This window comes from Pleurodeles waltl, chromosome 2_2, assembly GCF_031143425.1.
Source record: "Pleurodeles waltl isolate 20211129_DDA chromosome 2_2, aPleWal1.hap1.20221129, whole genome shotgun sequence".
Taxonomy (NCBI): Eukaryota; Metazoa; Chordata; class Amphibia; order Caudata; family Salamandridae; genus Pleurodeles; species Pleurodeles waltl.
In genome coordinates this window covers 654,888,743-655,032,921 of record NC_090439.1, presented here as the reverse complement: position 1 = coordinate 655,032,921, position 144,179 = coordinate 654,888,743, and positions in this window count along the sequence as shown.

The following is a 144,179-nucleotide window of genomic DNA, read 5'->3' as shown; positions in this document are numbered from 1 at the left end:
ATGCATACAAGCTGGACAGCTTAGTTTGCCCTTCTGCACCCTAGCCACCAGGGTACCTATGCTGCAATGTGGGGCCTGGCCTAGGGGCACCCACTGACACCCATCCACCACCCGGATACCACCCCACCAGGTGTTAGTAGTAATGATGGGCACTGTACTCACACCTTGTGGCTGCTGAGTTGCACTCAAGTGCCCATCCAGCACAGGATAGGCCACCGCCAGTATGCGGGCTATTAGGGGGTTCAGGGTTCGACGGGCACCCCTTCCTCATTGGGAGGCTATCCCCAGCTGGGCCTCTGCCATATTCCGTGCCCAGCATCTTGGATCCTCCCACCATTTCTGACAGTGGGTGCTCCGCCTGCCGTAGATCCCCAGGGTCCGCACATCCTTGGCGACTGCACACCATATACCCTTCTTTTGATGGGCACAGACCTGCAGAGGCATTGCAGACAGGGAAATAGTATTAGTCAGACAGTCCTGCCTGTTACACTTATAGCCCACTATACTCCTTCACATCACCATTTGCACACACATGACCCAGCACACAACCAAGACGCCGCCCAGAGGACATCCACCCACCCCCTTACACAAGGCCTTCACACACACCACCCCATGCATTCATGCCACATGCATCTTGCCCACAGTTTACTCACCTGTTGGTCTGGAGGCCCACACAGCAATCCGTACTGGGGTAGGAACCCATCCACCAGTCTCTCCAACTCTGCCGAAGTGAAGGCAGGGGCCCTTTTCCCAGTCACACGTGCCATGGTGGGTTCCAGACACAGGTCATAGCAGCTCATGCAGTGTGGGTCCTTTCCTGTTCAAGATCAGGTAGCAAGTAAGGAATCAGATAGAAAATGGCGGTCACGTCCACGGCAGTGCATACAGTCACCATCGGCGTAGATCGCCATTGGCCACTATAACCTATAGGGCCCAATGTTACCCAATGAGGAGTTGCATAGCGGTTCCCGACCGCCTCCCGCAACGGCGCACGTCAGCGGAATTACCTCACTTCCACCTGTCCCTCCACACAGGACAGGCAGATGCCATTTCAGCAGTGGGGGGGATTGCCCTGGATAATTGCTGCATCACTGTTTAAATATGGACATACTGGACAATTCACACTGACCCATAACAAATTAACAGCATACAATGTTCTGTTGTAGCCCCATTGTTCAGTTTGTGACCAGCTCCTCACTCTTTTGCCCATAGATTGCTACCGCTGCTGATGAATAGGAGATGGAGACATACCCCCGTGTACAGACCCCTGGTGGACTTGGCAACACTGGAGGACAGGCACATTATCCTCACCTATAGACTGGACAGGGCCACAATCACAGAGCTGTGTTCCCAATTTGAGCCTGACCTGATATCTGCTATCCGTCACCTCACTGGAATCCCCCCTCTTGTGCAAGTGCTATGAATTCTCCATTTTCTGGCAACTGGTTCTTTCCAAGTGACAGTGGGCTTGGCAGCAGGAATGTCACAGCCAATGTTCTCAATAGTGCTGACAAGAGTGTTTTCTGCCCTGATTAAACACATGTGCAGCTACATTGTACTTCCCCAGGTGGAAGATTTGGCCACAGTGAAGGCCGACTTCTATGCAATTGGACATATCCCCAACATAATAGGGGCAATTGATGGAACACATATTAGATTTGTCCCCCCCACCAGAATGAACAGGTGTACAGAAATCGTAAGAGTTTCCACTCCATGAATGTACAGATGGTGTGCTTGGCAGACCAGTACATCGCCCACGTCAATGCAAATTATCCTGGTTTGGTGCATGATGCCTTTGTCCTGAGGAATAGCAGCATTCCAAATCTGAAGGACCAACTACAGAGGCACAGGGTGTGGTTAATAGGTGAGGCCTGGTCCCTACCCAGTGTATATATTGGTGTATGGGCAAGGTGTGGGCCATATGGGATAGTGTGTGGCCAGGGGCCACATGTACAAAGATCCGGTATTGCGACTCGCACTGGACCCGGTATTGCGACTGGAGACAGCAGACCACCATGTCTGTGACTGCTTTTAAATAAAGCAGTTTTTTTTTAAATACAGCCCATTTTCCTTAAAGGAAAACGAGATCCATTTCAAAATCAAAAATGAAAAGTTTTCTTTTCATTTTTTCAGAGCAGGCAGTGGTCCATAGTACCACTGCCTGCTCAGAAAAAATATTTTCACTGCCATTCACAAAGGGGAAGGGGTCCCATGGGGACCACTTCCCATGTGCAAATGGGTTAGCACTAGTTTGAAACTGGTTCTAACTGCGCATTCACGGTCACAAACCAATTATACATACAATTTGGATTCGGTATTAGGAAGGGGTGCCCTTGACACACCACTTCCTAATACCGCATCGCAAAACCCAAAAAGCATTTTTCAAGTTGCAAACGGGCGGATTATGTGAATTGGCCCCTTTGCGACTAGAAAAATGCTTCATACATCTGGCCCTAAATGTTGGCTCTCAATATTTGCAGGAGACTCTGGTTACCCAAACCTATCTTGTCTGCTGACCCCTGCGAGGAATGCCAGGACAAGGGCAGAAGAATGTTACAGTGAGGCACATGGGCGATCCAGAAGGATTATAGAACGGACCTTTGGCCTCCTGAAGGCTAGGTTCCGGTGCCTCCTTCTAACAGGTGGATGCCTGTGCTACTCACCCAAGAAGGTCTGCCAAATAATAGTGGCATGCTGCATGCTGCACAACCTTGCCCTGAGACGCCATGTGCCTTTTCTGCAGAAGGAGGAGGCTGGAGATGCCCATGTGACAGCAGTGGTCCCTGTGGACAGTGAGGATGAGGAGGCAGAGGATGAGGACAACAGAACAGCAGTCATCAGACAGTACTTCCAATGACACACAGGTAAGACAGTGTTACTTCACATTTCATTGTAATTATTTTTACTATCTGTGGCACTGGCATGCTGTTATTTCCCACCTCAATGCCCACTTACTGTACCCTTTGGCAATTCATTTTACAGATGTTGGTGCCTCACAATAGTTCATTGTGTGAACACTGCAGGCAGCTACAGGTCATTAACATACGCTCATTTGCTGTACAGTTGAATTGCATTGTTTGAACCTGGTTAAATTAACACATAATTGAAACATTTGACATAATCCATACGTCTATTTTTTCCAAGGGTGTTTATTGAAGTGCTAAGAAAAAGAGGGGCAAGTGCAGTGGGATAGGGTGGTGATGGAGGAAAGTCCAGGGTAATATTCCAGTCTATTTGTAGCACGGATGCATTGTCCAAGGGGACATAGGAAGGGGAGCTATGGCAGTTCAAGGTGGGCAGAGTGGCAGTGTGGGACACAAGGGTGACAATCAGGAGAGTCTCATTTCCTGATGGGGGTCTTGGCAAGTGTCTCTGTCTTCTGTCTGGATCACAGGGAACATTTGTGGGGTGGTTCTCCTTCTGCAGGGGGAGGGGTGCTGGTGGCCTGTTGGTCCTGTGGCGGGCGTCCTGTCCACTAGCGGCAGAAGAGGTGGAAGGCAGTTCAGATGTCTGGCTAGTGACAGGGGCCTGCTGTTGTGATACTGCCTCCCTCATTATGTTGGCCATGTCTGCCAGCACCCCTGCTATGGAGACCAGGGTGGTGTTGATGGCCTGCAAGTCCTCCCTGCCCCCTAGTACTGTCCCAGCCGCCTGTTCTCCTGCACATTATCCCGGATCTGGCCCATTGTGTCCTGGGAAGTTAATATGCTCCCAGGAACTCTGCAAGTGCCTCCTGGAGAGTTGGTTCCCTAGGACTGTTCCCCCCGGCACACAGCACTCCTCCCAGTTTCCCTGTTGTCCTGTACCTCTGTCCCCTGAACTGTGTGCTCACTGACACTGACCCCAGGTCCCTGATTGTCTTGGGTATGAGGTTTTGCCCTGGGGTCACTGTAGAGGTGGACACACTGCTGATTGACGTGTCCTGGGGACAGAGGTATATGTACGCTGGGTGGGTGCTGTGGTGGCGTTGCCTGATGGGGGAGGCTCTGTGGTGGTGTGTGACTGTGCCTGGGTAACAGACTGTCCAGGGGTCCCGGATGGGCCAGGTTGGTCATCCAGATCCAAAAGTCCAGAGTTGCTGTCATCACTGTGGGCCTCTTCTGTGGGGGGACTGGATATTGTTGGCACCTCCTCTCCGCTGACATTAGCTGGGGTACCTGTGGGGATGTAAATGCTGTGTTATTGTTTCTGTGTCTGACATATTGTGCATCCATGGCTTGCCCTCATTGGTTGTATTTGCCCTGGCAGTTTTCACTTCTGTACGTTGGTATGTGGTGGGATAGCTGATTCTCTCTAGTGTGCATGCTTTAGTGATAGGTGTCCATGCAGGGCTTTGAGTGGTGTTCATGCATTGATATAGAATGCAAGGCTTGGCATTGGGATGACTGAGATGTGATGGTGGGGTGTGTGGGACATGGTGATGTGATGGGAGTGAGGGTGAGAGTGAAAGTGGGGTCATGTGATGGCATGCAGGTAGGGTGGTAGTAGAAGTATAGAGTTGACTTACCAGAGTCCAATCCTCTTCCTACTCTGGCCAGGCCCTCAGGATGTATGATTGCCAAGACTTGCGCCTTCCATGCTGTTAATTGGGGGGGAGAAGGTGGGGGTCCACCGCCAGTCCTCTGTACAGTGAGTTGGTTTCTTGCTGCAATGGAACGTACCTTCCCCCGTAGGTCGTTCGATCTTCTCCTGATGTCATCCCTGGTTCTTGGGTGCTGTCCCACGGTGTTGACCCTGCCCACGATTCTCCGCCATATCTTCATGTTCCTTGCTATCAATATCTGCTGCACATGTGCTCCAAATAGCTGAGGCTCTACCCTGATGATTTCCTCCACCATGATCCTTAGCTCCTCCTCTGAGAATTGGGGGTGTCTTTGTGGTGCCATGGGTGTTGTGTAGGTGAGGGTGTGTAGGGTGATGTGTTGGGGTGTGTGATGTGCGGTGCGTGGGTGGTGAATATGTGTAGGAAGTGTGTGGCTCTGGTTTTGTCTGTGGTCGTGGTATCTGTCTCGTGCCAATGGTTTGTAGTCATAAAGGGTTGTGGGTAATGCCGGTGTGTGTTTTATACTGGTGTGGGTGTGGTGTATGGGTGTCAGGTGTGTGTTATTAGAATTGTCCAATGTGGTGTTGTTTTGTTTGTGTGTGTTTATTTTGAGCGCAGCGGTATGTCCCACCAATGTTTTACCGCCATTGAATGTCCACCGTGGTGATTTGTGGGTCATAATGTGATGGGCGTTGTTGTGTTGGAATAACGGTGTGGGTTTGGATACCGCCAGTTTATCACTGTCCTTTGGTGTGGCAGAATTGTGTATGTGGCTGAATAGTGACGGATTGGTGTGTGTGTGTCATAATATGACGAACGGATGTCCGCCGTGGCAGCGGTATGTTGGCAACAGTCAGCGTAAGTGGGATTTACCACCAATGTCATAATGAGGGCCACAGTCTTCTATGGTATTTTAATGCTGACAATATTCTCTTCAATAACTCAAGGCTTCTTACAAAAGTTAGTGCCTCGTAAATAGAATCTTTCTCCTGTTGGAAACTTCATGCAGAACCAAAAAACTTCTCTGCACCATAATGAATACAAATCACCTGTCACATGCACACAGAGTTACAGTTATTGATAATGGGTTTCCATAGCTCTTCACTGCTATGGTGCATTAAGAGTATATGAGTTATGTAAAAACTCACACCCATTAGCTTGACCCAAGCTGTACACAATTACATAGAAAAGTAATGTGGAAGTTACCAGCCAGAATTTAAACTGTACTATAAACTAGTACTCATTTGATGATGTCATCAGTGATGTAATCAGTGATGTCTTAAATGATTTCATCGAGCTTGAGTGAAGTCATATGTGAGAGCATAAACAGAGCTAGGCTGTAGCACAAGTTATAGTTAGTGTTACCATAACTACTGAATTTCTGTGTTTTTTTTGTTCAAAACTTTAACATTGTTACTGAGAAATTCACCTACTATAATGTTACTTTAATGTTTTTTTAAATTTAATATATTTAGATAGGTAGATAGATAGATAGATAGATAGATAGATAGATAGATAGATAGATAGATAGATAGATAGATAGATAGATAGATAGATAGATAGATAGATAGATAGACAGACAGAATAAGGAGCAAAATCCTAGCGACGTATAGGGCTGTGGTATAACACAGTCATTTTGTGGTGTTCCACAGTATATAGTGATGACAAAATACATGGGAGCACTCACAAGATAAAAAGGTAGCCATATTGCTTAGACTACACTTTCGATTTGTTTTGGGTGTGAATGTGTAATATCAGATAATACTGGTTGGAAGAGATGAGGCACTTTAGCAAAGTCTGTATAAGTTGGGGAAAGTGTTTTATTTTTTTATATATGTTTTATATAGTTTATGGAGTGCCACAGTACTTCCTCAAAACTATCTAAAAGGTTCTGCAGTACCTATTGAAAAGAAAAAAAATAATATATAACAAAAGACACTGTAGAACCCACCCCCCCACCCCACTCTACAATACATCACTCCACTTTACAACACACCACTTCACTCAATGTTGCTCCTGCCTACTTTATGACATGCCCCTGCTCTCTAACCCACCCCACTCTAAGCATTTCCACTCTTTGCCCCAACACTCAATGGCATATCACCCTATGCCACAACACTCTATGCCATTACACTCGACCTCATGACACTTTACCCAATGACATTTGGTGCTACTCCCCTCTACTCAACTGTATGACACTAAACTCCACTCTATACCACTCAACAAAACTCTATTCCACTCCACGGCACTCCTTGACACTCTATGTAGCTCTACATATTGAAATTCAAAGAAAAGTTAAAGCTTAGTTATAGTTAGGAAAACTTAGGGCCAGATTTTAAAAAGTGACACTGCACTCAGTGAAGCATTACTTTTCTTGTGCCCTTTAGCGCGCTTCTGACACCAACATGTCGGGGCGGTATCTAAGATACAGCGCACCATGGTGGTAGTTAGGTAACTAGTGTCAACATTTTTTATGCTAGTTCAGAGCTCTGCAGGATTAGTGTCAAAGATTTTGATGCTAATCCTGCAAAGCTCATTGAGGCCCATTGTAAAAAATATCTTAGAATTATTTGTGCCATTTTTTCACCCCCCCAATGGGGGAACATCCCCTTTGCACACATTATGCCTGGTGCAGGCATAATGTAGCACAAAGGGTTACAAAGTGGTGCAATGCATGCATTGAGCCACTTTGTAAATTTGGCACTGTGATTTTGGCCTCTTTGGGCCACAATAGTGTAAAAAAACTAAAGTAATGTGGTGCAAGGAGGTGCTAGGGGCTCTTAAATCTGCCCCTTAATGTTTTATTTCTACACAAAATCAACTCAAATTACAAAAATATTTGAAATTCTATAGCTATAGTTATAACTTACTGTTATAATTTGTGCCCTGTCAAAAAGTACTATAACTCGTGCACCTCTGTTTACAGTGTTATCATCTCACTAGTCAGTCTACATTAACTATAACTCATTCCTTTCCCACGCCACTCTATGACATACCAATCTACTCCTCTCTATGAGTCACCACTCCATTCTGTCACTCCACTCCACTCCATGACCTGCCACTACACTCTACACCACTCTACTCTACACCACTCTGTCAGTCCACTCTAAGCATCTCCACTGTACGCCATGACACTCAACTTCACAACACTCTACGCAACACAACGCTATGCCACAACAGTATACAACATGACACTCCATAACACAACACTCTACAACACTCCACTCAATACCATCCTACTCTACTCCACTCTATGACGCTGCACTCCACTATATGACACTCTACACCCCTCCACTCTACAATGCTTTTCTATACTCTATGCCACTCTGCTTTACAACACTCTACTCTAATCTATGGCACTCTATCACATAGTACTCCACTCTGCAACACTCTATGCAATTCCCTCTATGTCACTTTACTCCATCACTACTCTATGATGCACTACTGCACTCTATTCCACTACACCATACTCCACAACCCTATTCTTTTCCACTACACTCCACGCCACTCTACCACACTCAATGAAAAGCTACTCCACTCTATGGCACTCCACTCTACAACAAAGTACCCCACTCTATGCAACTCCACTCTACTCCCCTCTACAATACTGTACAACTCTCCACTCTGCAACACGTGTCTCTACGACAATCCACTCTATGACTCTGCACTCTCCAACACTCTCATCCACTTTATTTTATTACACTCTACTCAAGAAACTCAACTCTACTCCACTCTACTCCACTCTATTCCAGTCCATTCTACAACAATCTTCTCCACTCTATCTCACTCTACGACACTCTAATCAATGACACTCCACTCTACGAAACGCCACTCTGTGACACTCCGCTGCACTCCACTGTATGCTGCTTCACTCTACTCCACAACATACCACTTCGCTCTACTCCTCTCCATCCTAGAATACTCTACTCCACTGTATGCCCATACACACTGACACTCTACTCCACTGCAATACAACTCAAGTACACTGTTCCATACAGAAAAGAGAAAGAAAAAGAAAAAGTAGAGTGACCTGAAATATCAGGAGCAAAGACCCTCAAGCATCATAATAGATGTCTGGCATCATCACTGGGTAATGCTCCTCGCCAGGCCGGCAGTGCAATACATGACGGGCTCCCCACAAGGAGGAGCACTGAACTGTAGTGTTCTGATAGTTGCAGGTGGAAACTAACTATCTAGGGAAATAAGTGCTATCATTCGAGCACCTAAACCCAATGGAGAGAACAAAAAGCTAAAGGATAAAATTGGTAAAGCAGCCCTACATATATCATCATTTTAATCAATAGTCAGGGATGGAACAAAGATTAAAAACAAGAGAAAGTAATATAATGAGTATCAATGCTCAATTACTTTCGGTGAGAAATCAACTCGGAGAAAAAACCTACTAGGAATCCTCCTTAAACAAGGTCAACATGTTTCGCGTCGTGTGGTCCCTGTGGATCCAATGACGCTTCATCAGGACCAAAATGTTAATACGCTCTTCTCCAATCAAACAAAAATAATACTCACAAAGTCGATTCGCTTACATAGTAGAGTAATAGGTTAAGTCACAGTCAGGTCGCCCTAGGAAACATAATTAGAAACACAGCACCAAATTGTGCCCAAAAGTGGTCATAAATAATTCATGCAAACATTGTGCAATCAATCCAAAAAGGAAAGTATAACAGAGAAATATGAAAAGTTATGATGACTATAAGGTAGGCTTACCACCCCTGAGTCGGGAACAGGCTCCTTGGTAAGTACGTCCCCAAGACTCGGCTATCTGCTAGACATAGTAGGTAGGTATCGTTAATACATATTTCCATCAATAATCTGGTATGAGGGTCTCCAATTCATTAGTAATCAACAAGTTGTTCTAACTAAAAGTCTCTTCAAGTGTGGTATAAACTAGAAACGTAGAAGCCATTGTCTGTTCATCTAGATAATATAATGTCAATATTGTGTGAAATTTAGAGATATACTCGACATTATTGTAAACAAACAGCCAGTAACCATCATTAGTCGAAACAATTTTCATTAGTCGAAAAAAATCTTAATTAGTCGAAAAAAATATAATTACAGACATGCACAACTAAATCAAAAACACCTCAAATAGTATCTCAATCATAAAGACAGTGCCATTCTGCTTGTGATGGCACTGCACATTCTTTAAAATCATTTAGAGGGAAAGAGACTCGTAAAAGGGGGAGGGGAGCGGGAGCTCAATCGATTAGTTGTGCATGTCTGTAATGATATTTTTTTCGACTAATGAAGATTTTTTTCGACTAATGAAAATTGTTTCGACTAATGATGGTTACTGGCTGTTTGTTTACAATAATGTCGAGTATATCTCTAAATTTCACACGATATTGACATTATATTATCTAGATGAACAGACAATGGCTTCTACGTTTCTAGTTTATACCACACTTGAAGAGACTTTTAGTTAGAACAACTTGTTGATTACTAATGAATTGGAGACCCTCATACCAGATTATTGATGGAAATATGTATTAACGATACCTACCTACTATGTCTAGCAGATAGCCGAGTCTTGGGGACGTACTTACCAAGGAGCCTGTTCCCGACTCAGGGGTGGTAAGCCTACCTTATAGTCATCATAACTTTTCATATTTCTCTGTTATACTTTCCTTTTTGGATTGATTGCACAATGTTTGCATGAATTATTTATGACCACTTTTGGGCACAATTTGGTGCTGTGTTTCTAATTATGTTTCCTAGGGCGACCTGACTGTGACTTAACCTATTACTCTACTATGTAAGCGAATCGACTTTGTGAGTATTATTTTTGTTTGATTGGAGAAGAGCGTATTAACATTTTGGTCCTGATGAAGCGTCATTGGATCCACAGGGACCACACGACGCGAAACATGTTGACCTTGTTTAAGGAGGATTCCTAGTAGGTTTTTTCTCCGAGTTGATTTCTCACCGAAAGTAATTGAGCATTGATACTCATTATATTACTTTCTCTTGTTTTTAATCTTGGTTCCATCCCTGACTATTGATTAAAATGATGATATATGTAGGGCTGCTTTACCAATTTTATCCTTTAGCTTTTTGTTCTCTCCACTGGGTTTAGGTGCTCGAATGATAGCACTTATTTCCCTAGATAGTTAGTTTCCACCTGCAACTATCAGAACACTACGGTTCAGTGCTCCTCCTTGTGGGGAGCCCGTCAGGTATTGCACTGCCGGCCTGGCGAGGAGCATTACCCAGTGATGATGCCAGACATCTATTATGATGCTTGAGGGTCTTTGCTCCTGATATTTCAGGTCACTCTACTTTTTCTTTTTCTTTCTCTTTTCTGTATGGAACAGTGTACTTGAGTTGTATTGCATTACTATAGGGAGAGTGTACACTGGACCAATCAATCTCCCGGTCCCTCCCCCCTTTTTACATTATACGTTTGAACAGCTGCTTGCTGTGGGACCCCATATTAATTCATATTACTTTTAGTAAACTTACCTTCTTAATCTTCACAATGGAAGATTTTCAGGGTCTAAGTTACGATGATGACATGGTATCAGCTATTCTGCAGGCACCTTCAATCCTTAACAATGAAGGGTCTGCCGCAACAGGTAGTCTGAAATCTGAATGTGATAAACTTTCATCTTTGAAAAAAGAATTGATAAAGACTGTCATGCATGGGACCATCATGACAGAATACCTACCAGCAAATATCGCTCCCAATGGTCTTTTGGTCTCCAACATACCGCGAATATTTTTACAAGATCTAGCCTTCAGAAGAGACTGGGCTCAAATAGCCTGGAAATGTACCAGGGACTGGTTGGTCCTAATTATCAATACTTCTAAACGTCTGGCTGACACAATCATCATCCAGATTAATATGATTGAGAACAGCCTTAAGACCACCATATCATTAACAGCGTTTAAGAACCGACTCGCAGAAATCACGACAGAATTAAATGAGACCAAAGAGTTTTTGACACAACAAAAAATAACCAAACTTCAAAAAGACACAGTCAGATTCAGTAGAGAAAAGGTATACCCTTACATCAAGGATGACTATGAGGCTGATAATCAGTCCAGATCCTCTGATGAATCTACAACAAACTTTAAGAAAACTCGGACTTTTAGTAGTGGTTCTTCTTCTGACGGGTGGAGTACGGATGAGAATCCACCGCAACCTTTTTATAGTTATCCACCTTACCCTGTACATCAGCCTTTACCGTGGCAACCCCCTTACCCCTTCTTTCAGCCCCGCCCCATGATGCCATATGGGCCTTTTTTAGGCCACGGCCGGGGCAGGGGCAGAGGCAGAAGAAGAGGAAGGGGCCGACGGGTTCAGTGGTCCAGAGAAGAACCCCAAATGGTGACCAGGAGCCAAACAAGGAGCCCCTCAGTGAGAACCTAGTTGTTAATTTATCATCTAGACCACTCACATCTATAGAAACAGACGTACTCAACAAGGGTTTGGGCTTTTTCCCCACACCTGAGGAGGACTTTTTTCGACTACACATCGAAATGGCCCAATTTTTCAGAAAAATCCGGTTGAATTTCTTTTTAAAAGACAAAATAGCAGAACCTATACAGTGTGATTCAGGTTTAAAAAAAACCTCCACTTTTGTACCACCACAAATGGTTATGCCCAGTGAAGTTGTGACTTTTGAGAAAGCAGTACTTACTGATTTAAATAAACTATGCCCTAAACATCCATTTATTAATATCCCCAATAAAGAGAAGAGGGCCCTACTTGATCTAGCTTCTGATCCACAGATCACTATTAAACAGGCTGACAAAGGAGGTGCCATCGTTATCATGAACTCTTCAGATTACAAGGAAGAATGCTTACGGTTGTTAAGTGATGCCACCTATTATGTGAAGATTAGGGATGACCCCACCACCAGACTACAGGCTCAGATAAGGATTCTGATCGAAGAGGCTAAGAATAATTTGTGGATCTCACCTAAGGAGGCTGATTTCCTTGACACTTTACACCCTCGTGTCCCGTATTTTTATTGCCTGCCAAAAATTCATAAAAACATTACACCACCCCCAGGACGCCCTATTGTCTCGGGGATAGGTTCAGTTCTAGAACCTTTATCAATGTTCTGCGATCATTTTCTACAGACTCTTTTTAAGAATTCCTCTACTTATTTGAAGGATACTAAAGATGTCCTTAATCTGATCGAGTCTGTCAACGACTCTGATACTGTACAAGGCATAATCACCATGGATGTTGAGGCATTATATACCAACATTCCACAGGAAGCGACTCTACAAGTTATAGAGTCAGCACTGCAGGATTCAGTTGACACACTTTCGACCCCAATCTGCTTTATAATGCAACTAGCTAGATTGGCTTTGACTGAGAACTACTTTCAATTTGATGACCAATTCTATCATCAAGTCCGGGGTACATCGATGGGCAGTACTTTTGCCCCAAGTCTGGCGTGCTTATATATGTTTGATTTTGAAACAAAATACATCCTATCATCGCTTAATCCATTTTCAAATCATGTCACATTATGGCGCCGTTATATCGATGATATCCTGATTATATGGAATGGTCCCCTGCCTCTTGCGGACCATTTCACTACTTGGATCAATACTCTTGATCCGTTTCTTAGATTTACGTCCACTGTTTCTGCTACACAATTACCTTTTCTCGACCTGATGATTACTATTCATAATGGTAAATTGACCACCTCTATCTACCATAAACCCACTGACCGGAACTCTCTGTTTCTATATGAAAGCCACCACCCAAAAACATTACGAGATAACCTACCGGTTGGTCAATTTTTACGACTTAGACGGAACTGCAGTTCCTCTCTTGAATTTGACCATCAAGCAGATGTTCTACAAAAGAAACTTCTGGAACGCCATTATCCCTCCAGAATTGTGAACCAAGCACGTAAACGGGCAAGAAATAATAACAGAGAATCTCTACTCACCACTTTTGATAAAATACCCCAGTCAAGAATTACTTGTGTCTCTACCTTCACTCCCTTATCTAATTCAATCAAAAAATTGATTAACAAACAATGGTCGATTTTGACCAGTGGAGGTTATGAACTCTCTCGACCTCTTTTTGCGTTTAAGCGGTCAACTAATATCAAGGATATGGTTATTCACACCCGTCCACGACCACCAACCAATACTGACACCCAGAAGACATTATGGGGGCTCCCTCCGGTTGTAGGACATCACCCGTGTGGGAATTGCAATGTGTGTGTGTTTACTAGGAATTTAACATCAGTAAACCTAGATCCGATAGGTACATGGCACCTTAAGAAACATACCAATTGTAACACTAAGAATTGTGTCTACATGATCACTTGCCCTTGTGATCTGCGCTACATTGGCATGACGACCAGACCGGTTAAAAACCGTATTAATGAACACCGCAGTAACATCAGGTGTAGTAGGATCACTACTAAACTGAGTACACATTACCTAGCGGCAAAACATTCCCCTGATGACCTTTGGTGGATAGTCTTGGAAGTATCTAAAATAAAATCCAATGATCCAGGACACCTTTTTAGGACAGAACAAAGATGGGTGTTCAAATTGGGAACCAACATACGGGGTCTCAACGATGACATTCCTTGGACATCATTAGCATAAATTACATGTATTTATCCTGACTTCACTAAAATACTGATAGGTACTCAGAGGTGCCTGTGATATCTCTTGTATTAACTGAATAACAGATACACACACTGTTACTCCTTGTTGATATTGCACCTTGAAGAAATATATGTCCCTACAGCTTTTACTTAAGACTTATGAACTTTTAAATGTAGATGGACCTACAGAATGCCCTTTTGAAAGTGACTTTTCCTTTTAGGTAACTTATGACAGCAAAGGATATTTTCTGTCCATGCAAACAGATGTTTGGAGTGTCTCGACAGGACTGTACAGTTGTTTTTCAGTATTAACGGTGAATTTTCCTCATTAAAGATGGCCGCCAAGTTTTTAGGCCCTCTTTTATTTCTATTACATTTCCACGAATGTGGGAAGACTTCCTCTGTTTGACGAGCCCGCATCTGACTTCCGGGTCGTCGCCACATAGAAATACTCCGTGAACATCTCACCGCGTCCATATGCGGTTCGACGTCCCGGAGGGTAGGTCCAGAGTTTGGACCTTCGGCACGCGCAGTAAGTTAACTGAAAGACCCCTTTGCAGGTCTTGGTTTTTATACCTTGCACAACGCGCAGGGGCTCACTCGCGCTCGCGCTATTTCGATTGAGCTCCCGCTCCCCTCCCCCTTTTACGAGTCTCTTTCCCTCTAAATGATTTTAAAGAATGTGCAGTGCCATCACAAGCAGAATGGCACTGTCTTTATGATTGAGATACTATTTGAGGTGTTTTTGATTTAGTTGTGCATGTCTGTAATGATATTTTTTTCGTCTAATGAAGATTTTTTTCGACTAATGAAAATTGTTTCGACTAATGATGGTTACTGGCTGTTTGTTTACAATAATGTCGAGTATATCTCTAAATTTCACACGATATTGACATTATATTATCTAGATGAACAGACAATGGCTTCTACGTTTCTAGTTTATACCACACTTGAAAAGACTTTTAGTTAGAACAACTTGTTGATTACTAATGAATTGGAGACCCTCATACCAGATTATTGATGGACATATGTATTAACGATACCTACCTACTATGTCTAGCAGATAGCCGAGTCTTGGGGACGTACTTACCAAGGAGCCTGTTCCCGACTCAGTGGTGGTAAGCCTACCTTATAGTCATCATAACTTTTCATATTTCTCTGTTATACTTTCCTTTTTGGATTGATTGCACAATGTTTGCATGAATTATTTATGACCACTTTTGGGCACAATTTGGTGCTGTGTTTCTAATTATGTTTCCTAGGGCGACCTGACTGTGACTTAACCTATTACTCTACTATGTAAGCGAATCGACTTTGTGAGTATTATTTTTGTTTGATTGGAGAAGAGCGTATTAACATTTTGGTCCTGATGAAGCGTCATTGCATCCACAGGGACCACACGATGCGAAACATGTTGACCTTGTTTAAGGAGGATTCCTAGTAGGTTTTTTCTCCGAGTTGATTTCTCACCGAAAGTAATTGAGCATTGATACTCATTATATTACTTTCTCTTGTTTTTGATCTTGGTTCCATCCCTGACTATTGATTAAAATGATGATATATGTAGGGCTGCTTTACCAATTTTATCCTTTAGCTTTTTGTTCTCTCCACTGGGTTTAGGTGCTCGAATGATAGCACTTATTTCCCTAGATAGTTAGTTTCCACCTGCAACTATCAGAACACTACGGTTCAGTGCTCCTCCTTGTGGGGAGCCCGTCAGGTATTGCACTGCCGGCCTGGCGAGGAGCATTACCCGGTGATGATGCCAGACATCTATTATGATGCTTGAGGGTCTTTGCTCCTGATATTTCAGGTCACTCTACTTTTTCTTTTTCTTTCTCTTTTCTGTATGGAACAGTGTACTTGAGTTGTATTGCATTACTATAGGGAGAGTGTACACTGGACCAATCAATCTCCCGGTCCCTCCCCCCTTTTTACATTATACTCTACTCCACTGTACAACACTCTATGACATACCAAACCACTCCAATGTACAACACTCCACTCCATTGTATAACACGTCACTCCACTCTACAGCACACCACTCTGCTCTATGACACAACATGCCGCTCCACTCCAGGACATACTATTCAGCACTCTATGACGTGCCACTCCATTCTGCACCAATCCACCTTTTGCCCCTACACTCTAAGTCACTCTATGACATGCTTTTCAATGACTTGTGCTCCACTCTACTCCAAAACATGTCATTCCACTTTATGCAACTCCAGTCTACTCTTCAACACACTACTCACTCTACCCCATTCAACTCTATGCTATAGCACTTTATGCCATGACACTCTATGCCATGACATTTACTGCCACAATGATCTATACCATGACACTGTATGACACCACATTCTACAATATTCTTTTCTACTCTACTATATAACACTCTACTCCACTCTATGTCACTCTAAGACAGTGTACACCTCCATACGGAACTTCACTCCATTTTATGCCACTCTGTTTATGACATGTCATTCCATTCTACAACACTCTTCTCCCCTGTATGCCTCTCCACTCTATACCACACTTCTCTCTCTACACCACTTTAGAATAAGCCTCTCCACTCCACCGTACCACACACACCTCCACTCTATGAGACACCACTCTACTCTGCAACACTCCACTTCACTTTATGACACTACATTTTGTAAAAATCATTTTTACTAAGTTGTACAACTGAGTACAACTACAGTCAGCAACATTGAAGCACTTGAGTATACATGGTTGATCAAATTGCAAGGAATGCATACAATAGTAGATTAACAGCAAGTTGACATGACTGTGTGAAGTGGGTCTGAGTAAGCAACTAGGATAAGAGGAGAGGATAAGAGGAGAGGTGGGGAGTAAGGTAGGGAGGGTATGGCAAAATGCTGCCAGGCAATGTCGAAGGCCAATGGACATGGGTCACATGTTCAAAGGTTGGTGGTGGAAAAAAGAGTGATGGTAGCACTGGGAGCAGACAAGAATGGAGAATCATTGTGCAGGCCATGATGAGGAATGGTATTATCACAAACATGTCAAGGTGGGAGATCATCATTCCCAGTGTGCAGCAGGTACTATGAAAGAATGGCAGCAAACATGAGGAAATGGGTCACTGGAGGAGTTGTCGTACCTTTTCATATTGAAGGGCATCTACTTCTGACGTTCCCCCATTTACATACTGCCACATACAAAGGAGCTAGAGGGGAATCTTTGTGGATTGCCAATGAAGAGTAAGTTTGGCAAGGAGTAGTGCTAGGGAGACAAAGCAGGAGCAGACTCTGTGCTGCTTACATCATTTGAAGATGCATGAGGAACATGCCTCCCAGGTATCGATGTCTGGGAGTTCCATGACCTGTCACAAAATGGCATGCACTTTTTCCCAGTAATAGTGTAAAGCAGGGCAGGACCTGAGAATATGCGCCAGATCTGCACATTGAATGCGGAAACGCAGACAACATGAGTCAGCCTGAGGAAAAAAGCGATTTATTTGGGCTGAGGTGAGATATGCATGGTGGAGCACAAAGAGCTGAAGGTTTTTGAAACGCGAACTGGTGAGGGAACTCTAAGGCTACAGCCCAATCCTTATCATGTAAAGCACTCCTAAACTCGCCCTCCCACTTGTTTCGAAGGGTATCTGAGGGAAGCATCACAAGTTCCCAGATGGCTTTGTATATCCAGGCAATGAGATGACAGCCGGCGCCCATTGTAAGTAGAGTCCCGTGACGTTCTAGAGGGTACAGCAGATATGTGTAAGCTGACAGTGTAGGAGGTATTGTCCAAGAGGGAGACCATAATCTGTCATGAGTTGCTCAAATGGAAGGAGGTGAGTGTTAAGGAAAAGATCCCTGGTCATGTGGATGGAGAGTTCCATCTAACAGGCTAGATCTCGACGTGTAAAAAACTTGGGAACTCAGAAAGGCCAACCAGATGGAGTGAGGGAGCATAATTAAAAAAAATCAGGTGCCATACAGTGTATTTGTATCATACACATCAGGACGACAGCCACTTGAAGGGGTGAAAAGGATGAGGATGTAGGTCCTGGAGGCAAGAGGCGTAGGACTGCATACAGTGAGAGAACCCCATGGTTATTCGAAGTCTTGCCAATTTACCTTCACGCCGTCCAATGTGAGAGCCATTGCAGCTGTGCCAAAATGTAATAGGCCTTGAAGGACGGGGCACCTTGTCCTCCATGGTGGATGGGAAGCTGTAATTTGTGGAAAGCAACTAAGCGTTGTCAATTTTCCTAAATGCGAGGGCCTGGTCGAGGTCTGCAAAAAAAAAGAATGTGGTGGAACTATGGGGAGGTTAGTGAAGAAGGAAAGCAGACGAGGTAGTATAATCATTTTAGCTTGCTATATGACACTCTATAGCACTCCACTCTATGACACTTCAGTCCACTGTACAACACACCACTCCGACCTATGACACGCCACTCCATTCTACAAAAAGCCACTCTACTTTACGCCATTCCACTCCATGCCCCCACACTTACACACTCGAAGACATGCCACTCTATGACACTATAACTCGCACCTTCACCTTGCCCTGCTTATACCCTTTCATATTACATCACTTATTCCACATTAAACCTTAGCATTGATAGCAACACTCATGACATCGCAAATGACATTATTTATGAGAAGTGCATGGCAGCAGGGTGAATTATATTTAATGTAGTGTGGCTAGCGAGTTAACAACACTGCACGGAGGTGCTCAGGTTACAGTACAGTTTCAACAGAGGCACAAGTCGTTCCTGTAATTTATAACTGTAACTTTAGAATTTCTAATGTTTGTTTAGTTTACGTTGTTTTTGTAAAGAAATAGTAAATTACACTTTTCTAAATATAACTAAGCTTTAGTCATTGTTTTTGATCCATAAATATATTTATATATACATCTATATGTATATATATACATATATGTATATACCCTCATATATTCACTATATATATATATATGTATATATATATATATACTTTATATATATATATACATATACACACACACACACATATTTATATATAGATATATATATCATGAGCGATGTAATAAGTGAGGTCACAAGAAGCGCATAGTGGTGAAGCAAATTATAGTTAGCTATACTAACTATTATTGGTGAATTTCTGTGTTTTTTTAGTTCAAAACGTTAATGTTGTCACTGTCATATTCGCCTACCTATAGCAATACATTAACCTTTGTTGTTTTCACTGAATATTTTAAAACAAAAATAGATCTTTCACTCTGCAGAATTTTTTCGTAGTTAGAGAAACACTCAGCGAGAAGCAGCGGAAATCCACCAACAGGAGGAAAATATGCTGCTTGCCCTGCTCACCTGCAATTTAGCACAGGTAGCATGAGCAGCGCTGAAAATCAGCACAAAGGGCACCATGCATTTCGCAGCAGTGTGCAGCTATGTGAGCTGATTTTGCTGGTACTCGAGTAGAAATCTATTTGAGCTGCAGAAAATTTACTCCAATGGCAGCCCTTTTTGACCAGGACAGCTTGCGTCACCAATATTAGAAAATTGCCCTTCAAGGCTCCGTGGTGGCAGGAAATCACTCCAGAGGCTGGCAAGTCTTGCTCACACTTGCAATCACATGTTGTGGAGCCTTGCATTGTTCCTGTGATGCGTGAATGGCAAAAAAAAATCTGCCACGCACCATTTGGTGGAATTGTAAGCATAACATGGAATTACCCAAATGCAGCCAATTCCGCCACCTACTAACACTATAGTTAGATGTGATAAAAAAACATTTTGCACATTATCTTGAACTTTGGTTCTTTCAATGACCTTATTTTTTTATAAATAAAGCAAACACCCTACATTGCGATGCTCCCTGCAGCAAAGCCCCACAGACAACCAATCCTGTGCTGTGTACTGCCTTTGGCCGTGCACACCAGGGGGTCAGCAACAAGACCTTTCCTGTGGCCAACCCTGTAGCAAACTGACCTGGAGGCAGCTGACCACCCTACAGGCAGCCAACCGCATGGTACGCACAGCCTTTCATTACACATGGCGTGGGATTGGCTTTAGGGCCTGGCTTGCCGTCTGCCCCTGCGCTCAACTCCCCACAGCTGCAGTTTTGAGGCTGCCAACCCAACACCATTGACGGACTTTGCTTGTGCATGACTTATAGTTATGCTTATGGCCTCGGTTGCAGCCAAGCGGGGACCAAGAAAAGCAGCAGGGTCCCAAAATGCAAGATTCCCATGCATTTTCAATTGACTTATCTAAGGAGCACTAACAAAGTGTGCTTTATGTGATTTGGTGTAAATCCATGCAGTAGTTTAGTCCTTAGTCCTGGGACCTGAATATAGGTTTAAAAACAGTATAAAGGTGGCATGGTCTTAAACAAAAATAGACCTAATCCAGTGAGAGAGTGAGTTAAAAAAAAATGAAAAAAAATCCACCAGCATCTTCTATTAAATATAGGTAGGGATTGAGTGTAGCCCCCTCTCTGAACCAGGCAGGGCCCCCAAAGGCCCCATCTTTGGATCCAAATATAAGTATAAGGGAAGGCGGAATGCGGCCCCCCTTCCCAAGCCACTTATGCCCCTGTGACCCCTTTCCCTGGGGCCAAAAGTAAGTATAAAGGGAAAGAGGTATACTTCCCCCTTCCCTGCACCTCTACTGGATCCCATGGATCTAATTCCCTTGCACCAAATAATTACAAATTTGGGAGTTGTACCACGCGCCACATTCCCTGTGCTGGAATCTACCCCAGGCACCCCACACCCCGGGGCAATATACACCACAGAGTCCTGGGGAACCCACCCTGGGACACTATGGCCCTCATTACAACCCTGGCGGTTGGTGTAAAAGTGGCAGTAATACCACAAACAGGCTGACGGTAATTACTGCCAAATTATGCCCATGGCGGAAAGATCTCAGATAGACAGCCACTTTACCACACCGACCTCCAGGGCTGAAACAACAGCCACCACAGCAGTAGCCACCTACATCCAGGCGGAAGTCAATGTTCCGACCACTGTATTAAGACATGCCAATCTGCCACCTTTTCCGGGACATCAAAAGCCTGACGGAAACTGAGTTCAGAAGTAAAAGGACTTACCATTGGAGACACAGGGAACAACCATGCCGCCATGGAGCCCGAGCTGCATGCCTTCCCCATTATCTTCTACGTGCTGCTCCACCATGAACACCAATGACGGCGAAGACAACAACGATGAGTACAGCCCCTGAGCACACAAGGGAGGGAGGAAGGAAAAAGAGAGTGACACACACACGCTCCAAACACACCCGACATACACACACCACACACTCAACCAGATGCACAAGAAAACAAGTTATTCCCCCTAAATCAGCTGGATAATGCAAGGACAAAATGAATTTACTAAAGTGAGTGCAATCATATCAACACAGTATAAAAATAACTTAGCCAGTCTTACAGATATATACAATTGTACAGTTCAAGGGAAACTGCCTAGTCCACAGGTTGCCGGGGCCACTTGGCCACAGGCCAAAGTCCAAGTCCCCACTTGTCACCTGCATCAACATGGAGAGAACACTGCAGGGGCATCAGTTTGTAAATAGGCAGGCACCTCAGTCGGAGAGGGGATGCGGGAGCACCTCAGCCGGGTGATGAAACAAGACCACTGGTTCTGGAGGGGGCATCGTGCCCTGTGGTCTTGATCCTAGGGAAGCTGGGGTTGGTAGGTGTCTTACCCACTGGTTCTGGAGGGGGCATAATGCCCTGTGTTCTTGATCCAGGGGAGGCTGGGTTTGGTGGGTGTCTTACCCACTGGTTCTGGAGGGGGCATTGTGCTCTGTGCTCTTGATCTTGGGGCAGCTGGTGTTGGTGGGTGTCTTACCCACTGGTTCTGCATGGGGCATGGTGCCCTGTGTTCTTGTTTCCGGGGAGGCCTGGGTTGGTGGGTATCTTACCCACTGGTTCTGGAGGGGGCATCGTGCCCTGTGCTCTTGATCCTGGGGAGGTTGGTGTTGGTGGGTGTCTTGCCCACTGGTTCTGGAGGGGGCATTGTGCTCTGTGCTCTTGATCTTGGGGCAGCTGGTGTTGGTGGGTGTCTTACCCACTGGTTCTGCATGGGGCATGGTGCCCTGTGTTCTTGATCCTGGGGAGGCCTGGGTTGGTGGGTATCTTACCCACTGGTTCTGGAGGGGGCATCGTGCCCTGTGCTCTTGATCCTGGGGAGGTTGGTGTTGGTGGGTGTCTTGCTCACTGGTTCTGGAGGGGGCATCGTGCCCTGTGCTCTCGATCCTGGGGAGGTTTGTGTTGGTGGGTGTCTTACCCACTGGTTCTGGAAGGGGCATCGTGCCCTGTGCTCTTGATCCTGGGGAGTGCAAGGTCACAGTCTCTCAGGTGGGTGTCGTACCCACTGGATTTGCAGGGGGCAGGCCGCACAGCAGCCCATGGAGGCAGGACTACATACCTTCCGCCGGCGGTGATGGCTGCTCAGCGGTGGTAGTGGTGCTGCTGCAGCCACTGGCGGGGAGACTCCTGCCCATCAGCTGAAGCCTCAGATAGCTGCCCACTGGAGGAGGCGGTGCTGCTGCTGCTGGTGGGGGGAGGCTCCTGCCCATCCCCTGCTGCTTTGGACGGCTGCCCACAGGAGGTGGCAGTGCTGCTGCTGGTGGTGGGGGAGGCTCCAGCCCATCCCCTGCAGCCTCGAATGGCTGCACAACCATGGTTGGTGATGGGGGCTCCGTCAGAGTTCCTGGCCCCTTCCTCCCTGCTGGTGCTGGCTCCTTGGTCTCCCTGGCAGCAGCTGCGGCAGGCTCCTTGGTCTTCCTTGCAGCATCTGGGACAAGCTCCATTCCCTTGAGGCTGCCTGTTGCAGGCTCCTTTACGCTCAGGACATTTGCCCTGGATCCTTTCCCACAACAAGTGGGTGTGGTGACTACTGGGCCCGTGGACTGGGTGGCTGAGGTGCTTGGCTGGGTTTTTGCCACCCTGGCCAGACATGCAGGACAGGGGGGTAAAGGTAGGGAAGAGGTCGATGGTGGATAGGGAAAGCTTTTTTGGGACATTGGAGCAGGAAGAGGGAGAAGGTTTGGGAGTGGAGGAAGAGGGAGTGGTTGTAGGAGGTGTCTGTCTGCCAATTCTGGGTGCAAGTGCATGGGCTGGATGCTGTTGTGAGGTAGATGGTTGTTAGGTGTCTGAGTGCTTACGTTTGTGTACTTTAGGAGGAGGGGATGGACACAGTCGGAGAGGCACAGGGGAGGTGTGCATGGCTGTTGTGGAGGTGTCTGCCAGTGAGGTGTGTTCTGCTAGGTGTGGTGGTGATGCTGGTAGTGGATGAGGATGTAGTGCATGCAGGTGTGAGTGTAGACGGAGCTGGGAGGGAGGTGGAGGGGGAGGAGGGGAGGACAGTGGAAAAAGTGGATGTTGGTATGTCTGCATCTGGATGGTATTTGTGTGAGTGCCTGTGGGATGATGTGTGGTGCTTGTGTTTGCCTGTGCCACTCTTGTGTGTTGTCTTGTGTGCATGCTCATCTGCCTGTGTGCTTGGGATAGATTGGGGTTGAGGGGAATGGGATTGGGAAGAGGAAGTTGGAGGGTGGAACCAGGGACAATGGCTGCCATCAGAGAGGAGACCAGAGCCTGGAATGATCTCTATTGGGCCGCCAAGCCAGTGTGAATGCCCTCCAGAAATGCATTTGTCTGTTGCATCTGGGCTGCCAGCCCTTGGATGGCATTCACAATGGTTGACTGCCCTAAAGAGATGGATCTCAGGAGGTCAATAGCCTCCTCACTCAGGGTAGCAGGGCTGACGGGGCAGGGCTTGAGGTGCCTGGGGCGAAGGAGATGCCCACCCTCCTGGGTGAGCGGGTATGGGCAACTCAATGAGGGGCTGCTGGGAGGGTGGTGCTGGTACGGGGGTGGCGGCTGTACCTGTAGCTGGGGTGGTCACAGAGGTGTCTGCCACCACCAGGGAGCTTCCATCAGAGGAGGTATCTGTGTCAGAACTGTCCCCTCCAGTCTCCCCTGTGGTGCCCTCACCGTCGGTGGACTCCATCTCCTGGGTCCTGTAGCATGCAGCTCTCTCTGTCGCTGGTGCCTCTGCTCCTCCATCATATGATGCTAATGCACATAAGGACAGGGTGACAAAACAAAAAGAGGGGGAAGAGACAAAGGATACACTTGGTCAATGGCTGCACCAACACCACTGTTGGCGTACACAGCACACTCACACACAAGGTACAGGCCTACGCACTATGTATTGCACTACCAGCGATATTGCTAGCCACCAAGACATGGGGGAGGCACACACTGGCAAATCCAGCACACCTGGGACCCATGCAGCCTTGACCAGTAGTGGATGCTTACGAGCTAGGTGGCAGGATTATCCCTTCTGGACCCTTGCCACCAAGGGACCTATGCTGCAATGTCAGGCCTGGCCTAGGGGCATCCACTGACACACATCCCCCACCAGGATACCACTCTACCATGCGTAAGTTTTAATGATGGGCACTGTATTCACCCCTTTGGGGCAGCTGTGATGCCCTCAAGTGCCCATCCAGCTCAGGATAGGCCATCGCCAGTATGCGGGCCATCAGGGGGTTCAGGGTTCAATGGGCATTCCTTCCTCGTTGGGAGGCCATCCCCAGCTGGGCCTCTGCCGTCTTCCGTGCACAGTGTCTCAGGTCTTCCCACCGTTTCCGACAGTGGGTGTTCCGTCTGCCATAGACCCACAGGGTCTGCACGTCCTTGGCGATGGCACGCCATATAACCTTTTTTTGATGGGCGCTGACTTGCAGAGGCAATACACACAGTAAAATAGTATTGGTCAGACAGTCCTGCCTGTTACACCTATGGCACACCATACCCCTTCCCATCACCATTTACACACACTTGGCCCAGCACACAACCTGTACGTCGCCCAGGGGACATCCACCAACCACCCTTACACGAGACTTTCACACACCACTCCATGCACTCATGCCACATGCATCGTGCCAACAGTGTACTCAGCTGTTGGTCTTGAGGCCCATACAGCAGTCCACACCGGGGTAGGACCCCATCCACCAGTCTCTCCATCCCCGCTGAAGTGAAGGTAGGGGCCCCTTCCCCAGTCACAAGGGCCATGGTAGGTACTAGACACAGGTCACAGCAGCACATGCAGTGTAGGTCCTCTCCTGTGGATGATCAGGTAGCAAGTGAGGAATCAGATAGAAAATGGGAGTCACGTCCTCGGCAGTGCATACCGTCACCACTGGCATATATCACAATTGCCCACTGTAACCCATCGGGCCCAATGTTAACAAATGAGGATTTGCACGGCGGTTTCCGACCGCCTCCCGCAACGGCGCACAACGTCGGTGGAATTACCTCACTTCCACCTGTCCCTCCACACAGGACAGGCGGATGCCACTTCAGGGAGGTGGCAGGCCCTGGATATTTACTGCGTCACAGTTTAAATTTGGACATGCAGGACAATTCTCACTGACCCATTACAATTTGACAGCATGCATTGTACTGTTGTTGCCCCATTGTTCAGTTTGTGACCAGCTCCTCACTCTTTTGTCCCTTAGATTGCTACTGCTGTGGATGAATAGGAGATGGAGACATACCCCGTTTACAGACCCCTGGTGGACTTGGCAACAATGGAGGATAGGCACATAATACTCACCTATAGACTTGACAGGGCCACAATCACAGAGCTGTGTGCCCAATTGGACCCTGACCTGATATCTGGTATCACCCCACTGGGATCCCCCCTCTTGTTCAAGTTCTATCACTGCTCCTTTTCCTGGCAACTGGTTCTTTCCAAGTGATAGTGGGTTTGGCAACTGGAATGTCACAGCCAATGTTCTCAATAGTGCTGACAAGAGTGTTGTCTGCCCTGATTAAACACATGTGCAGCTGCCTTGCATATCCATAGGTGGAAGATTTGGCCACAGTGAAGGCTGACTTCTATGCAATGGGACATATCCCCAACATAACTGGGGCGACTGATGGAACACATATTGCATTTGTCCCCCCCCCCCGGTCAAAATGAACAGGTGTACAGAAATCGTAAGAGTTTCCACTCAATGAATGTACAGATGGTGTGCTTGGTGGACCAGTACACCTCCCATGTCAAAGCTAAGCATCCTGGGTCAGTGCATGATGCCTTTGTCCTGAGGAATAGCAGCATCCCAAAAAGTGGTGGGCCAACTACAGAGGCACAGGATGTGACTAATAGGTGAGGCCTGGTGCCCACCCAGCAGATGTTGGTATATGGGTATAATGTGGGCCATATGGGATAGAGTGTGGATAAATGTTGTCCCTCAATATTTGCAGGTGACTCTGGTTACCCCAACCTATCATGGCTACTGACCCCTGTGAGGAATGCCAGCACAAGGGCATACGAACGTTACAAGGAGGCACATGGGTGAAACAGAAGGATCATAGAAATAACATTTGGCCTCCTGAAGGCCAGGTTTCGGTGCCTCCATCTAACAGGTGGATCCCTGTGCTACTCACCCAAGAAGGTCTGCCAGATAATAGTGACATGCTGCATGTTGTACAATCTTGCCCTGAGATGCCATGTGCCTTTTCTGCAGGAGGAGGAGGCTGGAGATGCCCGTGTGACAGCAGTCGACCCTGTGGACAGTGAGGATGAGGAGGCAGAGGATGAGGATGAGGACAACATAACAGCAGTGATCAGAGAATATTTACAATGACACACAGGTAAGACAATGTTACTTCACATTTCATTGTCATTATTTTGAATTTCTGTGGCACTGGCATGCTGATATTTACCACTTCTGTGTCCACTTATTGTACCCTTTGGCAATTCATTTTACAGATCTTGGTGCCTCACAATAGCTCCTGATGTGATCACTGCAGCCAACTACAGGTCCTTCATATGTGCTCATTTACTATACAGTTGAATTGCATTGTTTGTACATGGTTAAACGTGAGGGGCAAGTGCAATGGGATGGGATGATGATGGAGGGAATTCCAGGGTATAGTTCCAGTCTGTAGCACAGGTGCATTGTCCGTGGAGACATAGGAAGGGGAGTAATGGAAGTTCAAGGTGGACAGGGTGACGGAGTTGGACACAAGGGTGACAATCAGGAGAGTCTCCTTCCCTGGCGGGGTCTTGGCAATAGTCTCTGGCTTCTGCCTGGATCGCAGGGAATGTTTGCGGGATGGCTCTCCTTCTGCAGGGGGAGGGGTGCTGGTGGCCTGTGAGTCCTGTGGCAGGGCCTCCTGGCCACTAGAGGCAGCAGAGGTGAAATGCAGTTCAGATGTCTGGATAGTGGCAGGGGCCCGCTGGTGTGATACTGCCTCCCTCATAATATTGGCCATGTCTGCTAGCACACCTGCTATGGAGACCAGGGTGGTGTTAATGGCCTGCAAGTCCTCCCTGATCACCTGATACTGTCATTCCTGCAGCCGCCTGTTCTCCTGCACATTGTCCAGGATCTGTCCCATTGTGTCCTGGGAATGTTGGTATGCTCCCAGGATCTCTGCAAGTGCCTCCTGGAGAGTCGGTTCCCTGGGCCTTCCCTCCACCTGGTGCACAGCAGTCCCCCCAGTTTCCCTGTTGTCCTGTGACTCTGTCCCCTGAACCGTGTGCTCACTGCCACTGCCCCCTGGTCCCTGATTGTCTTGGGTATGAGGTGTGCCCTGGAGTCCCTGTAGAGGGGGACACACTGCTGATTGATGTGTCCTGGGGACAGAGGTGTGGGTACACTGGATGGGTGCTGTGGTTGTGTTTCCAGATGGGGGAGGCTCTGTGGTTGTCTGTGACTGGGCCTGGTTAACCGACTGTCCATAGGTCCCTGATGGGCCAGGTTGGTAATCTGGATCCAGGCGACCTGAGTTGCTGTTCTCACTGTGGGCCTCTTCAGTTGGGGGGCTGGATATTGCTGCACCTCCTCTCCGCTGACATTGGCTGGGATACCTGTGGGGATGTAAATGATGTGTTATTGTTTCTCTGTGTCACATGTTGTGCATTGGTGGCTTGCCCTCTTTGGTTGTATTTGCCCTGGCAGCTTTCACTTGTGTAAGTTGGTATGTGGTGGGCTAGCTGACTCTCTCTAGTGTGCATGCTTTAATGATAGGTGTCCATGCAGGGCTGTGTGTGATGTACATGCATTGGTAGGGCATGCAGGGCTTGGCACTGGGATGCGTGAGATGTGATGGTGGGGTGTGTCGGAGGAGGAGGAGTGATGGGAATGAGGGTTAGGGTATGCGATGGCATGCAGGGAGGGGGGTAGTAGTAGTAGAGAGTTGACTTATCAGAGTTCAGTCCTCCTCATACTACGGCCAGGCCCTCATGATGTATGATTGCCAAGACTTGGTCCTCCCATGCTGTCAGTTGTGGGGGAAGAGGTGGAGGTCCACCGCCAGTCCTCTGTACAGGGAGTTGGTATCTTGCTGCAATGGAACGTACCTTCCCCCAGAGTCGTTCCACCTCTTCCTGATGTCATCCCTGGTTCTTGGGTGCTGTCCCAAGGCATTGACCCTGTCCATGAATCTCAGCCATAGCTCCATCTTCCTAGCTATCAATATCTGCTGCACCTGTGCCACAAATAGCTAGTAGGGTTGTGGGTAATGTGGGTGTGTGTTTTATAGTGGTGTGGGTGTATGGGTGTGGTGTGTGTATGGGTGTCAGGTGTGTGTTGTTTGAATTGTCCAATGTGGTGTTGTATTGTTTGTGTATGTGAATTTTGAGCGCGGCGGTATGTACCGCCAATGGTTTACCGCTGTTGAATGTCCACCGTGGTGATTCGTGGGTCATAATGTGATGGGGATTGTTGTGTTGGCGTAATGGTGTCTGCTTGGATACCGTCACTTTATCACTGACCTTTGGTGTGGCGGACTTGTGTCTGTGGCTGAATAGTGACGGATTGGTGTGTGTGTGTCATAATATGGTGAACTGATATCCGCAGCGGCGGCGGTATGTTGGCGGCAGTCAGCGTGGCGGTAAGTGGGATTTCCCACCAATGTCATAATGAGGGCCTATGAGTCTCTGCACAGGCATACCCTGCTTACACTCTCCTGGGCAGGGAACTCCATTCTGCTCCAACCCAGAGGGAGCAGATAAAACCAGCTGTTCCCACTGCAGGGGAGCAAAGACAAAGTGGTGACTCTCGCAACCACCTGGTATGATGCTGGCTGAGGAGCCAGCTGTGAGCACCGGGACACCCACCATTGGCACAATGATGATGGAGTAACTGGGCCCTTAAGACTTGGGGAAGAGTGCCACTTGCTCCACCCCCCTTTGTTTTAGATGAAGGCCTAGGGAGATCAGGTCCCTATGGCCAGCTGTGGTTTGGGGAAATGGGTCTTCATGCCCCCTTGCCTTAATAAAAAAATAGAGCCCTGTGGGATGGGGACCAGGGCTTGGCTAGACTAGAGGAGGGGGCCACATGCCCATCTCATCTTATAAAAATAATATATGGGTGTCTCAGGTACGCCCAGGGACACCCATAGTAAAATATTTTTAAAACAAAGTAACTAATAAAAGGAGCTCATGTATTATTCTCTGTCCCTTTGAAGGAGAATTTGAGCTTGGTAGTGCCATTAGAATAGGTCCTTTTGCAATATTGGTGGGGGCTTCAGGAGGTCCCCCAGTACCATTAAAAACAGTAAGTTTTCTGGGTCATTAAATCAACTTCTAAAAGCACTCCTAGCTGGAGCTTTATGTTATTCATCTGCAGTGCAAGACCCTCTTGTGGTTGCTTTTATGATTTAACTTTCTGGCTCCAAAAATGGCAAAAGAAAGATTCAAAGACATGTTTGTTTAATATTTAAAAAACTGTGCCACTGACCATTTATTTCTTTTGACATTTCACACCCACAAAATGTAATGATAAAACACTGTGTAAAAAGAAAAACATTTTTGAAGAAAGAAAAGAGGTCTGATATATATATCTATAACCGCCAACATAGATAGCCACTTTAACACTCCGACCGCCACGCCGGTACAAACAAACATCATGGCAGTCACCGCCAACAGACATGCGGTAGACAATGTCCCGCCCACACTATTATGAGAGGCCAATCCGCCACCTTTTCCGGAGCAGATTCAATGCGAACAGAAACACGGCGGAAACAGGACTTGGAAGGGAAAACACTCACCTCTACACACCCCATGAGGATGCAGGACGCCATGGAGCCTGAACTCCAAATCCTCCCTGCGATAGTCTTCCTGCTCCTCTACCAGGAGCACGAACAACGGCGGCGACGACCACGATGAGTACTGTACCTACAAAACAGGGGAGGGGGAGGGAAAAGAGAGTGACACGCACGCAACACGCAACACCCCCACCCTCAACCACAACACCATACACACAAATACATGCTGCAACATTACATTTACACCCCCCAAACCCTCCCTGGAAGAACGCAATGACAAAAGGAAATGATTGTAACCATTGTAATCAAGAAAAATCCATTAGTCAAAAATGTATATGCACTATAAACAATTATGTACACCAACAATTCAAGTCCAGGTACTGCACCATTTATAGTCTGTGGACCACTGGGCCCAAAATGCATGGGCGAGGCCCACACTCAATACCCGATCGAAACGGAGAGAACACTTCAGGGGCATAAGATCGAAATGAAACAGGCACCTCAGGGGTAAACGAAGGGGGGCACCTCATCCGGATGAGTGCATGGCGCCAGCTCCACGAGGGGGCTCCATGCCCATTGATGTATCCTGGGGAGTGCAAAGCCACAGTCTCTCAAGTCTCTCCAGTGGGTGATTTGCCCACTGCTTTATCCTGGGGAGTGCAAAGCCAGAGTCTCTCAAGTCTCTCCAGTGGGTTGTTTGCCCACTGCTTTATCCTGGGGAGTGCAAAGCCAGAGTCTCTCAAGTCTCTCCAGTGGGTGGTCTGCCCACTGCTTTATCCTGGGGAGTGCAAAGCCACAGTCTCTCGAGTCTCTCCCCTGGGTGGTTTGCCCACTGCTTTATCCTGGGGAGTGCAAAGCCACAGTCTCTCAAGTCTCTCCATTGGGTGGTTTGCCCACTCTTTTATCCTGGGGAGTGCAAAGCCACAGTCTCTCAAGTGGATCACAGTCTCCACTAGTTCTGGAGGGGGCTTTGTGCCCAGAGTGCTTCATCCTGCCAAGGACTGAGGTAGTGGATGCCTTTCTCCACTGGTTCTGGAGTGGGCTTGGTGCCCAGAGTGCTTCATCCTGCCAAGGACTGAGGTAGTGGATGCCTTTCTCCACTGGTTCTGGAGGGGTCTTTGTGCCCAGAGTGCTTCATCCTGCCAAGGACTGAGGTAGTGGATGCCTTTCCCCACTGGTTCTGGAGGGGGCTTGGTGCCCAGAGTGCTTCATCCTGCCAAGGACTGAGGTAGTGGATGTGACACTCCACTGACGGTGGTGCAACATGCAAGCTGCCCAGGCGCCTGGAATGATCACCACACTCGTAAGAATGACCACTACGGATGGCAGCCATGTCTGCGGTGGTGCCACTGGCTCAGGATGTCGCGGGGCCACTGGCGGTGCTGGCGGCGGGGTCAGTAGCGGCGGTGCTTGCGGCGGTCATTGTGGCGGCGGTGCTGGTGGCGGCCTAACGGACTGTGGTGCTGATGGCTGGCTCACTGACTGCCGTGCTGGCAGCGGTGTCAGTAGCGGCGGTGCTGGTGGCGGTGGCGGTTCCGGTCTTGTCCGCCGTGCAGGTTGGCGGCGATGTTGACTTGCCTTTCTTTTTCAGGCCCTTCCCCACCTTGGATGGTGGCACATCTGTTTTGCCACTTTCAACAATTGTCTTGCCTGAGCCCTTGGTGGCAGGTGTTTTGGCCTTCTCTCACCGTGATGTGGGCAACTTTTTCTGTTTTGGAGGTGGAGGAATGTCCTTGCCCTCGCTCCTTGGGACACTGGCAGCCCTGTTGCTTGGCGCACTCCAAAATCCCGCTATTGCTGGCACCACTGTGCCCGGTGATGTGGTGGCTGAGGTGCTGGGTTGGAACCTAGAAAGGCGGGCCCTAGTGGACGGACGGGGGAGGTGTAGGGAAGAGGTCAAAATTCAATAGCAAAAGCTTTTTAAACACACTGGGATGGGTAGATGGAGGGGGTTTGGGAGTGGAGGAAGAGGTAGTGGTTGTAGGAGGTGTTCGTTGGGTGACTTTCCGTGAAGGTGCATGGGCTGTAGGCTGTCGTGAGGTGGATGGCTGTTGGGTGGGTGTGTGACTGCGTTTGTGTACTTTGGGAGGAGGGCTGACAGACACATTGGGAGAGGACACAAGGGACCTGTGAATGGTAGTGGGGGTAGCGAGTGCTAGTGAGCGGTGTGTGGTGATTGGGGTGCTGGTGATGGAGGTAGTGGCTAAAGATGTAGTGCATGCAGGTGTGAGTGGAGATGTGACAGGGAGGGGATGGAGACGTGGAGGAGGGGGACACAGTGGAGGCAGTGGATATTGGTATGTGTGCATGGGTATGATGCTTGTGTGAGTGCCTGTGGGATGTGTGGTGCATATGTTTGCCAGAGCCACCCTTGTGTGTTGATGTGTGTACATGCTGGTCTGATGGTGTGCTTGGGATAGGCTGAGGTACTGGGAAATGGGTCTGGGTGGAGGAAGTTGGAGGGGGGAGGCTGGACACAGGGACAATGGCTGCCATCAGTGCAGATGCCAGACCCTGAAATTCTCGCTGTTGGGCTGCTTGGCCAGAATGAATGCCCTCCAGGTATGCATTTGTCTGTTGCAACTGCCTCTCTACACCCTGGATGGCATTCAGAATGGTAGACTGCCCAACAGTGAGGGATCTCAGGAGGTCAATAGCCTCCTCACCGAGGGCAGCAGGACTGACTGGGGCAGGGCCTGAGGTGCCTGGGGCAAAGGAGATGCCCACCCTCCTGGTTGACCAGCCACGGGACACACGCTGAGGGGCTGCTGGGAGGTCGGTGCTGGTAGGGGGAGTGGCAGCTGTACCTGTATATGCGGTGGGCACAGAGGGTCCCGCCACGGCAAGTGAGCTCCCATCAGAGAAGGAGTCGGTGTCGGTGGTCTCTGCTCCTGTCCCCGCCATGGAGCTCCCCTTGCCCTACGTCCTACTGGTGACTTCAGACTCCATTGTCTCGCCCTCCAGGGCCATGTGGGATGCAGCTCCCTCCTGCTCCGGTGGCACTGCTCCTCCGCCTGATGATGCTAATGCACACAAGAACAGGGAGACCACAAAAAGGGGGGGGGAGAAAGAAGAAAGACATGGTCAGTGCATGCAATACCGCTACCGTTGTCGGACACTACAGACACAGCAGCCCTCTGCACTACGCCATGCACTTATAGTTCCCTAATTAATCACAGGGACATGGGGTACATGGCCAATGCCCGATTGCTGCACACATGGAAGTCACAAGAGCCTGACTAGGTGTAGATGGCTCTTACCACTGGTGGGGTTGGGGTGCCACTTAGCCTGCCTCACAAAGGGTCCTTGCCTACAAAGCTCGCCCTAGTGTAGGGGAATCCACTGCCCACCTCCCCCACCGGGACAACTCCAATGCGCGCAGAGTCAGATGGATGTGACGGTACTCACCCCCTTGTGGCTGCTGTGATGCCCTCAAGCGCCCATCCAACTCCGGATATGCCACCGCCAGGATCCAGAACATCAGGGGGGTCATGGTGCGATGGGCACCCCTCCCACGTTGAGAGGCCATCCCCAGCTGGGTCTCTGCCGTCTTCTTGCTCCAGCGGCGAATGTCCTCCCATCTTTTACGGCAGTGGGTTCTCCTTCTGTGGTGGACCCCCAGGGTACGGACGTCCTTGGCGATGGCACGCCAAATATCCTTCTTATGGTGGGCGCTGACCTAGAGGAATAGTACAGGGAAAAAGGAAAAACTTTACCCGTCCGGACCATCACAGTCATTGTCCCACATTCCCACCCTTGCCCTGACGCACATACACTCACTGTACGCTCATGCAGGCCTCACCCCCGTATCTTCCATCCACACCACTCCAAACAGGCATTGCCCATACATCATGCTCACAGTGTACTCACCTGTTTGTCTGGAGTACCGTAGAGTAGCGAGTACTGGGTGAGGCCCCCATCCACTAGTTTCTCCAACTCCTCCGATGTGAAGGCAGGGGCCCTTTCCCCAGACACATGAGCCATCGTCGCTTCCAGACTGAGGTCACAGCAGCACTTGCAGTGTGGGTCCTCTCCTGTCGAAGAACTGGTATCAAGTGAGTGAACAGACAGAAATACGTACCGTCTCCGCCGGTGTACATCGTCATTGGCTCTTGGGACTCATAGGGCCCAATGTTAACCAATGCAGGACTGCGCCGCGGTCTTCGACCGCCTATAACGATGGTGTAGAATACCAGCGCAGTTACCTCATACCTCCTTGTCCCACATTACAGGTCAGGCAGCCGCCATTTCAAGTGGCCACATGGCATTATCTTTAAATGCGTCACACATATCTAGGCCTTGCATACACACAGAGACAGGCACAGAGCGGATTGACAAATGTGTGCAATAAAATTGTTTTTTTACTACCTCAGTGTTGGTTGACTCTGTGCTTGCTGTTCTCCTCCATAGGGCAGGTCCGCTGGGGCAGGTGAGGAGATGGCGGCATCCTCCGGTGTACAGACCACTGGTAGACCTGTTGACAATGGAAGAGAGACATGTAATAGTCACCTACAGACTTGATCATGCCACAATCCAGGAACTGTGTGCCCAGTTGGAGCCAGACCTGATGTCAGCTATCTTCCATCCCACAGGAATCCCCCCTCTAGTGCAGGTCCTGTCAGTATTCCATTTCCTGGCAAGTGGGTCTTTTGAAACAACAGTGGCCATAGCATCAGGGATGTCCCAGCCTATGTTCTCTAACGTGTTGTCCAGAGTGTTGTCTGCCCTGCTGAAACACATGCGCAGCTACATCGTTTTCCCTCAGGTGGAGGATTTGCCTACAGTGAAAGGTGACTTCTATGCCCTCGGACATATCCCCAACATCATAGGTGCCATTGATGGGACACATGTAGCCTTGGTCGCTCCCGCAGGAGTGAACAGGTGTACAGAAACCGGAAGAGCTACCATTCAATGAATGTGCAGATGGTGTGTTTGGCCGACAAGTACATCTCCCATGTGAATGCCAAATTTCCTGGCTCAGTGCATGATGCTTATCTTTTGAGGAATAGCAGCATCCCTTATGTGATGGTGCGACTCCAGAGGCACTGTGTGTGGCTAATAGGTGAGGACAAGGACCCTATACCCTGTTAATAGTTGTCTGGGTCTGGGGTTGTCCTTAAGGGTTAGTGTGTGTCTAACAGTTGTCCCTCTACATTTGTAGGTGTCTCTGGTTACCCAAACCTGTCATGGCTACTGACCCCAGTGAGAAATCCCAGGACAAGGGCAGAGGAACGCTACAATGAGGCACATGGGCGAACTAGGAGGATTATAGAAAGAACCTTCAGCCTCCTGAAGGCCAGGTTCCGGTGCCTCCATATGACAGGTGGTTCTCTGTACTACTCACCAAAGAAGGTGTGCCAGATCATCATGGCCTGCTGAATGCTGCACAACTTGGCTTTGCGACGACAGGTACGTTTTCTGCAGGAGGATGGTTGAGAAGGAGGTCTTGTGGCAGCTGTGGAGCCTGTGGACAGTGAAGAAGAGGAGGCAGAAGAAGAGGATATCGACAACAGAAACAACGTGATCCAGCAATACTTCCAGTGAGACACAGGTAAGAAGACATCACTGCCTCCTAGATCTCATACAATTGTTAGACCTATCATATGTCTGTCTCTTTCACCCAGTGTATGGACCCTGACCTGTCACTTTGCCTTTCCATTTCACAGATGTGGGTCCCACTGTGTGACCTCTGCCATGGTACCTCATGGACCAGAGCTGTGTGACATAGGTATTTTGACAATACAATGGACATTGCTATTTTCCACGGTTATTGCCAATACACATTTGTGAAAGCACAGACTGACTCCAGTTTGTTTTGTGATTCAAGGGTGTTTATTTCAGTGCAAATAGTGGAGGGGGTTGTAAAATGGTCAGGGGTGATGGTGGAGGAATGTCCATGGCAGAGTCCAGTTATTTGTCTCACAGGTGCATTGTCCAAAGGGGCATAGGAAGTGGAGCTAGGGCAGTTGATGGATGGACAGGGTGACAAAGTGGGACAGAAGGATGACATTCAGGGTGGTCTCATTTCTTGGCGGGGGTCTTGGCATTGTTCTCTGTCTTCGTCCTGGATCTCAGGGACCGTTTGTGGGGGGTTCTCCATCTGCAGGGGGTGGGGTGCTAGTGTCGTGCCTCCTGTCCACTAGTGCCGGCAGAGGTGGTGGTCAGTTCATCGTCCAGGCTAGTGTCAGGGGCCCCTTGTTGTGCCACAGTGTCCCTCCTGGTGTTGACAAGGTCCTTCAGCACCCCTACAATGGTGACCAGGGTGGTGTTGATAGACTTGAGTTCCTCCCTAAACCCCAAATACTGTTCCTCCGCTGCGTCTCCTGAAACTTGGCCAGTACTGTTGCCATCATCTCCTGGGAATGATGGTACACTCCCATGATGTTGGAGAGGGCCTCGTGGAGAGTGGGTTCCCTGGGCCTGTCCTCCCCCTGTCGCACAGCAGTCCTCCCAGTTCCCTGGTTTTCCTGTGCCTCTGTCCCCTGAACCGTGTGCCCACTGCTACTGCCCCCAGGTCCCAGCTGTTCTTGGGGTGGTGGGTTAGCCTGAGTTTCCCATAGTGGTGGACACACTGCTGCTTGACGTGTCCTGGGGACAGAGGTATGGGCCCGCTGGGTGGGTGCTGTGCTGGTGTTTCCTGAGGGGGGAGGCTCTGTGGTGGCTTGTGACTGTGTCAGGGGAACCGATTGTCCAGAGGTCCCAGATGGGCCGGGCTGGTCATCTAGATCCAGTTGGACACAGCTGCTGTCATCACTGTGGGCATCTTCTGTGGGGGGGGGTGGACATGTCTGGAACCTCCTGTCCAGTGATGTTGGAGAGGGGTCCTGCAGGGGTGTAAAGTCATGATTATTGCATCTGTGTGTGCCATCGTGTGCAATGGGTGGGTGACCCTGTACCCCAGTGCTTACATTCTTGTGCAGGACCTTGTGTGATAATTGTTTTGGGGTCTGTGTGGCTATCTGTAGTGGACATGCTTTGGTGATGGGTGTCCATGCTTTGTTGTTGCATGCAGGGCATGGTGATGGGATGTGTGGTTTGTGATAGTGGGACAAATGTGAGGTGTTGGAGGGATGGGGGTGAGGGTGGGGGTATGTGATAGCATGCAGATAGGGTGGGGGATGTAATAGTAAAGAGTTGACTTACCAGAGTCCATTCCTCCTGCTACTCCTGCGAGGCCCTCTGGATGCAGTATAGCCAAGACCTGCTCCTCCCATGTTGTTAGTTGTGGGGGAGGAGGTGAGGGTCTGCCGCCAGTCCTCTGAACTGCAATCTGGTGTCTTGAGACCATGGAACGCACCTTCCCCCATAGGTCGTTCCACCTCTTCCTGATGTCATCCCGTGTTCTTGGATGCTGTCCCACTGTGTTGACCCTGTCCACGATTCTGCGCCATAGCTCCATCTTCCTAGCTATGGAGGTGTGCTGCACCTTTGATCCGAATAGCTGTGGCTCTACCTGGATGATTTCCTCCACCATGACCCTGAGCTCCTCCTCAGAAAACCTGGGGTGTCTTTGCGGTGCCATGGGGTAGTGTGGGTGATGTGTGAGGTGGTGTGTGTTGTGATGTGTGAGGGGATGTGTCTGTGTATGTTGTGTGAGGTGTGTGGATGTTGTGTGAGTGATGGTGTTGAGTGCCTGTGAATGCTTGTTTGTTGATGGTGGCTTCACTCTCTGGTCTTCTGTCGCAATTCTGGTCGTAAGGGTTTGTGGGTGATATGGGTGTGTGTTTTATATTGTATTGGGTGTGTGGGAGTGGTGTCTGTATGTGTATCAGGTATGTGTATTTCGATTTGTACAATGTGGTTGTGTTTTTTAAGTGTGTGTGCATTTTGAGCGTGGCGGTGTGTACCGCCAATGAAAACCGTGGTTGAAAGTCCGCCGCGTGGATTCGTGGGTCGTGATAGTGTGGGCATATTCCTGTTGGCTTGACGGTGGAGGTTTTTTATCGCCAGTTTATCACTGACCTTTGGTGTGGCGGACTTGTGTGGGTGTCTAGATTTTGGTGGATTCCGGGCTGTGGGTCGTAATAGCTGTAGCGGAATTCCGCCGCCGCAGTGGTGTGTTGGCGGTCTTCTGCACGGCGGTAAGTGGCATTTACCACCAAAGTTGTAATGAGGGCCATAATGTCTAAAACTAAAAAAACTGACATTAAGCATCTATTGTTACTTTTAGTAACTGTAACTTGTGCCCTGAAGGTAACTATAACTCACGCCCTTGACATGCACAGCTAATTCCCCCTTTTATTACATCACTCATGACATGTTCTATAACATCATTGATAACATGCCTGCAACATTTGAAATTACATCTTTGATGACAAAACTGTGCACGGTGTGGGAGTGAGGGGTTATCTTAGGGCACAATCCATTGGCCACAATCTCTGCCAATGGATTTTATTGAGATAATTTTTTCCTCCTGAGTCACAAAACTTGAGGGGATCATTATGCTTACTTTAGCAAATAAATCTAAATGACATTACTAATTGGTGGTTTATCACAATGGTTTCTGTCTTTGATTTTCCAGTCAGCCTGGTGTTTCTTCTAGTCTATTTGCCTGTGATGTAGAATGAGAATCCTTTGTCTGGTTCACCAACATTATTCAGAATAAGACAAACCTTGTTTTTCCTGTGACATCTTCCCTGTTAGTGTCAGGACACCAACCACCACCATTAAGGAGGCTCTCTGGAAAATCCTGATTTTAGCTTTTGGGCCGATTGGGGGAGTTATCAGGCATCACCTTTTCTACTTAGGCAAGAAAAGACCTTCTAATGACCAATGCAGGTCAGAAGTTTGGTGAGTAATGCACAACCATCACTAAGTCACACATTTCAGGTGCCTTGGCAACACCGGTGCCCTGGCATAGTGTCATGTATGAGACGCCAAGACACCGCCAGCATACCATATTTAGCTGGATTGTGTAAACAAAGTAGGGCAATCCACGTATAGCGATACATTGTCATAATTTTACCCACATGATCCCTGCCATTATGTTAGCAAAGGGGGCTTACCCGCCTTAGTGGGCACTGGCAATGGGGCATTTGATGCCATCAGACAATTTTGCCAAATCAGTCATGGATTACTCAATTCATGATCATTGCAGGCTAATAATTGAGCCGCATGTCCATCAAAAAGTCCCTCTGGGTGCCTTGCAGGACAAGCCAGAATACATGGCTCAGTTGTCTTGCAGAGCACCATGGTCATGTCATGTATTTGTCACCCAACTCCCCCTCATACCATGGAGTTCCATCTTCTATAGATTGGCCACAGATGGTTGTTGCAGGGTGTAGCACTACATGAGTATCAAGCCCAGTGTAAGTGTGCAGATGTGTGGCTCGCACTCACCTGAGTGTCAGTGTCATCGTGAGTTTCCAGTGGTCTGTCTGTTGCACTGTTTTGCACCAGGATAACTAGCTCACTCCTCTAAAATAGTACACACTGTAATCTGTTGTCCACTAGTAGTGACAGTGATATGACACTAAGCATAGATTTCCATCCATATCTCACAGGTGGACCTGCCCCCTACACCATCAGCGAAGTGGCAAGATTTGAGGAACAAGATGTATCCAGTAAGTGTGATAACGTCTACCTGTGTAGTAATTGAGGGTTTGGTGTGAGTGAGTCATGTGTGTTGCACACAATGCTAGGAGTGATGAGCTGTCAAATGATCAGATATAAAAGTAGGCTGGATGGTGACATTTTGTCCCATTTAAGGGCTCCCCATGCACTAGCAGAGTCATATCTTGTGAGGCGTATGGTGCTCAATGGGTAAGATCGTGTAAACAAGGTTATGACAAGCCACATGTAGGTCCATATGTGACTAAGAAGTGCACCGCTGTGAGAATATTGGCACTGGGAAAACCTCATCATTCTCACAACACAGTGATGCACTATTTTGAACACAATTTGGTGCAACCCTGTATTGTAATGTATATGTAGGACTGGTGGGCAATTGTCCCCCAGCATAGTGCTCCATATTTTGTACTCCATTTACGTGACACTTATGTGGAATGTAATAGGCGTGCATGCAGGTCAAGGCCAGACGTGTGCTGGCATGGATATGGCTATGAAAGGAATAGTATTGGCAGATCAGGTATTGATGGGTGTCTACACCTGGACACATGAATGTAGATGTGATAGACCTATAGATACCAGCATCCTAGTTGGCAGCCCTCTTAACATATGGTCCACTCCCTGACTCCATGTATGAGTGGGCATGCCTTGGTGGATGACCTGGACAGCTGAGATGATGGATTGCATGGCGATCCCCCCTGAGGCACAGGGGGATAGGAACAACAAATTTGTAGGTAGATGTGATGCGCACAGTGTAGGTGACAGTCATATTGATCAGGCTTACATGTGTACCTATCAACAGTGACCCACTATGGGTATCAACTGCATCCCATACTCCTAATAACATATTCAAGTTACTGGTGATGTATTGGTTGAAAATTGACACAGATGATGAGGAATATTGGCCCTGATCTATGTGAAGTTGATGCTGCCTTTGCATTGTTACACGGGTCAAAAAAATCAATGCACACCTAATTTGATTAGGCTCCTAATCTTGTTGTGCGTTGCTTTGGTGTCAATGAAATTATGCTAAGGCAGCATTGTCATTGTATTTATCAGGGCCATTGTTTTATCCGGAATGTGAGTTGGATTTCATGTTCAATTAGAAGTAGAGTATAAGCTAATAATCTGTACATACTCCACACAATGCACGCATTTCAGAAGAGGGCATTCCACTATAGGCACATCCTGACAGTGGAATCTGGGTTCCGGAGGATGGCACGCCTCTATCGCAGGGAGCGATCCACTGGGGAATGGTGGGCATTCACCCAAGGGGGACCCACACTGGCCACACAGAGAGGACCAAGCTCCACAGCTGTGTAGGGGGGCACAGCTGCCGCTATCACTACAGCACCAGCTGCTAAACCTTCAACATCTGTGCCACAGCCCAACCCACCCCACCTGCCATGGACATGAATGTTATAAAGAAGCTACAGAGGGATGTGACACTGGTCCTTAAACAGTTGAACAGTCTGGAGAAGGAGGTAGAGAAAAACACTAAGGCCCTCATTATGACATAGGCGGTAAATGCTGCCTACGGCCATGGCGACAGCCACCAAAAGACCGTCACTGTGGCTACCAGCCGACCGCCATATTATGACCGTAGCCGGAATTCCGCCAGAAGGTTGGCGGAATGCCATCTACGGTCATGGTGGCGGACGGCGGTAAGGTGGTGCTACTGCCAGCAGCAACACAACACCAGTAGACCGCTGCCGACCGTATCATGATCCACAATACGGCCTGGAGGTGTTCTCCTGGTGGATGCTGCTGCTGGCAGTAGCGCCGCATCCCATCTCTTGACGGAGGACCCCTCCAACAGGGAAGAGGGGGGGGTTGATGTGTGTGTGTGGGGCAGTGTGTTTGTGTCTGTCCGCATGCATGTGGGTGTGTGGCGTGTGGAATGCGTGTGTGTATGAATGGATGTGAGTGTGCATGTATGTTGTGATGTGTGAATGCCTGTGTGCTTGTATGTATGTCAGTGTGTGTGGATGTGTGTGTGCATGGATGTATGCATGCGTGGGTGAATGTGGGTATGCACGTGTGTATGCGTGTGTATGTCTGTGCGTGTAGGTCTGTGTATGTTGGGGGATAGAAGGGGGAGCTGGGGTGGGGAGATCTATAGGGAGGGGCAGGGGGCGGGGGAGACCCCTATCAGTGCCAGGGAAGGAATTCTCTGGCACTGATAGTGCCTACCGCTATGGTTTTTGTGGCAGTAAAAACCCAAGGAAACCACAGCAGTGGGCGGGGTCATAATACCGTGGGTGGCCGTCACTGTAGTCTCCAGCCCGGTGGTCCTTACCACCATGGCGACTGGTGTGGTACATTGGCGGTTTGGCTTATGCCAAACCGCAATTGCATAATATGGCGGTATGTACCGCCAGCCTGTTGGCAAGGTTGTGGAGCCATTTTAGTTATAGCTCCATGCACGTTATTTTAACATACTAGGCCTGCCACTGTGCACTTTAAAATAGATATATGTTATTCAGCTTTGCTTTATTATTTTTATAATAGCCACTTTTATGGTCTTGTTTTATTTTCTTTCTATCTAACTGTTTTTGCCTAGGCCGGCACTCTGTACTCAAACAAGACATTCTTTCTCACTCTGTGCTTCTTCCAAGGCTGCAGTAAGATAGGTTGCCAGTGAACGTGGTATAAGTTTAGTCTCTGACATTCATAGAAAATACACATCCTTCTGTAGGAACATTTTCTCAGAACATCAGCTGTTTTATTATAAAATCACTTCCCTGTCCCTTACACATTAGAGGGAGAATCCAGCCAGAGAACCACAACTGTATGCTGATTGCTGTTGTAGAATTCAGGCCTTTGCTCAGGTATGGGGGATGATGTCTTCCCAGGGGAACCTGAAGGGCAGAATAAGAGCTTAACACGCTGTGCTCTATTATAGCCTAGGTAGGAATTAGTCTATTGACTATAGTGACAAAATGGTAGCATTATTTCTATGTTTACTTTCCTTGTCACAATTTTAATCTTGTCATGCTGTATCGTCCTGGATATTGCAGTCCACGCTTTGCTATCTAAGATGTAGTTTCTTCATTAAAGCATTATTGAAACATATAATACCTCTGATTGTCATTGTGTATATGAGACTAATGTAACTGAGAGAAACGGATAAGAACTGAGTGACCATGGCTTCCCTAAGAAACTAATTATGTCATGTGCTCGGGTGACCAATCATCCCTGCCCTTGGGTAGAGATGAGGCACTGCTTGTTAGTCGGAGCAGAACCCGGATTGGAGAGACAGGTATCACCTGTAGTGGGTCAGACTCAGTCACCCAGACCGCAGGCGAACCTGCAGTTCGAAATCCAGTAGTCTCATTAGAATGATGAGAGCCTACGCAATAGCAGTACTACTGCCACTATAACACGGACCGCCGGGGTCGTAATGACCCCCTAAGAGAATGAAGTTCATAAAAAAAAAACTCAAGAGGGCCAATCTGTAATTGGCTTAATGACTGTCACCCCAGTTTTGTCCCCTCCCTCCTCATTTGTTTTAATGCTTTATAGTGAGTTTTAGGGGTTAGTGTCAGATGAGATTAGGTTAGTAGTTTCGTTAGGATAAGTGGGTTTGGGGGTGGGTTTTCTACTTTTTACATGTTACTTTGTGAGTGAGTGGGTGGGGTAATGTTGGGGCATTTATGTATTTCATTAAAAAAATATAAGATATGACAAATTTAAAAAGAAAATACCATTAAAATATATATTTGTTTAGATATAGGTAGTACATGTGTAGTTTAGAATGTGTTGCCCTGCATGGGTCTTGTAATATAAGGAGGGGTGGGGGACCAATGTTTAGAGTGTGTTGTTAAATATGTTAGGTACGTTTAGCATATGGTAGTTAGGGTCAGTTGTTGATTATGTATAGTTAGGATAGGATAGGTTAGGATAGGTGCTCTTCATTCTTAGTTTAGTTTAGTTTAATTCTTATTAAAGAGCTTTGGCTACTCCCTTACTTCATTTGTCATATGCTTAGGTCTCAGGGTTTTCCCATGAGTGTACAGTGAAAATTGTGTGCTGACCTAGGGATTCCGTTCTGCCTCCAAATCCCTCTCTTGACATGTTCATCACCTTCTTATAACTGAGCTGTCACATTGGCAGCTACAACACATCTACTTGTCTATGCATCTGCCATCTAAAGTACCCATGACTCAAGGTGACTATGTTAACTTTGTATTGGCCAGGTAGGTGTGGTAATTCAGCTGTCATTGTTTGGGTCCTGTGTAGGAATGTTGGGCACTGAGGGACATCTGACAACAACCTACAGTTATTGTCTATCCTGTTAAACTGACCAGTGCCAATTACAGATGAGTTTAAGTACCTCTGTTTCACACCAATGTGTTCTACTGGTACTCCAGCTGATGATATTGCCCGAGAACTGTTTCACAGCCATTCCTGCCATATGTAGTGGGTGAAGCATACATGTGTTCAACTTTTTTGACATACTCAGTGAATTGCTTGTAGGGGATGAGACCAGCATCGACCTTCAACATGTAGGTACCTTGTGCGTAGATATGTGCCCCCATATTCCTGCACTCTTGTACTGACACACTATGACTAAAGACATGTTACACATATCACAATTCCTAAGCGTAGTAGATGTGTCACAATACACAAAGACATGCTGGTTGTGTAGGTGGTGTTTATTTACAAGTGTTGTAGTGCAATATTCACAAGGTCCTGGTCTGTGACCCCATTAGTGCAATACATACAATTGTGAGACAACACAAGCCTAGGGTTGAGGGACATGTCATGGGACATGCTTGGGTAAAGTATCATTCAGTGCAGGGGAACATGAATTGCCAATTGAAAAGTGAGAGACAATTGCAGTCCATAGCAGAAAGGTCAACAGTGTGCCTGTGAAGAGTGCATATCTCCAGCTGTGCCAACACTTGTATGATGTCAAGCACAGGGCAAATGAAAACACTGCCCATGTGGCATGGGCTGGTGCTACCGGGAACTCCTATGGGTGAAGATGGTCTGTTTCACATCTTCATCCTCCGATGTGTGTGGTGTCTCCTCTGCCCTTGATGGTGATACTGGGGAGGTAGAGGGGGCCACACACACTTCAGTGGTTGGAGATGTGGACTCCCAATTCCCGGCAGCTGCCATCCGTGGAACAACATATGGCATCACTGCCACAAGAACTGCTAATTTTTTAGTATAGCAGCAACATCCCTGTGGTAAGCAGCCATGTCTGCCATGATGGAGGCCATTTCCCGGTGGATGGAGTCCATCTTGTTCGTAAGCATGCTGATGCCAGTTTGGGAGGGCAGTTGTTGTGGCCTCTCCCTCATGGCAGCAGCTATGTCCCTCAGACACTGCTTGACTCAATGCATTGGGGAGTGGGTGCCTTGGTTGGCTTCAGTCTGTTCAGTAGCTTGGCTGCCATACTTTGCATCCCCACCCGCACCTCCTTGGCCAGCTCCCACTGGACTCTTACCACTGCCCTCTCAAAGCTGGTCTCTGCGTCCTCGGAGTCCTCAGCTGTGTCTTTGCTGGCAGGTCATTCTTTTGGGGTGCTCCATTAACACTCCTCTTTGCGACTGGAGGTGGTGTCTGGAGGTTTACAAAGACTTCTTGGAGGGTCTCTTGGGTGATGGTTGTCAGCTGGTCATCCAGGTCATTGGGGTATTCCAAGACAGGCAGATCCATAGGAGGGCCATCATCCTCTGCAATGAGATGGTGTAAAATCAGTCTATCTGTGTTGTGGCAGTTGATGCCATGTCACTGACTTGTTATTTGAGGCTCATTGTCATCTTAGTTCCAAAACATTGTTCCTGTACATCATGGCTGCAGTCTATCGGTCCTAAGCCCCACCTGCATGTCACATGAAGAGAAGCCCAGTTGGAGCAATTGGCTGCGTCATATCTTCTAGGTATGATGTGTATCCTTTTTGTGGCTTGACACCATCTTGTAATTGTCAACCCTCCCTATGATTCTATTTGCATGGTGAGGTCTTGCAATGGGTGTTGCTGTGCTCGTGCCACAGCACCACACATGGCAATTTTCTCCTGTCCCAGTCTTACATGTTTCACAAACACCCATGCATTGATGAGACCTTACACCACCCAGGGATGGCATTGCCAGGACACTATGCTCTTGTTACCATTGATGGCTCCTCATGTTGATGTTTGTGTATGTGTGCTACATTGCATAGAACTCATGGACTAGCAGAGTTCACTTTCATCTTCTGTCTGTGCAGGTGTGTTTGCCTTCCTACACACCTATGCCCTCCCCCTCAATGCAATCCTCATTGCACTATGATACATGAGTGCAGCATGGTGGCAGTGAAGCTAATTTGACACAGGCACAGGGTTAGATCCAGGGATGGCCAGCACGGGTACGAAATTTCTGCTGTGTGCATCATTATGTATGTGACAGTGCCTGATGGTAAATGAGTCTATGGACATAACCAGTTAACAGGAGTTGTACTTAGGTTAGGGTCTGAAGTTAGTTTGAGGTGATTCTGCAGGTAGTCATACTGGTCCCTCATTTCAAGGGTGTCAGTCCTATGGGCACCTGACTGCCATTGTCTATTTGACCACCCTCAACAGCACAGGTGGTAGTGGCAACTGTTGTCAATGTGGAATGCCCCATGGGCCAATGGCCTGGCACTGGCAGGTTTCCAGCAGTGTACAGACTGGCTATGCCATCTGTCCTGTGACACCAGACCAGTATTATGTTCAATGCTACCCTCCAGGTATGTTTCTGCATTTCCACCAGCCTTTGCATGGTGGTGAAACATTCCATGCAAAGGTTTTTGGTGATGTGGTGTGGTGTGCCCCTGGGTGCCCTGCACAGCCCATGCACTAGGCAAGGGGAGTACAGGGGGTCCCATGCCCTGGCCCATTGCCCTTTCCACTGCCTGATTTGCAGGGCTGAGTGAAGCGTGTCCTGTCACACCCATTGCACCCCAAACCTGGCACTGAGTCTATTTGATCCATCAAGAAGGTTGTACTAATTGCTCCACAGAGCTACCGTGAGCAGACAGATTTCCAGCCGCCATCCCAACGTGTGACTCGTACTGCCAACCGCAAAAGGTACACTGCACTGGCAGTCTTACCAACACTGGACTTGCCCATGCACCTTCCACCACCTGTCGATGTGGAATTATACGCCATTATGTTCACAGTCATACCCCATGTGTTGTATGTGTGTGTTTATTTCCCCATTCATATGTGTCCCACATGATTGTGTCAGAGTAGTTGTGGGCTTAGCCGGTGACTGTTGTGACCTACTGTTTGCTATCTGTGGTACGTATTTTCTGTAGTGGCACATTTCAGTTCAACATCAAGATGTGTGGTTCAACACCAGTGCAGTTTAGTTGGTCTGGGTAGTGGCATTTTACTAATGATACAGGACCAGCCTGTTATTTCCCCTGCACCTGTTCAGTTCATTGTTCCCTGCACCCAGGGGGCACCCTGACTGCATGATGGAGTGGTGGCTGCCTTATGTGGATGTGTTGTCAATGTACGGGGTGGTGGTGCTACCAGCACATGTCTGGGTACTCTTGGGACAGTTGCAATGACTTGTGTGCTGTGAAATGCAGCATACATGCATTTGGGCAATGAGGCAAGGCAGTTGCATAGTGTTACTGCAAGGGACAGCAACATGATGTTACACCAGGAATGGTATTGACTGACTTACCAGTCTCAGAGGTCTTGGTCATGTTGGTAGGGTTGAAATGGCTATATGCAAGGGATGTTGTGATGACACAACATGTGGCACAGTGATTATACATGCCATCCATCCCATGTGCTGCATATGTACATGTAGGTATTTAGGCCTTATGCTCAACATATATTCAGATTGTGTATGTGTTAGGGTGCATGGCACTACTAAGGCGTAGGTACATGTGTAGCTTACGTCAGCATGGTGCAACTTGCTTAATGTGCATTGTGCCCCTCCGCGCTCCTTTGACATTCATTGTGTGAGTCCTATGTCCCTCCCCCTTCTTGCACTTGACATTTTAGCATAAATTTCCCTCACGCAACTTGCCCTGCATTTGTGGTGTTTACTGGTAGCCTGGCCTGTCCTGTCCTGTGATTCCTGTGATGATTTCTTCCGGAATCAGCACTGCAATCATCTCCTCCATCTCTTCCAAGTCCTTTTGTGGTGCTGGGCTCCCACCTTCAGTTTGCAGTGCTGACATTTTTTCCTTTGTCCTTCGCTTGCAGTCATGCCAGTGTTTCTTGCCCTCAGTTACTGTTCTCCTGACCTCTGCCACACTGTTAATCTTGTCTATTATCTGCTTCCAAATTGCCTTTCTCCTTCCAATTGTCAATTTTGAGGTGAGGAAGAGTTGATTTGATGCTCCCTCACCTCTCCTCTATTTTGTGCTCCTCTGCACTGAAACAACACTTTCTCTTTTTCTTCTCCCTCCCCGGGTCTTGTCTGTGTCCTCCTGGCTGGTTCCTGGTTGTTTGGGGTCTCTCCTGGCTTCCTGGGTCCATTTTGCCTCTCCTTTGCACTGTTTTCTCTGTTAGCATCTGTATTTGACGCTATTGCAGGCAAACATGGCGCATTTCCGTTTTGCGATGTGTTTACTTGTAGTAAAACAGATTATAGTCATTTTTCCTCCATTAACGTCATTTTGCCTTACAACAGGGTGCAATGGTTAATGTCGGGAAAAATTACTCCAAACTATTTTTAGTGCCACCCAGCATCATAGTATAAATATGATGCCCGGGTGGCGTTAAATAATGGCGATAGTTAGCGCTAAACTTTTTGACGCAAAACTGCATTAGAGCAGTTTTGCGTCAAAAAGTATAAATCAGGGCCAAATTGTGCTGTAGAAATTAAAATGCCTTTCCTTGGGTGCTATGTGGTGGCATCTGGGGTTATTACCCCTGAAAGTGTACATAAAATTGAAAGGACATTTCCGTGCAGGCTCCTAGCTATCCCAAAGAGTAAGGCCAGTCTCATTGTCCATCTGGAACTTGAACTTCCTTTTCTGGAGGACTTTGCCCAGGTCACACTGTTATTAATCTGGCTCAAGATTTGGCATTCACAGTATACCACATTCTCACAAACTGACATAGAAGACCGCCTAAGACAAGACCGTGCAGCTTCTATCCCATGACTTGCCTATGTCAAAAGGTATTTTTCTGACCTCGATCTGTCAAACCTTTTTTTCCAAAAGAAATCAATAACAGACCAAAAGAAAATGTGAAATCTCTTTTTTTCGAACACAGAAACCAAGCTAGATGTTTTAAACATCAATTGATGAGCTTGGTTTCTTGTTATTTAGATGTAAAGCGCACAAAAGGGATATAACAATATCTAATATGGGTCTTGAACATTAAACACAGATTTTATTTGATCCATTTGTGACTTAGCACCATACACTTTATGGTAGCCTATCTCAGCAGGGGACCTGGTTTCAAGCCCTACCAGTCTGCCACTGCGACAATACCTCCAAGCAAACCCTTGCACATTGTATGTTCTTTTGCTTTTTTATGTGTGTCTCAGACTGCAATATGTACATCCATAGGTGCATATATACGGCTCCTGTTCACAACACCTCCAGCTTCTGAATTCAGAATATTTCTGCCCAGTTTGTTACATGTTATGTTCGACAAGCCATCAGGATCAGAAAAGCAGAGAAGTACACAAACCCTTTTTTTACTTTATATCCCCTTCTGTGCCCAGGACGTAATGGTTACGTCCTGAGGCACAGTGCTCGTGTGCCCAGGACGTAACCATTACGTCCTGGACACAGAGCCCAGAGGGAGCGCTAGCCGAGGAGAAGGCCAAGAGACCGAGAGGTCGAGAGACTTCAAAGGGAAGGAAAGTTATTTCCTTCCCTTTGAAGTCTCTCTCAGCGTTTTAGCAGCCGGAATGCAAGCAATCCGGCTGCTAAAACGACCACTACACACCAGAGATTTTTATTTTTTTATGAAATTGGAATGAGGGAGCGACCCCTTGGGCAAGGTTGGCTCCCAGGGGGAGCATTTTTTTTCAAGGCCTTTTCTGCACCCCCTGGGGGCAGATCGGCCTATAATTAGGCCGATCTGCCCCCAGAGGGGGCAGAAACCTCTAGGCACCAGGGAGCATTTTTTTTTTCTATTTTTGAGGTGGGGAGCAACCCCTTAGGCAAGGGTCACTCCCCTAGGGGGCAAATTATATTTAGGCCATTTCTGCCCCCTTTGGGGGCTGATTGGCCTATTTTTATGAGGGCAATCTGCCCCAAGGGGGACAGAAACCACTAGACACTAGGGAGTTTTTTTTTTTCCGCGAATTTCACGCAAGGGGAGCGACCCCTTAGGCAAGGGTCGCTCCCAGGGGGGGCAGCATTTTTTTAAAATGCCTTTTCTGCCCCCCTGGGGGGCAGATCAGCCTATTTTAATTAGGCCGATCTGCCCCCAGGGGCGGCAGAAACCTCTAGGCGCCAGGGCAATTTTTTTTTTGTTTGTTTGTTTTTTTAGAGATGGGGAGCGACCCATTAGGCAAGGGTCGCTCCCCTGGTCGGCAAATTGTATTTAAACCATTTCTGCCCCCCTGGGGGGAAATCGGCCGATTTTAGGTCAATCTGCCCCCAAGGGTGGCAGAAACAACTAGGCACCGGGGATCTTTTTTTTTGCGCCAATGTCACGCAGGGGAGCAACCTCGTAGGCAAGGGTCGCTCCCCAGGGGGCTTGGGGGGGGGAATTATTTTAGGCCATTTCTGCCCCCCCTGGGGCCGGCTGAGCTAGAGGCCAAAATCCACAGGTAGGCACTTTGCAAAAAACATCGGGAGATTTGGGGGAACGCTGGGTGGAAGGAAATTTGTGGCTGCTCTCAGATTCCAGAACTTTCAGTCACCGATATGTGAGGAAAATGTGTATTTTTTAGCCAAATTTTGAGGTTTGCAAAGGATTCTGGGTAACAGAACCTGGTCAGAGCCCCACAAGTCACCCCATCTTGGATTCCCCTAGGTGTCTAGTTTTCAAAAATTCACTGGTTTGCTAGGTTTCCCCAGGTGCCGGCTGAGCTAGAGGCCAAAATCCACAGGTAGGCACTTTGCAAAAAAAACCTCTGTTTTCTGTGAAAAAATGTGATGTGTCCATGTTGTGTTTTGGGCCATTTCCTTTCGTGGGAGCTAGGCCTACCCATACAGGTGAGGCACCATTTTTATCGGGAGACTTGGGGAAACACAGAATAGCAAAACAAGTGTTATTGCCCCTTGTCTTTCGCTACATTTTTTCCTTCCAAATGTAAGGCAGTGTGTAAAAAAGACATCTATTTGAGAAATTCCCTGTAATTCACATGCTAGTATGGGCACCCCGGAATTCAGAGATGTGCAAATAACCACTGCTTCTCAACACCTTATCTTGTGGCCCTTTTGGAAATACAAAGGTTTTCTTGATACCTATATTTCACTTTTTATATTTCAGCAAATGAATTGCTGTATACCCGGTATAGAATAAAAATCCATTGCAGGGTGCAGCTCATTTATTGGCTCTGGGTACCTAGAGTTCTTGATGAACCTACAAGTCCTATATATCCTCGAAACCAGAAGAGTCCAGCTGACGTAATTGTATATTGCTTTAAAATATCTGACATCGCAGGAATAAGTTAGAGAGTAAAACGTGGAGAATTGCTGTTTTTTTCACCTCAATTTCAATATTTATTTTATTTCAGCTGTTATTTTCTGTAGGAAACACTTGTAGGATGTACACAAATGACCCCTTGCTGAATTCAGAATTTTGTCTACTTTTCAGAAATGTTTAGCTTTCTGGGACCAGCATTGGTTTCTCACCCATTTTGGTCACTAACTGGAAGGAGGCTGAAAGCACAAATTTTTTCAAAAATGGGGTATGTCCCAGTAAAATGTCCAAATTGTATTGAAAAATTGGGTTTTCCAATTCAAGTCTGCCTGTGCCTGAAAGCTGAGAAGATGGTGATCTTGCCACCACAAACCCTTTGTTGATGCCATTTTCAAGGAAAAAACCACAAGCTGCCTTCTGCAGCCCTTTTTTCCCATTTTTGTTTTTAAAAACAAAATTTTCACGATGATGCTGATATCTTTTGATAGGAGCGAGCTAAAAATATTGTTCATGGTGTCAAAATATTAGTTGAGATAAATCCAACAAGTTGACAATGCTGGATTTATCACAACTATTACAGGGAAGAGTTTTAGAATTCTTTCCTAAAAGTACTTACAGTTATCTCTTTAGCAGCCTCTCCTGATAGGTGGAAAGACATCACCTCCTTTCGACTCTGCCCTTCTGTGTGCTGTGCAGCATCTGTGGTACAGAATAAACTTGAAATTACTTTTTTGTGTTTGATTTGTATACACATAACAGATCTTTGTTGTTCAACCACAATAAAATGTATCTAAAAAATAAATTTGTTCAATGTCCTAGATGCCCCATAATGCACTTGTATGGCTTAAGTGGATGCTAATTACACATGTGTCTGAATACATATTACATTTTTTTAAAGTACAAATTACAAGATGCACTTCCTTGGGTTTGGTCATGCTGTTGAGGTGTCTTTGTGCCCGACTTCGCAAACTGCCTCTGGCACAAGGGGGGTTTTCACTAGTGTTTCTATGGCTGTGTGAGGGATTACCTTGGAAGGTCATCCTCCTGTAGCACAACTCTCTGCCAGGCAAGTGACTACCTTTTCTTTCATCCTTAACCTGAGTTTGTATCAATGTTTGCGGATTTCATCTACTGACTGCTGTGTCACTTCAACTGCATTTATTCGGGTCTGGAGGTCCATATATATATATTTTTTTTTGGCCTCAGGTACAGTCATGGAGGCTTTGCCAAACAGCTGGTAAATGTTAAGGCAGTTTTCCTCTTTAAGACTTTCTAACTCCTTTTCAGAAAATATTAATATACTTTCACTACCCACAGTCACCTAATCACCATCCTGGCTTGTCATAATTTATAAGAGCCATGTCCTCCTTGCCTCTAAACACACACATTTCAGCAGAAGTCCGCACCACCTCTATGCTTCACTGGATGGCAATGATGAGTACTTCCTGGTTTGAGGGTCATGTACCTGAACCCAGAACTATTTTTCTGTAATGGCTGATGTGCGTGCATTTTGCGACTGCATTTGTAAATTGGAAATCACAATTAGTGATTCCATTCGCAGTTTAGCTAATTGCTACTTGTGAGCCTCAAATTTGCGACTTGCATGATTTGTGAGTCACAATTAGGGATACATAACCGTACATACATTCCATTTGACACTTTATTGAAAGATAACTAAATAGATTTTAATAAACTTTCTACATCAATTTTAATAATTATGAATACATTATAAAAACTATGGGGGTCATTACGACCTTGGCGTGCGGCATCAGACGCCCCCCAAGATCTGACAGCCGTGCGGCCGCCAATGCGGGCGCACCACGCCGCGGACATTTGGAGATCCCTGCTGGGCCGGCGGGCGAAACCTGGTTTCCGCCCGCCGGCCCAGCGGGGATCACGGCCGCAACATAGGAGCCGGCGGTGTTGCGGCCGTGCGACGGGTGCAGTTGCACCCGTCGCACTTTTCACTGTCTGCATTGCAGACAGTGAAAAGCTGCATGGGGCCCTGTCAGGGCGCCCCTGCACTGCCCATGCCAGCTGTCCTTCCTCCTCGGTCACGCTTTATCAAGCGCAACTGATAATTGCAGTTTTTCTCCATAGTGGTGAGCTCCTTTTCGTTCTGCTGAGGGGATAAGCTGTTCTTCAGCTGTTCTCCCTCCTCGGTCACGCTTTGTCAAGCGCGACCGTTTCTGACTTTCCAAGCCTTCTGGTTTTTTGTTTGTATTGCCGTCAGCTGTGCCCGGCTAACAGACTTTTTTCTTTATTGGAATTTTTTGTTTTTCCCTATCGTTCCTCACAGACACCAACTTCCTGGTTCTGTATCGAGGATATTTTAACCCTTCATCTACTCATCCCTCATAATTTTACATTGTTATTTAAGCAATTTTTATTGCTTTACAAGTTTTCCATCTAACTCATAATGGAATTTTTTTCTGAAGATGAAGAGGCTCAACAGTTTAAGGATGATTTGGATTCCTTTATTAAGGATTCAGTTCAGAAAGCAGTTTCCAACTCAATTTCTGATTTTTCAAAGACATTTGAAGCCTCTGTCAAAAAATTATTGTCTTTTGATTCTACAACTACCCCTTCCAAGAAGTCCAAGAAAAGAAAGGCAGACAATTTTGCCCCTAATTCGGACTCTCCGTTAAATTTTTTTTCTAACCAACCGTCCACTTCCTCCAATGCCACCTTCCCCATTCAAATCCCTAACCTGGGAGATACAGACGACGACATGGGTGATACAGACACGGATAAGGATGATCCAGACATAATGATCTGGTCAGGGCCTGTGGAGAAGAGGCGTAAAACTTCTCTAAATTTATTGGGAGAGTCATCTAAATCAAATGAAAGTAATAATTCTTTATTGGACTTTGCGGGTCAACCGATGTTTGATCCGTCGCTTATCCGTCACCCTAACTCCACTGAATGGACTTCCTGTGATCATGTGGCAGCATATGTCTCAAAAGATTTACGGCAATCTTTGGATAAGTTAGTGCATAATAGACTCAAATTGGAATGCCCCAGACCCTCCCTCCCCAACAATATTACAGCCACTCCTGTTATTGATCCCAATATGCTGATGTTCTTTACCAAATTTGGAAAGGACCCCAAGAAAGGGGTAGACAGGGCCTGGACCAACTGCTAGGACAGGTTGCTGGATCTCTCGGGTCCTCTCACGAGAATTTTGGATGTGGCCGAAGAAGCCAGAATGGAGGGCAAAAAAGTTGACCCGGTTATCCTTTCTAATTGGGCCCAAAGGGCGATTTGCCTCCTTGGCAACACAAACGCTTCCATGGCGCAGGAAAGAAGGAAAAGTATTTTATTGAAGACTGACCCAAAACTCAACAGTCTTGCCGCCAAGGAGATGGGTCCTGAAGCCAACGGACTGCTGTTTGGGGACTCTTTTATCAAGGAGCTTAGTAAATACGTAAAAACGTTTACTTCTATGGACAAAGCGCAGTCTTCCATGCAGAAGATTTTTAATTCACATGTTTTTGGAAGAGCCGGCAAAGGCAGGAGCCGCTTTGTCGGCTGTTACACCCACAGGGGTGCGGTCAACCAGACCAGAGGCTGAAGGAATCGTTCCTTCAGACGTGGCTTCAGATCCAGAGGCGCAGAAAGCTCAGGTATGCGCTCCTATTTGTGGTCCATTGTCGGTGGGAGGTCGGACAGCCTTATTTCTGAAAAATTGGCAGATGTTAACAACAGACCCATGGGTATTGCAGACGATTTCAGGCTATTGTATAGAGCTCTATTCCACCCCAATCCAACATTGTGTTCCAAAACCCTTAATGTTTTCAAAACAACAAGACAGTCTGCTCTCTCACGAGATTAATTCCCTCATTCTCAAGCAAGCAATAGAGTTATGCTCCCCTCATCCTTCAGGGTTCACCAGTACGCTATTTCTAGTTCAAAAAAAGAACAAAAAAGTTTGTCCATTTATAAACCTGAAATTTTTCAACAAATTTGTAGTTTATCACCACTTCAAGATGGAAACTATTCTCCATCTTCGGGATTCGTTATTGACAAACGATTGGATGCTTCATTTGGACCTACAAGATGCATATCTTTCCATCCCTATTCATCAGTCCTTCAGGAAATTTCTTTAGTTTCAATGGAAGGACCAATTTTTTCGCTTCACATGCCTTCCTTTTGGTCCCTCTTCAGCTCCTTTGTGTTTCACCAAGGTACTAAAACCAGTGGTGACACACATGAGGGCGCAAGGGGTCAGGATCATAGTCTACCTAGACGATTTTCTCATTTTACATCAGGACAAATCTATACTGATACAACATTTAGACAAGTTTGTTTCCCTCCTTCAGAGCCTAGGTTTTCTCATCAACAGAGACAAATCCGACCTTATTCCATCTCGTCAAATGGAGTTTTTGGGGTTTCTCATAGATTCTGTCAAGGCTACTCTTCATCTTCCAGCTCAAAAGATTTCCCATATAAAAAAGGAAATACGGTCGGTTCTGAACAAGTCACAACTTACGATAAAAGGTCTAGCCCGGATAATCGGTCTTCTTGCCTCATCTATTCAGGCCATATTTCCAGGCCCTCTTCATTATCGAGCGCTCCAACGATTAAAAATTCGCCACCTTCGCGAAGGTTTCGGATACGAGGATCTAGTTTCGCTAGATCACGAGTCTCGGATCGAACTCCAATGGTGGCTCGACCACCTGGACGCATGGAATGGCCGGGCAATTTTCTCTACAGCACCAGATCTTGTCTTAGAATCTGATGCAAGTCCGACTAGTTGGGGCGCAAGATGTGCTCAGTTCTCGACTGGAGGTTTATGGTCAAGAGAGGAGTCATCTCTGCACATAAATTGTTTAGAGATTCTTGCAGGTTCCTTTGTGATCCAAACCTTCGCCAAAGACAAGGTAGGTTGTTCTGTTCTCCTCCGGATGGACAACCTTTCAGGGGTTCGGTATATAAATCACCTAGGAGGTACTCAGTCGAAACTCCTCGCCGAGTTAGCAAAAAGTCTGTGGGAATTTTGTCCTCAAAATCAAATTTCCCTTCGAGCGGAGTACCTTCCGGGAAACATGAACACAATCGCAGATTGGTGCTCCAGGTATCTTCAAGACTCCAGCGACTGGCGACTTCACCCTTCTATCTTCAAACACCTTTCTTCCAGATTCGGTCCCTTCTCTATCGACCTCTTTGCCTCTCGTTTGAATTCTCAACTCCCTCAATTCTACAGTTGGCGACCGGACCCTCAAGTGTTGGCTTCCAACGCTTTTCAACAAGACTGGTCCAACCAAACTAATTACGCTTTCCCTCCCTTCATTATGATCTCCAGAGTTTTGGCGCAGGTCGGCCGCCAATCCACCAGAATCTTATTAATGACCCCCTTTTGGCAGGAAAAGCCCTGGTTCCCTTCAGCTCTCGAGTTACTAATAGATTTTCCTGTCCTTCTTCCTCTCTTTCCCTCTCTTTTGTTGCATTCCTAGGGGCAACCTCACAAACTGATACTCAACCACTCCCTTCAGCTAGTCACATGGATGGTTTCAGGTCTGCCTGGAGAACCCCAGGAATTTCGCAAGAAGCTGCTAGCTTCATCCATCAGGCCTGGGCTCCTGGCACAGCCAAAGCGTGTAAGTCAGCCTAGTCAGCCTGGCATAGTTGGTGTCTGGTCAGGGGTGCCGATCCCTTTTCAGCGTATGTAGTTCTTATCGTTAATTTCTTAGCCTCCCTGCCAGCCCAGGGTAAAGCATATAGCCCTGTGAATATGTACAGGTCCGCGATTTTCGCAGAACATGATCGAGTCAACAACAAGCCAATTGGTGAACATCCTCTGATCTGTCGACTGTTAAAGGGAGTACGTTTTGCCAAACCTCCGTTACCTAAGTATAATTCTATGTGGGATGTCAATGTGATCTTACAGTTCCTTCTTTCTCAACAATCTAATTCTCTTCTATCTCTGAAATTTCTATCTGCTAAACTTACCATTCTCCTCTGTCAAGTTTCTCTCAAACGTATTTCTGACGTTACGGCTTTGGATGTAACTTCTGTACAATATACTCCTCAAGATGTTTTTTTTCAGGTTCGAAGAAGAACAAAGACTAACCTAATGTCAGTTTTTTACCCGTATTTCTCTGGTCATGCTAATATATGCGCAGGTACTTGTTTGAAAGAGTACATATCAAGAACACAATATTTGCGAAAGCCTTCCGAAACTCAACTCCTCGTCTCCTTTAGGTCCCCTCACAATCCTGTCTCGTCCACCATTTTGGCCCGTTGGGTGAAATGGATTATGAACTTGGCTGGCATGGATATTTCTCTTTTTGGGGCTCATTCCACTAGGGAAGCTATGGCTTCCAAGGCATTGTGGGCAGGATTGAGTTTGGTTGACATTCCCAAATCGGCCGATTGGTCAAATGTCTCAACTTTTAGAACATTTTATTGTAAGCCTGTTTCTCATGTTGCCAATTCAGTGATTTCTATGTTTTGAACGAGCATAATAGGAGCCTCTGTGTTTGTAATAAAATTGAGATTTTCTTAGCCTTGGTGAAAGAAAGTCTTGATTTTATTAAACACACGGAGGCGAGTATTATCCCACAACTTTTTTCCTTCTTTTAACCCCCCCCTTGTTTTAGCAGGTCCATCTACCTCTACCAACCAGACGTCTTAGAGTTTTCCCTTCACCACATCATGATGTTCCGACTGGCATACCTTCTTTTGTGCAGAAGATGTCTCTACTTCAAGACTTCCATCATTCCTTACTCCATCCAGACTTTGATGAAAAGACTGTTAATATCATATATCGTTTTGAAGCCTTATTTTCGCTTCTGTTGGCATGCATTATTTTACTTTTGATTGTTCCTTTATTCTGAGTGGATTAACTGCTCTGCAAGAAAAGAGGACTTGTTGCTCTCAGTCAAGTTGTTTATACTCACCTGTTACTCCGATTGGTTGTTTCTGTATGACATGTTTTGAGTAGTTTCCCAGCCAGGTTTGATGGAAGTTGTAGTTTTTTTCTTGGCTGCTATTCAAATTAAAGCAAGAGAAGATAGCATACTACTCGCCTCCGTGTGCTTAATAAAATCAAGACTTTCTTTCACCAAGGCTAAGAAAATCGCCATTTATACTCCTAGTTTTGTGAATAACATTTTGTAGTACTTTTAGCAGTACTACTATAGAACTGCTGAACATACTACAAAATACAGAGTGTGAATAGGCTCTTGCATTTCTTGTGATGGACTCCTTCATGATTGCGCTGACCGTACTGCAAATAAATTGATACAGTGTTCTGGTTTTTACCTCAATGTCACTAGAACTACCCGGACCATCGCCATTTACTGCTAAACGCGGCATCATACAGTGGAACTCAGGAGCTGCCGAGCTCAGTGCAACCTTGTAGGTGCCCACGGGATTACACGGACATTCTGTGGCTTGTTTTCTTCTGTGCTCCAAGTGCTTTTTGTCACACCTGAAAAAATAAGAGTACGTTATTTACCTGGTGCTCTACATAGCACCTTCTACGAGTTTCTGGAGAATAACATGCAGATTTTGGTGTTTAACGCACCAAAATCTGCATGATATATTTACACCGTGTGCTTTTCCCCTGTTAAATTTCAGCAGGTCTAATCTGGAAATTTTAGGAAGGTTGGGGTATGTAACGCATCCGGCAATGATCGGATGTGTTAAATAACACTCAACTCCTAATTCCGACCCCTGCACAAAGCGGGTTTAGATAGGGGTCTGGCAATAACCCATTCAGAAACAGGCTGAAAATCTTTTACTCAACAGTGCGCTTCCTCGTGACAAAAACCAATACAGTGGGAAGGATGACCTCATAAAGTCTGTAACTTTTGCAGAACATTTCTCGATGCAGTCCTTGGTTACACAGAGCTGGAGTGAAACGGGTGGTCTTCAAAGGTTGGTGAGGGCATCGATTGTCATGCTAGTGAGGAAATAAATGGATTATTCTCCTAACTCTTTTTTGGTGACAGTGTCATATACTTCCAACAATAGCACGATGAAATGTGTTTGATTAGACCCGATGCTATCACTTTGCTCAAAGAGACACGGGGCAGTTGTTCAAGGACTTGCAAGTGCAGACAAGCCTCTGTTGATAACAATGTCAGAGGTGTTAACTAGTGTGTCTGTCTCGAACATACCGTGGAATCTGTAGAAATTAGAGCCAGATAGAATTGCTTAAAACCAGTATTGATGTGTTCCCTGGAGAAGAGGTCATCAATAAGCTAGTGTGAAACTTGTTTTCAGCAGGCTGGAGTCTATGTCACTATAAGTTCTGTGTGCAGAGTGCAGGTGAAACTGGATGTTCATTTTATGTCTACCTCTGACTAGGCTGTATCATTGAAATAAATCAAGAGTTTGCTGTAAGAAATGCACAGAGTAGTACAACAATCACTCAATACAAAGTGAACTCTGAGGTTGGGTGTTGTGCAAAAGCAGTGAGCTTTAACTGAGTATTGCATTCACTGTGTTCTCCAGTCTCAGGCTGGTTTTCTTTCCATTTGGCTCTGTGGAAATGGTAGTCTTCTAAATATAATTTAATCAACCCTACAATATAGTATGTTGCCTACTAAAGATGACTCAACCTCTATAGGATCTGCGTGAAGGAGCATTCGCCTACACATCCAGTGCAGCTCTACCACCATACCTGTGCCCTGGCAGGAAGTCAGGGCACTCGACTAAGGCAAAGAAGTGCAATATATTTTAAATGTCATATAGTAAGACAACTACAGAAGCACCGACTCCCTTGTATAGTTAGACCTATGACACAGTTATGTGATCTTGAAGCATATCAATTATAAATATGTTTTTGCGACCCAGAGAGTCACACTGCAGACTGTACACATGCAACACCATTCTCGCCGATGACCGAATATAAATTAAAGTTTAAAGTCATAACCTGGCTTGGGTTGCAGAGATTAGTATGACATGTCCTTTGTATAATTAATGATAGCTGAAGCACACATATTAAAACACAAATTTGGAAAGTCTGATAATTACTCCTCCTTAGCTAATATGGATCTAATTAACTGATGCTAATAAACCTGACATGGAATCTACCTTTGTAGAGTGCAATCAGTACCCTCAAGGAAAAGATGGAAGATGGGATTACGCTGCTAGAGTTTGGCTTACTTCTGCAAGCACCTATTTGTGAGCTTTCTCCATGCTCCTTCCAGTCGGACTGTAGTATACGCCCATTTTCTGTATGACTGTCCCACCATCCAAGGCGGTGACAACCATACTGAGCGTATATTGCCTCTTCCTTCCCTGCTATCTTGACAGACTTCGTTTTTGCATGACTTCACTTTTCCCCTCCCACACCTGACGCACCATGAGCATTGGATTTTAGCCTCTGCACTGACCTTTATGAAGTATTGTATTCTGTGTCGTTGGCACTCCCAGCATATACCTACCTATGAGGAAGAGCTTACAGCAATGTTTCAGACCTATGAGCGTCCTATGAGAACATAGTTCACATGCTTGCTCACAAGCTAGACGTTTACCAGCAAGTTTGGGCCACGTTACTGATGAACGATTCTTGATGGGGCTGTGACTAGTTAAAGCTGCCTTGGCCCTGGAGTCCTGGGCAACACCGCGTGTATATGTCTCCCCCGTCCCACCTCTGCCCTCCCCTTGGATTAGTGATTGCCCCTACATATGCGTGCACATTTTAACTGTAATCCCCACCTCCCCCTTATTCCTCTCCCCTAGCCATTACCTCTTCTTTCCTTTCTTTTGAGTCCATGGGACTTGAAATGCCGGGGTTATCTCCGGGGTACCCCCTCCTCTGGGTTTTTGTTTCCACTGTTGTATATCTTATCCCATGGCATTACTCAGAGGAACCTGTACTTTGTAACTCATGTATTTTTTTAACTCAAAATGAAAATAAAGAATGCAAAAAAGGACTGTAGTATACAAATAAATGATGGATGTAATGCTTGAATTAATCTCAGTCACTGCTAATCACTTAGGCCGCATCCCATTCCTTCGCTACTTTGCAGACCACACCACCTCAGATCGGACTAAGCCATATGCAAATCAGTCTTGACCCTACTGCAATAGGAAGTACCCACCCGAACTGCCAGACAAGGTCCTCCTGGACTATAACACAATCAAGTTGGAACCGTTTTTTATTTCAATAGGACAGCAGTAACAGCTGCACTGATCGTAGGCCTCTGTTGGATTACCTCTTGCTCTCACAGTCTCAAAGTGCATTTGTTCCACGGGAGAACTGGTTGATTTTGCATTGATTAAGGGGAGATTGCAGGCTTTGTTGCATGGATTCTGCATCACTCTTGCCATCCCTGCCGTCTTATATGTCTCTTCTGCATGGAGAGTTGGATTTTGTTGCCATATATTACGTTTCAAGAAAATTTATTACACTTTAGGACATGTAAAAGGGTAGGTTCAGGAAACTGTTATTGAAATGGATGGTCTGTCCCTACCAAAGGTAGACTAGGAATTTCTATCAGAAACATAAATTTTGCCTATGTTTCTCCTCACATGCAGCAAGGCAAGGACCAAATATTGGAAGAGCTACGCACACTCTTGATCTATTCTTGTTTCAAGCCTGGTCCCATACTGGTAACGCCAGTTTCCTGAGTTGGTCAGCCTGAATCTGATGTAAACAGTCTGCTTTGACTACTGGAGTCTTAGCTCACAGAAGCTGTTTTTAGAAGGACTAGTGTGTCAGTATAATGATGATGCCCTTCGAGGATTTTGAATTAACTAGAGTGTCAGGAATTGTGGAAGATACTATGAATAGCATTGCAGCTGCTGGGATAGTTTCTTAGTAAAGAAGTGGGAGTACTTTTTTAAAAGTGGTTCCTGAGAAAGAACCCACACAAACATAATAATTGAAGACTGAGGTCACTTGGCATTTCCCACACTCCCAGAGAATTACTGGCAGAAAACACAACTGAGAATCGTGAACTCGGAATGCGTTTGAGGTGCGAGTTCATCGAACAGAACTTCTCTTAGCGTGGCCAAAGGGCTGTGGTTGCTTTTCACTTTCGAACTAAGTTTACCCTTGAGGAATTAGGACCAATCAGACAAGAGGATGTCAACTATTGAAGATACTCAGTTATTGCAAAATGATGCATTGTTCGATTCCTCATACGCTATGGTAAGCAGGGCAGATATCATCCCTGTTTGGGGCAAAAAAATTGTAAAAGCCAGTTCTTTACAAATTTCCAGGAAAAGAATGGCTTGTGATTGGAGGTCCCAGGGCTGGGCTGGTCGATACGATTTCTGTCAACCCCTCCCTTTGCAGTAAAATCCACAGCAATGTTAACCTGCCAGTGTGGTGGAAGGTTAACATCTACATACTTTTCAAGTACTATCAATGTGCAGCTATGGAATCCCTGCATGTCCCTTTTCAAATAATGGAGGCTGAAAAGGTGTGCTCAGTTAAATTTGTGATTGCCTGAGTGTTGGAAAATGGGTTATTGATAGGGCAGGTAGGTACCTACACCTAGCAACAAGCCACAAACCTCCACAAAAGTACAGTTAGGTCTCAGTAAATTAATCCCAGCTCTACCCTTGGTAGCTTAGCATCGAGCGTCAAGGCTTAACTTAGGAGACAAAGTGTAAAGCATTCAAATATCACAAAACAGTAATTAAATAAAACACAGGAAACAGTTTAAAAATCCAAAACCAATTTATAAAAATAGCTTATATTTTTATCTTTAAAATGACACAAAAACGATTAAAATCGGTTCAGGGGAACCGGAGATATGAATTTTTAAAGTATTATTATTTTCTAGCGCATAGAAACAAAAAGCGCCAATCGGGTCATCTGGTTGCACCAGGACCGGGACAAAGTCAAACTTTCAGGCCGACCGCGATGGAGCCCTGCTCGGATACAGGTCGCGGGAAGCCTCGGTTAAAAAGTTACCTTCTGACTTAGTCTTTATTTTGAAGTTTTTCTTCACCGGGACGAACCTGCCAGTTGGATCCGACCTCCTGGAGCCCTTGTCCGGATACGCGAAGTCGGTTTCCTCGGTGGTGATTTCTACCTTCGGACTTAGTCGTTTTTTCGAGATGAAAATCCTTCGACCGGGGTAAACCTGGATCTTGATCCGACGTCCGTGGAGCCCTTCTCGGATACGATGGCTGGAAGGTCCCGGTCAACTTTTTACGTTCGGACTTAGTCTCTTTTTCTGATGTTTTTCTTGACCGGGACGAACCACGAAGTCAGGCCGGGTCGCGGTTGAGGCAAGCCGGCTAGAATTTCCGCGTCGAGTCGGTCACTTTATGGAGCTTTTTTCTAAAATTTCTCCAATCTTTTCCAAACTTCTGGGGCTTCACCCAGATGTTCTTTTAAGGTTCTTTTGGGGTCCACAGCTCACCCCAAGGGTCCAGAAGTTCTGTGATGGTCCTTGGGAAGTGCGGACTTCAACTCCCAGAGTGCACCTGGCGCAAACTCCTTTTTGGCCACTGGGCAGTGGTCAGCTGGTCACTTTTTCAGGAGTTGGTGCAGGGGACTCTGGTTAGCAATTTTTCACCTGTAGCAAACAGGGAGTCCCTCCTTGAACCAGTGGAAGCCAGGCAAAGTCCTTCTTGTGGTGAAGCCCAAGTGTGCAGCTGGTGCAGTCTTTCTGAGTGCAGGGTCCAGGTGCAGGCCAGGGGTCCAGCAGGGCAGTCCTTCTTCTCCTTGTAGTTCTTTCTTCTTGAAATTTGGTGGGGATCTGAGGCGTGGGTGGAGGTCTGCCAGTTTTATCCTTGCTCCTGGGTGAAAAGCAGGGGGGCCCTGGTCCTCCAATCAGGGACAGGGTCGTCCCCCTGTGATGACCACTTCCTGGGAAGTGTGGCAAAAATCCATCCCAGAAGGCAACAGTCTCTAAAAATCCAAAATGGATGAATCTGATTTTTAGAGGAGAGATCTGGCTGAGCCCACCCACTGGTGTGGCTAAAAATCATAAACACACCCCTCTCCTGCCCTCTCCTAATCTAATCAAGGGGGCACCTAGCTGTCTGGGGTTGCAGGATGTGGGGGTGTTGTTGGGTGCTCCAGATGTCCTTCTCTGCCTTTGAAGACCAGTTTGGCAGCCCTCCCCCTTCCTGCCTCACCATCTGCTGAGGGGAGATTCTCTCCCCCAAGCACATTCCTTTGTGTGAAGTCAGGCCACTTCACACCTCATTAAAGTAGCCTGGCAGAAGCTGCTGCAGGCTGGCCAATCAGAGCACAGGAGCAAAAACAATGCAGAGCTGAAATTGGCAACTTTTTAGGTAAAGTCTAAACTTTTTACCTGCACTAGTTATATTAAATCCAACAACTGGAAGTTGTGGGATTTATTATAACAATCAATTTGATACCAAATTCTTGGTATGTAACATTTAAGGAGACTTTAAAATTTAAAATAAAGTCTGCCCATTCTAGCCTATGAAGGCCATTTACTTCAATGAGGGAAAAACGAATTTGGCTGTTTTTACCTCACCAGGGCTTATAAATCTATTTTTATAAAGTCCCTGCTTATAGTTACATGGCACCCAGCCCTAGGGGCACATAGGGCACACCTTAGGGGTGACTTATATGTAAAAATAAGGTAGTTTAAGACTTTGGAAGTACCTTTAATTCCAAAGTCGAATTTGCATATAACTTTAATTTAAAAGCAGCCAGCAAGGCAGGCTTGCTTTTAAAATGACACTGGGCACCTCAGCAATGCACCTAGGTGTGCACCACCTATGCTGTGGTCCCTAAACCTACATGCCCTACCATATACTAGGGACTTATAGGTAGGTTAACTTAGCCAATTATAATTAGCCTAATTTGCATATCCATTTTACACAGAGCACAGGCCCTGGGACTGGTTAGCAGTACCCAGGGCACCAGCAGAGTCAGGAAAACACCAGCATAAAGTGGAAAATGGGGGCAAAAAGTTAGGGGGCCTCTGCAATCAGCCCCAGTTTCTCACACAACCCCCCCCCAGCCCACACGCCCAGGAGACTCAGCCCAACCCTGGGAGAGTCTTCCTGGCTTGTTAGGCGAGGAAGACAGTGAAGAAAACTGGCTGTCCCTTTGCAGGGCCTACTCTGCCTTATATCCTCCTGTCAGGGTCACTCCCTCTGGGTAGTGAAGCCATCCCAACAGTAAAAGGACCCAACTCAAACTGAAACTTCCCTCTAGGGGGGTTTTCCTCCTCTCTCTCTGCCAACTTGGGTAGTGAGGTGCCCACCTCCCCTACTCCAAACTTTGCTAGGGCAACACCTAGCTTACCCAAAGAGGTCACCCAACACTTGAGCAACCCCACCATGACCAATAGGGTCAGGGGGCCTACTTTGCTATTGGCCCTGGGGTCTGCCTCCCAGGCCAAGTACAGTGCTGCCAGGAAGGCTAGCACCCAGCAGAGGCTACTGACAGCTGTCAGTACCCAGAACCACACCCTAAGCTCTCCACTGACAGGTGGCTGAGCTGCTTTAGGGGCATCTTTGGGGTCCTGGCACCCCTCTTGCTGTCTTGAGTGGGGGGCTACCACCTCCTGTGGCAGACACCCTCCTTCCACTCTCCCTTCTGTCAGTGCAGGGGCAACACCCTGCATCTGGACAGCTGCCTGACTACTCAGGACTTCCTTGGGGTCAGGTGAGGCCTCACCAGTGCCAACATTGGGCTCCCCCCTTACTGGGGCAGAGGGCCCTTGGCTCCCTGGAACTCCCTTTAAGAGTGGCCTACCCTTCCTTTTCTTCTTTCCTTTTCTTGGGGACCTCTGTCTCCTAACTGTAGGGACTGACTCCCCAGGACTTTGGGTTGGGGGGGCGCCCTGGGCGACCACCCCATCTGTGACCAGACTCACCTCTGGGAGGTCATTGCCCAGGATACAATCTAGGGGAAGGTCAGCACTGACTACCACCCTAATCCAGTCAAGGATACCCTCCCTCTCTAGGGGCACTATGGCTACAGGTTTGGAGGTGACCTCCCCTGTGGCTATCCTGACTTTCTTTGTCTTTCCTGGGACATACATGTCTGGGGTCACTAACCGGTCACTCACTACAGTGTGACTGGCACAGGTGTCTCTCAGGCCAGTGGTAGGGATCCCATTCACTTGAATGTGGTGGAAGTGCCTACTCCCACCCTCAGGGATCACCAGCTTACCATCTGGTCCTGTCTCCCAGCACAATGCTAGGAGGACTTCATCATCGGAGGAATCCTCCTCTATGGCTACACTGGACAGCCCAGTGCTAACCACCTTCTTTGGACAGGCTGCATCTCCTCTGAAGTGACCTGTCTGCTGACAGTCAAAGCAAGCCCTACTGTCCAAGAGCTTTTTTAACCCTGGGTCTCCCTGTCTCTGCATGTCAGAGTGGGAGTGGGATTTACTCTCCTCCTTCTTAGGGTTCTGGGGTACAGAGGGAGTCTCTGTGGTGGGCTTACCACCTCCCTCCTTAGGTTTTTGGGGACCTGTCCCCCCCTTCTTGGAGTCTCCCCCCTGGGACTTGACAACCACCCTGGTTCTCAACCACTCATCAGCTGCCTCCCCTAGCTCTCTAGGGTTGGTCAGCTTAGAGTCCACTAGATGCTGGCGTAACCTTTCTTGGATACAATTGGTCAAGATGTGCTCTCTCATGATCAGATTGTATAACCCCTCATAAGTATTTACTTTGTTGCCAATAATCCAGCCCTCTAGTGCCTTTAGTGAGGTGTCCACAAAGTCAACCCAAGACTGGGTACTGACCTTCTGGGTGTCCCTGAACTTCATTCTATATTGCTCTGGGGTCAGACCAAACTTCTTGACTAAGCACCTCTTCATACTAGGGTATGAATCTGCCTCCTCCCCCCTTAAGGTCAGAAGCCTATCCCTCCCTGAGTTGGGGACCAACTCCCACAAAAGGGAACCCCAGTATTGAGGCTTAACCCTTCTCATTTGGAGTGCCCTCTCAAAGGCCCCTAGCCACTTATCTATGTCATCCCCCTCTACATAAGCAGGAACCACCCCCTTGGGTAATCTGGGGCAAACTCCCCCACCCATGGACACCTCAGCTTCTTTATCGCTGCTTCCATCTCTTTTTTCTTTGTATGCCCACTTTTTCTTTTCTAGGGCCAGCTTCTCTGCTTCCAAAGCTATGTAGGCTAGCTGGGCTTCCAGCTCTCTTTCCCTGATGGATGGGTTCTCTCCTCCTGAAAGGACCCTCTTCCTACCACTAGCTTTGGGTCTGCCCCTAGTGACTGTATCCAGTGAGGACCGTTCCTCCTCTTCCTCACTTGGGGTCTGATGCCTTTCCTCCCCTGAGTGGTTAGAGTTAGCATCATCCTCTTTTGGTTCCTCCTCTGGAGCTTCCTCTGTCTCTACCTCTTGGGCCTCAGCCCATGCTGTCAGGGATTTAATCAGGATTTCCTTCCTGAGATTAGTGGTTGCAGGCAACCCCCTCTCAATACACAACCCCCTAAGCTGGACTACTGTCAGTGTGGGTAGGCTAGCCAGATCAAGCTCCATGGTTCCCTAGTTTTGTGTCAACAAAAACTTTTTGCAAAAATTGGAAACAAGAATTTAGAAAAATTACAAAAATTCAATAATTGAAATTAATCCAAATTAATTTAAAAAAAATTAAAATTAAAAATTAAAAACAATTTTTGCACTAGGACAATTTAAAGGATTTTTAATTTGTTTTATCTAAAACTGTAACGTGATATTGAACACAAGTACAGGATCCCGTCGCTGCTTCCAATTATGTTGGAAAATGGGTTATTGATAGGGCAGGTAGGTACCTACACCTAGCAACAAGCCACAAACCTCCACAAAAGTACAGTTAGGTCTCAGTAAATTAATCCCAGCTCTACCCTTGGTAGCTTAGCATCGAGCGTCAAGGCTTAACTTAGGAGACAAAGTGTAAAGCATTCAAATATCACAAAACAGTAATTAAATAAAACACAGGAAACAGTTTAAAAATCCAAAACCAATTTATAAAAATAGCTTATATTTTTATCTTTAAAATGACACAAAAACGATTAAAATCGGTTCAGGGGAACCGGAGATATGAATTTTTAAAGTATTATTATTTTCTAGCGCATAGAAACAAAAAGCGCCAATCGGGTCATCTGGTTGCACCAGGACCGGGACAAAGTCAAACTTTCAGGCCGACCGCGATGGAGCCCTGCTCGGATACAGGTCGCGGGAAGCCTCGGTTAAAAAGTTACCTTCTGACTTAGTCTTTATTTTGAAGTTTTTCTTCACCGGGACGAACCTGCCAGTTGGATCCGACCTCCTGGAGCCCTTGTCCGGATACGCGAAGTCGGTTTCCTCGGTGGTGATTTCTACCTTCGGACTTAGTCGTTTTTTCGAGATGAAAATCCTTCGACCGGGGTAAACCTGGATCTTGATCCGACGTCCGTGGAGCCCTTCTCGGATACGATGGCTGGAAGGTCCCGGTCAACTTTTTACGTTCGGACTTAGTCTCTTTTTCTGATGTTTTTCTTGACCGGGACGAACCACGAAGTCAGGCCGGGTCGCGGTTGAGGCAAGCCGGCTAGAATTTCCGCGTCGAGTCGGTCACTTTATGGAGCTTTTTTCTAAAATTTCTCCAATCTTTTCCAAACTTCTGGGGCTTCACCCAGATGTTCTTTTAAGGTTCTTTTGGGGTCCACAGCTCACCCCAAGGGTCCAGAAGTTCTGTGATGGTCCTTGGGAAGTGCGGACTTCAACTCCCAGAGTGCACCTGGCGCAAACTCCTTTTTGGCCACTGGGCAGTGGTCAGCTGGTCACTTTTTCAGGAGTTGGTGCAGGGGACTCTGGTTAGCAATTTTTCACCTGTAGCAAACAGGGAGTCCCTCCTTGAACCAGTGGAAGCCAGGCAAAGTCCTTCTTGTGGTGAAGCCCAAGTGTGCAGCTGGTGCAGTCTTTCTGAGTGCAGGGTCCAGGTGCAGGCCAGGGGTCCAGCAGGGCAGTCCTTCTTCTCCTTGTAGTTCTTTCTTCTTGAAATTTGGTGGGGATCTGAGGCGTGGGTGGAGGTCTGCCAGTTTTATCCTTGCTCCTGGGTGAAAAGCAGGGGGGCCCTGGTCCTCCAATCAGGGACAGGGTCGTCCCCCTGTGATGACCACTTCCTGGGAAGTGTGGCAAAAATCCATCCCAGAAGGCAACAGTCTCTAAAAATCCAAAATGGATGAATCTGATTTTTAGAGGAGAGATCTGGCTGAGCCCACCCACTGGTGTGGCTAAAAATCATAAACACACCCCTCTCCTGCCCTCTCCTAATCTAATCAAGGGGGCACCTAGCTGTCTGGGGTTGCAGGATGTGGGGGTGTTGTTGGGTGCTCCAGATGTCCTTCTCTGCCTTTGAAGACCAGTTTGGCAGCCCTCCCCCTTCCTGCCTCACCATCTGCTGAGGGGAGATTCTCTCCCCCAAGCACATTCCTTTGTGTGAAGTCAGGCCACTTCACACCTCATTAAAGTAGCCTGGCAGAAGCTGCTGCAGGCTGGCCAATCAGAGCACAGGAGCAAAAACAATGCAGAGCTGAAATTGGCAACTTTTTAGGTAAAGTCTAAACTTTTTACCTGCACTAGTTATATTAAATCCAACAACTGGAAGTTGTGGGATTTATTATAACAATCAATTTGATACCAAATTCTTGGTATGTAACATTTAAGGAGACTTTAAAATTTAAAATAAAGTCTGCCCATTCTAGCCTATGAAGGCCATTTACTTCAATGAGGGAAAAACAAATTTGGCTGTTTTTACCTCACCAGGGCTTATAAATCTATTTTTATAAAGTTCCTGCTTATAGTTACATGGCACCCAGCCCTAGGGGCACATAGGGCACACCTTAGGGGTGACTTATATGTAAAAATAAGGTAGTTTAAGACTTTGGAAGTACCTTTAATTCCAAAGTCGAATTTGCATATAACTTTAATTTAAAAGCAGCCAGCAAGGCAGGCTTGCTTTTAAAATGACACTGGGCACCTCAGCAATGCACCTAGGTGTGCACCACCTATGCTGTGGTCCCTAAACCTACATGCCCTACCATATACTAGGGACTTATAGGTAGGTTAACTTAGCCAATTATAATTAGCCTAATTTGCATATCCATTTTACACAGAGCACAGGCCCTGGGACTGGTTAGCAGTACCCAGGGCACCAGCAGAGTCAGGAAAACACCAGCATAAAGTGGAAAATGGGGGCAAAAAGTTAGGGGGCCTCTGCAATCAGCCCCAGTTTCTCACACTGAGAAAAGGGGGAATCCTCCCAGTTGTCACAGTGCCACTTTACGCATAATATGTCATGTGAAAGTGTCTCCTTCACAATTAGTGCTGCATCGAAGATCAGTTCAGATTTCAAATGTCTCTCTGCTACTGGTCAACTGATGTCTCCATTCAGGTACAGACCGCCTTCGTTGCGGTTTGCTTTCAAGTCCTGAATAGCTCTGTTCAGAATCTGACAAGACATGAGTTAGATAAAAGACAGGATGTTCTTGTCCACTACCTACTTGTAGAAGTGCTGTCTCAACTCGTCTTTCAGAGATGTCTGTTTGCACAGTAAACCTCTTTGGGGTGTCGGGATGACACAATATTAGTGCTTCAGAAAGCATTTGTTTAAGCATTTTAAAAGTCTTTTCAGTTTGATCAACTTTTCTTTGTATTCTCCCTTTTAAAAATACAAGTAGTGAGACTAGTTATCTCAGCAAAGATATTGATAATTTGGCAATAAAAGTTTAAGGGCCAGATGTAGGAAGCGGATTGCATGTCGCAAACTGCTAAAAACGCAGTTTGTGACATGCAAAACGGCCATTGCGATGCTGATTCACATTTTGCGAGTCGGTACCGACTCGCAAAATGTGAATCCGACTCGCAAATAGGAAGGGGTGTTCCCTTCCTATTTGCAACTTGCACCGCGAAGTAGAATTGCTTTGTGACTGAGAAAGCGGTTGCAAAGCAATTCGCAGTTAACACCCACTTGAAGTGGGTGGTAACTCATTCGCAAACGGGAAGGGGTCCCCATGGGACCCCTTCCCCTTTGTGAATGTCGCTGAAAAAATGAAGCCAAATGGTTTAATTATTTTTTTGAATTGCAACTCGTTTTCCTTTAAGGAAAACGGGCTGCAATTCAAAAAAAAAAAACTGCTTTATTAAAAAAGCAGTCACAGACATGGAGGTCTGCTGTCTCCAGCAGGCCACCATCCCTGTGAGTGCAGGGCCTCGCTATGGGGTCGCAATTTGCGACCCACCTCATTAATATTAATGAGGTGGGTCTTTGCGAGCCCATAGCGAGTCGCAGAAGGTGTCTGAGACACCTTTCTGCATACAATTTTGCGAGTTGCAAATTGCGAGTCGGTATGACTCGCAATTTGCAACTCGCAAAATTTTCTGTACCTACATCTGGCCCAAAGAATCCTAGATCAATCTGAGTCTGGTTAAGATTAGTATGTGAGGGCCAAATAAAAATAGCACCATGCAGAAAGGTTCGTTACAATCAGTGTTTCGTATATCATAGATAATTGTTCACATATAGCACATCTGCTTGTGCTAGATTTCTTTCTGGTTGTAGAGACTGCCTTACGACTTAGAGAAATGACAGCAGCGTTCAATCCAATCTCTATATAGTCAGTGTCTTCCTTCTCCTATTCACACTTCATAGATTTTCAGGACAAATGATATTGCTTACATTTTTACCCAACTCACACATGTTCTTGCTGTTCCTCAAGAGTTTTAAGGAACACTAGAATGCTATTTGAGTACACCAGTGCAAACTGAAAACATATGAGAATATTGAATGCATTAGGCGCTGAAAAATGGCAAGAGCACTGCACTGCAAAAGTAGCATTACATAATGCTCAAAACGCCTACCTCGTGTGTGGAAAGCCCTTCTCCACTGATTGCTCTCCTAAATTCTCAAAAAATGATAAGTACATCTTCTGCTTGAATAGCTTTATTGGATTTGTTCAAATAGCACAGAAGATGCTTCCAAACATAGTTTGTGAATTGGGGAACACAGAAGCACTATACGGTGCAGGAAGACATCTATAAAAAGAATTGCCCATTTTCTGGAAAGAGGACACTCCAACCGGGATATCAGGTGGACCGCCATAGAGCAGGTGGTTCAAAATCCCTCATCATTAAGAGCACTTCTGCAGAAGAAACAATGATGGATTTACAGGTTAAAAACTCAAATCAAAGTCCTGAATGATGACGTGGCCTGGAATAGTTTAAATCAACTGTCATAGGTAGCCTATTTTTTCCACGTCTCAACACTAAACCTAATTTAATATAGTCACACAAACATCTTTATACTTAGGTTAGTTCATCTTAGTTGCAGCAGGGGGATTCTCTACTGCATGGAAAATACTAGTACCACACTGAAATAATATAGGATAGTATGCATGAATATTCTGACACCTCCAACATTTTACTTCAGCTTCAGAGGGGAAATACTCCGCTGAATGGATAATAATACCATCACACAGGCATTGCTGCACATGAATCATAATGAATCAATATTAGATGTTACGCACCATGCAGAAAGGTTCGTTACAAATGAGTGTTTCGTATATCATAGATAATTGTTCACATATAGCACACCTGCTTGTGCTAGATTTCTTTCTGGTTGTAGAGATTGTACGAGCAATAGAATTAAAGTTTTCTAGCGACAAGCCCTATAGATGTAGAGGTACCACTACTAAGAGTCACGTAGCTAGCTGCGGAGCCATGACCACTTTTATAACAACCCCACATGGAATCATGACCATATGTACAATTAATCCCAGGCAAGGGAGCATTCAACCACATACTAGTTTATATGGTATGACTACTGGGATATAGTATTTTCACACATTGCATCTCCTTAATACACAGTCAGTATTATATATGTGCCATTATTTCCCTTGTGACATGGTCATTCTTTTTGCAGTTCTTTATACGAACAAGAACCTGTCATCGCTCTAATGCTTGTGGGGCAGCCATGTTGGGAGCAGCCTCCCTGTTGGCTGCTTGTCATGATGTCAGACCGTGCTCATGGGCATTAAGGTGTGTTTCCAATGTGACACGCACTTTCTGTTCTTGAAATAGACGCCGGCAAACTGATCCTGGTTACCGTGACCAGCAACATGAACCAGTTAGGTGCAAATTGCTGTGTTTCCCCTTGACGACGTAAGTAATGATGCGGGCATCAATCTCACCAATGAAGGGCCACTCTAATCTAGGTATGAAGATGGTTGGCACTCAGACCACAATGTTCCTGCACTGCATTATGGCAGTGCTTATAGACATTTAAAAAATGGATGAATTACCTTTTACTCTTAGTGTGTGACTACAGGGGCACTCCCCCTTAATCTCTTAGAGAAGCCAGGTGGTTACCCGAGATGTGTGAGTTTACATATGACTGTGGCACTATTCAAAATTCAGCATGTGTGTACATATATATATATGTGTTTTTTTGCTGCCAGTATATGTTCTTTGTGTGATTCACTTAGATGATGTGTTACATATTGTACAAACTTGACACTGCATGCATGCAGCCATCGCGGGATGCAGGGAATCTACCACAAGCCTACTTGTGTTTCTTCTTATTAAAAAAGTGATTTATCTCCTCCAGATTCACACTATTCATGATGTGAAGTAATATTCCTGATAATCAAGGACTTATTTATTGTATAGTACAGTGTACATTTTGTTGTTCCTCTTTCTTTTCATTACAAGGACCACAATCATGCTTCGTTTTATTTACAGGCGAGTGAAGGTTCAATGCTTTGCATGCATTCTTTAAAGTATTTTGCATGATTTTCTAACCACAGTCTAGGTATCCTATCATTGACCAGGGGCAATAAACCTAAATACATGTCCTGATGAAAGCCCGGGACCTTTACAGCCTCCATAAGGGTTGAAACATATCAACACATTAGTTGAAGGGTCATAGGACCATAAAAACCTAGAGTACCCCTTATTTCTTCTGTTTTTAACCATACCTACTGTCACTCTGAATAAAGGGATACCTTTGTTAACAGTAGGATATTTTTATCTTTAGACCCTTCGTAGGATCTTCATAAGAGCTCCTGTGAGTTGGTTGAACCCACCCTGGATTTAGGAGCTAGGGTGGACCCAATGATGAAGCATGCATCCAGTAGAATGGGGGAGGGTCACTAAAAAAGAAAACAATCTTTTCTGAGTAGGGACTACTGAGGATAACTCAGCAACATTGTTGATAATATGACTTGGTATAGGGTGCAGGGAAACTCTGGATTGATAGTGATAGACATAGGGAGTGTGTATCCCCTATTTGCCTTTGGGGATTTTCTTCCCCCACCCCAACAACTTCTTCCAGCCCTTCAAAATGACAGATCCAAACCTGTTCGGCAATCTTTCACATCTATGTTTACTTAATAATTGGTAATCTACATAAAAAGTATAAGGGTAAGAAATTTACAGGTGAATGGAGGAATCTAAGTCAAAAGGGGAATAAGGCACTACCCCATTCAACATTAAATAGAGATAACTGTATAAATTTATGAATACGTGACCTAAGTTTACTTGGGGATTAAGAGAGATTTGTGATACTTTCCAACTAAATATCAAGGTGGTATGTCAATGTTGGACGTATACCATGGATTCAGGGAATGGCCATACTGGTCATGTAGTGAGAAAGGACCATCAAATGTTATAAAACATTTGCAATAGGTCATTAAGTTTATAAATTAGTTTCTTGTGTGCTACAACCACAGCCATAGAGTCCTGCCATTTTATGTGCATAATAGGGTTGGAGATTTCCATTTTATTAAGATGGATAGATTTGCAATTGCAAAGGCTGATGCAATCCACATTCTCTTGTTTTATTTTAATTTATTTCATAGTTTCCGGACATCACATTCATTCCTTTCCAAAAATAGAGGTTCAAACAATCCTATTATAGACCATACCAAATTGCCTAAAGATCCACAATACATTGCATTGAAATTATGTTCATCATTACTATAAAGTGCATTATCTTAAATTAATCTTTCTAAAGTACAATCCACACATTTTCAAAATAAACAGTGCTGCTATACAGTGCTCTTAGTTTTCCCTCCCAAAAGAGCTTTCCATATAGTGAAAAAAAATTGCAAAACTTAAAAAAAAAATCAGCCCTCCCCACCCTACTGGCATACAAATTTTCCTTGTTATAAACCATAAGCAGCTTATTCAACCATATCTGAAATGCAGGTGGGTCACTTGATTTCCGGTGATTAGTTATCACTGACAAAGCTATTAAAGTTATTATATTCCACCAAGCTCGCATGTTCCTAGTCTTTATATCAAGATGGTTACAGCATCCTAAAAGTATAGCTTTAGCGTCCAGTACAAAAAAAGCTTATCTGAACATATGCAAAATCATTTTCCCAGAATCCAAATAAATTTGGATAAATCTAAATCATATGTTCCCACATACCCACTAAGTTACATCTAGGACAGCTGATCGGAATATTTACATTCCACTCATGTAATTTCTAAGGGCCTTAGTATACTAACAACAATGAGTACACCTTCATCAGTTTGAAATTAGCTCCCCTCAACATCTGGGCATTAAAGGCTGAAATTTCTGACCAGTCCCCTCCAGCCACATTATCTCCTTCAGGTTGTTTGTGACAAATATGAAGCTATCTTACCCATTGTCTATGCTTTTTTTGGTATTCTTAAGATAGTGTATTACGATCACTCACTCCTTTGATTCCTTTATCGGAAGCAGAAGTTGTTTCAAGAGTGCACTTTCAATTTGAAGGTATTTTCCAGGATATTGGAAACCTGGGCTTAGGGAAATATCTGTGTTTTCTCTCATAAGGTCTGAGGGCGCCTCTTTCAACATCTCTTCCATAAAAAAAATGTTCTACCACTGATGCACTGGATGTAGATTCTAGTATGCATAACCAAAACTACTGCCAAATAAAACACTTTGCAATCTGGAAGTGCCATCCATCCTTCTTCCAATGAAGATTTCGCTTTGATAGGCTTATTCATGGATTGGCTTTATTCTAAATAAACTTAGAAATCCTTACATTAGGTTTTGAGAAAAAAAAACAAAAAACATTAGTTTGGTGAACTGGAATGGTCCTAAATAGAAAATTCAATAAGGGCAAAATATGCATCTTAATCATTGCAACTCTGACAACAATTGAAATCGGTACATTCTGTCACCTATCTAATTTATCTTTGATTTTCCTAACTAAGGGGGTATAACTCAGATTTTGAAGGTCATCAAGATCCTTTTTAATCTTGAACCCCAGGTACCTAAATGTACTACTACTATTGACCTTCTGAAGAACTTCAGGGAGGTTCTTCACACAAGTGTTGAAAATCAGCATCTCTGTAATTTCAATATTTATGCTGTAATTAGAAACGGCAATAAAATGTCCTAAAAGTCGAAGTTCCTAATAACTGCTGGGTTTGTTCGAATCGATAAAACCAGATTGTCCGCATAGAGCTTGAGTCTAGGAGAGTCTGGTACTGGAACTCAATAACCTTCTATCCTCCTCAAGGCACATGCAACTGGTGAAATAAAAGACGCAAACAATAAAGTGATAATAGGCACCCTTGCCTTGTGCCGCGAGAGATATTTATAGGGGTTTAAATTTTCCCATTTAATGCCAGTTTTTGCCTTTGATCCTTGGTATATTCTGACAATCGTCTTAATAATTTGACCAAGAAGTATAATTATTTCTTGAGGTTTAAGTAAAATCTTCAAGTTCTCCAAATCAAAAGCTTTTTCAGCATCCACAAAATAATTGGTGTGTAGGCACAAACCCATTCTGATTCCCTGCCACTAGATCAATTATTACCTCTGATATTCTCCTAGCAAGGATTTATTGAAAATCTTATAATCTGAATTACATAAATTAATGGGTCGCCCTTTTAAAACATGGTTGAACGGTTCATTAAGCTGATTCCTTAGGTATTTACTCATCAATGAGTACCATTCAGAGGGGTAGCCATCCTCCCCTGGAGCTTTACATATTGAAAGTTCCCTTACTACCTCTACTATCTCTTCTATTTCGATTGTATGAATCATATTTCCTGCAGCTTCCATTGAGCCCAAGTTAAACATTTTTTACAATACCTTTATCTGAAAGATCAATACCTTCATAAATTTTATGTAAGTATTCACTGAAGATAGACTCGATCCTCTCATTATCACTTTCTATTTTCCCTATCGTTGGCCCCTTCTTTTTGGGTGATATTATTCTTCACCAATCAGGAGCAAAGGCACCATAACAGCAATCTACAACTAACCTCCCCCTCCTCGTATAGCTGTTGGTCACAGATTTGGAAATTTAAAATCTCCTTCCCCAACAGGAAAGTCCTTAGTTCCTTCCTGGGTGCTTCTCTAGATAAGTATCGCTGCTTCTCTAGTATCTGCTCCAGCCTGATTTTGGCACCTTGGAGCGCCCTTGTACAGTTAATAGTTTCTCAAGCTTTATCTTTCTGCAGGCACTTTCATAAGCTATAATATCACCCCTTATTGATTTGATGATATGCCTCCCAAATGTTTTCTGGTGATACAGAACCTCTATTGTCCATGTCTTCAAAAAATTCCACCTTTGAGATTAGGGCTATATTAAAACACTACATATACATGGGGGTAGTTATAGAGGGCATCGGGACATACAAGCTGGATACTGTATGATCTGAAAAACAGTTAGGAACATAAAAGCCCTCTACATTTAGCACATAATTGTAAATAAGAAAACAACTTTGGCTGCTTTGTGAACTCTCCTTAGTTACCTCAGAAGCAATTGCATTTTCCCTGTTCAATTTCCTCATTCAACATTTTCAAGTAGTTATAAAATTCTGAGCACTGAATACCATTTTTTGCAGCATTGAAAGAATCTTCATAGCTGTCAAACTCTCCTAGTAAGTCTGATTCAGAATGTCAAGGTTTAAACTGCTGCAAAAGTGGAAAATAGAAAAACATTCTTTTTTCAGCAGTCTGGCAAGGTTTTTATGGTTAATTAGACCACCTTTGCTATGTCACACCAAACACCCATTGCATCCAACTACTGCAAATTTCCCTTAATCTACATTTTCTGTTACATTGTTTCTATCTGTATAGTACTGGAGTACTTCATAGAGACAAACATTTTCAAGGTGTGCATTGCTTTTTGGATAGTAGGTGTCCAGCATGTTAATTTTTACAATGCCTGTGCTATCTGACTCAAATTCCACAAGATATTGAATTTCTGGAAAAGATTTCAAAACTCTGTTTTGTGTTGATGCTAGGCCTATACTTGAGCAAGTGATTCTTCTTGCTGTAGAATATAAAATAGCTGAACTCAACTGATCATAGCATTTAAAGGATCCAATTTCTCTGCGTGATAGCATCTTCAAACTGAAACGGTACAGTTTTTTTGTTAGAAACTTCTCTGCATAAATCTCTTCCGACGCATCTTTCATCTCCTTCATCCTAGATTTTGTTATGAATGAAGTTACATAATGAGCAACAGCTTTTTGTTTGCCACAAATTAAATATCCATATTGGTACTCCACAGTTTCAAAATGACAGGATTGTAGTAATTAATATATTTGGAAGCCTCTGTTCTCCCCAGGTTTTAGGTGTTTTTGGGTGATGTTGGTGTATATGTCATTGCAGACATAAAACTGTTCACTCTTCTTTTTGAAATAACAGGTCTTAGAAATCCAAAACGGCATTTTGTATAAAATTTCCCTTTTGCTCTGTATTTCTGCTAACAGTACTTCCCACATCTATGTGAATAAAGACACAAGACTTGCTGCTTTAGGCCTTTTTCCTCTGTGTCTTTTGGGATGCTAATTGTAAAATACTGTTCTATTGAACAAAATACCTATTCATCTGTGTCTGTTCCAAATTTAGATCCATATTTTATCTACAACAGCATATGAATAAGAGGAGCACCTCTTGATTGGAACTCTTTTTGCCAAAAGAAATCAGTAACTTCTCTAAGAGGAGGATTATTTTTTTGCCGATAAGGACAAAAGAGCTTTAAGTCTGTGGCTGAAGTGCCTGCAAATATTTGCAGGATTCACAGAGCAAAGTTCTCATAGTGCTTTGAACTCAATGTCTTCAATGTTAGAGTCTGCTTCTCTCAAAAGTTTATGTAAGTCATCATACACATACTTTGCACAACTTAGTGTCACTAATCAAGTTGGTGCATCTAAATTTGCAGCATACACTTGAACTCACCATGGCGATGATACCAGTATTCATTGGTCCCACGCTGGCATGCCACCAAATTTATCAAATTGTTTTGAGCTTCTCATTTTTGCCATTAATGTTTTCCACAAAGTCTTTTGCAGACATATTTTGCACATTAACTCCTGTCTGAAGAATATGATTAACAGTGTATGACAGTGCAGACAAATCATTTTCAAATAACAGATGGAATACATATGGAATACTTTGTCAAAAACTAGGATCATTTGAATATAATCTTGCACTCATGTGCAGAGATTTGCACATTACGGTCATCATTCTGTCCTCCCATTCCAGTTGGAAGTAGTTGAGGCAAACATCAAGCTTCTAACTTTTCTCCTACACACTCTTTGGAGCTTCTTTAGCTTGTGTCATCTGATATAGTTCAATTCAACCTTGATAACCTGTTTTGAATGCAGTGAATGGATACTGTAGGTCTCATGAATTTCTTCAGATCTACTGCTAATCACTTTTTTAAACTGTCCACTTGAAGGCAACATTTCTCCCTCCATGCAACCTCCATGTGCAACAACATTTGCATCTTTACAGTACACATTATTCTCTTTAAAATATAATGTAGCTTTCTTCATCTTATTCACATCCACTAGTTCCTGCCAGATGTTTTTGCTTTTTCTGGGCACACCATTCACTAGCATAACAAGCGGTTCATCCAGAACTCTCTCTACACCCAGAGTTTCAATATTCCATTTAAAATCTGAAGGTAATATCACAAATCTACCATTAAGGGCCAGATGTAGGTACAAAAAAATTAGCGACTCGCAATTTGCGAGCATGTGCGACTCGCAAATTGCGTGTTGCTAATAGGAATGCAGGTACAATTTTCGTGGACAAATTGCGACTCGCACCCAGAGTCGCAACGCAGATAGCGAGTCCGCTGTCTGCGAGGTCGCTGTTTGCGACCGCGCAAAAAACGGACTCGCAATTTGCGAGTGGGTGTCGCAAATTGCGAGTACCATGTAAATTGATTGCAGGTGCTGCAGAACACTCCAGAATCCACTCCAGAACACTCTTGAAACACTTCCTGGCACATGATGATGACATCACAGCCAGGAAGTTTACTAATACACCTGGGAGGAGGGAGGACCACACCCATTTTAAACTGCTCAACAACCAACAGGAGGAACAGCAGCTACAATGGCAGAAACACCCAGAAAGAGGAAATTAAGATTTTCTGAGAAGGAGCTGGAGGTGCTGACAGAAGAATGCTGTCAGCACTATGATGATCTTTTTGGGAAGGCAGCCCTCAATGTGCCAGATTCAACAAAAAAACAACTCTGGCTGGAAATTCAGGAAAAAGTGAACTCCCTGGGGGTCAGCCACAGGAGTGTGGATGAGATCAAGGAGAGGTGGTATGATCTCCGCTCCCAGACCAAGGAGAGGGTGGCAGAAAGGCTCCGGGAGATGAGAGGCACAGGAGGGGGACCATCATCCGTACCACCACCCATACACCTGGAGGAAAGGGTGGAGGAGACCCTGGAGCAGGAGGCAGTTACAGGATTTGGAGATCTGGACAACTCTGAGCCCACAACATCAACCAGTGAGTACCATGTGATATGCCTGTACCCCCATCAATGCCATATCCCCACCCAACATGTACACAGGGGCATGCACAGCCAAGGTAGTTCCATTTCAGGGTAGCAAACACCAGAATGATGCATTATGGGCAATGTAGTCAAGTAGGCAGTCAATAGGCAAATGTTTATTAGGAAGTGTGCAACAGATAGTAGACACTGACAGTCTGTTCCCCGTGTCCCACAGGTCTCCCACAAGACACCACCACAAGCCACAGCAGCCAGGTGCCAACAGTCAGCCAGCCCCATGAGGAAAGCTCAGGAGCTGCCACCACTCCCACCTGCACCACCAACACCATCCCCTTGATGACTACACCTACTGCAACAGTGGTTCCAGAGGCTGCGCCAGCAACAGCCAGGAGTGCCAGGGTACAGCTCACAGGGCATCCACCGCTGCGCAGGCGACGCAGGCGACGCAGGTTGAGGAGAGCAGGGCTGCAGGCTGAGTCCAGGCGTCCATCGACCACCATGACCGAGGCACAACTGCTCCGTTGTCAGCGTCTGCAGAACCAAATGTTAGGGAGAATTAGTGGGGTTCTGCACCGCTTTGTAAGGAGCAATGAGACCAGCATGCAGCAGCTCCATGCACAATTGGACGTCATAGGCACAAACACTGGGGACCTAGCCCTGTCCATGCGGGAACTGGTGGCTGGACTACTGTCACAGAGCGAGGGTGGGCGGCGCAGGGACCGCCAGCTGCTCCAGAGGCTGGACAGGATGGCCTCATCAATTGGCAGACTGGCAGTCAACACCACTGGCCTGTCAAAAGGACAGTCGACCTCCAAGTGGAAATGGGCCACTTTGCAGGGGATGTGGCAAGAGGCCTGGGCCGGATCACCCATGTGATCGATCTAATGGAGGCACGGCATGTGTCCAGGGTTACAGGGAACACCCCCCAGGACAGCGAAGAGGGCTCCACTGTGAGCAGTGTCTCTGCTGGTGACACTAGAGTGCTCCGGAGAGGGAGTACCAGGCAGAGCACTGCAGAACAACCTGGGACCAGCCAGGCTGGCAGAGGCCGCCGTAGGTCATAGACAAAACCCTGTCCCTGATGTTGGGGCACATGACGACAATGTGCAACATGCATGGTTGGCTTTTTGAACTCCCTGAACAGTTTGTCATTGTAAATAGTTCAATTTCTGCACATATTAAATAGTTTTTTGTTCCACTTAACAAATGGAGTTTTTGGTCAATAGGTGAGTATGGTTGAAGTTGACACGTACCTTCCACAGTATTGGGTTGTGATGTGTTCCCGTCTCAGTCTGCCTTGATTTGCGATGCTCCTTTCCCCATGATGGCGATGTGGTTGCTCCTGCTCTTCATCCTCAGAATCTGGGTCTGCAGGGCTGAGAGGTAGCCCACGTCGGGTGGCAATATTGTGCAGGATGGCGCATGCGACAACAATTTTGAATGCTGTAATGGGGGTATACTGGAGGGCACCTCCACTGCGGTGGAGGCATCTGAACCTTGCTTTCAGCAATCAGAAGGTGCGTTCAATCAGGTTCCTGGTCCTCTTATGTGCACTGTTGTATCGCCTCTCGCATTCATTGCTGGGTGTTAAGAACGGAGTCATTATCCATGGCCGTAGTGCATATGCATTGTCACCTGTTGGGCACAAACAGTTCACAGTTAGAAAGTCCTGGTTGGTGTGCACATTGATCTGTGTGTATGTCTACAAGGTGTATGCAGCTCTACCTAGGAGGTATCCGTCTCCAAACTCCCCACGTTCCAGGCATTGGTGTATCCCACTGTGCCTAAAAATGTAGAAGTCATGGGTACTGCCTGGAAATTTTGCGACAATGTCAGTGATGACATAATGGGTGTCACAAACAACCTGAATATTGAGTGAGTGGGTACACCTTCTGTTGTGGAAAAGATATTCCAGGTTTGCAGGGGGGCATATTTGAATATGTGTCCCATCTACACACCCTATGACATGGGGAAAGTTGGCAATCCGGTAAAAGTCCAGCTTGGTGCTGTTAATTTCTGCCTCATTCCTGGGTAGGTATATGAAGTGAGACATGTGTGTGAGTATGGCATCTAGGAAAGCCCTGAGGAACCTTGATAGTGCACTTTGAGATACCCCACCTGTCACAGCAATGACCCCCTGATAGCTCCCCGAGGCCAAGAGGTGCAGTGAGCATAGCACTAGCACATGCGTAGGGATGGCGCAGCCGCGCAGAGTCTGGCGTTCTAGCTGTGGTTTGAGTAATTCAATTAATTCAAGTATGGCTGCGCTGCTAAGTCGGTATTTGTCGTAGATCTCCTCCTCAGTTTGCTGAAAAAGAGTCTGCCTTGTTCTGTAAATCTTCTCCTGTCTCTGGCTCCTCCTCCTCCTCTGCTGGGCTGCGTGGACTCTCCTCCTCACTGCTATCAGGTATATCTCCGCCATCTTGAGTAACCCAGATGCCTTCTGGGTCTCCTTTTATACTTTGGTAATGATTATCACCTGCTCTGAGTTAGTGGTAAATGGGACATGCAAACTGGGCTTTTTGCGACTAGTCGCAGTTTCCGAGTTACAATTGCATAAGGTTTGCGACTCGCAAATTGCGACTTCCTATTTATGGGTCACAAAATGGGGTCGCACATTTTGCGAGTCGGTAACGGCTCGCATTGCTTTTTGCGAGTCGGAAATGGGATTTTTGCATCCCATTTCCGATTTTGCACAGTCGCAAATAGCGATTCGGGCCATTTGCGACTCGCAAACCTTTGCTACATTTGGCCCTAAGTCCTTTCCGAAGCTCAATGCGTGGCAGTTTCACAGTCTTTGGTTATATACTTTGCCTGAGAAGGATGAATAGACTGTATAAGTATTTCTTCATAAACAAACATTCAGATGTCAAGGTTCCTCTGGAATTTCAACCATCTCTAACTTATTGTGTATTGCTCTGGCAGGTATTTTTGTGTACCGTTATTTGTCATAGCAATCTTTACACATGATCTGTTGTGTCAAGAAGTCAAAACATTTCTCCATAAATTAATACACTGCACATTGTAGCCACTTTTCAACACTTCAGATTTAACATTTGTAGTGAGTGCTCCAGCAACAAATGTGAACATTTCTTGTTTTCTCTGCATTAAACTTTGCTATTCCTCATTCAAAGTTATCAGTACTAATATCTGGGATTTGTTCCTCTGCACCTGAACATACCAACTCCTCATTTTGCCCAGACCCTTCTTCTGGACCAATGAAATGCATATGAATATCTTCACAAAGATTTTCAAACTCTGATACAGTACCATGCAAAAGCACCTTGTTCATTTATCCTAAACACAATGCAGGCTGTTTTACAAAGTAATCTAAATTTCACATTTTTTAATGAAGAACAACCAATATTCTTAAATCATGAAAAGTACTTGTGCACACTTTCCTGGATAGGCATCCGAGTGAGTGTTTTTGCTAATTAGTATATTGCCTGACCTAGAATGGATCAAAAAATTGCAACACTGCAAATGTTCTCTACAGATTTCTATCTGGAAATTGTTTTAGAAGGAGTTTTAATATATCAATTGATTTTAGGCACACTACAAATACTACTGCGGGCCCATTTATGCACAGGGACAGGACTACACCCCCCTTGAACCTCTTCAGCTATCTATTCCTCTACATTTCTAGGAACCATCTCTTCTTTTGCAGTGGGAGTACCATTTTTTGCCTCACAGCATTGGCCAGTTTCTTCAACTGCATGCACTAATGCGTTCTCTTGAAAGTAGCTTTCTTTCTTAAGGAAAGCCTTAGTACTATAGGTATGCTTCCATTCTCCTTTGAAAAAATTGCAAACATTCCTTCTATTAATACATCTTTTTTAGCATGTTTTCTTCATAGGCAACACTGTTTTATCCAGTGTTCTCATTCTGTTTAGTTTTGTGCTTCACAGCAAACGAGTAATCAGCCACACTCTCAATACGTTGTTTTTGCTTCAATGTTGCCCTTCTCTTTTTACACTGTGTTATGTTCTGTACTAAATTCTGTATTGCCCTATTTCTAAACATTCTCATTCATAGCTCTTTAAATTGTTTCTGCGTCCTTATGAAACTAGCTGTTTTCTTATAATATTTCTCAGTTTCAATGTGACTTACTCTTTCTCCTTTGTGAGTTAATTTTAAACCTCATTTTTTATTTGGAATGTTTTCTACATTTTGCATTTTCCACATACTGTTTTAAGAAACTCCTTAGTACTCTTACCAGCATATTTTTTCCATCATGTTCTCCACATCATGTCCCTTTGTATTCTAAGTTTTAAGCAGATAGTACACTTTAATTTATTTTTTTATTTTTAGTTTTTTTCTCCTCATTGTAAATCCTCCTCTTTAAACAGAAGTAGATATCTGGAAAGCAAATACACAATATATGCAACCTAATATTCCATACTAATAAATTGCATACTGTAATCAACTGAGTAGCTACACAAGTGGTTATGTCATTATGTAAAAGACTGTGTAAGTGTCTCAGTATAGGTGTATAAATGTATCCATGAGATACTGTACAGGTGGGTGACTGGGTGTGTGGGTAGTTAAGTGCAAATATGGGTGAATGTATCAGTGCTTCTGTGGATGTGTCACTGAATGTGTAAGTAACCATGTGGGTGTGTGACTGGCTGTCTAAGTGACTGTGTGGGTATTTAAATGGGTATATAAGTGGGCATATGGACTAGTGGCTGGCTATGTCAGTGGGTGTTTGAGTATGCCATTGTTTGTGCAAGTTGCTCTGTTAGTGGTGGATATATAAGTGCTATGTGGGTGTGTGAGTGGATTTGTAAGTGTCTCTGTCGCTGTTTGACTGAGTGTGTGAGTGGCTCTATGTTTTTGTAAATAGGTATGTGAGTGGTTGTATGGGTAGGTGATTGGGTGTATGGGTGAGTAAGTATGTGTGTAACTGACTGTCTGAGTGCTGGGTAAATGAATAGCTGCATAGGTGTGTGAGTGTGTATGACAGTGCCTGTCTGGGTCTGTGAATGACTATGTACGTTGTTGTATAGGTAGGTAAATTGATGTATAACTGCTTTTAATGATGTGTTTCTGAGCTTGTCACTCACTGTCTGACTATGTGAGTGGTGGGTACATATGTCCTTTTCTTGGAGAGCAACTGGTGTGTAAGTGCCTGCCTGATTATGGGAGTGAGTGCAAATTATATACCATTAAAATACATACTATAATCAATCACCAACATCTACTTGAAAACACACTCTTTCATACTAGCTTGATAAATTAGCTATATTTTCCCTCTACCCATGTCCCTTCCTCCTTTGCTGCTCACTATGTTTTTATTTAATGTCCTCATCTACCCCCTTTTTATTTTCCATTCTACTATTTTGTAGAACGTACACATATTTTCTTTCAACTTATATCCACTCACAATGTTTTATTTATATGTACTGTTAAAAAGTACACCCTAATTCAGATACCTATGGAATTTCACTGTTGATCTTCAATTTTTATCTCAAAAACACTTCATTTCTCTTGTCAATGAAACTTTAAAGTCAGAAATATAGCAGTGATCTTCCACAATCAGAACAAAAGTACCAATAATGGCTACCCTTTCCACTGTATTTTCACTGATACTCATGTGCTTAGCAAACCATAGCCTTCCGTCAATCTTTTATTTTTGGTATAGAACTTCTAAATACTCCTGTTCTGTTCTTCTATGTCACACCACATACTTTTTAGCAGTCCTTCACCAAAGGGGTATCATGTCTTCACCAGGTAGGCCTGGGCCTCCCAAGATGGAACCCAGGACTCTTCATTTAATGTAGCATTACAGGCACACTTGCACTCAGACAGTGTACGTACACAGCACACACACTTTCCAGTCTGTACATCCATGTATTTTGCCATGACAGGCACACATTCAATTCAATTCAATTCAATTTGTAAAGCGCGCTACATACCTGTGAGGGTTTCAAGGCGCTGGGGGAGTAGGGGGGAGGGTGTTGCTACTGCTGGAAGAGCCAAGTCTTGAGTAGTCTTCTGAAGGAAAGAAGGTCCTGGGTCTGTCGTAGATCCGGCGGGAGGGTGTTCCAGGTCTTGGCGACGAGGTACGAGAATCATCTGCTGCTGGAAGATTTGCGTCGGATGCGGGGGACAGAGGCGAGGGCCAGGTTTGCGGAGCGGAGATGCCGGGTGGGGGTGTAGAAGCTGAGTCTGTTGTTCAGGTATGATGGTCTGGTGTTGTGGAGTGCCTTGTGTGCGTGGGTGAGGAGCTTGAAGGTGATCCTCTTGTTGACGGGGAGCCGGTGAAGGTCTCTTAGGTGGGGGGTGATGTGGCAGTGGCGGGGGATGTAGAGGATGAGGTGGGCGGAGGCGTTTTGGATGCGTTGGAGGCATTGGAGGAGTTTGGATGAGATACCGGTGTAGATGGCGTTGCCGTAGTCGAGTCTGCTGCTGCCTGGGTTACTGTTTTTCTTGTTTCTGTTGGGATCTATTTGCAAACTCTGCGAAGCATGCAGAGGGTGTTGTAACAGGAGGAGGAGATGGCGCTGACCTGCTTTGACATGGAGAGTGAGGAGTCGAGGGTGAAGCCGAGGTTTCCTGCGCTGTCGGTGGGTGTTGGTGAGTTGTCCCAGGCGGAGGGGGTGCGCCCAAGGATGAGGACCTCTGTTTTGTCCGAGTTCAGTTTTAGCCGGCTGTCTCTCATCCAGTCGGCGATGGCTTTTAGTCCCTCATGGAGGTTGGTTTTGGCGGTGTGTGGGTCCTTGGTGAGGGAGAGGATGAGTTGGGTGTCGTCGGCGTAGGAGATGATGTTGAGGTTGTGCTGCCGGGCCACTTGTGCGAGGGGGGCCATGTAGATGTTGACCAGCGTCGGGCTGAAGGATAAGCCCTGGGGTAGGCCGCAGATGATTTTGAAGGCTTTGGATTGGTATGGGGGGAGGCGGACTCTTTGGGTTCTGCCGGCGAGGAAGGATGCGGTCCATTCGAGGGCCTGGTCCTGGATTCCTGCTGCGTGGAGGCGGGATTTTAGGGTGTGGTGACATACGGTGTCAAAGGCGGCTGATAGGTCACATACCCTCAGCCCACATATTCACTCTGCACATACTGCTCAGTGCTGTAGACGCTGTATATTGCACTGTACTCTTTGAAGATACACATACATACAATAGATGCACTCACAATGCATGCACTGCACAGCACAGCACAGCTCTATTGCTGTATTGTACCTTTCCCAGACACACACACAACCAGTGCAGACTCACCACTCATGGAATGCACAGCACTTCACACCTAACTGATGTAGGACTAGGGTGAGTTAAGTACACAGCAGTGGAACTTTGAAAAGTGAGTGAGCCTATTAGCCTCATTTAAGTAAAACATGTTAAAAAGACCTGTTTATTCCTACTGATCACCACACGGTATGCTGCAACCATGGGGCTTGCGCTGTTCAAGTCCTGTTGAAGGCAGTAACCTTCCACCATTATGAGGGTAGAGCTTTACAAGCCCCTTTCAGTCCAACAAGAATGTAATCCATGAGGCAACCCTATGTCATGGCACACACACGATCCATTTTTGCTCATGGCAACAACAATCAGCATTAGGTAGTGTTGGGCACTCAAGGTAGGGGTACACATCCATTATCATTACAAAGGACTATTCTGTCTGTTATTAATACATTTATGTATTACATAGTAACAAAGTGTATACATACTTGTGCACTTACTTGTAAATTTGTATGTGTTTGCATAAAATAAGTGCTGGGTTATGTATGTGTATATTTCACTTTAGTTCAGATATGTTAATTATATATCATTTATGTAGTGTACATTATGTCAGGTCAGTTGCAGGTTAACATGTTTGATGAGAGGGGGATAGGTGTATTCATATGCTTACTAGTGCACTACCTTCCTGGAATGCCTTGTGATACTGCCTTTGTCAGTCAGGCCTATCCATTTATTTATTGTTAAGTGCAGTCTGACATTATATACAATCATCTACTCCCATTGAGCATCGTGGAACACTCCGTTGACCAACCTCTGCTCTACTGGTTGGATTTAGTATTGGATGTGGCAGACTTGTTAGTAAATATGGGGCTGGAGATAGCAGGATCTGCTACAATGTATGGTTTGCTTGTGTTAATTGTGAAGATTGATTAATTAAAAATAGGGTCAACAAACATTTATGTTGCACGTGCAATAGCATCATGTAACATACATTATAATACTGAATTAATTTTATTGTTTCATACATATTCATTACAAATTTGCTGTTGAATATTGTTCAAGTGCATATCTTTTAAGTCAGATATAAATTGCAACATCTTGTAGGCAATAAGCCAAGACATTGCCTAAGATGTGTAGCTGCACAGCATCGTACCAGTATACCTAGCACCTACAGATATTTCAGTATTGTGTAAAGTCACAGTGTATACATTGTTGCTCCCACAACTGTCCTACATGTGGAATGAGGTGAGATACCATGTCCCCTTTATGACATTGCCTTGTAATACACATATTCCCCATGTGTATTTTTATATGTTCTGATATGCTCAAAGCACTGCAGGATGAAAGAATTTAACAGTAAACATAGAGGTATTTAACGATGTGAGGTACTTCACATTAGTGTCATGCTCATACGTATGTGAATGGTACCCCTTATCAAGATGATGATGGTATGCTGTGTAGTCTATGTTCCTCCAAAGTTGATGTGAATGAGCAATTTTCAATTATCTAACTTTGAAGAGTCTACACCAACTGTGATCTCCATAGTGCATGTGAATTCAAAGTGTAAGTGACACATAGAATGTCACGTATTTTGTGGGATGGGTTTGTTTGCCTGTATATTTTGTACAGAGTGAGTAAAAATAGGTCCCATAGCAGTTATATATTTTTGTTAAGGACAGATGTCATGACCTAAAATAATGATATATTGAGTGTTGTACTTGCCCTTGTTGCTAGTCTTGTTAAAAATATTTGCAGATCCTGACCCACAGCAGCCATGCTTTTTGATTCTCATATCAGTTAGATGTATTTGATTTTACTGTGTGAAACTAGCTTGCCATACCTTAGTACAAAGAACATTTAAGCAGATTTATAATTACACCAATTAACTCACTGTGGGACAATGATAATAATAAGCTAATTATATACCCTATGAGTTAATTCCTACTGCTATACAATTTACAGATTTTTATTGTTTGATAGTACACAAATACAAATTAATATACCTATTATTTTTTGTTAATAACTTTAATTCATCCTCAACATGTACACCACTTCCCATCACTTCTTCTGGTTTATTTGTGTTATTTGTGTTATTGTGTTATACACATTGTGTATGGAATATTAAGTCTGTCTCAGTCTCACACACTGCCAATTTGGACAGCATCTGCAGTATTACTCTGATCTGATGGCTTTAGATAGTGTGTGTATGTGTGTATTTATTTGTATATATATGTGTGTGTATATATATATATATACATATATATATAAAAATATGTATATATGTGACCGACTGGGGGTCACCAGTAGGTAATTATGATTAGGACCATGTGTCCATAGAAAAAGCATTTTCTTGACTTGCCTATATCTTTGGCACCGTTTGACGAATCTTCACAAAAGTTTCCAAAAATGTGTGCTAGTGACTCTTGTTGCACATGAAAAGATTCAGGATGACCCGTCAAGTAGGGGATAAGAAAATGGGAGGTCAAAAACAGTAAACTTCCCATGTTAATTCCCTTAGGAGTTTTGACACAACTATAGCCCGAACTGCAGAACATAATTACACCAAATTTGGCAGAAAGGTAGCTTTCGGTACGCAGATGATGCTTTATGTTATTTAGGGGGTCATTCTGACCCTGGCGGTCTTTGACCGCCAGGGCGGAGGACCGCGGGAGCACCGCCGACAGGCCGGCGGTGCTCCAATGGGGATTCCGACCGCGGCGGTAAAGCCGCGGTCGGACCGGCACCACTGGCGGGGTCCCGCCAGTGTACCGCGGCCCCATTGAATCCTCCGCGGCGGCGCAGCTTGCTGCACCGCCGCGGGGATTCCGACCCCCCCTACCGCCATCCAGATCCCGGCGGTCGGACCGCCGAGATCCGGATGGCGGTAGGGGGGGTCGCGGGGCCCCTGGGGGCCCCTGCAGTGCCCATGCCACTGGCATGGGCATTGCAGGGGCCCCCGTAAGAGGGCCCCTACATGTATTTCACTGTCTGCTGCGCAGACAGTGAAATACGCGACGGGTGCAACTGCACCCGTCGCACAGCTTCCACTCCGCCGGCTCGATTCCGAGCCGGCTTCATCGTGGAAGCCTCTTTCCCGCTGGGCTGGCGGGCGGTCTGAAGGCGACCGCCCGCCAGCCCAGCGGGAAAGTCAGAATTACCGCCGCGGTCTTTCGACCGCGGAACGGTAATCTGACGGCGGGACTTTGGCGGGCGGCCTCCGCCGCCCGCCAAGGTCAGAATGAGGGCCTTAGTGTTGTTGAGAAATTAAAGAAAATAAACATTTGTATACCTAGGGCCACGGATGTTTCCTGTTGACTTCATGAATACTAACAAGCTTTTTGAGGGAAATACAAAGCTCTGTTTGGCTGCTAACACTTCAACTAGGAAGTGTTGGTAGCCTACTTGAGAATTGCCTTCAGCCGGTTCCCACAAAAAAAAAAAAAAAGTAAAAGGGCGAGGGTAGGGACCCCCTGACCCCTTAGGTCTGGTGCTGGGGTCCCAGAAGGACCCAGCCAGTGCTCAAAAACAGTTTCTTTGAATTTTGTTTGCAAAGACTTGCAACGTCATTGTAAATTTGTGACAAAAGGTTTTTTAAGTGCGGGCTTTCAAGCTTGTTTTTATAACGCCCACTGGTGAGCCAGGTCCTGGGGGCATAAAGAAAATGAAGGCGGGAGGCACATGGGACCCCCCCCTCCTATGCCACTTTTCTGCCCCACAGACCACCACCTACCTAGGGCTTATAATTATTATGTGGATAGGCCCCACTGGGCCCCACAACAGCCACAACAGCCACAGGGATTGGCACCTCCCTGAGTGCTTTAATTTTAATGCACTAATTAAAATGAGTTAATTTAATTTTAATGAGTGTGGGTGAGCGCATGCCCCCCCGCAGTCCCAGGGACAACAACCTCCCTAGGGGCTTAAATCTTAATGAGTGTGGGGGGCTTGTGAGCACCCCACAGCCCTGGGGACTGCCACCTCCCTGGGCCTCTTATTTTAATCAATATGTGGTTGCATGCCCCCATGCAGCCCTTGGGACCACCACTTCCCTGGGACTTTAATCTTAATGTACGCAGGGCCTGTGTGGCCCCGCCTTAGCCTCAGGGACAGCCCATTTCCTGGGGATGAATTTAAAGGAGGAAGAGGGTCTGTTGCGGACCCCTGACCTGGAGGACCATCACCTCCCCGGTGCTACTTCACAGTGGATGAGGACCACGTGCCTCCCCCCCTGGAGGAGGCAATGATTTCCCTGGAGACTGCCACCCCTCGGTGCCAGTACCAGGGTGTCAATCCCCAGGACAAACGGGTTTGCTTTTGCTTGGTGGGAGCTGACAGTCATAGTTAGGACACAGAATTAAAAAAAAAGTTAGTAATTCACTTACAAAAACAAAGCTTACCGGGAAATTCAGCAGTTAAAGTTAGAGTTATTTTAATTAGCTATAACTCGCGCCATCAGGCAGCTATAACTCGTGCCTTCAAAACGCACTGCTAATTACCCCACAAATTCCAGCATTTATGACATCTTTGGTAACATCTTTGATAATGTCACTATAACATCTGCAGTAAAATTATTAACTAGATAACTACATGGCGGGGGCAAGAGTAATAGTTACCTTAAGGCACAAGTTATAATTGCTTGAAATAATTCTAGCTATAACTGACAAATGTATGTGCTTTTGTGGGAGTAACTTCAGTACTAACTATAACGCCCCGGTAATCTTTGGTTTTGTCATAGTTCTGTGTCAGAAAGACCCTACACTATGTCGAGCATCTCTACATATTGTCAACATATTTATTTTGTATTTATTTTGTGTAAAACACAGTTTAGTTCAATGTTCTGTTGTGTTTATTGAACACAAATATCAGATAGTCCTGTATGTGTTTTGGTGACAGTGACTAACAGTGCAGAAAAACAAATAACTTAAATCAATTATTTGTTATTTGAAGTGACAGATATGTATCTGAACAGATAATGCTTCCATGTTTTAACAATGGAACCTTACTATCCATGTAGTATATTCCTTAGATTACGTGTATTCATACTACAGCACTATGTTGTGCTCAGATATAGTTGCAAGTGACACAGGTGACACATACAATATACAAGACATGGGGCCACAAATGTAGACCTATGTGTGAGTACATTTTGGATGGTTGATTATGTTATAGTCATGTACAGAGATGAGAAGTATATTTTGGATGTGTCTGTGTGTAGATATTTCTTAAATCAGTCGTAACTGTCACGCTGAACCGAACCACACCTGGCTCTAACCCAGCAAGCTTAAAGAGAGTGGACTGCCTAGGTATTCAAGATCTTGGTCTACCAGAGTTATAGGAAAGCCCTTCAGGCAGCCATGATGCTGCAGACGCTAGCAAGTGGCTAAGCAAATAGTGCCTTCCAGAAAAGGCCCCTGTTTGGAGGAAAAAACAACTTGGCAAGACCTCTAGGAGTTATTACTGCAGAGGAAGGCAACTAAAGTACTGGCAGATGCAAAAGCAGGAGCAGGATGTAAGTAGCAGAATACCAGGACAGAAATCAGTACCAGGAAAACAGCAGGAAGTGTAGAACCCTCAACAGGACTAATGAAGCATTGTGACACAAGTTCCAGGCAGTTCTGACCTTCTTCTACGCACAAAACCCAGGAAATTATATCAGGGGAAAAAGGAAGCCAAGATGGATTTGGAAAAGTGCAAAGGGGAACTAAGGATGACTGTCATATTTCACTGGTCAATAATAATTCCTTCCCAATAGATTTTGGAAAGAAGAAACACCAAGAACATGGAAGTGCTCAAGGTACCTCCTTGCATCATGTCCCCCAAGATCAATATGGAGGTGCTGAGGACAACAGTAGACCGCCTGCCATGAGATGAGCAGAAAGGTTGAATGTGGCAGATCCCAGAAGTTTCCTGCATCCTCACTGCAGGAGAAGCACTGCGCATCACACCTGCCTGAGACTGTGTTTGATGCAAGTTTCGGATGCGACCGCAGCACTACAGTAATATGGTTTGCCATGACACATAAGAAATGGTATATTGGCACAGGAGTGTACAAGTTAGTGTTATATATCCACAAATGTGAGGTCATACTTTGTGACAAAGTTGTATGTCTTATTTCAAATGTTCAGTGGAAATGAGACCTTTGTCAAAAAGCAACACATGACCAAAACATTTAGGTACTGCATTTCATTGTGTAATTTTGATCACTAATCAATTTAAGAGACTTACCATACATAGAGGCCCAGATGCATGACACCTTTGCATTGTCCTTGCACCATGCAAGGTGATGCAAGAACAAACCAATGGCTTCAGTGATATTTACAAAGCCAGGCAAGGTATGTTTTGCATGGCCTTGTGTGGCTTGGTAAAGAACTGTAACGCAAGGTAGGTGCTTGAACTGTGTTACATTATATTTCTGGCTGGGAGCCTTCCCATTGGTGGATCATGTCCATTCCCATGCATCTACCCATGGGTGTTGGGGTAGTTCAAGATTTACTACAGCTAGTAAATCTGGGACTTTGTCAAAATAGCGCACCTCGCAGACCCAGACATAACAAGGTGAAAAATTGGTATTCCTCCTCCTTCTTTCCTCTTTTCACATATATTGCATTTTAGCCCACACTTAAATAGTTTTGGTGCAGGAAGGTATATCTTCCCCAACCAAAGAAATCCTTACCCATAATGCAGACACCTTTGCAATATGGTACCTGCATCAGTGCTAGACTGCACACAGTACACCAGAGCAAGGACAGTATAGAAATGTTTCTTATCTTTCTACATATGAAGCATTCCTGATATCTCCCTTTCATGTAACACAGTGCAGGAACTTTTCTTGCTGTGCTACATTGCACGAAAGATGAATTACAATGCCACCCATTGGTAAGGAATTGGTTATCGTGTTTGCTTCATTTCACTCACTGTGGGTAAATGGAACATGTTATTTATCCTAAATTGGATATTATCATTTACATTTCACATCCACATGCAAATGCATAGCTGTGAAAGTGGACCTAGCAATCAGTAAACCATATCCACATGTCCCATTCTGGAGGCCCTCAGATATGGTGCAGTGTCAAAAATTATAATCATCATGGACACTTCTTCAATACTTGGCTACCACAGTGGTGAATATGCCTTTATGGTCCACAATTGCCTGCACATTGATTGAATATTTGTGCTTATGATTCCTGTCAATGTGTGCAATAGTTGCAGGTGGCACCATTGCATATGCATGCAATCAATTGCTCCAAATACATGAAAAAAATCTAAAATATCATAAAATCCATGTTTGATACTAGGCAGTTCCTGGCTGGCTTCAGGTATTGTGGGGGTAGCTAAAGGATACCATCCAGCACAGATTGTAGAAAAGCAAAAGACACTACCCTTAAATTTCCAGCCAAAAAGGCAGATCTCTTCTGCAATGATCCTTAGCCCAACATGTACAGTACTGCCGTCAGTATCACATGTGGTAGTATGGCAGTTGACCATTCTATTCCTGTTTGTAAACTTGTGGAAATCTTTTTTAACAACTCCAGGCTTCTTGATTCTATAAAGCTGAATTTACTCCTCCACCCTGAGATCTGCGATGGAGCTCCTTTTTGTGAATTAGACCAAGACAAAATGTTAATTACTCTTGAGTAATTGGCATAATTTTGGTAATTTTGTGTAGCAAAATCTACGCAAAATTAACACAATTATGCCATTACTCCACATTGTGTAATTTTAGGGAAACATTTTAATGTAAGGTGTACCGTTCAAGTAATTTCTCAATGTGAGCTGCATTTCAAGTATATTTTTTACCAGAACCTACCAGTCAGACAATTTTGGAGTGCAAAACTGCAAATTTGAATGTGAATAGCAGTGTTTTGAATGTAAGGGACAGTTTCTTTAACTTGGTAGCCAACAAACATATCAGTTAGATTTTTTTACATGCACATTTGTAAAGGCAAAAATGCACAGGGTGAGTGGCAGTGTTTTGAATGCAAGCAGCTGGAAATCAACTCAAAATTACATTTCCAAGTTGAGTTTTCCCTGAATTGATCTATTAGTACTTTTTACAGTGCAAGGTGCATTTTGCCTAATTTAATGTAATTTTTGATAGTTTAGCAAACAGATGCTACCTAACATTGTGCAAGTTAAGCCCACCCTTAGCCTGAAAATGCACTCCTTCCTCCCCATGCTGAGAAAAGCTTGCCACAATGTGTTAGATGTGGAACCCATTTATGTAGATACCCTTGTGTCATTGCGTGTACCTGCGTTGATCATGCGTTGCAGTTTGATGTATTGACAATGCTGCATTACACTGTGTGAAGCTGCATTATGCAGAAATGTCTTTGTAAATCCCACTGTGTTACTATTGCATTGGAATCTGCATGGGAACACTCTCCTTGCATACATTAATTCCTGCATCACACAGGCTGACGTAGCACAATAGTTGCACCAAACAAGTCGACAAACATGGTGCAGGCTGTCTACTGCATTGTTTGATACATCTGACTTAAGCCCTTGAATTGATTTGTGTTTCCTTGCATGATGCAAGGGCAATGCAAGGGCTTAGTAAATCTGGGCTTTGGTTTTATGCTTTTGGAGCCTATCTGGACATGTTCTGGAGTGATACTAGAGTTCTTGACTTTAGAGCCATGTCCATTTCTATATCTCATTGGCTACGAAAGGTAAGCCCAAAGACACCTACTTCCAAATATTTTAAGCTTGGAAGAATGACTGGCCAGTTGCTTTGCCAAGGATGCCATTTTGATTTTGTAGTTGGGATTAAAACTGCAGTGTCTCAAAAGAGCAACAGTACAACCACATGTAATCAGATAAATATCACAATATAGCCACTTTTGTACAACATAATGATTTTGAAGTGACCATAAAACAGTTCAGAAAGCATATTGATTTTTTATTTTTTTAAAAAAGGACCTGCAGAAGGTATCAGTCAAATAAGAAATAGAATGGCTTGGTACTAATGTGGTGGGCTTGTTTTTCCCTATTTGCATCTATAAACCGATTACTACCCCTGATGAGGCACTAAATTAACTCTCTCTCACTCTCTCTCTGTTTCTCTCTCTCTCTCTCTCTGTCTCTCTCTCTGTCTCACTCTCTCCTTCTACCTCTCTCTTTCGCAACCTCTCTCTCAACCTCTCTCTCTCCCCCCAAATTCTTGCCTGCAAAATTCAAGACCTCCAAACATCATCAATACCATTGTAATCTGACACTCTACTAACTTAGTTGAAGTGCACTAAAGCAAGAATTAAAATGTGGGATAATGATATATGAATACTCAGACATGAGAAATCAATTTCACAGTGACAGGATCATTATCAACAATATTCATTTGAGCTCAGACAGAAAAAAGACAGAATTTGCTGATTGCAAACTATGACTGTTAGATTACTAACCCCTACCCCATGATAGACCTCTGTAAAAAAATGTTGTCCAAAGATTTTCATTTTTGATTTGTGTTTTTGGATCATTAAAGAAGTAATTTAGCTTGGATGGACATTGATGCTCCTGGCTGAATTTTTCAAAAAAATATATTTTTAAATGGCAGATGTGTTGCAGTGATTATGTAATATTTCAGGAACCATAAGACCTATATACTTCATTTTGGTGTCAAACATAGGTTTTGGAGGTCAAGTAGTCTTGTAGAAACAGAAATAACTCCTCAGAGCAACCGTTCTGTTATTTTTATACATATATAGAAATCATGAAATGAAACAAATAATAATGTTTTTTAATCCTGTTATGGCTACACCAAACAATGTTTATGATCTGAAAATAAAAAAAAATAATGTTTATCACTCCTGTTTTAGACACATTTTCATAATTCATTTTATTTATTTGTTTCTACCATCGCTTGTGGTACATTTGCAGAATGTTGAACATTTGAGAAGAGCATATCGACAGAGACATCTTTTTGTAGCACAGTGTAGGAAAGTCCTCCTTTTTTGCCCTGGTCACCCCCAAACCATTTGGACAGATACTGGTGGTTACTGACTCTTGGCTGTGCCCTGGGTACTGCTTGCCAGTTCCCGGGCCAGTGCTCTGTGTAAAGTGGATATCCAAATTAAGCTAATTATAATTGGCAAAAATAACCCACCTATAAGTCCCTGGTATATGGTAGGGCATGTAGGGTTAGAGACATCAGCATAGGTGGTGCCCCCATAGGTGCACTGCTGAGGTGCCAAGTGTCATTTTAAGGGCAGGCCTGCCATGCTGGCTGCTTTTAAATTAAAGTTACATGCAAATCCAACCTTGCAATTAAAAGTAGTTCCAAAGTCTTAAAAGACCTTATTTGTACATATAAGCCACCCCTAAGGTGTGCCCTATGTGCCCCTAAGGCTGGGTGCCATAAAACTATAAGCAGGGACCCTACAAAAATAGTTTTATAAGCCCTGGTGAGGTAAAACAGCCAAATGTGTTTTTCCCTCATTGTAGTGAATGGCCTCTACAGGCTAGAATGGGAAGACTTTATTTTAATTTTAAAAGTCGCCTTAAGTAAAAGATACCTCAAGTTTGGTATCCAATTCATTGTTTTAATAAATCCCACCACTTCTAGTTGTGGGATTTAATATAACTTGTTCAGGTAAAGAGTGTTAAACATTACCTGAAAAGTTGTCAACGTCAGCCCTGCAGTGTTTTTGCTGCTTTGCTCTGATTGGTCAGCCTCTGGCAGCCTGGCTAGGCTGCCTTGATGAGGTGTGAAGTGGCCTAGCTCCATACAAAGAGATGTGCCTCTGGGAGTAGATCTCACCTCAGCAGATGAAGAGGCCGGAAAGGGGAGGGCTGCCAAACTGGTCTTTAAAGGCAGGGAAGGATATTTGACGCAACCCAGCACCTCCCTCACATCCTACAAACCCATACAATTAGGTGTCCCCTTGATTAGATTAGGAGAGGGCAGGTGAGTGGTGTGTTTAGGATTTTTAGCCACATCTGTGGGTGGGCTCAGCCAGATGTAACCTCCAAAAATAATTTTCAGCCATGATGGATTTTTGAGGAATGTTGCTACCTGGGATTGATTGTTGCCACAATTCCCATGAAGTGGTCATCACAGGGGGAAGGACCCTGCACCCGATTCGAGAACCAGGACCCCTCTGTTTTTCACCCAGGAGCAAGGATAAACCTGGCAGACCTGCATCCACACCTCAGATCTCTTCCAGATTGCAAGAAGGACTGCCATGCTGGACCCCTGGCCTGACACCTGGACAATGCACTCTGGAGGACTGCACCGGCTGCACACTTGAGCTTCTCCACAAGAAGGACTTTGCCTGGCTTCAACTGGTTCAAGAAGTGACTCTCTGTTTTCTACAGGTGAAAACTTGCTAATCAGAGTCCCCTGCACCAACTCCTGAAGAAACCAACTAGCTGACCACTGTCCAGTGGCCAAAAAGGAGTTTGCGCCAGGTGCATTCTGGGAATTGTAGTCTGCACCTTCAAGGAGGGAACCTTGGGGTGAGCTGTGAACCTCAAAAGAACCTTAAAGGAACATCTGGAAGAATATCCAAAAGATTGTAGAACTTTGGAGAACTTTTAGAAAAAAACTCCATAAACCGACCGCACCAACTCTAGCTGGCTTGCCTCGACCGCGACCCGGCCTGACTTGCAGGTTCATCCCGGTGAAGAAAATCTCTGAAAAAGTTATTAAGTCAGAATGTGGGAAGTTGACTGGGATCTCCCAGGCAGTGTATCTGAAGAGGGCTCCAGGGACGTAGGATCAAGATTCAGGTTTACCCTGGTCAAAGGATTTTCATCTCGAAAAAAACCAACTAAGTCGAAGGTAAAAATCTCTACCAAGGGCTACCGCAACGAGTATCTGAGGAACAGTTCCAGGAGGTCAGACTGGACTGGAGACTTGGTCCCGCTGAAGAAAATCTCCAGAAAAATGACTAATCCGAAGGTAAACTTTTGACCGAGGCCTCCCATGAGCTGTAGCCAAGCAGGGCTCCATTGCTGTTGGCCTCAAACTTTGACATTGCCCCGGTCGAGGTGCGACCAGATTACCAGATTATTCATTCATGATCGCTAAAAAGCATTAATTCTTTAAAAATTCATATCTCTTGTTTCCGTTTATCCGATTTTATTAGTTTTGGTGTCATTGTAAAACTAAAATTAGTTCCTATTTTTATAAATTGGTTTTGGATTTTTAAACTGTTTCCTGTGTTTTATTCAATTACTGTTTTGTGATATTTGAATGCTTTACTCTTTGTCTCCTAACTTAAGCCTTGTCGCTCATTGCCAAGCCACCAAGGGCTGAGCTAGGTTTAATGTACTGAGACCTAACTGTACCTAAGTGGAGGTTAGTGGCCTATTGCTAAGTGTAGGTACTTACCTGCCCTTACCAATAACCCATTTTCCAACACACAGGTTTTGCAAGTACATGTACATATAAATTCTATGGGCAAAGGTTTTAGAAATTTCATAGGTTTTAGCATCCCATCAATAATTTCTCAACCAAATTCTCTACAAATCCATGATTCAAAACATTTATACATCTGATCAAGTGGAACGCTTTTTTAATGTGTCCATGCACAGAATATGATGCCACTGGAAGTTAACTTAGCAGAACTGATCTCTTGGACTCACAGTACAGAAGATCATCAAATGTATGACAGTCAGAACTCGTTTTCCACACATGCACAAGATATTTTTCTATGTCTTTAAGGTCACTATCTTCTTCTGTCTCAGAAAATCCTTTAAGAAAATTCACAGGTTCAGCAGTTAAAGCTCCAAACTTTGTTCCAATTTTGCTCATAGTGCCATCTCCCGTAAGACTATGGCCCTCATTATAAACACGGCAGTGTTTACCACCGTGTTCATGCTGGCGGTCATTTACCGGACCGCCAGCAGCCCTGGGACCCCGCCGGCCGCATAAAGAACATGCTGCTGGGCCGGCAGCCGGAAACATTGTTTCTGCCCACAGGCCCAGCAGAATGCATGGCTGGGGCAATGCCTCTGTGAGGCAGGTGCAGCTGCACCCGTCGCGCAGATCCTGTGCGATGGGACACTGCACAGGGGCCCCTGCACTGCCTATGCCAAGTGCATGGGCAGTACAGGGGCCCCCAGGGGGGCCCCAAATCACCCAAAGATACCCATTCCACCAGCCTTTCCCTGGTGGTGTGAACCGCTGGGAAAAGGCTGGCGAAATGGGTATCATTATCTGGAGGGCAGAACTGCTTGCAGCGCTGCCCTGTCGGATAGGAATACACCACCCTGCCAGCATTACCGCTCACGGTGGCGGTGTCTTACGCTGTGGGGTTTTGGGCAGATCATTATATGGCAGTCTGGGCTGCCATGCCGGATGGTGGTATTTACTGCCACCGCCGGCATGGCCGCCCAGACCGCCATGTACATAATGAGCCCGTAAGTGTGTTGATAAGAACAGTGGGTATCTCTGGCTCAAGTTTCTTTTACAAAATTTGAAGCAAGATTAAGTGCATTTTCTTGCATGTTCCATAACATATCCATAACTCTGACAATCCTTGATTTACGAACAATGTAACAAATCTAAGTAGCACAATAATAACATCTGTATCATTTGACAGTACAGGGATTTGATCAAAACTATTTCAAAGAGCCCACTGAACATGTGGCACAACATGAAGGTTATCTTCCTCCAATTTGCTGTTACATTCTTGAACAATATGGGCCTTACCTTTTGTGTATATCTCTGAAGGCACAAACTCCTCATTGACAATCATTCCACTTGCAATAATTGGAAATTCAATATTTATTGAAGCATCAACAATATTTTGGCGAGTTTACATCTCCAAGTTCATCTTGTTCGATGACTAGGTATATATTAAGTTGCACAGGTATAGGTGGTGAATGTTTAATGCAGGGGAGGGCAATTGTTCCACTGGTAGACATTTGTCTGATTCTCTAACATTCTTTGGCAGATAGTTCAAGATAACTGTCAAAGACAATGAGCAGTTCTTGCAAAGTGCACACTGACTTTGATATTTGTAGAACAGCCTGAGTGACCTCTTTGAAGTTTTGCATGGATGAAATCTTGACCATTACCAATTGTGACATATAGTTCACAACAACAGCAGTTTTCAATGAGGACACCTTTTCGAATTGAAATTCTTTGGATGAAAGGTTTTTTTCAGGCTCTTGTATGAGTTTGTGCTTCACTAGTTTGGTCGCAGCATCTCCGTCAAATAATGCGTTTGTTGGAAGAAGATCACGCAACAGAATCTCCTTGATAAACCTAGCCTGTGTTTGTTTCCTGTGTCGGTGGTTAAACGTTGTACTGGTCTTTAGGGGACATAATTTGGGTGATCTATTTCTGACCTATTTGTTCTTGTTGGACCTGGCCCTTTTTACAGGGTTAACCCCAAATGTTTTGCCTCCTTCCTCCTATTTGTTCTGACCAGTTTTTGTTGGCTTTAAGACTCTGGGCACTTTACCACTACAAACCAGTGCTAAAGTGCGTATGCTCTCTGTTTAAATTGTATAGGTGATTGGTTATCCATGATTGGCATATTTGATTCACTGGTAAGTAAAATGCACCAGATGTGCCCAGGGCCTGTAAATCAAATGCTACTAATGGGCCTTACATACCGATTGTGCTACCAACATGGGTATCCCTGTAAACATGTCTCAGACCTGCCACTGCTGTTTCCGTCTGTGCAGTTTTGCACTGCCAATTCAGGCACAAACCTTCCCTTTCACTACATGTAAGCCACCCCTAAGGTAGGCCCAAGTCAGACCCAGGGGCAGGGTGCAGTGTATTTAAAAGGTAGCACAGGTACTGTTGTGTTTTACATACACTGATAGTGAAATACTGTCAAATTCGATTTTCACTATTGCAAGGCCCATTTCTCCCATAGGTTAGCATGGGGATTGCCTTTAAATATCGTTTAAGTGCAGTTTTCCATTGGGAGCAGATGAAGATCTGGAGTTTGGGGTCTCTGAGCTCACAATTTAAAAATGCACCTTTTGATGAAGTTGTTTTTTCAGAATGTTTGTTTGCAAATGCAACTTTTAGAAAGTGGGAATTTTCTTGCTTGACCATTCTGTGCCTTTGCCTGGCTGCTGAATACACAACTGTGTCAGACTGACAGTTGGGCTGTTTGTGGATTCACTCTAGACAGTGACACAAATTGAGATGAGGTGTGTCCTTCATATCCTGATGCGTCTTCCTGAGCTAGAGTGGGAGGGAGGAGCTGACAACCTGCACTTGAAAGGGCTGTGCCTGTCCCCACAAAATACAGTCTCCAACACCCTAGTGTGTGTCTGGGTCAGGGCAAGAAAGAGGCTTGGTCTTGAGCACTACAAAGACTTTATTTTGAAGTTTGCCCACTTCAAAGGCAGAACTGAGTATAAGTAGTGAACCCAAAACCCAAGATTTTCAGATTACTTTCTGGATCAAGAGGAACCTTTGCCAAGGAAAAGAGCTTGATGCTTCAGGAGGACTTGCCACTCTTTCTGTTGCCTTGCTGTGCTGACCAGCTGATGTTTCTGCATTAAGAGGGAAAGGACTGGACTTTGCTTTCTGAAATCCTGCTTGTGAAGTTTCTCCAAGGGCTTGGACTGAGCTTGCCTCCTGTTCTGAAGTCACAGGGACATCAGAGATTTCATCTGCCAGTGCCTGGGGTCTTCTGCTGGGAGTTCTAGCTTGCTAAATTGTGTCAAATCCAGTTCCTGGCCCTTAGAAGAGGAGGCTGGGAACCTGCTAGGGAACATCCATACCACACTGCTGTGTGTGCATCAGAAAGATCGATGTAGCACCTGTCCCGCAGCTGACAACCGACACAGAGCCTATTCTCAACGCAGATCCTTTGTACAGCACGTCGGAATTTTCCATGCATCAAACTTGGGTGTCAAAATCTTCAACATCACTGCACGAACCTGAGGCTGTTTGTCCAGAAATCAACACATTCCTTTCCTGCGAGAAAAGAATTGAAGCATTGCTTGCCCATCAGAGAAAGAATCAATGCACTGCCGCACTTGCAAGTAGGGAATCGACACATTGCTTGCTTTTCCGATGCACACTTGCCCGTACAGCTTTTTTTTTTTTAACCACATCAGGTACTTTGTGCTAAAACAATGCATCCATTGATTTCTATGGATTAAGACTCTTTTTAATTAACAAATTCATATCTTTGCTTGTGTATGTTGTATTTTTGTCGTTATAGTCTTGTTTGATTTAGATAAATATCGGCTATTTTTCCAAAGTGGTGTGAAGTCCTTTTGTGGTGTTTTCACTGTGTTACTCTGTGTGTTTGAACAAATAGTTTACACATTGCCTCTGAGGTAATCCTGACTGCTTGTGCCAAGCTATCAAGGGGAAAAGCAGGGGGTTATCTGAGCTGAGTATCTCCCTTACCCTGACTAGAGTGTGCGTCCCTACTACTACTGACTGCTAACAAGAGATCCCATTTCCAACAGTTCTCATGCAGACGTTCTCCACTCTGCATATTTTACTCAAAATGACAAATGTGTACATATCACAACATTTTGGGCACATCAAACATAATGAAATTTATTATAAATAGAAAGTATTTTTCATGTGCACTAACCTCAAGACTAACTTTCTTAACCATAACTAAAGAGCCACTAATGACAACTCTATGATAATCAGAGAATGTAAACTATTTAGAGAATCTTCAAAAGCATCAATGTAAATCAAATGAAAACTCAAAAATCCGTACAAGAAAAACAGATAATCTAACATTAAAGATGTACTCTCATAGAAAAGGCTATATTGCTCTCATTGCTTATGAAGTTTTATTTTTCAACCGGATGCCTCTTGTGATTGTTCATTGTTTCATTTCTTGTTAATTGTTATTAGTCAGCCTCTTCATATGACTTGAGAAATATTCTGCATCAGGGTAATGCTTGCAAATTGTTCCTATTCTGCATCATAGTTTATCTTGTGCATCCTTTTTTAATCAAGTTGATAACAGGAGTTAATTATTTGTTTGAATTTTAAACTTATTCTGCATCTGCAGTCTGCTGTTTGACTCCTTCCACCACTTTTGGAATGTTCTTATTCGGCTTCTGGAGCTGCCAGTGAATTGTGTTATTCACTAGCAGCACCAGGGGCTTGGAGTGCCTACTCTATGTAGACGTTTTAACCATCATTATCACTACTTGTCACTCACTATCACTGGTTATCTCCCTGTGGTTTCTATCTCACCAAGCAACCTTTGAGTTAGCTGCTTCTTGGCTACTTAACATTGATTTGTTCCAAATTCAGATATTACCTGTGAAATATACTTTGTGATTGTGTGGCCTATGGATTTCTGCTACATGGACTTCTGCTTGGTATGTGGATGCTACCTGTTATACCTTTAACTTACCTCAATTAACTGCTGCCTGTTATTTGCTTCTGCATCTATATACTTCCTACACTTTCTCAACTTCTTCAAGTTACTGTCACTGCGATGAATATACCCATGTACTTCCTCAGCCTTTGACAGTATTATATACCTCACCCTTATCCTGTTGCTCTAAGCTTGGTTGTTACAGGGACGAGTTTTGCTAAATAGAGCTTGTACTCATTGTAACACCCCCATTAATTAACCTCCTTCTTCTCTATCCCTCAACTAAACTCCACTCTCCTGTTCCTATATTCATACTCCACTTTCAACCTCATACTCCCAGTAAAGCTTTGTGGTGCCTTCTTCCAGCTTTGTACTACTGCTGAATCTTTCATTTATCCCATAACTATTTTGCTACTCTCTCTTTTCATATCCTCCTCCTCTGTTTACCCAGACATAAATTCTGTCATATACCACCATGCTATGCCTTTCTTTCTCACTTATATTCAGTACCAGACAGCCTCCTGCTAATTTGTACCGCAGTCATTTCACCCACTCCACAACAGTCAATCTACCATCACCACCAGCCTTCACGCCTGCCCTAGATAATTTATTATAACCAACAATGTCACATCTCCATCACTCCTGCTTATATTTTATATAATATTTTCTCTATCTGCAACTCAAACTGATCCTCTCTTTCCTGGACCCTATTTATGCTGCATTTTGAAGTGCTTGCCCTTTACCCAGTTAAACAGGAGTAAAGGGCATGTGCTCTTCCTTTAAACATGGTTGAATTGGCTTAAACCTGATTGATACATTTTACTCGCCTATAAGTTTCTAGTATACAGTGTAGGAAATATAGTCAGGGCCTGTGAGCTAAATGCCGACTGTTGACTACAGCACCCACGGTGCCATTCACATGGTTGGCTTCAGGTCTAGTATGGGTAGCCTGACTGCAGCAGCATAAAAAATGCTCTCAAACCTTTCCAAGTAAATTAAATAACCCATTTGACTGCTGGAGTCCCTGCTTTTAAACATTAATATGTCACCCCTAAGTACGTCTTGTCACCCACAAAATGAGGTGCATAATATTGAAAGTGCAACATCTGCTAAATTAAAGTTTGCATGTTTCCTAAGAAAGTAAACCCCAAAAGCTATTTTCACTGGCAGTAGTTGGATGGTAGAAAATGTCAAAATGCTGACAATAAATTTTATTCTGTACATGTTGACACAAAACAACAAAAATATTAGTTCAAAGTCTATTTTATAATATTTATTAAAATCCCAATTATTTGGTGACGTTAGAGGTTTGATAAATATTTAGGAAAAATAACTTTTAGAAAGTTGCCTTTCTCAATTTGGAGCTTCTGGAGGCTATTTTACATTAGCATGTCAGCAGCTGCACAGCAAGTGTTTAACTGTAATGAGGTGTGGAAACCAGAGCAGTACAGTGGCTTAGGACTGGTTGCAGGATAGACTGAGTGTTGACAATTTGATCCCTATCACCCTTAAAAGGACAGTTGGGGTTGGCCCAGGAACCTCATTTTTTTAAAGTGACCCAACCATTCATAGTTGTAAGGAGAGACCTGAAGAAGAAGCCTTTTATTCACAAGGACCCCACTAGCCAGGCTGTCTCTGTACCTAGTTGGAGGGAAGCGACCTTCAGAACTTGTGTGGAGTGGACACAGGGAGGGAGTAATTTATTTGGCCATGCCTCCAGGTGGACCCAATACCTATGTACGAGGACGAAATGGTTTCCACATCTTGGGTTTTACGAGTGACGGGCACTGGGGGATTGTTTGCAGTAGGACAAACATGAACTACTGAAAAAGTGGGGAGGGATGCCACTGGAAACCTTTACCCACTGGTGAGGGCACAGACCACTAGCTAGCGCTAGCAATAAATGTGGTATATCAAGACACCCTCCTCAGAAGAATTTCTGGATATGCAAAAGAGCAGAAGAGGACTGTGCCTGCTGACTGTGACATGAACAGGAGCCCCGATGAACTGGATGTGTACCCTCCGAACACAGGGCAAAGAAGTAGACTCTAAGGGTTAGGTGGCTGACCTCCTGTGTGACCACAGGGACACAACAAGCTACAAGAGGTCTTTTTCATGAACTGACGAGTTGACCAGTACCACCTGGACTTGGACTGCATCTTACTGGAGTTAGCCCTGCTGTCCAAGAGGCCCTGTGAGCCTCCTAAGTGATCCAGAGGAGCTGCTCAAGAAATCCTGACAATTTGCAACTCAAAATACTTTTTGGACTTTCAAGACCACCGGTGCTGTTAAGGGAACCTTTTTAATGCACCCTCTTTGGATACAACTTCAAGCTTGCTCCTCTGGGCATTTTGTGCTCCATAAAAAAGACAAAATCAAAAGGTAAAATCTTTGACTGTGACAAGCCCACATGGTGTGTCCAAACCACAATCCATCCTGGTCAGCCTAAAATCATGCCTGGATCCTGGTCTTGCACTTGCATATACTATCATTGGCGTTTAGTGTTTTTTCTTGCCTTCCCTTTACTGATTTTTTTTCTTCAAATTGGTGTTTTTGTTTATTACATTTTACTCTCAATCAATCAAATTGTACTTAGACTTAGAATTGTACTTAGACAGTGCTGTATGTCACCCATGAGGGCATCCAGATGCTTGCTGGTGGTCTCAGTCAAAAAGGCAGGTCTTGAGCCATTTCCTGAAGTTGGTGAGTGATGGAGCAGTGCAGAAGTGGATGGTGGGGGAGGGGGAATGTTCCAGGCAGAAGATGTCCCTTCCTGCACATAACAATCACACATGAAATGCAAGCACCCTTGCACCATAGTGTCCCTGGGTGATGGAGAGATGGTACTAACGGTCCACATGTCTAGAAACACCAAAGATTACTGGCAGTAGGTCACCATCAATGGGCAGAGGATAGAGCCTGTGTGAGACATAGGAGCCAGTATGACACCCTCAGGTGTCATCTGGCATCCTCAGAACAAGTAATACCTAATATAGACTACTAGGATGTAGCAGCTGACAACCAAGAGAATCACTATCCTGAAGCTGTAGTTCATTTTGAATGGGGGGAGTTCTCAGGTTCCTTGAGGATAGCTGTGGGTTTATCCATGTCTGTGGATTGTCTGCTCAGTTATGACATGGGGCACACCATCTGGAAAGAGGTGGAGCTCCAGTTCTACCTAGAGATGTTGGAGTTGCCTGAATGGGTATGCCTGACCACTTGATCTGTGGCCATCTGACACAGTAGGCAGAAGGCCCAGGTACCTGCCAAAAAGAAAGAGGGCAAGAGGCATAGGAACCCCACTCTCGAAACTCCTACAGTCCGTGTGGGGTTGGGCCTAAGAGTGAACTCCTGGAATCTACAGGGAAGGATAATATGCAGGGCACATAAAGAGTGCCCTACTCTGGTGGGCATATGGCAGCAAGCCAAGGCCAGGCAGCTCATGACACCTCTGGTGATCATCTGATTTACTAGAAGAGTGGGCTCCTTTACAGTGAACTCAATGTTTCTGAACCTAGTGGAACCTGTGTGTTGGTGGTCCCCTTGAGGTACAGAACCTTCCTTCTGGAGCTGGCTCACATTGTTCCCCTGAAAGGTCATCTAGGACAGGACAAGACCTTTGGAAAGCTTGTCACCCACTTTTATTGGCCTCAAATGAAGGTGATCTCAGATTCACTCTGCAGGTCATGTCCCACCTCCCAGGCTGGTGGGAAGTCAAAAAGGAAGCATAAGGCTCCCATGGTTCCTCTTCCAGTCATTGGCAACCCCTTTGAATGGGTGTGCATCAATAATGTGGGCCTCTGTAGTTGGTTTCATCATGAGTTTCATTCCAAGTTGGCAGAATGGTGGAGTCGGAGGCCCCTGAATGCCCAGGAATTCTATTGAATAAAATGAGGCATGCAACAGATGATGAATACTTCTACGTTGCAATCGATTTGGGGAGAGATTAATTCATGTGTTATTTCCCTCTATTGAGATATAAGAAAATATGTGATTTATTTGTTGAAGGTATCAAAAATATACATCTGAGGTTTGAGTCTTGACCTCATCATATAAGTAATACCAGGGGTTGTTTCCCTCTTACCTTCAAGTCCTGATGAAGACCCGCACTGGAGTTCTGAATTTTTGTTGACGTTGAGTCAAAACTTTGACGATTGTGGTTCAGCCTGGATTGGTTCATGAAGTCCACCTGAGGGCAACTGTAACTAAGGGCACGTTACCCGAACAGAATGTGATATATTTGGTTTATTGTTTAATGGTCAACCAACAGGCTACTATATGAATACTTTTTCTGTATAATAATTTGGAATGATTTCCTGCAATCTTTGTCTTTAGTCACAAGCACTTTTTCTTACCCTTAATCTGTCCTTTTTGTCTTTGCGTGGTAGGGGATAATTATAATTATATTTTAAATTGTAGTATTATATAAGGACGAACAATTAAAATTGTATTTTTTTATATGCAACAGTTTATGGCTTATGTTTGCAGGATAGGATGCCGTTTTGTACTGTAAGGGGATCATATAATTTATACTGATTATTGATTCATAGTTTATTCAAATGAGATTTCTTCTCCGTATGGACCATTGTAGTTTTGTATTACCTTTGAATGGGTGGGCATCAACATTGTGGACCTCTGGACCTCAGGACAGACTGTGGGCAGCAGGTTCATCTTGATCTTGATCTTGCTGGACTATGTCACCCTGCACCTGGAGTCTATGCCTCTGAAGACAGTGACTACATTTGCAGTAACCAGGACAATCATGGGGATAATCACCTGTGTGGGGTTCCCAAAGAAGACAGTAACTGACTTGGGTACCAACTTCATGTCAGGGTATATGAAGTCTATGTGGGATGAGTGATAGGGTAACCTACAAGTTCACCACGCCCTATCGTCCCTGTTAGAAATTGGGTCTTTGGTTGACAGTCAGGTTACCCCCAGTTCAAGCAAGGAACCTCACTCTAGTCAGGGTAAAAGAAAATCACCCTCAGCTAACCCCTGCTTACCCCCTTGGTAGCTTGGCAGAGCAGTAGGCTTAACTTCAGAGTGCTAGGTGTAAAGTATTTGTACCAACACACACAGTAACTTAATGAAAACACTACAAAATGACAAAACACCAGTTTAGAAAAATAGGAAATATTCATCTAAAACAAACAAGACCAAAACGACAAAAAGTTATGAATTTTTTAAGATTAAACTGAAAAAAATAGCGCTTAGAAACACAAAATGCTTTGATGAGGTGTTAACACAGTGTCATGACGGAGTCGTTCCCAACAAGCTGACACCAGCGCCGCTGGACACGGAGTCGCGTAGATCCCCAAGTACAGTACCTTTGGTGGGGAGTGAAAACAAATTGATGCGCAAAGTGTGGGATCGCAGCGTCGGTGCGAAACGTTGAACCCGCACACTTCGAGTGCCGTCGGTCACGATGTGGTGCAGCGACTTCCATGGAGTCACAGACTTCAGCGGGGCTGCAGCGGCGTCGGGCCTGCGAACAGCGTCACATTCCAGCGAAGGTCAAGGCGTCGGGTGCAAGTGGAGTCACCGGATTCAGCAGCGGCGTCGGTCCAAAGTCGTCCGAAGTCGATTTCCTTGGATTTCCACCAGCTTTCCTTTCAAGGGCCCAGGGACTGGATAGGGCACCACTTGTCAGAGCAGGAGTCTCTCCAGAGACTCCAGGTGCTGGCAGAGAGAAGTCTTTGCTGTCCCTGAGACTTCAAACAACAGGAGGCAAGCTCTGAATCAAGCCCTTGGAGATTTCTTCACAAGATGGAAGGCACACAAAGTCAAGAATTTGCCCTCTTACTCTGGCAGAAGCAGCGACTGCAGAATAGCTCCACAAAGCACAGGCAGGGCAGCACTTCTCCTCAGCTCTTCAGCTCTACTCCAGGCAGAGGTTCCTCTTGTTTCCAGGAGTGTTCTAAAGTCTGTGGTTTTGGGTGCCCATCTTATACCCAGTTTCTCATTTGAAGTAGGCCTACTTCAAAGTAAAGTCTTTTTGGAATGTGAAATCCTGCCTTGCCCAGGCCAGGCCCCAGACACTCACCAGGGGGTTGGAGACTGCATTGTGTGAGGGCAAGCACAGCCCTTTCAGGTGCGAGTGACCACTCCTCCCCTCCCTCCTAGCACAGATGGCTCATCAGGATATGCAGGCTACACCCCAGCTCCCTTTGTGTCACTGTCTAGTGTGAGGTGCAACCAGCCCAACTGTCAAACTGACCCAGACAGGGAATCCACAAACAGACAGAGTCACAGAAATGGTATAAGCAAGAAAATGCTCACTTTCTAAAAGTGGCATTTTCAAACGCACAATCTAAAAATCAACTTTACTAAAAGATGTATTTTTAAATTGTGAGCTCAGAGACCCCAAACTCCATATGTCCATCCGCTCCCAAAGAAAATCTACACTTTAATCAGATTTAAAGGTAGCCCCCATGTTAACCTATGAGAGGGACAGTCCTTGCAACAGTGAAAAACGAATTTAGCAATATTTCACTGTCAGGACTTATAAAACACATTACTATATGTCCTACCTTAACCATACACTGCACCCTGCCCTTGGGCTACCTAGGGCCTACCTTAGGGGTGTCTGACATGTAAGAAAAGGGAAGGTTTAGGCCTGGCAAGTGGGTACACTTGCCAAGTCGAATTTACAGGTAAAATTGCACATACAGACACTGCAATGGCAGGTCTGAGTCATGATTACAGAGCAACTTATGTGGGTGGCACAACCTGTGCTGCAGGCCCACTAGTAGCATTTGATTTACAGGCCGTGGCACCTCTAGTGCACTTTACTAGGGACTTACCAGTAAATCAAATATGCCAATCATGGATAAACAATCACATAAACATTTTGTAAAGGAGCACTTGCATTTTAGCACTGGTTAGCAGTGGTAAAGTGCCCAGAGTAACAAAAACAGCAAAATCAGAGTCCAGCACACATCAACAACCTGGGGAACAGAGGCAAAATGTTAAGGGAGACCACGCCAAGGATGAAAAGTCTAACACATGTCCCCCCAGCTGAAAGTGGGGAGCATCTACCCAACCTCATGGGAGTTCTCATCACTAAGGCGGAAGAACCTGGACAGACCATCAGCATTGGCGTGTTCTGTACCAGGACGGTGTTCCACCGTAAAGTCCATCCCCTGTAGGGAAATGGACCACCTCAACAGTTTTGGATTCTCACCCCTCATCTGCATTAACTATCTGAGGGGCCTGTGGTCGGTCTGAACTCGGAAGTGAGTCCCAAACAAGTAGAGTCTTAACTTCTTCAGTGTCCAGACCATAGCAAACGCTTCGCGTTCTATGGCACTCCACGTACGTTCCCTGGGTAGTAACCTCCTGCTAATGAAGGCTACGGGTTGATCTAGGCCCTCTTCATTAATCTGTGAGAGTACTGCTCCAATACCATGCTCTGATGCGCCTGTTTGCACAACAAACTCCTTGGAGTAGTCAGGTGCCTTCAGCACAGGTGCTGTGCACATGGCAACCTTCAGGGCATCAAAGGCGTTCTGGCAAGCCTCTGTCCAGATCACTTTCCTGGGTTGCTTCTTAGAAGTCAACTCAGTTAAGGGGGTAACAATGGTACCATGTTCCTTAACAAACCTCCTGTAATATCCTGTGAGACCTAAAAAGGCTCTCACTTCACTCTGGGTCTTGGGAGAATCCCAAGCCAGAATCGTGTCAATCTTAGGCTGTAGGGGTGCCACATGGCCACTCCCCACCTGGTGTCCTAAGTACACCACAGAACCCTGCCCTATTTGGCACTTGCTCACCTTAATAGTGAGGCCTGCCTTCTGCAGGGCCTCTAACACTCCCCAGAGGTGTTGCAGGTGTTCCTCCCATGTGGAACTAAGCACAGCAATGTCATCCAGGTAGGCAGCACTGAACTCATCCAGCCCAGCCAACACCTGGTTGACCAACCTCTGAAAGGTGGCAGGGGCATTATTCATCCCAAATGGCATCACTTTAAATTGAAACTGTCCATCTGGTGTAGAGAATGCTGACCTCTCCTTGGCCCCCTCAGTTAAGGCAATCTGCCAGTACCCAGATGTTAAATCAAACGTACTGAGGTACTTGGCAGCTCCCAACGGGGCAATAAGCTCATCAGCTCGGGGATGGGGTGTGCATCAGTCTTGCTGACCGCATTGAGTCCCCGGTAGTCCACACAGAACCTGAGTTCTGGAGTGGAACCAGGGGCAGCGGCCTTTGGGACCAATACCACTGGGCTGGCCCAAGGACTGCTGGAGTGCTCAATAACCCCTAGGGTAAGCATTTTGGATACCTCATCCTAAATGCATGCCCTGACCATGTCAGTCACCCTGTCAACCTTATGTTTAATGGGTGTACTGTGCCCAGTGTCCACATCATGTGTGCACAAGTGTGTGACTCCTGAGATCAGGGAAAAACAGTGAGGAAAACTGTCCCAACACGTGGCAACAGTCACCTTGCTCCTCCTCAGTCAGGGAGGGGGAGAGGATCACTCCCTCCACTGACCCATCTTTTTTTCCCTGCAGACAGGAGGTCAGGAAGAGGCTCACTCTCCTCTTCTACCCCATCATCTGTCGCAAGGAGCATGGACAGTTCAGTCCGCTCAAAGTGAGGTTTGAGGCAGTTGACATGCAGGACCCTTAAAGGGTTCCTTGGAGACCGCAAGTCCACTAGGCAGGTGACTTCGCTATTGCACTCCACCACCTCAAATGGCCCAGTCCACTTATCCTGGACTGCCCTAGGCTTCACGGGTGCCATCACCCACACTTTCTGACCAGGTTGAAACTCGACCAGAGTGGCATTCTGGTCATACCACCGTTCAATATCCTCCTGGGTTGCTTCCAGGTTCTCCTGAGCGAGACTCCTGAAGCGGGCAGTCTGGTTTCTCAAAGCCAGCATGTAACTGAATACATCCTGAGGGGGTTTACTAGGAGATTTTTCCAAAGCTTCATTAACAAGACTCAAGGGTCACCTCACAGGGTGGCCATAAATAAGCTCAAAGGGACTAAACCCAAGTCCCTTTTGAGGCACCTCCCTGTAGGCGATCAGAAGGCATGGCAAGAGGATGTCCCACTTCTGCCTCAAGGGCTCTGACAGGCCCATTATCATGCCTTTTAAGGCGCGGTTGAATCTCTCAACCAGACCATTACTTTGGGGGTGGTAAGGGGTGGTGAACTTGTAGATTACCCCACACTCCTTCCACAGAGTCTTCATATATGTGAATATGAAGTTGGTACCCCTATCGGATACCACTTCCTTGGGAAACCCCATGTGGGTAAAAACCCCCATCAATGCACGACCCACCACAGGGGAAGTGATTGATCTCAAAGGAATGGCTTCTGGGTACCGGGTGGCATGGTCCACCAAGACCAGGATAAACCTGTTGCCCATGGCTGTCTTGGGATCCAGGGGCCCCACAATGTCAATGTCTACTCTCTCAGAGGGAGTACTGACAACAGGCAAAGGCTGGAGGGGAGCTTTACATTTCCTCCCACTCTTGCCACTTGCCTGACAAGTCTGACAAGACCTGCAATGTGCATCTGAGTGCCTGAGCATTAGGGGCCAGTAAAAATGGGTGACAAGCCTCTCAAAGGTCTTGTCCTGCCCCAAATGTCCAGCTAAAGGCACATCATGAGCCACCCCAGTAGAAAGGCCCTGAAGCACTGGGGTACCACCAGCACACAGGCTGACCCAGGCTCAGGAACCTTAGGCTCACTATACAGGAGGTCATCCTCCCAATACATCAGGTGTGATCCTGGCTCCTTGCCAGCCACCTGGTCTGCAGCCTGCTGCCGCAAACCTTCCAAAGTAGGGCATGTCTTTTGTGCTGCACAGAATGCTTCCCTTGTGGGCCCCCCTTCCTGCTGCCACTGGAACAGCTCAGGGACCTCCCCCAGTTCAGCCACCTGTTCCCCTGTAGGCTCTGGACGTCACCCTCAGGCTCCACCTCCTCCCAGACCGTGGGAACTTCTGGGTCCGGTTTCCCGCGCCCCCTGCCCTTCCTCTTCTTGGCGGTCCCCTGGGCCACTGTTTCAGGCTCCAGGGGCTCTTGATTACCCTGACGGGCTGCGATTGACTGGGTGGGTACGCATACCCACCCAGGCAGACCCAACATCTCCAAGTGAGACCTGTGTTCCACCTCCTTCCAAGGTGAATCCTCCAGGTCATTGCCTAGTAAACAATCAGCACCCATGGTTGGACTCACAGCTACCTTGAAGGAACCTGAGACCCCCCCTCCATTCAAAGGGAACTTGCACCACTCTGCAAAGGTGCTCTGAGTTGTCCACTGCAACTACTTGGTGAAGGACCTGGGGATCAATCTGCTCTTCAGACACCAGCTGACTCCTCACTGTAGTCACACTGGCTCCTGTGTCTTCCACTGCCTCCACCCTCTGTCCACTAATGGTCACCCACTGCCTGTACTTCTTAGTGTTTTCAGGCACAAGGGTTCTCTGGACCATCTCACTGTCCCCTAGTGATACAAGGGTCATCTCAGCTGGTTCCCACCCACCTGAAACCAACTCCTCTCCAAGCACTACACTGGCCAAACCCTGGGACGGCGCACCAGTGGGTGCCGGTGTACTTTTAGTGCATTTTGGGTCCCTCCTCACATGACCCACCTGGACACATGCATAGCACTTATATGGGGGACCACCTGCCACTGGCTTCCCTTTGGAGAACCATGGCTTCTTTTCACTGGGGGGTTGGGAATCCTTACCCTGGGAATCAGTCTGGGGCCCTTCAGAGAACTCCCCCTATTTGCCCTTACCCCCCTTTCTTGGCGTGGTCTCCTCCATACCTCTTTTGGACCCTGGTGCTCTCCCAGTGGTCCGCTTCCTGCACAAGCTTCCTGGGGTCAGTCAGCTTGCTGTCAATCAGGTGTTGGTGCAGCTCTGGAAAACATAAACTGTACAAGTGCTCCCAAGCAATCAGATTGGAAAGCCCCTCATACGTAGTTACCTTACTGCCCTACACTCAACCATCCAGTGACCTGCAATAAGAATCAACACATTCCAACCATGTTTGGGATTCCTTCTTCTTGTAGGACCTAAACTTATCCTTGTACTGCTCCGGGGAAAGACCATACCTTGTAAGCAAGTCATCCTTCATGCTAGAATAGGTGAGATTCTGAGCATCCCCTAAGGCTGTCAGTGTATCCCTCCCCTCTACCTCAAAGTGCTTCCACAGACCCGCCCCCCCAGTGAGCTTTAGGGACCAGATTCATGTGGAGAGCAGACTCATACCCCTTGAACCACAAGTATATGTCATCCTCCCTCTTGTAATCTTTCACAAGGTCTTTAGGAATGTGCACCCTCCTCTCAGGCTGCACTGTAGGGTTGCTGCCGCCATCTCTACTGTACTAGCTTCTATGATCCATCTCTCTCAAGCTAAGCTCATGAGCCATCGCTAACTTCCTCTCCTCAAGGGCTAGCCTTCTCTGCTCTAATTGGTACTCCCTTTCTGCCTGTCCGTCCTGTAACTCTTCAGGTGTCAGACCCTTAGATGAGACACTGCTACCTGCCCTGGAGACCTTCTCCCTGGACATAACAGGCCCACCCACAATACCATTGTGTACTGAACACTCTTCCTCCTCCTCATCTCCCTCATCCTCGGTGTGTCCTTCAGTGCTCTTGGCTGTCACCCAGGCCCTAAGCACCTTTTGCAGCTCCTCCTTCCTGGATGAGCTCTTAATGGGACAGTCAAAACTTTTACAGAACTGCTTCAACTGAGCCTTGGTATAACTCTCCAATTTCTCAAGGTGAAAGTCAGCTCCAATTGATGCATCTCCAGCTTGGGACATGATGAAGATTCAAAAACAAGTGCAAAGTTCCAAAGGCAGAAAAACAAGTTCCCAAATGAAGTTCCAAAGAAAGTTAATCAAGGAATCAGTGAAAAAAATGCAGTAGAACAAAAACAGTCCCAAAGAGAAAAATCAAAAGATCACCAAACAAGTAGTATGTGGTCACGTAGTGGTCGCAACTCAAACAGTGGTTTACACTTACTTACTGTATGTCAAGTACAAATAGGTCCAAATCCCAACCGTTGATCACCAATGTTAGAAATGGGGTCTTTGGTTGACAGTCAGGTTACCCCTTGTGCAAGCAAGGACCCTCATTCTAGTCAGGGTAAAAGAGAATCAACCTCAGCTAACCCCTGCTTACCCCCTTGGTAGCTTGGCAGAGCATTACTCTTAACTTCAGAGTGCTAGGTGTAAAGTATTTGTACCAACACACACAGTAACTTAATGAAAACACTACAAAATGACACAACACCAGTTTAGAACAATAGGAAATATTTATCTAAACAAAACAGGACCATAACAACAAGAATCCGACATACACAAGTCAAGTTATGAATTTTTAAAGATTAAAATGAAAAAATAGCGATTAGAAACACGAAATGCTTCGATGAGGTGTTAACACGGCGTCGTGACAGAGTCGTTCCCAGAGAGCCGACACCAGCGCCACCGGACATGGAGTCGCGTAGACCCCCAAGTACAGTACCTTTGGTGAAGAGTGAAAACAAGTTGATGCGCGATGTCGGGGATCACGGCGTCAGTGCAAAACGTTGAATCCACGCACTTCGAGCGGCGTCGGTCACGACGTGGTGCAGCGACTTCCACGGAGTGGCAGACTTCAGCGGGGCTGCAGCGGCGTTGGGCCTGTGAAGGGCGTCATTTCCAGTAAAGGTCACGGCGTCGGGTGCAGGCGGCGTCACCGGATTCAGCAGCGGCGTCGGTCCGAGGTCGTCCGAAGTCGATTTCCTTGGATTTACACCAGCTTTCCTTTCAAGGGCCCAGGGACTGGATAGGGCACCACTTGTCAGAGCAGGAGTCTCTCCAGAGACTCCAGGTGCTGGCAGAGAGAAGTCTTTGCTGTCCCTGAGACTTAAAACAACAGGAGGCAAGCTCTAAGGAAGCCCTTGGAGATTTCTTCCCAAGATGAAAGGCACACAAACTCAAGTCTTTGCCCTCTTACTCTGGCAGAAGCAGCAACTGCAGGATGGCTCCACAAAGCACAGTCACAGGCAGGGCAGCACTTCTCCTCAGCTCTTCTCCAGGCAGAGGTTCCTCTTGTTTCCAGAAGTGTTCTAAAGTCTGTGGTTTTCGGTGTCCTTCTTATACCCAGTTTCTCCTTTGAAGTAGGCCTACTTCAAAGTAAAGTCTCTTTGGAATGTGAAATCCTGCCTTGCCCAGGCCAGGCCCCAGACACTCACCAGGGGGTTGAAGACTGCACTGTGTGAGGGCAGGCACAGCCCTTTCAGGTGCGAGTGACCACTCCTCCCCTCCCTCCTGGCACAGATGGCTCATGATATGCAGGCTCCACCCCAGCCCCCTTTGTGTCACTGTCTAGTGTGAGGTGCAACCAGCCCAACTGTCAAACTGACCCAGACAGGGAATCCACAAACAGGCAGAGTCACAGAAATGGTATAAGCAAGAAAATGCTCACTTTCTAAAAGTGGCATTTTCAAATGCACAATCTCAAAATCAACTTTACTAAAAAGGTGTATTTTTAAATTGTGAGCTCAGAGACCCCAAACTCCACATGTCCATCTGCTCCCAAAGGGAATCTACACTTTAATCAGATTTAAAGGTAGCCCCCATGTTAACCTATGAGAGGGACAGGCCTTGCATCAGTGAAAAATTAATTTAGCAATATTTCACTGTCAGGACATATCAAAAACATTTCTATATGTCCTACACTAACCATACACTGCACCCTACCCTTGGAGCTACCTAGGGCCTACCTTAGGGGTGTCTGGCATGTAAGAAAAGGGAAGGTTTAGGCCTGGCAAGTGGGTACACTTGCCAAGTCGAATTTACAGGTAAAACTGCACATACAGACACTGCAATGGCAGGTCTGAGTCATGATTACAGAGCTACTTATGTGGGTGGCACAACCAGCGCTGCAGGCCCACTAGTAGCATTTAATTTACAGGCCCTGGCACCTCTAGTGCACTTTACTAGGGACTTACCAGTAAATCAAATATGCCAATCATGGATAAACCAATCACATACACGTTTTGTAAAGGAGCACTTTCACTTTAGCACTGGTTAGCAGTAGTAAAGTGCCCAGAGTAACAAAAACAGCAAAATCAGAGTCCAGCACACATCAACAACCTGGGGAACAGAGGCAAAAAGTTACGGGAGACCACGCCAAGGATGAAAAGTCTAACAAACCCCAAACCAATGGGCTTGCTGAAAGGTTCAACAGGACCCTCAAAGGTTTCATCATTGAGCTGTCTAAGCGTTTGAGACAGAAGTGGAACATCCACTTGCCATGCCTATTATTCGATTACAGGGAGGTACTTCAGAAAGGAGTTAGATTTAGCCCCTTTATACTTGTGTACAATCATCGTGTCTGAGGGCAAATGGGGCTGGTAAAAAAAGGGTTGGAAACCAGCTCCCATGAAACATCTATGGTATGTGATCAGTTGCATGTTGGCTCTCCACAACCAAATTAAGCTCTTCTGCAAGAAGGAGAATCTGGAAGCCAGCCATCTGGTCATGAAGCTATGATTTGTCCAGGAAGCTACTTGGTTGAATTTGAGTCAGGCCAAAAAGTGTGAGCGATAGAACTGTGGAGTCCTTGGCCCAACAAGACTGATGGTGTGGGTCCTTTGCGGTAAAGGAGCACAAGGGGGATGTCATCTACCTGGTTGACCTCAACAACCCCAGGGACCTTTTACAGGTCCTGCATATCAATCACCTTAAATTCCACTTGGAGAGGTCTGAGGTTACCATGCTTCTGGTCATGGAAGATGAACCTCTCTCCAACCTCCTTTCTTCCAAGGAGCATGATGGGTCAGTGGAGGGTGTCAACTTGTCTCCTACCTTGACCTTAGAGCACCAGAGGGAGTATTGCCAAGTGTTGAAGCAGTTCACCTCTCTCTTCTCCATACCCCCGGACTCACTACATAGAGTAACACCTGCCAGTATGTCAAGAGTGGCGGTGCTGCACCCTCCAGCAGCTGAATCACATTAATACCATGGGTATTCGTTACTTAGCTTTGGACAACCTGGACCTCCCATCAGAGTGCCCCTTTGTCCTGCAATCAACCCTTGAACCAATTTACCCTCTACTTCTGAGAACATCCTTGTGTATGGTCCTGGTTCACCGATCCGCTTTGCACTTAGCCGTCCTGTGCCCTGCATCAAAGAAGCCACTGTACCCTAAGGGTTCCCCTCCCCTTGCAACCTCAATACTCCAAGGGGACCCCCAGGATTCACCTTTAAATTTACCTGTGCAGTTCTTTTCCAAGTGGTCCCTCGCAGTGGCCCTTCACCAGCTTTAGAGATCTTTCCCTGCTGCTCCTGCCAAAACCGAGAGTCCCCCGAACTTCTCCACCTGGCACAGTGTGCCCACCGATGGTCTTGACCCACCTACAAAGGAAGAACTTGGTAAACCTACTGTGTGATTTTACATGTATTTTTAAATGTTTTCCTTCATTGATTCCTATGATGTGTAATTATGCACGAAAATACTATTTTTATTAAAATTCAGAAATTCGTACCTGGAAAATTTCTTAACCAATTCGCATGATCTTGATCTTAAAATTTAGATAACTATCTGAAGTATTTTTTATAAATTGGTCTAGAGTTATTCCTTTGAGTGTGTGAGTTGCAAGACTGATTCTGTGAATACAACAAATGCTCTGCGCTTCTCCAAGATTGGCCTAAATGACTGACCAAGATAATTAGAGCATTAGGTGGTCTAGTTTTTACCCCTGTAAACCATTGTGTGGTTGCCTAGGTTTTCACACTACATAGAGGGCCAACCTGCTACAAATGGGGACAGTATGCCTGTGAAGACCAAGATATACAAAAGATACACAGCCTTTCTGAGAAGGTGAGGGTCAGCATTAATGGGAAGTCTCCAAAATGCTGGAACTATGGGTTATTGAGCTCTCCAGCAGCCCTTGGACCCGCCCAGTGATACTGGTCCCCAAGGCTGCTCCACCGGGTACCACCCCTGAACTCCAGTTCTGAATGGAGAACTGGGAGCTCAATGCTGCCACTAAGACTGATGATCACCTGATCCCTGAGCTAGTCAGCTCATTGATTTGTCTGAGGCTGCTAAGTTCCTCAACACATTTGATCTGACATCTGGGTACTTGCAGATTTCCTTAACTGAAAGGGCCAATTAAAGTTTTGTTTCCAGTTTTGGGTGATGCCCTTTGGGTTGAAGAATGCCCCTGCCACCTTGCAGAGGTTGGTCAATCAGGTCCTGGCTGGATTTGAGAACTTTAGTGCCGCCTACCTAGACAACATTGTGGTCTTCAGTTTCAGATGGGGGGAAGACCTGTCCTACCTCAGAGAAGGGGTTCAGGCTCTGCAGAGAGCAGAACTGACTATCAAGGCCAGTAAATCCCAAATAAGCAGGGTTCTGTGATCTACTTAGGTCACCAAAGCCCAGCCCCTCGATACTATTGTGGCTTGGGAACCCCAAACAAATGCCCTGTGGTGAAAGCCTCTCTGAGCCTCACCAGGTGCTACAGGAGTTTTGCTGAGGGCTAAGGCATCATTGTTGCTCCCTTGTATAGGAGGCTGGCCTGGCTTGTAGTGGGTACCAATGATACTTACACCTTATACCAGGTCCAGTTATCCCTTATTAGTAGAGTGTAGTAGAGTTCTAGCAGCTTAGTGGAGCAGCCAAAGCTGAACTAGGAGACATACAAAGCTCATGTAATACCACTTGTATCATATAGGAACTGTATCATAAGAAAGACAATACTCACAGTTACTAAAAATAAAGGTCCTTTATTTTAGTGACAATGTGCCAAAAATATCTCAGAGGATATACTCCCTTAGGAGGTAAGTAACATACACTCAATATACACAACTAACCAAATCAGGTAAGGAAAACAGTAAGAAAGTAGTGCAAACACTGTAAAACACAATATGATGCAATAGGCCTAGGGGCAACACAAACCATATACTAAGAAAGTGGAATGCGAACCACGAATGTACCTCTAGGCAAGTGCAGCGCATAGCGGGTCACTGGGAGTGTGAGAAAACACCAAGGGTGCAAAGGAGACCCCACCCCAGGACCCAGCAAAGCAGGAGTAAAGTAATACCATTTCCCCCAAAACACCTCAAAGTTGTGATAAAGGATTTTGCAAGGACCACAACAGACTGCAAAGCACTGAAGATGGATTCCTGGACCTGAAGACCTGCAAAGGAAGGGGACCAAGTCAAAGAGTCACCAAAGTGTCCAGGGGGGGCAGGAGCCCACCAAAGCCTGGATGAAGATGCAAAATGGCAGCCTCCGGCTGGAAGAAGATGCTGATTTTGCACCAATGAAAGGCGGCAGGAGGTTCTGCCTTGTGCAAAAGATGTCCCACGGTGTGCTGGAGGATGCAGCGCTGTTTCCTTGGAAAAATACCACAAGCAAGCCTTGCTACCTGCAAGAGTTGTGGCTGAAGAAAAAGAGAGCTGCCCTGGCCCAGGAAGGACCAGGATGTCGCCATTCAGGTGAGGGGACAGAGGGGGCCCTCAGCAACACCGAGAACCCACAGAAAGGAAGGAAGCACACACACAAGTCCCCGAACATGGGTTCAAGAAGAATGAACACAGCAGTCATCTCAACACTGCAAAGAGAGGTCCCACGACACCGGAGGTCAACTCAGGGAGCTGAGCATCGCAGGAAGGAGTGCTGGGGACCTAGGCTCAGCTGTGCATGCAGGATTTCTTGGAAATGTGCACAGAAGCCCTTGTAGCTGCAGATCACATGGTGCACAGGATAACTGTCTGGGGAGGGGAGGCAAGGACTCACCTCCTCCAAATCTGGACAGTTGGACCACTGAACAGTCTGGGTCACTTGGGTCCACTACCTGTGTTCCAGGGGCCACACTCGTCAGGATGAGAGGGGACCCAGAGTATCAGTGAAGCTGAAGCTTGGTGCCTGCTGGAGCAGGGGGAAGATTCCGTTGACCCACGGGAGATTTCTACATGGCTTCCAGTGCAGGGTGAAGGCAGGCAGCCCCCAGAGCATGCACCACCAGGAAACAGTAGAGAAAGCCGACAGGATTAGGTGCTACAATGTTGCCGGTAGTCTTCTGGTTACTTTGTTGCAGCTTTGCAGGTGTCCTGGAGCAGTCAGCGGTCGATCATTGGCAGAAGTCAAAGAGAGAAGTGCAGAGGAGCAGTGATGGATTCTTGCAAGTCATAATCTGAAGAGAAGCCCACAGGAGAGACCCTAAATAGCCGTCAGAGGTGGATTGGCTACCTAGTCAGGTATGCACCTATTAGGAGGGGTCTCTGATGTAACCTGCTGGCACTGGCCACTCAGAGGCCTCCAGAGTGCCCCCACACCTCCGAAAACAAGATGGCAGAGGTCTGAGACCCACTGGAGGAGCTCTGGGCACCACCCCTGGGGTGGTGATGGACAGGGGAGTGGTCACTCCCCATTCCTTTGTCCAGTTTCGCACCAGAACAATAGACTGACTTATGCAAGGAGGGCACCATCGGTGCCCTTCAAAGCATTTCCAGAGGCTGCCCCTCCCCAGCCTTTAACACCTATTTCCCAAAGGAGATAGTGTAACACCCTGTTCCCAAAGGACATCCATTGTTCTGCCTTCCTGAGACTGAGCTGCTCAGACCCCAGGAGGACAGAACCCTGCCTGTGGGGTGGCAGCAACTGTAGCTGCAGAGAGAACCCCAGAGAGCTGGTTTGGCAGTACTGGGGGTCCATAGTGGAGCCCCCAGGATGCGTTGAATTGGTTCCCCAATACCAGATTTGGAATGAGGTGACAATTCCATGATCTTAGACATGTTACATGGCCATATTTGGAGTTACCATTGTGAAGCTACATATAGGTACTGACCTATATGTAGTGCACACATGTAATGGTGTCCCCACACTCACAAAGTCCAGGGAAATGGCCCTGAACTATGTGGGGGCACCTTTGCTAGTGCAAGGGTCTCTCACACTTAGTAGCTTTGCACCTAACCTTCAGCAAGTGAAGGTTAGACATATAGGTGACTTATAAGTTACTTAAGTGCAGTGAAAATGGCTGTGAAATAACGTGTGCGTTATTTCACGCAGGCTGCAATGGCAGTTCTGTGTAAGGGCTTGTCTGAGCTCCCTATAAATGGCAAAATAAATGCAGCAGCCCATATGGATCTCCTGGAATTCCAATGCCCTGGGTACCTAGGTACCATATACTAGGGACTTATAAGGGGGGTCCAGTATGCCAATTGAAATTGGTAAGTGTAGTCACTAGCCTATAGTGACAAATTTAAAGGCAGAGAGAGCATGAGCACTGAGGTTCTGATTAGCAGAACCAGAGCCTCAGTGACACAGTTAGACACTACACAGGCATACGCATTTAGGCCACAAACTATGAGCACTGGGGTCCTGGCTAGCAGGATCCTAGTGAGACAGGCAAAATCATACTGACATACATGTAACATTGGGGGTAACGTGCCAAGAAAGAAGGTACTTTCCTACACCTTGACAGTGCTGACTTCTAAGAACAAGGCCAGACAAGTGGTCTTGACGAAGGTACTTCCGAACACTTTTGACATCCTTAAGAATGCCATGTCCATGGCATCTGTGCTCAAGGACTCTGATTTCTCCCAAGAGTTCACTGTTCAGACAGATGTCTTAGAGCATGCCAAAGAATGGGCTGTGCTCTCACAGCTAAGTGAAGAGGACAGTCCCCACGGTGTTGCTTTTATCAGCAGGAGGTTACTTCCCCAGGAATAGAAGTGGAGTGCAATAGAGATGGAAGCATTTGCACTGGTCTGGGCATTGAAGAAGTTGATACCATACCTGTTTGGGGCTCACCTCTGAATTCATACAGACCAGAGCCTCTTTAGATGGCAAATGCAGATGAGAGGTAAAAACCCCAAACTGCTGAGGTGATTTATCTCTCTACAGGGAATAGACTTTACGTTGGAACATCGTCCTGAAAAAGACCATGCCAATGCTCATGGTCTCTCCAGGTTCTTCTGCCTTAGCGACGAGAATCATATCAGGGTGCGTAGTTCTCTATGCTTTCTGCTGGGGGGGACACATGTTGGATCTTAGATCCTTGATGTGGAACCTGAATTGGCCCTAGGTTGCTTGTGTTCTGGTTCAGGGAGGGCCTGGCCTGGCCTGGCCTAGCAATTCAGACTGGAGTGTTCCCACGAGGAGCAGGATCAAGACTGATTTGCATATGTCTGGGTCCAAAATTAAGTGGCATGGTGGGCAAACAATGATGGTCTGGGATTCGGCCCGAGTGATTGCCGGTGGCTGAGATTGATTCAAGTATTCCATCCATCACCTTGTTCTTTTTGTATTTGCAAACCATTTAAGTAGCCTTGTAAACATGTCTTTGGCCATTGCAGCTTTTGTGTGCAATTTTAAACTTTTTTTAAACAGAGATATCAAATAAAGTCAATCAGGATTTGTTCAGCATGCTAATCACTCATGAGGGTTATCTAGGCGTTAGGTCTGGGCTGTATTGGACCCCTAGACTTCAGGTCTAAACATAGACTTCAGGTCCAGGTTTACTTTTGTGAATTGTGTCCTGTGTGTGGCATCAGGTGAGCTCCTTCCCCAAGAAAAGGGAGACATCCTTAAGCTTTTGGCTCTTGGGGAGAAACTTCATTGAAACTGACTCTTCGTGCCATAGCAACTGCCAGATCTAACCGGCAAAGAGAGATCTCCACTTTGCTTAACAGCATCAACAGTTGCAGTGACCGCCAACAAACTTTCAGGAAATGACTGTCCATTGCACCCAAAACGATCTTCGATCTACAGTGGTGGCCATCCATGAAGCTAGGCCTACGCTTCCCATTGTTACAATGACCATCCATGATGTTCTCCCGGTTCCTAGCGGCCCCCTGCATCACCAACGGAATTCTTCATGCTTGACTTTTGAAGGTAACTCTTTCTGCACAACTAACCTGATCCCTGTATTTGGCCTAAGTTCCATCACAGTCGGCTTGAACTTGTTACTTTCACCTGGTCACACAAGACTAGATAACTATGAGTAGCTCTTTGTGTCTTACCTTACATTTTTTTAATTGCATATCTCCGGCTTTACTGATTGATTTTTTGGTCATTTAAGTTTCAAATTATTCATTACATGTTAATCTTTTTATTTAAATTGATGTGTTTTTTTTCTTTTGTCATGTTTTTACTTTAATACTGTTTGAAGTGTTGCAAAAATATTTTTCACATTGCCTCTAAGTTAAGCCTGACTGCTTTTGTGACAAGCCATCAAAGAGTTACTCAGAGGTTAACTTTAGGTTTGTTTCAAAAATTGTTGCTGATTGAGTAAGGTTTAATCCTCAACCAGTAACCCAAATTCCAACAGTTCTTGAGTCTCCCCTGCTATGGTGCTCCAAACTGTGCAAGACACTACCAATTCAAAATTTGACTTTCAACACTAGCAATAACAAGCAGTCATGGGCTTCTCAGGAAGGTACTGTAGGTGGTGCGCCAAATCAGCACTCATCAGTTACCCAGCAGCATAGCCCATTGCTTTACTTTTGTAAAAATACATTAATCTACAGTCTTGAAAGGCAATGCTTCACAGCACATAAAATAATTACAACTTGCATACTGGTGCCTTGACAATCATGCCTTATATTCTGAACAACCGCTCCCCTCTCTCAGGTGCCCCCCTTTAAAAGGTCTAGATAGGTCTTCCCTTTGGATTTGATTGTTCCTTGTAAAGGTAGGTTGTGGCTCTGACAATGGAGGACCCTTTTCTGCCAATGAGGTTCAGTAAAGGGGTCACCAGGATCAAAGGTCACAGCAGCCTAAGGGCAGCCACAACAGGGTTTTAGTTTCCTTAGCACACCACATGTCTGGCACAGGTTTGGACTCAGTAGCACAGTCTGCTGAGGCACAACTTTTGTGTTGCTGCATGCCTCAGCTCAGGCACAAAATGCTCTGCAGCTCATTCTGCTTCGGCTCAAACTTGTTGATGGTCCACTCTGCCTCAGTATTCTTTAAGTGTCTTAAAGATAGGATTCATTTTATAGCTCAGCATGGATGACACTGTGTTAATCATATTCTCAAAAACTCCTCCAGAGAAAACAGGCATTTGAGGTGAGTAGATTCAGAGCGTGGGTGGTGTTGTAGTATGCTCCATATTAAGAGGCTGCTGTCCATCTAAAATTGGGAACTACCCAGATTTCCCTGCTTCCATTCCTGCATAATTTATATGGCACTGTAAGCTTCAAAGGGTATTTTCTTGACTTGTACAGGGAACTCCCTTTTGTCTGAAACTAGCTATATCTGAAGAGTTCTAACTAGAGCCAAAACTGTGTCAAGATTTGTGTTATTCATTCCAGGTTGGCACAGATTGCAGTTTACCAATCAGAGGTAGTAACACTCAGCCTGCAGTGGTAAAATGCTTTTGTCACTTTTCAGCTCAGAGTGGATGACTCTTGCACATTCTGTGCTTAAAAACTTTGCCATAAAAATGGCAAAATGATTTGTAACCCTCTAGCTCAGCTTGAATGACACTGTGCTAATCATCTAGTTAAAAACTGCTAAAGAAGCCGGCGTTTGAGGTGAACAGATTCCCAATGTCGGTGGTGTTGTAGGGTGCTCCATGTAAAGAAGCGGCCCTCCACCTAAATTTGGTAACAGCCCAAGTTCCATGCTTCTATTTTGCATAATGTATGCAGCACTCTAATTCTGAAAGGGTATATATTCACCAAAAAAATACAAAGATTAATGAGATGTTATAGCAAGGCGAAAATATCAGTTAAAACATGCCATTTTAAACTAACCAAACCAATGAAATTCACCAGTTATAGTTAACTCAAGTAAACATAACTTGTGTCCCTACGTCCCATCACCCGCAGTGTTGTCATCAATAGTGTAATTTCAAATGTTGCAGTGAGGGTATCAGTGATTTTAGATAGTGTCAAGAGTGATACTATATGTGGGATAATTACCAGTGTATAGTTTAGTGAAAGGATAGACCTGAAGTAGAGAAATCCTTTCTCTACAATGACCACACTAGCTGGGCTGTCTCCAAACCCATTTGGAGGAAAGCTATCTTGAGAACTGGTTTGGAGTGGACACAAGACTTCTGCACAAGGATGAAAGGGTTTCCACATCTTGGATTTTAGATGTAAAGGACACTGTCTGCTTGTTTGTAGTAGGACAAATAGGATCTGCTGAGAAATTGGGTTCACTTGATTGGTTAGGGTGGTACCAAAAGTCACCTTAACCTTAGCTGGAACCAACAATATATATAGCATTTCAAGGTACTCTCCTCAGAACATTGGAAATGCAGATCAGAAAAGGACTGGACCTGCTGTCTGTGACATGAACAGGAGCCCTAAATAACTTGGTCTGTCACCTCTGTACACAGGACAAATAAGTGAACTTCAAGGGTGAGTTAGCTGTCCTCCTGTGTGGCTACATGGACCCAACAAGCTAAAAGAGGTCTTTTTCCTAAAGTGACCAGTTGACCAGTGCCAACTGGACCTGGACTGGACCTTGCTGTAGTGAATTATGGTTTCTATAAGTGCTGTCCCAGAGACTTGAGGAGCTTTAGAAGTTATCCAGAGGAGCTACTTCAGAAACCCTGAAAAGTTGCATCTCAGAAAATGTTTGAACTTTCATGACCACAGGACTGTTAGCTCAAGGCAAAGGTGTCCAATTTTGATACACCCTCCTCAGCCACAGTTTCAGGTTTTCTCAACATGCTATTTTGAACTCCATAAAACAGTCTAAGTACCCAATTTTAATTTTGGCAGAAGTTTTACTCTGTCACAACTGTGACAGATATCTTATTCATAGAAATATAAATTCCATAGGATATGATCGGATTTATATTTCAGCTGAGAGGATATCCTACATTTTTGTGACGGAGTAACTCCTCTGCCAAACTCTAAATTAGGCCCTAAGTGAGAACATAAAATCTTTGACTGTGACAAATTCATGTGGTGTACAACCCATACCCCATCGTTGTCTGCCTAAAATCAAGCCCAGGTCCTGGTCTTGCATTTCCATAGACTACCATTGGCGCTTAGTGCTTTTTGATGCTGCTTTTACCTAAAATCTTAATAATGCATATCTATGTATACCTTTATTGAATTTGTGCCGAATTGGTGTCATTTGGTTTATTAAATTTCACTCTATTTTTCTCATTTGGGTTGAGCTATTTATTGTTTAGTGGTTTGACTTTGTTAATGTTTCAGTGCTGTGTAAATTCTTTAAACTTTGTTGTATGTTTGCAGGGGGGTTGAGAGGTTATTTTAGTGACATTGTTAGTCACCTGAACATGTTATTAGTTATTATTCCTTGAGGTGAGCAACCACCCACCTTAAATAATAATCATTTTTTTCACTCCTCCACATATTTAATCCTCTAGGAACTCCTTTACTGTTTCTGCCCCTAACTTTCACATACACTACGGGAGAAAAAAAGAGGGGCTAAATAAGTCCCAGTGTCTGCCTCCACTAATCACTCAAAACTTGAAAGATGGCGTGATAACCTATTTCCGAGCATCCACAGATCAATGATCTACAGTTGCTTCACAAGAGATCCTATCCCCCTCCTGCTCAACTTCCTATTCATAATACTTGCATTCCCAGAGATTTGGACGGGGCGGGCTCACTCTCATAATGTGACATGCTTCATCATAGACTACCTTGTCCCTCCCTGGTAAGATGATACTACCAGGGAGGACTCAACCTCAAGTTGGGCTATCTTGAGGGAGTTCTTAGATATTATTGATCTGGATAAGTCACTCAGATCCAGTTGGTGCTATTAAAAATACAGTAGGGTAAACCACAAAGTGTACTTTGTTCTGGTGGCACCCTAGGTATATCTAAAAAAATACTAAGAGTATTTTTTAGAGGACGTCAATGGGTATTATGTAGGGGTGGGCGGTGAACTCTGCTCTGCTTGAGGATTTTGCAGAGTTTTTCCCACTCTGCGCTCCGAGTAGAGCACAGAATTCTGAAAAACTCTGCGTAGTGGAGTGGAGCTGAGTTTTTTCCTTGCTCGCACTCCTCAATGGTGAGTTGGAAAGCGTAAGGAAGACAAATCATACACAAGACCACCTCACAGCGAGATTTCTCAATGCGAGCCATTGCAAGAGGGTTGCAACCGTTTGCATTGAGAATCCTTACTTTCACATTGAGGTAGCTGCCGGTCAAGTAGAAAACCAACTCGAGTGGCAGAAAAGAAGCAGCGCCCTCTTGTGCTGCACAGAGAGATGTTTGTGCTAATTTTTTCAGTGCAAGACAAACACCTGCCGCTAAAAATTTAACCTGCAACCTAACGCAGCAGAGTTTTTTGGGCACTTCGAAGAGCTCCGTGTAGCGCAACTCTGCAAACTATGTTCAGGCCTAGTATTATGAGGCTTACGTACCTCTGTGGTGCCGGCATGGTTCTGCCTTTTTCACAGACTCCCAAACGGGCATTCATCAGGGCCAGTGTATTGAACTTTCATCTTAATTTAAGAAAGGGAGTGATAAGTCATGGAGAAAGGACCTACCTCTCTGACTTTAATATCTAGGTCCTAGTACCTGACAGTAGAAAACAAACTCAAGAAGAAAGCAGACACATTTCTGATGGGGAATACATATTTAGCGTATTTCACAGACCCGCCTTGCGTGGATCTTATGATTATGCTTTTTGAGACATAACTATATATATATATATATATATATATATATATATAACTGAAATTATGCATATTGCAACATTTAGGAGCAATAACAAACAAATATTATTCCAATGTCACTGTCAAGCATAATTGGGAACAGCACACTGGGGAATATAAGGATGTTTGCTACTATGACATTCATTATGTGAAGACAAATATAAGAGGAGGAGATCGTGAATTGTCCCTTAGGAGAGCAGAGTCACTGTTGATTATGATAATTGGAAGCAAAACACTTTGGGGTCTAAATATGGATGCTGAGCTTTACGTGCATTTATGAACAAATCATTGAACTTGTTGGGAAGCCTCCAATTTGCTTTAATGATTTATTACTCAGGAGTTTATAATTTACTATATTGATGGTACTTATGATATATGCTGTCTTCTATAATCTTTTTACCTATACAAACCATCACAGAAGATGCACATGGTCATGAATTTGCTTGTTGTCATTAGATTAGTTGCTAATTCGTAGGAGGAGAAGCTTTTTGAGACCTTGGTTAAATTGGTACTTTACCGGAATTGCAGTTGTAAAATGTAGCAGAATTACTGCTGTCCTTGTAATATATGTTGTTTATCTCTATCTTTGTACTGGTTAAACAGATATACCTGTACAATAGCCTGTTTGTGTTTAGTGCCTGGTTAATGCCCACCTCCATCAGACCTGCAGATCTCTTCTAATTGGTTGTAGTGTAGGGATAGACTTACTGGAGCTCACCCATCCTGCGTGCGTCTCCCAGCTCCAATGCAATGTATTGTGGCAGAGGGACTAGCTCTGATGACGCAGCTGCGTCCAATCAGAGCGCCTACCAAGGATGCATGGGGAATGGAGTTCCTCATGCACTATGTCCCCTTCACAGGTTCCAGATTTATAGGTGCATGGGGATTGTAGCTCCCTGTACACAAGGTCCCCTTCACATAGCAGAAGATTTAATAGAGTGTAATAGGCTCACTGGGGTATTAGCTTACTGGAGCCCCAATAGTTAAGCATCATGTCTTTAAATGCTACTTGGTGTTTGCTTTGTGATTGACCCAATTTATGGAAGAATGAAACACAGATCCCTACTGTGTCTTCTTTCCAAACCCTAACTCAGACCATATTCACACATTATTAAACATTACCCAGTGTTTCCAAAGAACTTATCCCATGTATGAAAGGACAGCCCGCAGAGCCCAGCAGTGTCTTATTCCTGGGTACTAACATGAACCTTATTGTATGAGGTTAAAATTTTCATAGGGATTTCGAAAAGCGATAGCGCCCGAACCACTGGATAGAATTACACGAACTTTGGCAGAAAGATAGCTCTTGGTCCAGAAAGTGAGCTTTTTGTTTTTTAGTGTACATTTTTAGTAATTAAAGAAAAAACAAATGTGTATATTTTGAGACGGGATGACTTTGCGAAACCTCCTGTTCTCATGTTCAGATCTGATTGGCTGACAACACTTCAACAAGGAAGTGTTGGCAGCAATTTTGGGACTCAGCTTCAGCTAAGTCCCAGAAATAAAGATGAAAAAAAAACAAAAGGGGCTAGGGTATGGACACCCTGAAGCCTTAGCTCTGGTGGTGGGATCCCAGAAAGACTCTCCAGAGCAAAAAAGCATTTAAAAAAAATATTTGGCAGGAACTTCAGCAGATCTGCAGATCCACCAAAAATGTTTAAAAAAACAAGCACAGGCTCCTGCGCTTGTCTCAGCAGAACCCCCGGGTGGGCCAGCTCCAGGAAGCATTAATATTTTTCATATTTCAATATTTTCAAAACTAATGCGGGCAGCTACCTCGTGGAGCCACTCCCTCCCCTAGGTGACCCTGGGGACCGTCACCCCCCAGGGCCAGCTCCTGCTATGTCCCAGGGTACACAACCCTGGGACATAGCTCTTTGGTCTGACTTGGTGGGAGCTTTGACAGCTCCAACCAATTCAGAGCAAACACTCTGCTCAAATGAAGTGAGAGCTGTCAACAGCTCTCACCTCATCTGACCGGGGATTTCCTCTGTTTCCCTGCCCGAGGAGATGCAAACAGGGAAACAGAGGAAACTGCTCTCACAAAGAGGGAGCTCTCTGTGACAGCAATGCCAGCTTCCACAGGAGGTGGTGAGCCAGCTGGGAGGGGGAGCACGCATCCCCATTCCCCCCAAAAAATAATAGTTAGATCAGGCCCTGGGGGATGGGGTCCCCAGGGCAAACATTGGCCCTGGAGAGGGGGCCACTCAGCCCATCTTCCCCCCAAAAATTGAACATTAGGCCAGGCACCAGGAGGATGGGGTCCCCGGGGCCGAGATCGACTCTGGGTAGAGGGCTCATGCGGCCTCCTCTTCCCCCCCAAAAAATAAAATTAGGTCAGGCCCCAGGAAATGGGGTCCCTGGGGCAAGAACGGCCCTGGGGAAGGGGGCCATACAGCCCCCCAAAAAAATAATAAGTAGGCTGGGCCTCGAAGGATGGGGTCCTCAGGGCAAAAATCACTCAGGAGAGAGGGACATGCAGACCAGCTGCCAATTACCGCTGTGCATGGCCAAAGGCCATGAGCAGTCCAGGATTGGGTGGTTATAGGGACTGGCTGCAGGGCCTAGCCGCAGGTCAACCTAAGGTAACCTTGTGCCCTAAGGCAACTAAAACTCATGCCTTTTCATGCACAGCTAATTACTCCACATATTATATCATTGATGACATATTTGATCTAATCACTGCAGCCTGTGCAATAAAATTATTGATAAGAAAACTGTGCACGGCGAGAGCACACGTGAGTTATAGTTGCCGTAAGGCCTGAGTTATAGTTATTTGAAATACCTCTAACGATAACTGTTGAATTTCGATGGTTTTGTACTATGAATATATATATATATATTCATAGTAAAAAACAAAGGTTTCAGGGACGTTATAGTTAGGCTGACATTTCAAACATACAAAACCATACAAATTCAACAATTATAATTACCTCACCTAACTACAACTTATGCCCCCACAATGCATTACTTGTGACCCCCACATAATACATCACTCATGGCATTTTAATTAAGGGTGCTACAATACAAATTCTGTCTATAAAGCACACTAGCATATGGGGACCCTTATAAAGATATCAGCCCGGGAGGCCGTATGATGTCATAAAAACTGGTAATACATAAACTACATGTATTGGAAACCTCCATGTAACTTGGTAGGTCGTGTTGCAATATCTGTTTGGTTGTGAGGTTCTTCTCGTTATATTGTGTCTATCTAGTTTTAGCTTTTAAGTAGAAAATGCACTATCCAGAGGTAATAGTAACTCCTTCATAAAATATACTAACCTTAGTAGTATTTCTTTGCCCACAAAATAGTTTGTGTCCAGGTTTTTAGTTTGGTTTTTGGTTTCTTCTAAAACACCAAAGACTATCATTAGAACGTCTTGAGCATCTTCTTGAGTGTTTTGGGTAAACTGTACAGATCCACCGCATACGTCTCCAAGGTCTTGGATGTGAGATGCTCAATGTGTTTTACTTCTATCACATTAGGGACATTCTAACAAAGAAAACAGTGTGGAACACAATCTCTTGTCTTTTCGCTGTTCAATTGCATGGACAACATGTGGTAATGTAAACATTGCATTGACAACCACATTAGCATAGCAGTTGAAACCAGAAGGGCTTGACAACTAATAACCAACAATATCTCCATCATTGTCAATTTTTATTTTGTTAACAAGTTCCTTGTTCTCTTTCTTACAGTCCTTCTCAACAAAATTGTGATAACCCTTTGAAAGCTCTCACTTTGGGCAGATGGTAGATTTTTTATAAACCAGATAGTGTCCTAAATAAGGAGCATAAACAGTTCTCAATCACAGCATATGCTAGAGAAACTGGAAAGATTATTCCAATTTTAGTAATTCTTCTTTAAAACAGGATCACTCCGGAAGTGGAGACATTAGGCAGACAATTATTTTTCCTTCTTGAATGAAACTGAACACTAGCTCTGCTGCTGTCTTGTTTGTGGGATAAAATGTTTGTATAAGTCGACTTTCTAAGAAACATTTCCCCTCATGTCTGAGAACTCCTACTCTAACATCCTTCAGAATATTCCCATATTAAACATCAGATGCTTGAGGCATATTCCTAAGTAGTTCTTTACACTGGAAATTGAACACAATTTTTACATTTCCAATACTTCCCAAGGAATTCTGAGTTTCATCATGGAGTACTGTCTTGCCCACAGGATGTCCTCTCTTTAGGGCAAGTTGTAGTAAATCACTAAACACAATCACGTGCTTTCCTCCAAATAGCACATCATAGACTGTCCTTAGAGTCTGTTGCATTCCCAGTGTACAAAGGCAAGGATTATGTTTGAGACCATGCTCACTTCATCAATGTTTAAAAGTTTCAGTTTCTTCAGTATTCTTGAGACTTCATGCAAGTTTCACCGGATAACTTTTGATGCTCCAGATTGTTGTCAGGTCCTACAGGCAACATAAGTAGTCGATATAAAGTAATTCATATAATGTTGTGTGCAGCTAATCCAGTTGGTTCTGTTACTGCACACAACAAATTTGAGTCTGGTGTCCTCTGTAGGTAAGCAGTGAGAATTTCAATCAAAAAGCTATTCCTCTGTCAGCTTCACCTCTGACATCTGGTAGTAAATCTTTAAATGATGTGTATTTACATGGAGGAATCCATGTTCAACATTGTCTTTTACCCCTTTTCTTTTTTGCTCCTCATTCAGCTCCTAACTAACTGTTTCAAATCAACACTTAGCTGTTTTGCTTGTTGCATTGGAGTCTTCACCGCATTCTTGGCAATGACAGCTTCATTTTCAATATTTGGTTCTCTAAGAGGATCTTGACTCAGAGGTCCGGAACTTTGGCTGATTTGTGATATCCCATAGATATCTCTGCAGCAATTGTTTGTTCCTCTTTAATCTCCTCATTTAACATTCTCAAATAGTTTGAATAGTTCGGAAACACTGAACACTGAATAGTGCCATTCACCGCATTGAAAGAATCATCATAGCAGTCAAAGTCCCTGAGTATTTCCGATTCAGAATACCATGGCTTGAACAGTTCAGAAACACCATATAGAAAAACTCCTTATTATCTGGAGTTGGCAACTAAGGCCCTCATTACGACCCTGGCGGTCGGTGATAAAGTGGCGGTAATACCGCCAACAGGCCGGCGGTAACTACCGCCAAATTATGACCATGGCGGAAAGATCTCCAAAAGACAGCCAATGTACCACACCGACCGACAGGGCAGAAACAACAGGCACCACGGCAGTGGCCACATAGAGCCAGGCGGAAGTCAAAGTTCCACCCACCATATTATGACCAGACAGTCTGCCACCTTTTCCGGGGTGGTACCGAAGACATCAAAAGCCTGGAGGAAACAGAGCTCAGAAATGAAAGGACTCACCATTGGAGACACAGGGAAGAACCACACCGCCATGGAACCAGAACTGCAAGTATTTCCAATGATATTCTCTGTTCTGCTCCACCTCGAACACCAACTCCGGCGAAGACGATGACGGTGAGTACAGCCGCCTAGCACACAAGGAAGGGGGGAAGAAAACGAGTGTGACACACACACGCACAACACACAACCCATACACACACACCATACACACAACCAGATGCACAAGAAAACAAGTTAATCCACCTAAATCAGCTGAATAATGCAAGGACAACACAAATTTAGTAAAGTGATTGTAATAAGATCAACACAGTATAAAAATAATTTAGCCAATATTACAGATATCTACACATGTACAGAAAAAGGGACACTGCCCAGTCCTCAGTTCGCATTGGCCACATGGCCACAAGGCAAAGTCCAAGGCCCCACTTGTCACCTGCATCAATATGGAGAGAACACTGCAGGGTCATCAGTTGGAAAATAGGCAGGCACCTCAGGGGGAGGGGTGGGCACCTCAGCTGGGAGAGGAAACAAGGCCACTGGTTCTGGAGGGGGCAACATTCCTTGTGCTTGGTCCTGGCGAGTGCAAGGCTGCAGTCTCTTGAGTGGGTGTCTTGCCCACTGGTTCTGGAGGGGGTAACATGCCCTGTGCTTGGTCCTGGGTAGTGCAAGGCCACAGTCTCTCAAATGGGTGTCTTCCCCACTGGTTCTGGAGTGGACAGGCAGCACAACAGCTCATGGAGGCAGGATCACATTGCATCCACCGCAGGTGAGGGCTGCACCGTGGTGGTGGTGGGAGGCTCCTGCACTGCCCCTGCACCCTTGGATGGCTGCACACCCATGGTTGGTGGTGGGGGCTCCATAACAGCTGCTGGTGCAGACTCCTTGCCCTTTCGGGTGGCAGGTGCAGGCTCCTTCTCCTTCTTGCCTGCTGTTGCAGACTTACCCTTCTTGCCTGCTGGTGCAGGCTCCTTCCCCTTTTGGACGGTAGGTGCAGGCTACTTCCTCTTTCGGCTGGCTGGTGCAGGCTCCTTCCCCTTCAGTATATGTGGCCTGGAATCCTTTCAACCACAAATAGGTGTGGATGGAACTGGTCCCATGGTCTGTGTGGCTGAGGTGCTTGGCTGGGTTTGTGACACCCTGCCCACACGTGCAGGACGGGCTGGGGTAGGGAAGAGGTCAAGGGTTTAAAGGAAAAGTTTCTCAGGGACATTGGGGCGGGAAGATGGAGAAGGAATGGGAGTGGAGGATGTGGGAGTGGTTGTTGGAGGTGTTTGTCTGCTGGATTTGGGTGCTGGTGCATGGGCTGTATGCTGTTGTGAGGTGGATGGCTGTTGGGTGTCTGAGTGCTTGCGTTTGTGTACTTTAGAAGGGGGAACAGACACAGTGGGAGAGGACACAGGAGACGTGTGCATGGATGTTGTGGAGGTGTCTGCCAGTGATGTGTGTGTTCTGTTTGGTGTTATGAAGATGCAGGTAGTGGATGATGATGTCGTGCATGCAGGTGTGAGTGTGGACGTAACTGGGTGGGAGGTGGAGGAGGAGGGGGAGACAGTAAGAATAGTGGATCTTGTTGTGTCTGCAACTGGATGGTGTTTGTGTGAGTGCCTGTGGGATGAAGTGTGGTGCTTGTGTTTGCCTATGACACTCTTGGGTGTTGTGCTGTGTGCATGCTCGTCTGGCTGTGTGCTTTGGATGGGTTGGGGTTGAGGGGAATGGGACATGGAACTGGTAGTTGGAGGGGGACGGGAGAAACAGGGACAATAGCTGCCATCAGAGAGGAGGCCAGAGCCTGGATCGATCTCTGTTGGGCCGCCAATCTAGTGTGAATGCCCTCCAGGAATGCTTTAGATTGTTGCATCTGGGCTGCCAGCACCTGGATGGCATTCACAATGGTTGACTGCCCTACAGAGATAGATCTCAAGAGGTCATTAGCCTCCTCACTCAGGGCAGCAGGGCTCACTGGGGCAGGGCCTGAGGTGCCTGGGACAAAGGAGATACCCACCCTCCTAGGTGAGCGGGTACGGGCAACTTGCTGAGGGGCTGCTGGTAGGGCAGTGCTGGTACAGAGTGGCAGCTGTTCCTGTAGCTGGGGTGGTCACAGAAGTGTCTGTCACAACCAGGAAGCTTCCATCGGAGAAGGTGTCTGTGTCTGAATTGTCCCCTCCAGTCTCTGCCGTGGAGCTCCCCTCGCCCTCCGTCCTGTGGGATGCAGCTCCCTCTGTTGCCAGTATCTCGGCTCCTCTGCCAGATGATGCTAATGCACATAAGGACAGGATGACAAAACAAGAAAGGGGAGGCAGAGAGAAAGGATACACTGGGTAAATGGTTGCACCAACACCACCGTTGGCGTACACAGCACCCTCACACACAGGGAACAGGCCTACGCACTATGCATTGCACCACCGCTGCTATTGCTAGCCACCAAGGCATAAGGAGGGGCACACACCACCAACTGCAGCACACCTGGGACCCACGCAGCTCTGATCAGTAGTGAATGCTTACAAGTTAGGTAGGCAGGATTATTCCTTCAGAACCCTAGCCACCAGAGGACCTACACTGCTATGTCAGGCCTGGCCTAGGGACACCCACTACCACGCATTCACCACCCGGATACCACCCCACCAGCTGTAAGTTGTAATGATAGCCACTGTACTCACCCCCTTGTACTGCTGTGATGCCCTCAAGCGCCCATCCAGCTCAGGATAGGCCACCGCCAGTATGCGGCCAATCAGGGGGGGTCATGGTTCGACAGACACCCCTTCCTCATTGGAAGGCCACCCCCAGCTGGGCCTCCGCCCTCTTCCATGCCCAGCATCTCAGGTCCTCCCACCGTTGCCAACAGTGGGTGCTCCGCCTGCCATAGACCCCCAGGGTCTGCACGTCCTTGGCGATGGCACGCCATATACCCTTCTTTTGATGGGCGCTGACCTGCAGAGGCAATACACTCAGGAAAACACCATTAGACAAACAGTCCAGCCAGTTATACATATGGCCCATCTTACCAGTTTCCATCACCATTGGCACACACACAATGTGTATAGCGCAAAGAGGACATCCATCCACCGCCTTACACAAGGCCTTCACACACACAACTCCATGCTTTCATGCCACATGCATCGTGCCCACAGTGTACTCACCTGTTGGTCTGGAGGCCCATACAGCAGTCCGTACTGGGGTAGGACCCCATCCACCAGTCTTTCCAACTCCTCCAAAGTGAAGGCTGGGGCCCCTTCCCCGGTCACACGGACCATGGTAGGTTCCAGACACAGGTCCTAGCAGCACATGCAGTGTAGGTCCTCTCCTATGGAAGGTCAGGTGCAAGTGAGGAATCAGATAGAAAATGGAGGTCACGTCCGCGGCGGTGCATACCGTCACTGCCGGCGTAAATCACCATTGGCCACTGTAACTCATAGGGCCCAATATTAACCAATGAGGAATTGCACGGCGGTTCCCAACTGCCTCCCACCACGGTGCACAATGTCAGCAGAATTACCTCACTTCCATCTGTCCCTCCATACAGGACAGGCATACGCCATTTCAGGGGGAGCAGCCCTATGGATTCATGCTGCATCACAGGAGAAATAGGCACATACTGCACAATTCACACTGATCGAGTTCTATGTAATGTGACATGTCACCAACATAATTGGGGCGATTGATAGTACGCATATTGCATTTGTCCCCCCCGCCAGAATGAACAAGTGTTCAGGAATTGTAAGAGTTTCCACTCCATGAATGTTCAAATGGTGTGCTTGGCGGATCAGTACATCTCCCACGTCAGTGCAAAGTATCCTGGGTCAGTGCATGATGCCTTTGTCCTGAGGAAAAGCAGCATCCCAAATGTGATGGCCCAACTACAGAGGCACAGGGTGTGGCTTATAGGTGAGCCTTGGTCCCCACCCAGTGTATGTTAGTGTATGCCTCAGGTGTTAACCTCATAGGATTGTGTGTGGCAAAATGTTGTCTCTCAATATTTGCAGGTGACTCTGGTTACCCAAACCTATCATGGCTGCTGACCCCTGTGAGGAATGCCAGGATAAGGACAGAAGAACGTTATTATGAGGCACATGGGTGAACCAGAAGGATCATTGAAAGGACCTTTGTCCTCCTGAAGGCCAGGTTCTGGTGCTTCCATCTAACAGGTGGATCCCTGTGCTACTCACCCAAGAAGGTCTGCCAGGTAGTAGTGGCATGCTGCATGTTGCACAACCTGGTCCTCAGATGCCATGTCCCTTTTCTGCAAGAGGAGGAGACTGGAAATGCCCCTGTGACAGCAGTAGAGCCTGTGGACAGTGAGGATGAGAAGGCAGAGGATGAGAATGAGGACACCAGAACATCAATTATAAGACAGTATGTCCAATGACACACAGGTAGGACAGTGTAACTTTACATTTCAATGACTTTGGTTGTAATCTGTGTGGCAATGGTGTGCTGATAGTTCCCACTTCTATGCCCACTTACTGTTCACTCTGGTAATTCATTTTGCAGATGTTGGTGAATTGACATATACTCCTGGTGTGATCAGTACAGCCAGCTACAAGTCATTAATCTATGATCATCATATGTACAGTTAATGTGCAATGTTTGCACCTGTTTCAAAGAATACATAGTTGATATACATGACATACTCCAAATGGACTTCTTTCAAAGGGTGTTTATTGAAGGGCTAACATACAGGGGGAAGTGCAATGGGATGGGGTGATTATGGAGGATGTCCAGGGTATTATTCCAGTCTGTTTGTAACACAGGTGCATTGCCAAAGGGGACATAGGAAGGGGAGCAATGGCAATTCAAGGTGGACAGGGTGACTGAGTGGTGACAATCAGGAGAGTCTCATTTCCTGGCGGGGGTCTTGGCAAGTGTATCTGGCTTCTATCTGGATCACAGGGAACATTTGAGGGGTGCTGGTGGCCTGTTGGTCCTGTGGCAGGGCCTCCTGTCCACTAGCAGCAGCGGACGTGGATGGCTGTTCAGATGACTGGCCAGTGGCAGGGGCCCGCTGGTGTGAGACTGCCTCCCTTATAATGTTGGCCATGTCTGCCAGCACCCCTGCTATGGAGATCAGCGTGTTGTTGATGGCCTGCAAGTTCTCCCTGGTCCCCTGGTACTGTCCCTCCTGCAGCCACCAGTTCTCCTACACGTTGTCCAGATTCTGACCCATATGTCCTAGGAATGTTGATAGGCTCCCAGGATCTCGAAGAGTGCTTCCTGGAGAGTTGGATCCTTGAGCCTGTCCTCCTCATGGTGCACAACAGTCCTCCCAGTTTCCCTGTTGGCATGTGCCTCTGTCCTTGAACAATGTGCCCACTGCCACTGACCCAAAGTCCCTGATTGTCTTGTGTGCAAGGTGTGGCCTGGGGTCCCTGTAGAGGTGGACACACTGCTGATTCGCGTATCCTTGGGATAGAGGTGTGGGTACACTGGGTCGGTGCTGTGTGGTGTTTCCAGATAGGGGAGGCTCTGTGGTGGTGTGTGACTGGACTTGGGTAACCGGCTATCTAGTGGTCCCTGGTGGTCCAGGTAACTCGTCCACATCCTGACAACCAGAGTTACTGTCATCACTGTGGGCCTCTTCTGTTGGGGGACTGGATGGTGCTGGCACCTCCTCTCTGCTGACATTGACTGGGTACCTATGGGGATGTAAATGATGTGTTATGGTTTATGTGTATGACATATTGTACATCCCTGGCTTCCCCTCTATGGTTGGATTTGCTCTGCCAGCTTTCACTTGTGTATGTTAGCATATGGTGGGATTGTTAGTTCTCTATGGTGTGCATGCTTTAGTGATGAGTGTCCATGCAGGGCTGTGAGGGGTGTCCATGCATTGGTACAGCATGCAGGGCTTGGCATTGGGATAAGTGCGATGTGATTGGGGAGTATGTGGGTTGTAGTGGAGTGATGGGAATGAGGGTGAGGGTATGTGATGGCATGCAGGTAGGGGATGATAGTAGTAGAGAGTTGACTTACCAAAGTCCTGTCCTCCTCTGATTCCAGCCAGGCCCTCAGGATGCAGTATTGCCAAGACTTGTTCTTCCCATGCTGTGAGTTGTAGGGGAGGAGGTGGGGGTCCACCCCAGTCCTCTTTATAGGGATCTGGTGTTGCTGCTATGGAACTTACCTTCCCCTGTAGGTCGTTCCACCTCTTCCTGATGTCAATTCTAGTTCTGGGATGCTGTCCTACAGCGTTGACCCTATCTACGATTCTCCATCAAAACTCCAACTTCTTGGCTATTGATATCTGCTGCACCTGTGCTCCAACTAGCTGTGGCTCTACCCTGACAATTTCCTCCACCATGACCCTTAGCTTCTCCTCTGTGAAACGGGGGTGTCTTTATGGTGCCATGGGTGTTATGTGTGGTGTGTTGGTGAGGGTGTGTTGGGTAATGTTTTGGGGTGTGGGATGTGGAGTGTGTGAGTGGTGTATGGGGGTGAGTAATGTGTGGTTCTAGTTGTCTCAGTGGTCTTGGTGTCTCTCTGGTGGCAATGCTTTGTAATCGTAACAGGTTGTGGGTAATGTGGGTGTGTGTTTTATAGTGCTGTGGGTGTGGTGTATGTATGGGTGTCAGGTGTGTGCTGTTTGAATTGGCCAATGTGGTGATGTTTTGTATGTGGGTGTCCACTGTGAGCGCTGTGGTATGTACCGCCAATGGTTTAACGCCGTTAAATGTCCGCCTTGATGATTTGTGGGTTATAATGTAGTGGGTGTTGTTCTGTTGGCATAACAGTGTGAGTTTTAATACCACAACTTTATCACTGACCTTTGGACTGGCAGATTTGTGTACGTGGCTGAGTTCGGTCGGATTGGTGTGTGTGTGTCATAATATGGTGAACAGATATCAGCTGCCGCCGCGGTAAGTTGGCAGCCGTCAGCGTGGCGGTAAGTGGGATTTACTGCCAATGTAATAATGAGGGCCTACATTTTCTGTGGTTAATTAGACTACCTTTTAAGTGTTGAACCAAACAACCTTTGCCACAAACTACTGCATATTTCCTTTTATCTATGTTTTCTGTTACAGTGTTTACATATCTCTAGTGTGGAAGTCTTTCAGAAAGACACATGTTTTCTAGATGTGGACTTCTTCTTGGAAAGTAAGTGTCCAACATATTTGTTTTCACGGTGTCTGTTCTTTTCAGGTCAAACTCTGCTATGTAATGAATTTCTGGAAAGATTTTCAACACTCTATTTCACCTACTTGCAAGGTCTAAACTTACCTAAACAGTTCCCCTTGTACTCAAGTACAAACTTGATGGGCTCAGCCAATCATAGCATTTCTAGGAACCAATTTCTCTATGAGAAAGCATCTTCAAACTGCATCTGTACAATTTCTTAGTTAAATAATTTTCATCATGAATCTCCTCCCACATCTCCTTCATCTCTGTCTATTCTGATTTTGTTATGTAGGAACTCACATATCGAGCAACAGCTATGGAGTTGTCTGACACAAATTTTATATCCAAATTAGCATTCCACATTTTGAGAAGCACAGGATTATAGTCATTAATATATTTGGAGGCCTCTGTTATTCTGAGAATATATGTAATTTTGGGTGATTTTCAAGTCAGTATATGTCTTACTGCAGATAAAAGTCTGTTCACTCTTTTGTGTAAAAGTTTCCTTCAATCCTGTATTTTTAAGACAGCAAATGACACATCTATGTGTTTGAATGTGCAGCACATGCTATTTTCAGGCCTTTTTCATCACGGTCTTTCGGGATGGCACATGTCACATACTGTTCTATGAAAGAGAGTACAGA